The sequence below is a fragment of the Phycodurus eques genome, chromosome 7, assembly GCF_024500275.1.
Source record: "Phycodurus eques isolate BA_2022a chromosome 7, UOR_Pequ_1.1, whole genome shotgun sequence".
Taxonomy (NCBI): domain Eukaryota; kingdom Metazoa; phylum Chordata; class Actinopteri; order Syngnathiformes; family Syngnathidae; genus Phycodurus; species Phycodurus eques.
In genome coordinates this window covers 880,759-1,024,937 of record NC_084531.1, presented here as the reverse complement: position 1 = coordinate 1,024,937, position 144,179 = coordinate 880,759, and the positions used below count along the sequence as shown (strand labels likewise).

General features: G+C 43.3%; 4 protein-coding genes across 10 annotated transcripts in view; all 4 read right to left on the bottom strand.

Moving 5' to 3' along the window:
* Positions 1 to 15,665, bottom strand: part of ksr1b (kinase suppressor of ras 1b) — a 40,817-nt gene extending 25,152 nt beyond the window's left edge. For 2 of the 4 annotated variants that reach the window (XM_061682751.1, XM_061682755.1), the window contains exon 1: positions 3,286 to 3,376. In XM_061682751.1, coding sequence (XP_061538735.1) covers positions 3,286 to 3,288 — 3 coding nt within the window. In that variant the 5' untranslated portion in view covers positions 3,289 to 3,376. Of the gene's footprint in view, positions 1 to 3,285; positions 3,377 to 14,328; positions 14,445 to 14,630; positions 14,705 to 15,576 lie in introns of those variants that run through there. The other 2 variants (XM_061682754.1, XM_061682752.1) reach the window with 2 other exon arrangements.
* An 11,235-nt stretch (positions 15,666 to 26,900) lies between these two features.
* wsb1 (WD repeat and SOCS box containing 1) lies at positions 26,901 to 43,121 on the bottom strand. 2 transcript variants are annotated; one of them, XM_061682756.1, is made up of 9 exons: positions 42,734 to 43,120; positions 40,290 to 40,458; positions 39,229 to 39,512; positions 38,921 to 39,052; positions 38,490 to 38,590; positions 36,099 to 36,271; positions 34,622 to 34,735; positions 28,726 to 28,833; positions 26,901 to 28,610 (listed from the first exon to the last, which is right to left on the bottom strand). In XM_061682756.1, exons 1-9 carry the CDS (start codon positions 42,771 to 42,773, stop codon positions 28,448 to 28,450), a joined length of 1,284 nt encoding a protein of 427 aa, XP_061538740.1. In that variant the 5' UTR covers positions 42,774 to 43,120; the 3' UTR covers positions 26,901 to 28,447. The 2 variants fall into 2 exon arrangements, with proteins under 2 accessions (XP_061538740.1, XP_061538741.1); XM_061682757.1 differs by having other exon boundaries at positions 28,552 to 28,640; positions 42,734 to 43,121.
* A 6,051-nt stretch (positions 43,122 to 49,172) lies between these two features.
* On the bottom strand, positions 49,173 to 71,889 carry cuedc1b (CUE domain containing 1b). Of its 3 annotated transcripts, none has more exons than XM_061681004.1 (11): positions 71,691 to 71,889; positions 69,524 to 70,056; positions 69,203 to 69,330; positions 66,398 to 66,524; positions 63,370 to 63,628; positions 53,974 to 54,039; positions 53,734 to 53,811; positions 53,566 to 53,659; positions 50,997 to 51,055; positions 50,214 to 50,283; positions 49,173 to 50,077 (listed from the first exon to the last, which is right to left on the bottom strand). In XM_061681004.1, coding segments are annotated over exons 2-11 (1,182 nt in total). In that variant the 5' UTR covers positions 69,824 to 70,056; positions 71,691 to 71,889; the 3' UTR covers positions 49,173 to 50,076. The 3 variants fall into 3 exon arrangements, with proteins under 3 accessions (XP_061536988.1, XP_061536987.1, XP_061536989.1); XM_061681003.1 differs by lacking the exon at positions 71,691 to 71,889 and adding an exon at positions 71,574 to 71,684; XM_061681005.1 differs by lacking the exon at positions 71,691 to 71,889 and adding an exon at positions 71,574 to 71,684 and having other exon boundaries at positions 63,370 to 63,625.
* A 1,451-nt stretch (positions 71,890 to 73,340) lies between these two features.
* On the bottom strand, positions 73,341 to 126,637 carry akap1b (A kinase (PRKA) anchor protein 1b). The gene is made up of 11 exons (XM_061681912.1): positions 126,518 to 126,637; positions 109,980 to 111,481; positions 94,819 to 94,943; positions 90,875 to 91,001; positions 90,583 to 90,710; positions 83,189 to 83,366; positions 82,188 to 82,338; positions 80,819 to 80,886; positions 80,571 to 80,644; positions 80,428 to 80,493; positions 73,341 to 75,305 (listed from the first exon to the last, which is right to left on the bottom strand). Exons 2-11 carry the CDS (start codon positions 111,454 to 111,456, stop codon positions 75,243 to 75,245), a joined length of 2,457 nt encoding a protein of 818 aa, XP_061537896.1. The 5' UTR covers positions 111,457 to 111,481; positions 126,518 to 126,637; the 3' UTR covers positions 73,341 to 75,242.
* Between the last annotated feature and the right edge of the window lie 17,542 nt (positions 126,638 to 144,179).

Here is a 144,179-nt window from a genome sequence, read left to right as displayed (position 1 = left end):
AACACTTCAATGCAGCTGCCGAGAAGTTATGCAAAGGTAATCAAAGTCATTTCATTTGCCTGTTCAGTGTTACTGGTCGGTTGATTGAAAACACAATATTGTCCGTAAGTGTGGATGTGAGTGTGATGTGTGAGCGCTTGTTTGTTTATATGTGCCCTGTGATTGGCTGGCGACCAGATCAGGGTGTAACCCCGCCTCTCACCCAAAGTCAGCTGGGATAGGCTCCAGCACACTCGCAACCCTAGTGAGGATAACGGGCACAGAAAGATGGATGGGTTAGGGTGAGCTGTGCTACGCAAATCGAAAACTTATTGACTTGAACCCCTCCAAATTTGATTTGAAGATCCCTGTCCTTTACCATAGGCCACTTGCATAATAATATGGAACAGTGAAATATCAAGCCGGAAAAAACATATAGGACATATATGGTCATCACAAGAAAAGCGAGAGAGAAAAGATCGATAAAACGTTTGTCATCTTTAGAAGACTACAGTGTTGCTGTGTATTACTGGCCACCTTCCTGCAACTACAGTATTCATTTGCGTTGACCTGCAGAGTATTTTTTTTTTTTCTGAGATATTTGAAAACTTAACCATATACCATCGTGATCATGGTGTCATGATTTCTTCAGGACAACTTTATGATCATCCGAGCTCTTTAGAAAAAAGAAAATGGTCCAAACCTTTATCCCAAAGGTTTGGACCAAATTCCAAAAGCAAGGTCAGCAAGGTCCGTTAAATGTAATACTCAGTTTAAAGGGGATATATTGGCCTTTTAATGGCTTTTATCCAAGTATTTAGGTCTGTGCCGATGACAGAACACATAGAAAATACAACCAAGAGTGGAATTTCACAGTATAAAATGAAGGTCAGTCACATCAAGACCGAATACAAGACAGGCGGGATGGTGATGTTACAAGGAGTAGAATTGGAAACCCGGAAGGAGTTCAAATACTTGGGATCAATGGGAAATGTGGAAGAGACGTGAACAGGAGAGTACAAGCAGGACGGAGCTGGTGGAGGAACGTGTCAGGAGTGATCTGTGGCAAAAGAGCACCAGTAAAAGGAAAGGTTTCTAGGTCGGTAGTGAGACCAGCCTTGTTGTTTGGTTTGGAGACGGTATGACCAGAAAACAGGAGACAGAGCTGGAGGTAGCAGAGTTGAAGATTGCTGAGATTCTCTTTGGGAGTGATGAGGACGAACAGGAATGAGCACATCAGAGGGACAAAACTGAAGAGGCCTTCTTGAGATTTGGACATGTGCAGAGTTGGAAAACTGGATGTATCGGTAAATAGATGCCGGAAATGGAGCTGCCAGACGGCAGGCAAAGAGGAAGCCCAAAGAGGAGAATTATGCATGTGATGAGGGGAGACGTGCAGATGTAGTTAAAGCAGAAGATGCACAGGACAGGGAATTCGCTGTGGCAACCACTAAATAGGGTTTTGCAGAAAGGGAACGAGGAGGATACTATCCTGGATGTCAGTTTAAGGGATCACAGAGTTCTTGATTTACAATAACCCCTTCGCTATATCGTGGTTCACTTATTGCAGATTTACTGCGTTATGAATTATTTTTTGAATGTATCTGTGCCCTGCGATTGGCTGGCGACCAGTTCAGGTGGTACCTCACCTCTTACCCAAAGATAGATGGGATAGGCTCCAGCACGCCCGCAACCCTAGAGAGGATAAGCGGTACGGAAAATGGATGGATGGATCAGTTACTCACCTGCACCTCATTGGTACGGTTCGCATTACTGGCTAATTGATGTATTTAATGTAGCAGCAATGACTCACATGAGGACAAATGGCCTCTTTTACTTTGCAGTAAAAGAAACCTGACAGAGCAAGTTCAACTCACACATTTGGTAAATCTCCAAGTTGCTTAGTAATGCAGCGAACATGACCGCAGTGCCACTGTTTCACACACAAGCCACAATGAGGGTTTCCTTCCATCCATCCATTTTCCATACCGTTTATCGTCACTAGGGTGCTGGAGCCTATCCCAGCTGACTCTGGGCGAGAGGCGGGGTACACTATGAACTGGACGCCGGCCAATCACAGGGCACATACAAACACACAACCATTCACACCTACGGGCAATTTAGACTCTTCAATGAACCTCGCATGCATGTTTATGGAATGTGGGAGGAAACCGCCAGTATTTGAACCCCGGTCACCAGAACTGTGAGGAAAGCGGTAAAAAAATGTCCATGAACAAAGGAAAGAAAGAAAGGAAACCAAAAGATTAAAAAAGGACAATATATTTGCTTCTACAAGGCTAAGTAAGCATCATCAATGTTGATGTCCAGAGCAGATCTTCACGTGAACTTGTTCTACTGTTAATGAATGTTAAAATATGCCATTAGTATGAGTTGCCAATAAACTGTTCCATAAAAACTACCGCTACTGCTGAGGAGCTCGCCAAATATCATTCGTAGAACTTCAATTTGCTCTAAAGAGTTATGAGATATATTAGACAGGTCGAGTCTTGTAGTCATTGAATTATGATCAAACAGTATATTTGACTTCATCTGTCCTAGAAATCAATCGATGGTGAAAGGCTGACCGCCCGCCATCTCACTATTATTGATCTTAAAACATCCACATGGTATAGAAATGGGTCTGAGGAAATGACCAAAAAGATTCAGATTTTGTTGCATTTTTCGAGACAATGTTCTGCACACAATATAAAGCAGAAACAGACAATCGGACTTTGCACTTGACAGCGCAATAGCTGATGCATACCAACACCTGGGCAGTGCCTGGGCATGCCTCAGATACCTGTGTTTACAGAAAACAAAGCGACAGCACAACGGGAAGAAAAATGACAAAAGTACAGAATCCATCAGAAGAGGATGGAAAACCTTCAGAAGAAATCAGCCTCTTCTACCAAAAGTCCATCCTTTTATCATAAATCTAATTATCTCTGTGTCATGCTCGCACACACATTAAAATTCACTCCCAGGTAAACAGAACAGGGAAGCTGACAGATTTAATGGGAGGGGTAGAGTCCACAGTAACAGGCACATGGTTTTTCAATGTGTATGCCTCAACCCAACAAGTAAATACCATTCCATAGGAGTATTGTCTCTGCCAAACACCGGTACTCAAGACTCAAGCAGCTGAACAAACAGCAAAAGTGACCGCACACTGCTATTGCCTGATATAAGCGGAACTATTTCCAAAAAGAGAACAAGGACAGAAGAAAGGAAGGACATAAGTCATTTCTTGGCACCTTACATCACAAGTTACATTCGGTACAGATTCTTGTCGTCAAATTACATTACCATGTCAACACGATGTACAGCACGTCATAATCCAGGTGTTGTTCCAACGTAACGTGCAGCCGGCTGCACAGAAACACACTGTCGGAGTTCCAGGTGTTCCCTGCACTGTTATCACACTCCCTGTTTTTCTATCCCCTCCCTCCTACTAGTCTCCTCCTTTGTTCCTGACCTCCCTCCCTTGACAAGTCTGCCTGGGTAGCCATTCAGTTGCCTTGTCTTCCTTCCATGCCAACATCATACATCAGAGCCTGGTGAGGAATTGGGGGAAGCCCGAGACCCACAGGACACATTAGCAAAAAGCAGAGGCTTTGCAGTTTGTCGTGCATTCAATATTGGGCCCTGTCTCTTGTGGTTTCAGTCATTTTAGGCTGTGTGAGGACTGTTAGGTTACAATTACAATTAATCATTGAGTCCTTTCTCACTCCTCACTTTTTCTTTGGCACAATTTATTCTGCGTTTATGGACGCATTCCCAATCCAATGCTTTCAGGGCATGCTATTGACAAAGGACTATTCGCGGAAAGTAATAATACCGTAATTTCTCATGTATTATGTGCAATTCCCCCCATTCAATAGTGTGTATTACACATACTGTAAGTATAGTGAAAGTTAGAAAATTCCTTCACAATTAAATGAGGTATATAAGTACATATGTTTTAGAAAAGCTATCAATTAGTTTTAAATCTTGTGATTTCTAAGTTTACATTATACTTAGGTTCACATTTAAAATGCTTGAATTCATCAAGTCTGATATTGCGTGTAAGTATTGAGGCTGTCATGGACCCTAGTGTTTAGTTTTGACACTATGGGTTTACAGAGGTATTTTCCACCTCCCATGTGACCATTGGCACATCAACTGGCTTGCACAACAACCTGAAAGCTAAAGAGGTCATGTGCCTGGATAACACGTTCACTCCTGGTGCAAGATAATAAAACAAAAATAGTTAAGACGCAACAAAAGCAACAAAAAAATTATTACGAGGAAAATGATTTGAATCAGAAGGCTTTGGTTAAACACTGTTCATCACACTGTCATAATATGGATTTTATTCTTTTGTAATATAATCCCAATTCCAATGAAGTTGGGACGTTGTGTTAAACATAAATAAAAACAGAATACAATGATTTGCTCATCATGTTCCACCTATATTTAATTGAATACACTACAAAGACACAATATTTAATGTTCAAACTGATTAACTTGATTGTTTTTAGCAAATAATCATTAACTTGGAATTTTGTGGCTGCAACACGTTCCAAAAAAGCTGGGACGGGGTCATGTTTACCACTGTGTTACATCACCTTTTCTTTTAACAACATTCAATAAACGTTTGGGAACTGAGGACACTAATTGTTGAAGCTTTGTAGGTGGAAGCTTCAGCTGTTCAACAGTCCGGGGTCTCCGTTGTCGTATTTTACGCTTCATAATGCGCCACACATTTTCATTGGGAGACAGGTCTGGACTGCAGGCAGGCCAGTCTAGTACTCTTTTACTACAAAGCCACGCTGTTGTAACACGTGCAGAATGTAATTTGACATTGTCTTGCTGAAATAAGAGTGGCGTCCATGAAAAAGACGTTGCTTGGATGGCAGCCTATGTTTCTCCAAAAACCTGTATGTACCTTGCAGCATGAATGGTGCCTTCACAGATGTGTAAGTTACCCATGCCATTGGCACTAACACAGCCCCTTACCATCACAGATGCTGGCGTTTGAACTTTGCGTCCGTAACAGTCCGGATGGGTTGTTGTCCTCTTTGGCCCAGAGGACACGACGTCCACAATTTCCAAAAACAATTTGAAATGTGGACTCGTCAGACCACAGAACACTTTTCCACTTTGCATCAGTCCATCTTAGATGAGCTCGGGCCCAGAGAAGCTGGTGGAGTTTCTGGGTGTTGTTGCTCAAGACGCTCAAGACGGTAGAGATGATCGTGGACTTCAGGAGGCATCCTTCGCCACAGCTGCCCCTCACGTTATCCAGCTGCCTTGTGTCAACCGTCGAGACCTTCAAGTTCCTGGGAATTACAATCTCTCAGGACCTGAAGTGGGCGACCAACATCAACTCCGTCCTCAAAAAGGCCCAGCAGAGGATGTACTTCCTGCGGCTTCTGAGAAAGCACGGCCTGCCACCGGAGCTGCTGAGACAGTTCTACACAGCGGTCATCGAATCAGTCCTGTGTTCTTCCATCACAGTCTGTTTGGTGCTGCTACAAAAAAGGACAAACTCCGATTGCAACGGACAATCAAAACTGCTGAAAGGATTGTCGGTACCCCCCTACCCACCATTGAGGACTTGCACGCTGGCAGAACTAAGACAAGGGCGTGCAAAATCCTCTTGGACCGTCTGTACCCCGGTCACCAGCTCTTCCAGCTCCTTCCCTCAGGTCGGCGCTACCGATCAACGCAAACTAGAACTAGCAGACATTCCAACAGCTTCTTCCCTCTTGCGATCAACTTCTTAAACACCTAACCTATAATTCCATTACAACAAGCTGGCATTTTTTTTACTTGAGTTCATTGTCACATTTCTGTGGGGCCAATTATGTATTACTCGTGCACTCACTGTAGTTGTCTCGCCATGCTGCACTATTTGCATATACTGGCCACTCATGCCAGAGTAGCATCTGCTCCATTTGCACACTGATTGAGGAGTATCTGTAACATTTGCACAACCATCATTGTCCCAGATGATCGCACTACTCGTCACTTTAAACCGCATACACTCCTTGAAGTCTCGGCGCCCTTTGCACAATGGTCACTGCACCGGACTATTGTAATATTAGTCATTCGAACTGCTCTAAGTGCTAGAGGACTCTGCATCTTTTTGCACAACTGTTTTGTCAATGTCTTTATGTCTCCAAAGTGTTCTGTACATTGACTGTCTGTTGTACTAGAGCGGCTCCAACTACCGGAGACAAATTCCTTGTGTGTTTTGGACATACTTGGTAAATAAAGATGATTCTGATTCTGATTCTGATAAATGGCTTTTGCTTTGCATAGCAGAGTTTCAAGTTGCACTTACGGATGTAGCGCCGAACCGTAATTACTGACATTGGTTTTCTGACGTGTTCCTGAGCCCATGCAGTGATATCCTTTACACATTGATGTCGGTTTTTGATGCAGTGCCGCCTGAGGGATCGAAGGTCACGGGCATTCAATGTTGGTTTTCGGCCTTGCCGCTGACATGCAGTGATTTCTCTACATTATCTGAACGCTTTGATGATATTATGGACCGTAGATGATGAAATCCCTCAATTCCTTGCACTTGTACGTTGAGGAACATTGTCCTTAAACTGTTCGACTATTTTCTCACGCACTTGTTCACAAAGAGGTGAACCTCGCCCCATCTTTGCTTGTGAATGACTGAGCAATTCAGGGAAGCTCCTTTTATACCCTATCATGGCACCCACCTGTTCCCAATTAGCCTGTTCACCTGTGGGATGTTCCAAACAGGTGCTTGATGAGCGTTCCTCAACTTTCTCAGTCTTTTTTGCAGCCTGTCCCAGCTTTTTTGGAACGTGTTGCAGCCATAAAATTCTAAGTTAATGATTATTTGCTAAAAGCATTAAAGTTTATCAGTTTGAACATTAAATGTCTTGTCTTTGTACTGTATTCAATTCAATATAGGTCGAACATGATTTGCAAATCATTGTATTCTGTTTTTATTTATGTTCAACACAACCTCCCAACTTCATTGGAATTGGGAATTACATAAAATATTTTGTTACTATAGTCAGCCAGATGGCGGCACGGTAGACGACTGGTTAGAGCGTTTGCCTCACAGTTCTGAGGACCGGGGTTCAATCCCCGGCCCCGCCTGTGTGGAGTTTGCATGTTCTCCCCGTGCCTGCGTGGGTTTTCTCCAGGTACTCTGGTTTCCTCTCACATTACAAAAACATGCATGGTAGTTAAATGGAGACTCTAAAATGGCCGTAGGTGTGAATATGAGTGTGAATGGTTGTGTGTTTATATGTGCCCTGCGATTGGCTGGCAACCGGTTCAGAGTGTACCCCGCCTCTCGCCCAAAGATAGCTTGGATAACCTCCAGCACGCCCGCGACCCTTGTGAGGATAAACGGCACATTAAATGAATGAATGAATGTCCAAACACGTCCCTCTGCTGGTCACTTTTAATATTACAGTTTATTCACCGTACAGTACACCAACATCGCAGCAGACCCTGTAAACTGGAGCCAATAATCTACTTAATGCAGTACTTACCCACACTGTTCCACTATAACAGTTTATTTGTAGAAGGAAGGCTCGGCTAACATACGATTAGCTCTCAGCCCTGTCTCTATTTATCCCTGTCTCTCCATGTATTTGACTGAACTGTCAAAGTTATGCAAATATTGTGGGAACACACCTAATGCCAGCAAAGCCCTGAGGACAATACTCACCTCTCCTACGGTTTTACAAGACAGGAATGCACATGCAGACTGTGTTATCGAGAATGTGACAGAAGTCTATGTAGAGTATATTAATAATCTTTTTGATAGCTTTGTTATTGTCCATCCAAAATTTTATTCAATAGTTTTCATGAAGGTGCAGCAACAAATACTGCAAATTGCAATTAGGGTAGGCACATGTCCAGTTCTTATGCGCCAAAGGGCATTGGGAACAACAACATTGGGTGAAAAGACCAGCTTCTCGTCAACCTAGCAACCAATAACACAAGATCTATTGCATAGTTAGGGTACATTTCAGAATGGAACTAAATTGGTTGCATTTTCATTGTCGAATAGCACCAAAATAACTGATTTTGGATACCTGAATCCAGGCTGAAGTCCACAATGAGGTCCCCATCTGTCAGCTTTTGTACTCTCTCTCTCAATTGAATGGACATACTGATGTATACCTTACATGTGGAGGCGAATAAATGCAAACTTCATTGGAATTGGGGTTGTAAAAAAATACAAAATATTGGACACTTGTTAGCCTTGGTTCAAAATGGACTTAGTGTGCAGTTTCTGTGCATGTACGCAGTTGTAGCTTGGAGCCTTACACCAAGATCTCTGCAGAAGGACGCGCCATTAACTAGCCTAGCACCAAGGAGCTGCTCGGATATTCATGGCAGCACTGCAACCGAAGCCATCGTCGAAGTTGATCACACACATCGCGAAAGATGACGAGAGCCAGGTAGGCTTGGTCGCCCTCTGACGAGCTAGAAAGGCCGCAGCCTTGGATTTATGAAACCCACAGGCACAACTCCAACCTACCTTTGGCCACGGGACAGCAAAGGATCCTGGTCAAAGAAAGCCATTTTAAACTAAAAAGAAAAACTTTTCCGTAGCGAGACGCGGCAGCAAAAACGTGCCGGCATGCTCTCTTTCCTGTTCAATAGGTAGTTTTCAAATATTCAAATTGGATTTTACATTTGTTGGACTTCTATTTCCGAATAGTTCAAGGAGTATCAATTTCATTTTAATTTGGAAGTCATTCTTTACTATCAATACGAATAGCGAATGGGGATTTTGAGGACGAATCAGAGCCCTAATGTTTCCATTACTTGTGTGTACGAATGAACAGAAAAATGTTTACATCAGTTGTATATGTGAATGGACAAACAAATATTTACATTACTCCTGCCCAACAATTGTTTGCATTATATGTAAAGTATTGTGGCCTTAAAGGGAAATGAGGCCGGACAGGTGACCTCGCCCTCAATCAACTGTTTTCTTTTTCATACTTAACTTCAAATGTATTAAAAATCAACTTTCTTTTTGAAAGATACATATTAACACAAAACATTTTCCTTACTCATACCTCCGCGGCTCAAATAAAATGCCACCTTGGCTACGATATACAGTACAGTATTTTGGGTACTGTTCTGTTGGGGTACCTACCACAGTAATGATAATGTTCTCTCGTCAGACAAGTCATTGATAACAATTGATAAACAGCACAAAGTGACAGTGAATCATGTCACCTAACGTACTGTAATGTTCTACTCAGACCAAACTTTCTTGCAGAATTACTCACATTCTGAAACTGTGCCATCACTGCCACATAATGACAACTGCTGCTGGTCAGAATCAGAATCATCTTTATTTGCCAAGTATGTCCAAAAAACACACAAGGAATTTGTCGACGGTAATCGGAGCCGCTCTAGTACGACAACAGACAGTCACTTTTTTTTGTCAATTGTGGTCAGGCCTCTGCTGAGGTTCACAGACACAACCGACACACATTGAGTACCACATACTCTGATTTGTACAACACGATGACATTTACTTATGAGGGTGTATTGTTATTCTATAAATGTCACGAGCTCTGCCAGAAAGGGGACTAAATGCAATTGAGCTTTAGGGACCACATTCTCCCATTTGTATGGGCTGGTAAGTTTTTTTTTGGGGGGGGGGGGGTTTTAAACGCGCCTGGCTTGGCCACCTTCCAGTTATGTGCATTCTCACATCCAGACTTCTGACACACCCGCCAAGCGTGACCTGGAACTTTGTGTGCAACCCCCGTGCACAAAGATGCGTGATTCATAAAAGACTGAGGCTGGCTGGAAATCACGCAGCATGGACTTTTCCAAGTGGTGTAAAGGTCAGGCCTTCTCTGCTGGCTGAACCACGATAAGAAACACTGACCTACATTTACAACTTGTATGAAATTTTATCACAGACGTCCCTCGCTATATTGTGGTGCACTTATTGCGGGTTCAATGCATCGTGGACTTTCTTATTGTACAGGACAATACAGTAAACTCACTCAACTGCACATCTCTGGTAAAGTGAACATCATTCCATCCGTCCATTTTCATCCGCTTATCTGGGGTCAAGTCGCGGGTGCAGGAGCTTATGCAAGGACGCCCAGGCTTCCCTCTCCCCAGCGACTTCGTCCAGCTCTTCTGGGGGATCCTGAAGTGTTCCCAGGCCAGTCGAGAGACACAGTCTCTCCAGCATGTCCTGGGTCATCCCCGGGGGCCTCTTTGCGGTGGGACGTTCCCGGAACACCTCACCAGGGAGGCATCTGGGAAGCATCCTAACCAGATGCTCAAGCCACCTCATCTGGTTCCTATCAATGTGGAGGAGCAACAGCTTGAGTCTGAGCCCCTCCCAGATGGTCGAGCTTCTCACCTTATCTCTACGGGAGAGCCTGGACACCCTGCGGAGGAAACTCATTTTGGCCGCTGTATCTGCAATCTTGTTCTTTCGGTCCCATGACTCAAAGTTCATGACCATAGTGAGGGTAGGAACGTAGATCGACCGTTAAATCGAGAGCTTTGCCTTTCGGCTCAGCTCCTTCTTCACCACGACAGACCAATACAAAGTCTGCATCACTGCAAACACTGCACCAAGCTGCGTGTCAATATCCCGCTCCATTCTTCCCTCACTCGTGAACAAGACCCAAAGATACTTGAACTCCTCCATTTGGGGCAGGCTCCCTGACCCGGAGAGGGCACGCCACCCTTTTCCAACTGAGGACTATGGCCTTATATTCGGAGGTTCTGATTTTAATCCAGCCGCTTCACATTCGGCTGTGAACCGTTCTAGCGAGAGTTGGAGATCACGCCTTGTTGAAGTAAGCAGAGCCACGACATCTGCAAAAAGCAGCAACATGATACTGATGTCATCAAACCGGACCCCCTCAATACCCTGGCTATGCCCAGAAATTCTGTCCATAAAGGTAATGAACAGAATCAGTGACAAAGGGCAGCCTTGGCTGAATCCAACTCTCACTCGAAATGAATCTGACTTACTGCCGGCAATGCAGACCAAACTCTGACACCAGTAGTACAGGGACCGAACAGCCCGTATCAGGGAGTCCGGTACCCCATACTCCTGGAACACCCCACGATAGGACTCCCCAAGGGACACGGTGGAACGCCTTCTTCAAATCCACAAAACACATGTAGACTGGTTGGGCCATGGTGAGAACCACATTGCTCCTTCTAAATCTGAGATTGTTTTCTTCCTGACAGACCCTCCTCTCTAGAACTCATGAATAGACCTGACCAGGCAGGCTGAGGAGTGTGTACCCCTATAGTTGGAACACACCCTCCAGTCCCCCTTCTTAAAAAGGTGGACCACCACCCCAGTTTCCAATCCAGAGGCACTGTCCCCGATGTCGATCCGATGTTGCAGAAGCGTATCAACCAGGACAGCCCCACAACATCCAGAGCCTTTAGGAACTCAGGGCGGATCTCATCCACCCCTGGAGCCATGCCACCAAGGAGCTTTTTAACCACCTTGGTGACCTCCACCCCAGAGACAGACGAACCCACCTCAGAGTCCCCTGACTGCTTCCTCATGGGAAGGCCTGTAGGTAGAATTTAGGAGGTCATCGAAGTATTTGGACCACCGACTCACAACGTCCTGAGTTGAGGTCAGCAGCGCATCGTCCCCACTATACAAAGTGTGGACGGTGCACTACTTCCTCCTCCTGAGACGCCGGATGGTGAACCAGAATTTCCTCAAAGCCATCCGGAAGTTGTTCTCCATGGCCTCACCGAACTCCTTCCACACCCGAGATTTTGCCTCTGCGACCACCAAAGCTGCGTTCCGCTTGGCCAGCGGGTACCCATCAGCTGCCTCCGGAGTCCCACAGGCCAAAAAGGCCCCATAGGACTCCTTCGTCAGCTTGATGGCACCCCTTACCGCTAGTGTCTACCAATGAGTTTGGGGATTGCTGCCGCGACAGGCACCGACAACCTTACGCCCGTAGCTCCAGTCAGCAGCCTCAACAATTGAGGCACTGAACATGGTCAACTCGGACCCACAGTCCCCCACCTCCGCCGGAACATGAGCAAAGTTCTGTCGGAGGTGGGAGTTGAAAGTCCTTCTGACAGGGTACTCAGCCAGATGTTCCCAACAGACCCTCACAATACGTTTGGGTCTGCCAGTTCGGACCAGCATCTTCACCCACCACCATAGCCAACTCACCACCAGGTGGTGATTGGTTGACAGCTCCACCCCTCTCTTCACCTGAGTGTCCAAGATATGCGGCCGCAAGTCCGATGACACCACCACAAAGTCGATCATCGAACTGCAGCCTAGGGTGTCCTGGTGCAAAGTCCACATGTGGGCATTCTGATGTCTGAACTTGGTGTTCATTATGGACAATACATGAAGAGCACAGAAGTCCAATAACAGAATACTACTCGAGTTCTGGTCGAGGGGGCCATTCCTCCCAATCACGCCCTTCCAGGTCTCATTGTCATTGCCCACATGAGCGTTGAAGTCTCTCAGCAGAAAAAGGGAGTCCCCAGCGGGAGTGCTCTCCAGCACACTTCCAAGGACTACGACGATGGTGGGGACAAACTGCTGTTGGGTGCATAGGCACAAACAACAGACTGAACCCATCCCCCCACGCGAAGGCAGAGGGAGGCGAGCCTCTCGTGCACCGGGGTAAATCCCAACATACAGGCACTGAGTCGGGGGGCAATGAGTATGCTCACACCTGCTCAGCACTGAGTCCAACCCCTCTCAAGAGGACTGGTACCGGAGTCCAAGCTGTGTGTGGAGGTGAGCCCGACTATATCGAGTTGGAAATTATCTATCTCGCACACCAGCTCAGGTTCTTTCCTTGTCACAGAGGTGACATTCCAAGTCCCGAGAGCCAGCGACTGTAGCCGGGGATCAGACCGCCAAGGTTCCTGCCTTCGGCCGCCACCCAGCTCACTACGCACTCAACCCCCTCGGCCCCCTCCCACAGGTGGTGAGCTCATGGGAAATGGGACGTTGCCTCTTCTGGCTGTGCCCAGCCAGGCCCCATGGCTGAAGGCCCGGCCAGCATGTGCTCGCTTTCAAGCCCCACCTTCAGGCCTGACTTCAGAGGGGGGCCCCGGTGACCCGTGTCCAGGCAAGGGAAAACTACAGTGGGCACAGAAAGTATTCAGACCCCCTTACATTTTTCATTCTTTGTTCTATTGCAGCCATTTGCTAAAATCATTTAAGTTCATTTGTTTCCTCATTAATGTACACACAGCACCCCATATTGACAGAAAAAAACAGAATTGTTGAAATTTTTGCAGATTTATTAAAAAAGAAATAATTATAATAAATTTGGTGCTCTGGTCGCTCACCTAGGATCTGTTTGCCATGGGCGTAAAGCCGAGACAACTTAGCACCAAGGCTCATCTGCACACACAAATCCCTCCACCACGATAAGGTAACTAAGGTAACTACTCTTTCAATTCCATTATTAAACAAACGCGAAAAAAAAGAAATAAAAATACAGTCACGATAAGTACATTTGTAGCACAGCTGCTGGCCGTCTCAACTGACATCATCATCAAACGGCAGAGTTGCTCAAGCTATAGCCGGGAACTAGCCGGCCATACTACGTCCTCATACTGTCTGTTGGCTTCCACGTCACTCAACAGAACAGGCCCACCTTGAAAACACAAGGCACACCTGTACACAGTGTGTACACGATATGTGCACGGCGACCCCAAGTGGACATAAATAATACCCGAAACATATACCTGTATATACTGGATACTGATTGTTGGGTACTGTGTTTGCATGAAGCCTTGAAATACAGTATACAGTTGATTGATTGATTGTCTTTCAAATATGTAAGCAAGAATCCATCCATTTTCTTTACCGCTTCTCCTCACGAGGGTCGCGGGCGTGCTGGACCCTATCCCAACTATTGTCGGGCGGGAGGCGGGGTACACCCTGAACCGGTCGCAAGCCAATCGCAGGGCACATAGAAACAAACAACCATTCGCCCTCACATTCACACCTTCGGGCCATTTAGAGTCTTCAATATTCATATTTATCAACATTGCACTTCAAATAGTAAACTAATTTCTAAGTTTATTTTAAAGTATTGTGTGTCTGTGTGTGTGTGTGTTGTTATAATACCCATCTAACCACAAGAATTACAAATGGAAGTTTAGTTTTTTGACAGCGACAGAGGTCGAGGCACTGAAACAAATTTCATAAAAAAACCAAACCAAGAAATAACATGAAGCATTTTGAATGCTGGTACACATTTACTTAAATTTAAATGACTGTGATATGATGCAACTGACAAAAAGAATCAATACTGCATTACCCATGTCCTATGTAATGGAAAACTACATACGTACATCTGGTGGGTACGGAAAGTATTCAGTCCCCCTTCAATTTTCATTCTTTGTTATATCGGAGTACTTGGCCGCATTCATCTTTCCTTCGTTTGCAACCAGTCGTCCTGTCCCTGCAGCTGAAAAAAGACCAATACAGCTGAGAAAAACCTCCACAGCATGATGGTGGCACCACCATGCTTCACAGTTGGGACTGTATTGGACAGGTGATGAGCAGTGCCTGGTTTTCTCCACACAAGCCGCTTAGAATTAAGGCCAAAAAGTTCTATCTTGCTCTCATCAGACCAGAGAATCTTATTTCTCACCATCTTGGAGTCCTTCAGGTGTCCATGCAGGCTTTCATGTGTCTCGCACTGAGAAGAGGCTTCTGTCGGGCCAGTCTGCCATAAAGCCCCGACTGGTGGAGGGCTGCAGTGATGGTTGACTTTCTAGAACTTCCTCCCATCTCCCGACTGCATCTCTGGAGCTCAGCCACAGTGATCTTTGGGTTCTTCTTTACCTCTCTCACCAAGGCTCTTCTCCCCCGATTGCTCAGTTTGGCCGGACGGCCAGCTCTAGGAAGGGATCTGGTCATTTCAAACGTCTGCCACTTAAGGATTATGGAGGCCACTGTGCTCTTAGGAACCTTAAGTGCAGCAGAAATGTTTTTGTAACCTTGGCCAGATCTGTGCCTTGCCACAATTCTCTCTCTGAGCTCTTCAGGCAGTTCCTTTGACCTCATGATTCTCATTTGCTCTGTGAGCTGTAAGGTCTTCTATAGACAGGCGTGTGGCTTTCCTAATCAAGTCCAATCAGTATAATCAAACACAGCTGGACTCCAATGAAGGTGGAGAACCATCTCAATGATGATCAGAAGAAATGGACAGCACCTGACTTCAATATATGAGTGTCACAACCAAGGGTCTGAATACTTATGGCTATGTGATATTGCAGTTTTTCTTTTTGTTTTCCAAAAATCTGCAAAAAATTCAAAGATTCAGTTTTTTTTCTGTCAATATGGGGTGCCGTGTGTACATAAATGAGGAAACAAATGAACTTAAATGATTTTAGCAAATGGCTACACTATAACAAATCGTGAAAAATTTAAGGGGGTCTGAATACTTTCCGTACCCACTTTAGGTCCATTTATTTTCCTCATCATAAGGGATCGTTTGAGCTGCGCTTTGGTGCTCTGGGCCCTCACCTAGGATCTGTTTATTTTCCGTTCCCACTGTACATACATCGTTATTTCAAAATAAGTGCTTGTCCTACCTCTCGTGCTGGAGGTGATCTGCTGAGATTCGGTAAAGGTCCCAGTCGCTGTCATTCAGGCCGATGGACACTCAGAGTCTCTCCCGAGAAGTCCGCTTTTCCCAGCCACCTGCCGTTTCCTTGTCAGCACAGAGTCAGGAAAGAACCTGTAGCACAACTTCAAACTTGCCCTCCGTGTTTATGTTCGCTATTGTTTACAAGGCGCTGTCGAGACTGCTGAGCTGTGTGTGTGTGTGTGTGTGTGGTGTCTGGTTTTGGGTGTGTATAAATAGAGTACAGGGCAGGGACAGAGGCTTGCAGAGCAGCTGACTCAACACATTCTAGTTTGGTTGAGTGCTCATCACACAGCAATGCTGGCGAATATATCGGACATTATCCTCTTCCAAGCAGAACCCTACATCACATCACATCACATCACATCACGTCAGTTGCCAATTTAATCACTGGAAATGAACTCAGTGCAGCTTGATAAAGATCACCTCGACTTTCGTAGCCCATCAACACTGAGGCACTTTTATCGGGCAGAAACCTCTTCAATACGTACAACAACGGTGAATCGCTTATGAATTCATGTATTTATTCGTGTTAAGCTAGAACTTAATGAATACTCCATCCTACTGCTTTTTGTAAATGTATTTATTTATTTTTGTATTCTTCTGGTCTGCTTTTCATTTTGTGTGGGTGTAACGGTACAGGTACCTTTAGCCAAATATTTGTGTCTGGCTACTGCTATCACTGATCTAAGATGTTCCGGTACCAAGTATCTATGATGCCTGAACATGCAGGGTGACCTTTTGAGTGTATTTCATTTCATAGCATACAAGATGTACTTGTTGAACTGCCTCAGGAGACGGGCTGGCCGATTGGTTCCTGAGTGCCATTTTGGCGGACTTGTACTGTACCCAGAAAAGCACTATTTTGCGGGCATCCGCGCTCGCAGCCACCCAAGCCCGCGATCTGAGGCGGCGGAACCCGTACTTTCAGAAAATATTCAAATGTATTGATGCTTATTGAACAAATCCTACAGTATGCGCAATCTGAATTTTTTGGGGAGACAAAAACGATTCCAACAGTATTATGAATCCGTGGGGGTGCACTATTCAGTTATGCAGCCTTTGTAAATGTATACATAAAAATACAAGTTGTGGCAGTATATGAGAGAGGAAAAAAAAAAAAAAAGGTTCCACCAAAGCAACCTCTTTTGAACTCAAGCGTTTGACTGAAATTTTGTAATATTCAATGTCTCAAAACATTTCTACAGGAGGTATTTCTTTTCACAGAACTGCAGTGTGAAGGTGACACGGCATTAACTTGGCATCGCTTGGCCATTTTCCATACCGCTTCTCCTCACGCGGGTCGCGGGCGTGCCGGAGCCTATCCCAGCTGTCATCGGGCAGGAGGCGGGGTACACCCCGAACTGTTTGCCAGCCAATCGCAGGGCACATACAGACAAACAACTATTCGCACTCACATGCACACCTACGGGCAATTTAGAGGCTTCAATTTATCTACCATGCATGTTTAGGATTATGATCGTCCCAAACGTCTGCCACTTAAGGATTATGGAGGCCACTGTGCTCTTAGGAACCTTAAGTCCAGCAGAAATGGTTTTGTAACCTTGGCCAGATCTGTGCCTTGCCACAATTCTGTCTCTGAGCTCTTCAGGCAGTTCCTTTGACCTCACGATTCTCATTTGCTCCGGCATGCACTGTGAGCTGTAAGGTCTTCTATAGACAGGTGTGTGGCTTTCCGAATCAAGTCCAATCAGTATAATCAAACATCGCTGGACTCCAATGAAGGATGTGTGCACAGAGTTACAAAAGCTATAAATGTTGTTGTATCATGAGTGCTCCGCTTGACTGACTGGGAGCATTTCCTGCCGACACGCTGCTTATATAGAGGAAAAGCGGACGTGGCTGAGGACAGCACGCAGCCGTTAAAGGGGGAAGGGTGCGCGTGAAGGAGGACGCCAAAGGCACGCCCCCAGTAGGTATATAGCGCCGGTATGTGCATTGGCTTGGCTAAAGACCCCCGAAAATGGCACCTACGAAGAGACACGGTTACGAAGCACAGTTTAAACTGCAAGCTATCAGTTACGCGGAGGAACCTGGGAATCGAGCAGCCGCAAGAGAATTCAAGATCAAAGAATCCGTAGAGGAAGCAGGAAAACGAGCTTCGCCAAGTCAAGAAGACGAAGCTGAGTTTCCGCGGAAACAGGGCGAGGTGGCCCGAGTTGGTCGCAATGGATTAATGAGCAAAGAACAGCCGGGAGAAGCGTCTCTACAGTCACCATTCCAGTGAGGGCAATAACTCGGAGCTTGCCATCATTCCGGGAGGCTTGACGAAGGAACTCCAACCACTGGAGATCGTGAAAATGCAAGTACAAATTGTGAAAATACGGTATTTGTATTTATTTATGGATTTTAGTGAATGGCTGAATCAAATAATTGGCACACACAGGAATATTGTTGACTTTGGAAAAAGGCCTTTAATTGCATTTCAATCCAAAAATCCAAAAAGAATAACAGAAAATATACCCCAAAGTTAAAGTGCCATTTTAGGACAGTTTCAAATGGTCTATTTTTATTACTATTATCATGAATATTATTATTGAATGTGAGTGTATTTAAAAAAAAAAAAAAAAAGAATAGCATCCAGCAAAAGACAAAATGATGGCTGGGGTGATTTATGACTGGAAGTGACATCACAAGACGCCGGAAGTGACCGGAAAATGGAAATGATGTCATCGTCGACGATTTGGGACCTTCGCCGTTTGGCCTTGTTTTGACAGGCTTTGACCCTTGACCTTTCCGGGGGTTGTTTTGAATACGTGACATCATTAAGGCTCCCTCTACCAGTCACAAAACAATAAAACCAGTACAAAGCGTTATTAAACAATAAAACTGGTACTTTAAAGGGTTATAAAACAATAAAAGTATCATGAGCGATAAAATTGGTACTTCAAAGCCTTATAAAACAAAGTCTGGCACTTGAAAGGATCACGCGAGGTCAGACAGGGTTACGGGTGGGGCACGCGGTGTAATTATGGCAAAGGTCATACAAGGCCGCGCATGTTGTGACGTGTTTGGTCTGGAAACGCTGGGGTTGACAAAGGGACAGCGAGAGTCTACCAGCTTTAAGACAAAAGTATATGTGGTCATCTGCATGAAGATTAAGGAGTCAAACAAGTTTGCAATCAGACTAATTTACATAGCGATGCAGTTTAAAACGCTAAAAACGGCATTTACCAGCAAAAATGCCGATCGGAAACGGAGGGGACAACGCGAGAGCTTGCGTGATTTCCGAAGACGAAAAACATGGCGGAGCCCCTTGAACAGTCTTGGAAGAAAAAAAAAAAAAAAAACACACAAATATAAACTCATGAAAGAAACAACACTGGACATTCAATCAAGAAGCATGCGCGACAATCTCATTTCCTCCGGCATTCCAGAAAATACTCCGAAAGACCCAGAGGAGCAGATTAAAAAGTTTACGATGTCCGCGCTCAAGATACAGTCGACAATTCTACAATTATTAAATCCCCCAATAGATCGCTCAAATCTCCAAAATAGCAATCAGCCACAATGCTCGAATATACGAGAGCACGATATGGATGACTTTGGGCTCGTTGACATATGGAGGCTGAAAAACTGTACAAAAAGAGAATTCACATTTTTCTTGTCAGTTCACCGCTCTTTCTCAAGAATAGATTTCTCTCTTTCAAACAATTCGGCAGCTCAAAGAATGACTCCCAAAATACCGTATTTTCCGCACGATAAGCCGCACTTCAAAGCCTTTATTTTTCTCAAAAATCGACGGTGCGCCTTTTAACCCGGCGTGTGTTGTGTATGCACTGAGTTCCGAAATCTGTAAAAATTTTGCTGTGCGATTTTGGTATGCGCTCCGCTTGATTGACTGTCGGACCATTTCCCACCGACATTGGGACGTAATACGTTCAAGAAGGAGAAAAGGATCTATACAGGCTGGCCAGACAGAGGGATAGAGATGGGAAGGATGTGCAGCAGGTTAGGGTGATTAAGGACAGAGATGGAAATATGTTGACTGGTGCCAGCAGTGTGCTAGCTAGATGGAAAGAATACTTCGAGGAGTTGATGAATGAGGAAAATGAGAGAGAAGGGAGAGGAGAAGAGGCAAGTGTGGTGGACCAGGAAGTGGCAATGATTAGTCAGGGGGAAGTTAGAAAGGCATTCGAGAGGATGAAAAATGGAAAGGCAATTGGTCCTGATGACATTCCTGTGGAGGTATGGAAGCATCTAGGAGAGGTGGCTGTGGAATTTTTTACCAGCTTGTTCAATAGAATTCTAGCACGTGAGAAGATGCCTGAGGAATGGAGGAAAAGTGTACTGGTGCCCATTTTTAAGAACAAAGGTGATGTGCAGAGCTGTGGGAGCTATAGAGGAATAAAGTAATGAGCCACACAATGAAGTGATGGGAAAGAGTAGTGGAGGCGAAACTCAGGACAGAAGTGAGTATTGGCGAGCAACAGTATGGTTTCATGCCTAGAAAGAGTACCACAGATGCATTATTTGCCTTGAGGATGTTGATGGAAAAGTACAGAGAAGGTCAGAATGAGCTGCATTGTCTTTGTAGAACTAGAGCAAGCCTATGACAGAGTACCCAGAGACGAACTGTGGTACTGCATGCGGAAGTCTGGAGCGGCAGAGAAGTATGTTAGAATAATACAGGACATGTACGAGGGGAGCAGAACAGCGGTGAGGTGTGCTGTAGGTGTGACAGACGAATTTAAGGTGGACGTGGGAGTGCATCAGGGATCGGCCCTGAGCCCCTTCCTGTTTGCAGTGGTGATGGATAGGCTGACAGAGGAGGTTAGACTGGAATCCCCGTGGACCATGATGTTTGCAGATGACATTGTGATGTGCAGTGAAAGCAGGGAGCAGCTGGAGGAACAGTTAGAAAGATTGAGGCATGCACTGGAAAGAAGAGGAATGAAGATTAGCCGAAGTAAGACAGAATATATTTGCATGAATGAGAGGGGTGGTGGGGGAAGAGTGAGGCTACAGGGAGAAGAGATAGCAAGGGCGGAGGACTTGAAATACTTGGGGTCAAGAGTCCAGAGCAATGGTGAGTGTGGTCAGGAAGTGAAGAAACGGGTCAAAGCAGGTTGGAACGGGTGGAGGAAGGTGTCAGGTGTGTTATGTGACAGAAGAGTCTCTGCTCGGACGAAGGGCAAAGTTTATAAAACAGTGGTGAGGCCAGCCATGATGGACGGATTAGAGACGGTGGCACTGAAGAGACAACAGGAAGCAGAGTTGGAGGTGGCGGAAATGAAGATGTTGAGGTTCGCTCTCGGAGTGACCGGGTTGGCTAAAATTAGAAATGAGCTCATCAGTGGGACAGCCGAGGTTCGATGTTTTGGAGAAAAAGTTAGAAAGCGCAGACTTCGATGGTTTGGACACGTCCAGAGGAGAAATAGTGAGTATATTGGAAGAAGGATGATGAGGATGGAGCTGCCAGGCAAGAAAGAGAGCTCGAGGAAGACCAAAGAGAAGGTTGATGGATGTCGTGAGGGAAGACATGAGGGCAGTTGGTGTTGGAGAGGAGGATGCAGGAGATAGGCTTACTTGGAAAAGGATGACGCGCTGTGGCGACCCCTAACGGGACAAGCAGAAAGGAAAAGAAGAAGGAGGAGGAGGAGGAGGCCTATCCTAACGAAGCTCTGTGAGGCAGGGCGGGGCAAGACCACTTAATGATTTTAAAACAAATAAAAGAATTTGAAAACAAATCCTGAAGTGCGCTGGCAGCCAGTGCAACGAGGCCATGATGGCAGAAATGTCCTCAAATTTGATCTGTACCAGTTTAAAAGTGTGCGGCTGCATTCTGCACCATCTCCAGCGAGTAACCCACGTGGAGTCCGTTACAGTCAGACATTATTTACTCAGTGAACGGCATCATGCGTTGTCGCTGCCTATTTGTCGTTTCAGGGGGTGGGACGGGGTTACACAATTTTAAATGCAATAGTTAGTGTACTATTAAGGTCACATGGACAACAATTATGTATAAAACAACAGCAAAGAGGCGGCACGGTGGCCGAATGGTTCGAGCGTCTGCCTCACAGTTCCGAGGACCGGGTTTCAATCCCCGGACCCGCCTGTGTGGAGTTTGCATGTTCTCCCCGTGCCTGCGTGGGTTTTCTCCGGGCGCTCCGGTTTCCTCCCACATCCCGAAAGCATGCCTGAATCGGAGACTCTAAATTGCCCGTAGGTGTGAATGTGAGTGCAAATGGTTGTTCGTTTCTATGCGCCCTGCGATTGGCTGGAAACCAGTTCAGGGTGTACTCCGCCTCCTGCCCGATGATAGCTGGGATTGGCTCCAGCACGCCCGCGACCCTCGTGAGGAGAAGCGGCTCAGAAAAAGGATGGATGGACAACAGCAAAGAGCAGTGGTTCTCAAAGTGTGGTTTGGTGCGGGCTCCCTCTAGTGGTACCTGAAAGAATCCAAATTAAAGGTTCAAACTGCATGTTGTTACACCGGTTTCAACTTTTTTTTGTATTATTTAGTTTTTTAAAATACAGTTTAGTACTTTTGTTAAGTACAATTCAGTTGTATTTAATTTTTAAGTATAATAGTTATATATTTTTCAAACATGTATTTCGGTACAATTTGTATTTAACGTTACGTGCAATACGTTTGATTTGAATCAGTAAGTACTGTTTTTTTTTATTTTCTCTATTTAAGCACAGTGTCCATGTTCCAAGGGCCGACGACGCTACTGTAGTTTAATGTTGGTTGTTATGGTGGTACCAAGAGTCGGGAGGCGTATCTCGCAGATGACTTCGCTGGCATTCTGACCAAGGAAGACAAGTCAGCGAATGTGACAATCATCACGTGGGAGGTAGAACTACGCTTTCTTTAAGCCGAAATGTCAAAATTAAACTCCACTTTGCTCCAGAAATCAAAAACGGGTAAATATGACCGAATACCAATTCAGGAGAGTATATCTTTTTACAATCATTTCATTCAATGTTTTAATGGAACAAAAGCAATGGGTGCTGGATAGTAAAACTGCAGGGGACAAAAAGAGCCCTCTGAAAAAGTGGGGGAGGGCATGCCCCCCCCCCCCTGTCCCTGCTGTAAATTACGCCAATGGTGACAGTAGCCCAGCTGTGTCAGTGACGAAGGATTACAGAGATGGTTGGTTTGGTCAGACTGCCCAAGGAGCCAAGATGGTGTGGGGCTGCTTTCCAGCAAATGGTACTGGTAAACTTTATTGAAGGACGGATGAATGGGCAAATGTACAGAGACATTCTTGACTAAAATCTGCTGCCATATGTATGAGGATGATGAAATTGAACGACGGTGGACATTTCAGCAGGATCATGATCCGAAACATACTGCCAAGGAAACTCTCATTTGGTTTCAAAGGAAAAAAATTAAGCTGCGTGAATAGCCAAGCCAATCACCTGACCGGAATCCAATCGGAAATCTACAGAAAGAACTGAAACCCAAGGTCCATAAAAGAAGCCCACGGAACCTCCAAGATTTGAAGAATGATGTGTGTGGAGGAATGCGCCAAAATCACACCAGAGCAATGCATGCGACTAGTTTCTCCATAGAGGAGGTGTCTTGAAGCTATCATTGCAAACAAAGGCTTTTGTACAAACTATTTAAAAAAATACCAGTTGGCGCATTCAATACTTCTTCCATGTGTCATTTCACATTATTACACACAACTTAATTTCTGCGCTTATTTGTTCTACTTTCTTTGTATGTATGGGTTACTTGGGCTGTTCCCAACATCTAGTGGAATTTTCATGTCAGTAGCACCTTTGGAAATATATTGGGTGAGAAAAAGGGTGACGTGTTCAATACTTACTTCAGCCGCTGTATATTTGGGTGTCATCTGCATCAAAATGGAATGCCATTCCATGTTTCCTGACGAAGTAAATGTTTTTTTTCGCCTTCATAAGATAAAATCACCATTTCAAACATGCATTTTATGTTGACTCGGTGTCATGTTTGTCTGATATTGACATGTGTTTGATGATCTTCAACATTAAAGTGGGGAAACTATGCAAAAAAAAATATTTTAGAAGCGGGTAATTACTTTTTCATGTAAAAAGCATTAGACGGGGGTGAGGTGGGGGTGGGGGGGTTTTAACCCGAGTGCACACATTAATGACTGTTGGGGACCTTTGCCCTGCTAACCGCTCTAAGCCTTCCTGGCCTTGAGCGCTCATAACACAACAGTGACTCATTTCCTCGACTTGTTGAAATCTCTTGCCCGTGCGAGCATGTGATTATAGCAAGTGAAGAGTCACTCCACGTACGCCGCATGCAAGTCCATTGGCACAGTGCTCCCAACTTTGGCATCAGCACAAGTAAAACAGGCTCAACCATCATCAGACTCTCTCAAAAGCTGGCTGCTGGAAAGTTCGACTGTAAATAAATATTCCGAGACAACATGTGTACGCTTTCAGAGCGCAGAGTTGCCACGGGGAGTTTTAGTGGAGCGCACGAGAAGATATTTGGAAACAAAAAAATCAACACATCATCGAAATAGACTAATCTATCCATTTTTTTATATAGTGCTTGCTATGCATTGGCTGACTTGTTGTTTGTGCATATGCACCAAACAGCTGTTCAGAGTACCCACCGTTTTTGGAGGGGGTGCTGGAGAGCCCTCCCGCTGGGGGGGACTCCATCGTTCTGCTGGGGGACTTCAATGCTCACGAGGGCAATGACGGTGAGACCTGGAAGGGCGGGATTGGGAGGAACGCCCCCCCCCGCCCCCACCGACGATCAGAACCCGAACGGTGTTCTGTTATTGGACTTCTGTGCTCATCACGGATTGTCCATAACGGACACCATGTTCAAGCATAAGGGTGTCCACATGTGCACTTGGCACCAAGACACCCTAGGCCGGAGTTCGACGAAAGACTTTGCGGTCGTGTTATCGGACCTGCGGCCGCATGTCTTGGACCGCTCCGATGCTGGGGAAGATGCCGGTCCGACCTGGCAGGCCCAAACGTATTGTCAGACTCCGCTGGGAACGTCTGGCAAAATTCCCTGTCAGAAGGGGTTTCAACTTCCACCTCCGGCAGAACTTCAACCACGTTACGGGAGAGGCGGGGGACATTGAGTCCGAGTGGACCATGATTCGCGCCTCCATTGTTGAGGCGGCCGACCGGAGGTGTGGCCGTAAGGTGGTCGGTGCCTGTTGTGGTGGCAACTCCCAAACCCGTTGGTGGACATCAGCGGTAGGGACGCCGTCAAGCTGAAGAAGGAATTTTATCGAGCCTTTTGGGCCTGTGGGACTCCTGAAGCAGCTGATTGGTACCAGCTGGCGAAGCGGAATGTAGCTTTGGTGGTCGCTGAGGCAAAAACTAAAGCGTGGGAGGAGTTCGGTGAGGCCATGGAGTAAGACTTCCTGATGGCTTTGAGGAAATTCTGTGTCCACCATTCGGCGTGTCAGGAGAGGGAAGCAGTGCACCATCAACACTGTGCATAGTGCGGATGGGGCGCTGCTGACCTCGACTCGGGACGTTGTGAGTAGAATACTTCAAAGACCACCTCAATTCCATCAACACGCCTTCCACACATTGAACCTGGTACAGTCCGCACGGTCAGTTCCGATGCAGCTTAACCCCTGCGGAAAGCCTCCAGTCGAACAGACAAAAGCCAAGTCAGGCTCCACAAGGATTGTCAATATCTGTTCGTTAGGGTAACACACCGCCAACTCACTGCGACAGCCAATGTCAAAATAAAAGCCTAAAAAAGAAATACATGGATATCTATGCTTTGTAACCAGTCTACTTCTTGAAGAAACCAGACCACAGGTGTCAAACCCAAGGCCCGGTGGCCACATTGAAGAAACCAAGGGACAACCGGTTTCCCCATTAGTTTGTTGACTATGCCACTTTTTTTTGACTATGCCACTTTAAAGTCTTCATTTAGTTTTTCTTCAGCCATTCAGAGGTGGACTTGCTCGTGTGTTTTGGATCATTGTCCTGCTGTAGAACTCAAGTTCTTTTCAGCTTGAGGTCATGAACAGATGGCTGCACATTCTCCTTCAGGATTTTTTTTAGTTGACAGCAGATTTCACGCTTCCATTTATCACATCAAGTCTTCCAGGTCCTGAAGCAAAAAAGCATCACACTACCACCAACAACCATATTTTACTGTTGGTATGATGTTCTTTTTCTGAAACACAAGTGCTATTTCCACGCCAGATGTAATGGGACACATACCTTCCAAAAAAGTTCAACTTTTGTTTGAGTATTTTCCTAAAAGTCTTGGGGATCCTTCATCAAGAGGTCTTCTGGCAAAATTGAGACGAGCCTTAATGATATTTTTGGTCAGCAGTGGTCTTAGTCTTGGAACTCTGCCATGCAGGCCATTTTTGCCCAGTCTCTTTCTTATTGTGGATCCATGAACATTGAGCTTAACTGAGGCAAGTGAGGCCTGCAGTTCTTTGGATGTTGTTGTGTGGTCTTTTGTGACCTGTCGGATGAGTCGTCGTTGCGCTTTTGGCCTTTGGCTTGTTGGCCGGCTCCTCCTCGGAAGGTTCACCACTGTTCCGTTTTCGCCATTTGTGGATAATGGCTCTCACTGTGGTTCGCTGGAGTCCCAAAGCTTTCGGAACGGGTTTATAACCTTTTCCACACTGACAGATCTCGATTACTTTCTCTCTCACCTGTTCCTGATTTTCTTTAGATCTCAGCATGATGGCTAGCTTTTGAGGCTCTTTTGGCCTACTTCACTTTGTCGGGCAGGTCCTATTTAAGTGCTTTCTTGATTTAGAACAGTTGCAGCAGTGGCCTGGGTGTGGCTCAAAGAATTGAACTCAGGTATGATAAACCACAGTTATGTTTTAATAAGGGGGGGGGGGGGAGTAAATGTTTCACTCAGGGCCATGTAGGTTTGGATTTCCCCCCCCCTTAATAAAAACGGCATTTTGTGTTTACTTGTGTTGTCTTTGATATATAATGTGTTAGATGGGAAACATTTTAAGTGAGACATTCATTCATTAGACCCTAGTGAGGATTAGCGCTACAGAAAACGGATGGCTGGGTGGTTATATGTGCATAGCTGCATGCTTCTAATTTGATTGTATTGCACGTTTTTAAATGGGGAACGTGCAATGATTCACATACCATTCGTGGTACCGGTGCCACACTTTGAGAATCACTGTTCTATAATATAAAGTCACTCAACAAACCAATTGCAGGGCACGAAAGCGGTCTTCTCGAACACACTAGAGATTGCAACAATTCTTTCAAAGAATTGTTCAGTACTTGAGCTGTATTGTTGTTTCATTCTGTGAAACAAATATTAAGCCAATATATTGTCAAAATGCCTTTATTGAAACCAAAAACAAACAAACAAAAAACTACCTTAATGGCAGGAGCTTACATTCAGTTGATAACTTTCACTTCAACAATTCATACTGCAAGGAGCTTCAGATGTCTTTTTATTCCCAAATCTTACAAGTACTTACATGTTGGGTCATGCAACCTTCAGTTGCTGATAACTTATTGCTCAGAAGAATCTGGCAGCTGCTCTGCACCGATTTGCTTACATTGACACAAAGCGAGTGCTCACTTTCCCTTCTTCACACACACACACACACACACACACACACACACACACACACACACAGAACAAATTGAAAGTGACAAACGGAGAATCTTAAAAGCGTTACTGTGGCTTGTGCATATTTGTAAGACGGCAAACTTGCATCAAATGAGACTGGAATCACATTGATCCTTGGGTGTTCCAATTACATACTTCCGCAATTCTTGCTTGTTTCACACGGGGTACACAAGGCACTGAAGAGTGCCACACTGTCCCAAAGGTTTTCTTGGAGCTTATAAGCGAAGGGGGTATTGACTTGCTAATACTTTCACATTGAGGAGAAAAAAAAAAAAAAAAAATTCAAGATTAAAGTTTACAGATATTGTATGTACATTACATACCTCACGGGGTTGCGTATAGAGACTTTACACGGGATGGCAGCTAAGCGCAAGAGGTGCTTTGTTTTTATTAGAGGTCATTAATCACTGGTCTCAAAAGATTTGGGGGAAAAAAACAAAACAAAAAACATTGCAGGCTTACTTTTAGCGGAGCGAAGTCAGTCAGTTTGCATGGTGAATGTGCTACACTTGGTTGAGCACATCACAGTTGGGTGAGACTGGCGGTTAGACAAAAGGCGGGGGATGAAAAACTGCGTTAAGAAAAAAAAAAAAAACATCATAACTGGGGAAAACCACATCTATTTTGTTGTTTGTAAAGCCGTAGTAGTTAATGACTATAATAATCACAACCGCTGATGTTCTGTTGGACTGAGTGCTATTTCAGACATGAAAGAAAATGGTAAATAGCGGTTCAAAATATTCATGGTGTAAATCGATGAGATATGCTAAGCTCACTGTATGTGCCAACACAACCTCACCCATTTGCAAACAGAAGAGACAAACCACGCATCACGGCAAAGCTCCTTGTACTAAGTGCAACAGCCATTTCAAGTCAGAGGAAAAGATGAGTGTTTAAGGGAGCCTGAGCCAGAAGGAAGAAAAGCGGAATACTTCAAAACTGAGGATTGATGAAGGAGACGAGACAGAAGGAAAGAAAGTTGACCTTACAGTCATTGTTGGCCCCTTGGCCCCAGCACACAATCATATAATGAGCAATTACAAAAATAAATACATGCAAAATAACATCCTACTCTGTGACAATGTTCTGAGGATCTGAGATGACATTCAAATGACATTATAATCCTCAACTTTCACAAATCTTACATGGTTCTCTGAAAATAAATACAGAGAATATCGGATTCTTTGTCAGCCTTCCAGCTTGCTGCAACGGGGACCCGGCCGAAGCCCGAGGAGAATCAGATGACTTTGTAGGACAGGTAGTCACGGAGCGGCGTGGGAATGGCCAACAACTCCACCTGCTGCGTTGTCATCACCCGCCTGAGAGCCATCCTGCACAAGTGCTGCAGGCTGGCGGTGCTACGAGGACATTCCCAAAAGTGCACACCGCCGTCCCGTGTCCTAGAAACCCCACACGATCATTTGAAAATACTAAACAAACCCCCCAAAACATAAACATTACACGTCAAAGGCAGCCACTACTGCTCTGAAATGAAAATACACGTCAACATCTTACCCAGCAGCAAGGACACTTCCTTCAGGAGAGAAGGCACAGCAAAGGCCATTGGAGAGAGAGGTGATGGCCTGAGGAGCTCTTTCTTCAATACTCCAGAAACGGACCAGTCTAAGTCAAGAGAGGGAGGAAACCACTGTCAGGCGAGCTCGACCATATCTAATAGGATTTTACAATGCAAACATAAATATGACATCGCAACCCCGATACGCAAGAATAAACACTAGAAAGAATGTCCAGCCATCATACCGCCGAGGAAGAAAACGGCTTCGGTGTCCCAGAGACGAACGCGCTCTGGTCCCAAGTCTGCATACCAACCCAAGAACAAAAGCAAAAGACCTTGTGAACCCATCCCCCCCCTCCCCCAATTGGCCGTGTGCGTGTCTGTGGGAGTGCTTTTCAAATGCGGGCACTGGTTTTCTGATGGCGAGCCAGTAGCTGCACCGTTAGAGAAAGTTGAGAGGCACAAATGAAATTAGTTCCGAAGCCTAACCCCACCACGACAATGTGGGACCATTTTGGATTCAAGCCAGATGAACGTGGCCTCTCGCCAACACCAACGAGCTGGGATGTCGAATTCGCAACAAAGACGACAGCTTAAAACCTCAAAGTGACAAGTCTTCAATCAACCTACCATGCATGTTTTTGGGATGTGGGAGGAAACCGGAGTACCCGGAGAAAACCCACGCAGGCACATGGAGAACATGCAAACTCCACACAGGCGAGGCCGGTATTTGAACCCCGGAGCAGCATTTAATGAAAGGCTCCACACCTCGTGTCCCCATCCTGCCTCAAAGTCTGCATGGACCAGCTCGCTCCAGTCTTCACATAGATTTTCAATAGAGCTCTGGAACTGCGTGAAGTATCATTCCATTTCAAACGCTCTACCATCCTCCCAGTCCCCAAGAAACCTGCAATCCCGGGTCTGAATGACTATAGGCAACAGGCCATCTGTGGTCATGAAGTCCTTTGAAAGTCATTGCTAGAGCCCCTGCAGTTTGCCTCCGGAGCAAACAGGTCTCCAGATGACGCAGTCAATATGGGACTGCATTTCATCCTAGAACACCTCGAAGGCGTGGGGACCTACGAGAGGATCCTGTTCGTGGACTTCAGCTCTGCGTTAATCACCATCATCCACCGAACTCCTCTCCTCCAAGCTACTCCACCACAGCGTCTCGCCTGCCATCTGCCGGTAGATTCACAGCAGGTGAGGCTGGGGGAGGCCACCTCATCCACACGCAGCATCAGCACTGGGGCGCCCCAAGGTTGTGTCCTCTCTCCGCTGCACTTCTCTCTCTACACGAATGACTGCACCTCAACGCACCCGGCTGTCAAACTCCTGAAGTTTGCAGATGACACCACTGTCATCGGCCTCATCAAGGACGGTGACGAGTCTGCATATCGACAGGAAGCGGAGCGGCTGGAGCTGCGGTGCGGCCGACACAACCTGGAGTTGAACACGCTCAAGACTGTAGAGATGATCGCGGACTTCAGGAGGCATCCTTCGCCACAGCTGCCCCTCACGCTGTCCAGCTGCCTGGTGTCAACCGTCGAGACCTTCAAGTTCCTGGGAATGACAGTCTCTCAGGACCTGAAGTGGGAGATCAACATCAACTCCATCCTCAAAAAGGCCCAGCAGAGGACGTACTACTTCCTGCGGCATCAGCGGAAGCACGGCCTGCCACGGCAGTCACTGTATAAGTCCTGTGTTCATCAATCACAGTCTGGTTTGACGCTGCTACAAAAAAGGACAAACTCCGACTGCAACGGACCATCAAAACTGCTGAAAAGATTGTCGGTACCCCCCCTACGCACCCTTGAGGATTTGCACGCTGCCAGAAGTCAGACAAGAGCGTGCAAAATCCTCTTGGACCCTCCACATCCTGGTCACCACCTCTTCCAGCTCCTTCCCTCAGGTAGGTGCTATCGAACAATGCTAACTAAAACAAGCAGACATTCCAACAGCTTCGTCCCGCTTGCCATTACCGTCTTAAAACTGTTCACTTCCAATTCCATTGTAACATGCTGCCTATTTTTGTCTTCAGATTGTTGTCACATCTCTGTCAGGCCAATTATACATTATTCGTGCATTCACTGGATTAGTCTTGGCACCCTGCGCTATTTGCACATCTGTTGTTGACCAATATTGGCCACTCATATGCTTCAGAAGTATCTGCACCATTGCACAATGGTCATTGCACCGGACTATTGCAATATTAGTCATTCGAACTGCTCTAAGTGCTCGAGGACTCTGCATCTTTTTCCACAATTGTTCGTTCTCTGTCAATTGATTGTCTGTTGTCGTACTAGAGCAGCTCCAACTACCGGAGACAAATTCCTTGTGTGTTTTTGACATACTTGGCAGATAAAGACGATTCCGATTTTATCGTTTGTCATGACAGTTTTGGGGAAAACATATTGCCAAAAAAATTTAAGAAAAAAAATAAACATTGACAGAGAGAGAGCAATGGATAACAATATTGCACAAACAGTATAGAAAAAAAACAAACAGTAAAACTAATAAAAATCTGCCATATAGCGGGACAGTGGAGCAAGAACCGTGGTATTGCAGATTGCTGTATCTGTATTCCGTGATGATAAGTTGCAGGGACTCATTGTTCCAGGGCTGGGAGTCACTGTTTCCAGACAAGTGCATCCTCGGACTCTCATACAGCGCCACCAGATAGTATTCTTACCCCTTTACGCTTCCCACATTTTGCCATGTTACAGACTTATTTTAAAGCTGGTTTGAGTATTGTTTTCTTAAAAATCTACATAAAATACACAATGACAAAGTCAAAACATTTTCAGACATTGGTATAAACTTATAAAAAATGTAAACATTCAAAGATAATAATAGGTACGTTAAGCATTCACATCCTTTGGCATGACACAAACTTAAGCTCAGGTGCATCTGATTGCCACTGATCATCCTTGAGATGCTTCTACAACTTGAATGGAGTCCACCTGCGGTAAATTCAGTTGATTGAACATCATTTGGAATGGCACACATTTGGTCTCATAGTTGGCAGTGCATATCAGAGCAGAAACCAAGTAATGAAGTCTAAGGATTTGTCTGCAGACCTCAGAGACAGGATTGTGTCAAGGCACAAATCTTTGGAAGGATACAAAAGAATTTCAGCAGCATTGAAGGTCCCGAAAAGCAGTGTGGTCTCAATTATTTGGAAATGCAAGAAGTTTACAATCACCAGGACCCATCCTCGATCTGCCGTCCGACCAAGCTGAGTAACTGGGGAAGAATGGCCTCGGTCAGAGAGGTGAAAAAGAACACTATGGTCACTCAGGCGGAGCTCTAATGTGCCCTTGCAGAGATAGGAGAACCATCCAGAAGGTCAAAAATTGCTAACGCACTGCACCAATCAGGCCTTTATGGTAAGAGTGGCCAGACGGAAGCCACTTCTCACTAAAAGGCACATGGCAGCCCGCTTGGAGTTTGCCAAAAGGCACCTTACGGATTCTCAGACCTGCAGAAACAAAATTCTCTGGTCTGAGGAAACCAAAATGGAACTTTTTGGCCTGAATAGCCAGTGTCATATCTGGAGAAGAACAGGCACTGCTCATCAGCTGGCTAACACTATCCCTACTGTGAAGCGTGGTGGTGGCAGCATCATGCTGTGGGGGCTGCTTTTCTGCTGCAGGAACTGGGTGACTTGTCTGCAGAGAGGGTAAGATGACAAGCTGCCAAATATAGAGAAATTCTTCAAGAGAACCTGCTCCAGAGTGCGCTGGAATTCAGACTAGGGCATCGATTCATCTTCCAACACGACAATGACCCAAAGCACAGAGCCAAGAAAACAAAGGAGTGGCTTCAGGAGCAGCCTGTGACCGTCCTCGAGTGGCCCAGCCAGTGCCCGGACTTGAATCCAATCGAACATCTCTGGAAAGACCTGAAAATGGCTGTCCACTATCCTTGAGAGCATCTGCATAGAAGTATGGGAGAAAATGCCCCAAAACAGGTGTGACAAGCTCACAGAGACATCCCCAAGAAGACTTGAGGCTGTGATTGATGCCAAAGGTGCTTCAGCAAAATACTCATGTACCTATTATGTTTAAATGTTTACATTTTCAATACATTTGCACAACTGTCTGAAAATATGTTTTAACTTTGTCATTATGGGATATTTTACGTAGCTTTTTTTTTTTTTTTTTTTTAAACTATACTGAAATCAGCTTTAGAATAAGTCTGTAACAGCAAAATGTGGAAAAAGTGAAGGGGTGTGAATTCTTTCTGGTGGCACTGCAGTTTCAAGTGTAAAATACACTACACAACATAGATCTAGTGTATCTAAACATCTGGTTTTAACTGTAATTGTGAACAAAGACCTCTTTCTTTCTGATATCACATGATAATTTGCAAATATGTCAAACTGCCGCAGTGTAGCGCCAACTCCTGACAAAGAGGACTTACTAGATTTGTTTTGCCTTAAGTATCGGTGGCTGGTTTCTGCAGCCTTCACGAGTGCCCGATACCTTAAAATTAGGCCACTATCAGCACGACACTGAGACCTGGTATCAGTACTTGCCCATTCCTTGAAATAATTCTGAAACTGTGCACTTGTCTTTAATGGTCTTCCACAATTTGGTGTTTCTGAGCTCACCGGCGCTTTCCCTTCTTAAGAGAGCGTCCGGGGTGCAATGACTAGTTTGCACAGCGGCGCAAGAATATGCCGTCATGTGGCACAAGGCATGCTCAATTACCACTGTAACTATTGTTCTACATTTATTCCCTAGGAGTGTTTTTTCCAAACGCATCATTACTTGGCTTTACTACTGAAAAGCCATTACTTTACTAGTAATAAAGCCATCATTAAATATGGCTTTGCTACTTCAGTAGTGCAGGTTAATGATGGACTACTGTGCGTTCTTGACTTCGGATGTCACACCCAGAGGAACGGAACTTGTCATAAACCGGAGGACCCTCTTAACAATTTTTCAATTGCAAATATTTTATAAAGCGCTCTAACCAAACAGCAGTCAATATCTAATATCAAATCCAGGCTTTAAATAGCAAGGGATCGACGGCACCTTGCACCTTGTTGGTCGACTGTCCTGAATTCTGTTCACAATATTTGTAGCTTATTCTACATTCTAGATCACTTGCCATAGTCACGGTGAATTACTCTCACAACCTGAGCCATACCACCATTACTGCATTTTCCCATGCATCATTTTTCCCTCCACAACAACAGTTCATTGGGTGGTCAGCCAGCAGTAAGCTTGATAAATAGCTACAGTACATGGTGACAGCCATGTGACTCATCTGAACAAAAGCCACGTACTCTAGCTGCTCTGTGCACTCAAGTCTCTAGATTTTAATCGACAAACGGCAAACAGTGGCGCTTTTCTGCTACGCATTGCTGATGACATGAACACGGGAAGCCCATTAGAACAGGAAAGAGTGCAAACAAAAGCTTTGTTGATAAGACGGCCAACTCTGAAGCCCGCAAACCTCTGTCCGCTACTCTTGACATGCTGCGCCATACTTAAAACCCCAGCATTGTTTTTGTATGCAGATGCTGAAAATGCCGAATCTGAATATTTCTTCGGAGACGAGCCGAAATCCTTGAACAGACACTAGCCCAAAAAAATAATGTCAAGATTTTGGGTTCTGAACGGCAATATGGGACTCAAAATTGTACCTATAATAATTGTATTAAACCGATGTAGGAAAACAACACTTCGAAAACAGTTGCCAAGAAAGAAAAGCTGCCGATAAAACATTAACAGAGTCATGGAACATTTATGCACCACTAACTGCAGAGGAGGCCGAACGCAGAAATCAGAGACTCCAAAGGTCACTTGTCGTCACCACGGCTGTTTTTGCTTTTGCGAACGGTGACTTAAAGAGACAGTGAGGACAAGGCAAGGAATGGCTTACCTGTCATCAGTAATGCTGGCAATGTGGCGGCCGTCGGGGCAGAAACTCACAGAGCGCACCCAGCGGTCATTTGACCCTCCAGCAAAAATCGGAGATGGAGGTGGAAAGAGATGGCTGCAAAAAGATGAATTTACATTGATGAATAGAATTTAGGATGGAAAAGGAAGGCTCGTGAAAGTTTAAAACCAAATGTGTCAACGGGGAAGTGTATTACACGTTTGTTTTGCCAATATTTACATTTTTGGTGGTTTCTAGTTATTTGAAAATATTCATGAATAGATCAAGGTCTGTATCCATAAAGATAATGATCCGAACGAAGCCTTTATGTGTCATAAAAATGGAAAAGGGAAAATACTTTTTTTACATTAAAAGTATGCTGTGAGAGCAATTTGTTTGAGATGCACGACATTATCATAAGGAAATTAAAAGCCCACCAATTAAGTATCATGTAGTATCAGTCAGGAAGTAGATGAGCCTCACTCAAACAATTAAGTGCTTTTTTTTATAAATTTGTCAGCACTAAACTTAATGATGCTAAAGATAACTCTTCTATTTCTGATTATAAGCTGCGAGTGAATATACTAGCCAAATTATTCTGAATATGGTAAAGAAAGATAAAAGGGTCAACATGAGTCGCACTGGCACAACACAAGGCCCGATGGACGCGCACCAAAAAAAGCCAACGGCCAAACTGTGTGGAAAATGCCCGCTTTGAGTAGCAGGGATTTATACCTACATAGGATAGAAAAATTCCACACACCCATGCTCAAATGCTTGGTCTCTTGAGAGTGGCAAGTATTGCCACTCTTAAAAATATTATTTTTGAGAGTGGGCAAGTATTGCCCCATCAATATGTGCCACACTGTTCAACCCCAAACCAAAAAGTGAGTGCTGTAATCATAGTTTCGATTTTTTTCCCCCCCCTCTCCAAGCCAATACAATAACTTCCTGCTTCTCAAGACTGATACAATAGCCGATAACTTTTTATGTATTTATTTGGATTTAACTGTTGTTTGTGCACACCTGGAGGAAATCAATACTCAAAGATGTGCCCCAACTCAATAGGACATCACTATTAATCAAAACTCTTTTTAGAATTGCACATTTATATTTCTTTTGGAATCTTCTTGAACACCCCTAAATAAAAGCTAAAGGTGCTGCTATTTACACAACCAGGTTTTTGTACATTTTTTTTTTTTTTTTTGTCCTTCAAACATTTTTGTGAGTTTTTCCACTTGAGTTGTACTGGTCATAGGTCACATTTTAAAAAGGGGTAAAAATGATTTATCTTGGTCTCCTCGTTTTACATCCCAAAAAACCTGACATTTCATCAGGGGTGCGTAGAATTTTTAGATCCACTACACATTTAGTTCACTCAATTATAGCATCGTAACATTTGAGTAATTTGTAGTCCATGCTTCCACACGGTTAATAGTGAAACGTAAATAACTGACCAATTGGGAATCGTAGGTCTTACCCCAGCTCGAGAAGGATGGTGGCCTTGTGGTGATCCCAGACAATGACCCGCGTGTCATAGGAGGCAGTGGCCAACAGCGCCCCATCTGGTGAAAACTCACAAGACACCACATCATTGTGGTGTCCCTCCAACTTCCAGATTAATGTGTATTTATCCATGTTCCATAAGAACACCTGCAAAGTGACGAAAGGTCTGTTAAACATCAAATGGAATGATAAGAATGGTTTAGCTGTACTATCATAGTTCTAGCATTACTGTCTGCACATCGTGTTTAACAATTAAATTAAGAGGAATTAAGTGATGCTCTGTGTCAATAGACAATAACTTAAAACCAAAGCAAACAAAAGTGCACATGCTACACAAAAAGCAAGGCTACATGTCAAAATGCAACAAGCCTATCAAACATTAAAAGTCAGACTTTTGCTGACTACAACATGACTAACATATCAAACTACAAGATCCTTTAACTATATACAATGCTGAAATCATCATATTGAAAAAAAAAATGTATATCACTACATCATTACTAATATTATTTGAACAAAAAAAGAGAAAATAAAACAAGTAGTAACTTAAGGTAACATAATGTTACTCCACTGGTTTCCCCCTTTCAGAGTTTTAGTTCTCTCTGTTTACAATAGGCTCACACCTCCGGCAGAAGCCTACGAAGAGAGACAGATACTGCAAGAGAAAAGAATATTTTATGGCCAAGGGGTTGACACCTCTGGCAAAGTATACATAGGCACCCACACACCCATACACATGTGCACACACACACACACACACACACACACACACACACACAGACACAGACACAAAATGCTAAATTTACTGAACGCTATGACCTGCATTTATCAGTATTAGCGGGCTTCAGGGAAATACCAAATAACACAATTTGGACTTTACAACTTCATCCCTCAGCTTGCTTGAAAGATGTGGCTTGTGAGCTGCTAGAACCTTCAATGCTTGGAACATGCAGTTAAGGTTTTTTTTTTTTTTTTCCCCGCCCCAGTAATATGACTTTCGTGTTCAAGGAATTAACTAACTCAATTGAAGTTACACATGAGGATTGCTCCCTTGAACGGATTTTTATGAGAGATGAATCTCAGCAGGAGAAAAAAGTGTCAATCACAAAACTACAGATGTCAAAATTGTTTTAAAAAAAAAAACTGTATTTTTATGGAGGGAGTGGGATTTGCTTTTCTGGTTTTCTAGGCAACGGTTCCAATTTTTACAGACTAACTACGTGTCTCTTTTGAATAATGAGTAACAATTGAATGCGTCTTTTTGTGTTCATCAATAACAATCTCACAGTCTGCCATGTCCTTCCTTGGCAGCAGCTAACAACTACAAAACATCTAACCAAATGACAGAGAATCTTGTATGTGTAGCTAGATGGCAAACCTACTATTCTTGAGGTAAGGGTGGGGTGTACAGGTGAATTTGGAAAATAAGGCGGTGGTGTTAAGGAGAGGGTAGGGGAACACAGGGAATCATTAATGACCAGTTCAATTCTAGTTTTTAGATGACATTATTGAAATAAATAGAGGAACTGCAACAGCAGAGGTAGACAGACACGGAGCAGCACCTACGTACAGATTGACCTTGCGGGTCAGGTGCCAAGCTGCCCCTGGCAGGCCTTTGGGCAATGTGCATCCGCGGTTTACACCGGCTGCTCAAAATGTCAGCGCGGCGCTCCCTTCAAAACCAATCACACACTGAGCTCTGCCACCACCTGTGACAGGGAGAGCAAGACACACACACTGTAGGGACACACACAGCCTGTCAAAAGGTACTACCAACTACACGTCTACTACGGTTCGATCAGTTTCATCGAGAATTGAAATGATCCGTTTCTTGTGGCCACTAGCAGTCTGCAAACTCTTTGACATGTTTGAAACATGGAAAGTTATACAATTGCAAAGTGATTTTATCCGTATGGTCCGTCAGTCAGGAATTGCTCCAAAACTGGTTTTTCTTTTCTGGTTTTACTTTCAAAATCACATACAACTTTATTAACACTCATGTAAAAAGTTTTTCTTTGCAGTTTTCATCACTTTAATTAACACTGAATTAGATGTAGGTAGATGTGTGTTCAAACAGTTAGTTGTGAGTTTTGCAAATTCTGTACACCAAAAGCATTAAGCCCAACCCCCCCGTCCCCACCCCACCCCCCCGTCGACAAAGCCAAACAAGATCTAGATGCAAGTCACTTTTCACTTATGACACAGAGCAAAGTCGCTTTTAGTGTGAATATAGGTGAGCAGTGCTGGGACGGGTGGAATCTCCTAACATTTCTAGGTTCATTGAGCGTGGCTAGTCACAAGCAGTAGCACAACGATAAGCTAGCAAATCAATCCAAAGTGAACAAGGAGGAACATGTTTACGTACTGCTTTGCCTGTGCCGACAGAGCACAGGATGGACGAGTCGGGGGAAAAGGCGCTGCAGTAGACCCAATTCTGGTGACCGCGCAAAACTTTCACCATGTTACCTAAGTAGACAAGTCACATTATCAATATATGCAGTTTTAGTTTTTAATCCATAATCCAGTTGTAGAAAGTGCATATAAAACAGACAGGGGGGGGCGGGGGGGGGGGGGTGAACCTATCAATGTGATTTTAATTAAAAGTATTAAAACTTAGGCAGTCCCTACAATTGATGTGTCAGGTTACATAGTACTATAGCGAATCCCCGCTCAAATTGAGGAGTGGCTGGGGGCACAGTCTATCACAGGACTAACCCAGAAAACAAGTTGGATCTTTAGCCTTTGTAAATAAACTGCAAAGAAAGTAGCGTATCGAAGTATCAGCTACGCACACACCATCATCTTTGAGGTCCCACACACGAAGGGTCTTATCTCTGGATGCAGAGACCAGCATGAGGCTGCCATCGGGAGCAAAGGTCAAATCTCGCACGACATCAGAATGATCCATGAGATTCAACAACAGTTTCCCTGCAAAACGGCATCGAACCAAAGGATTAAGTACAGCCGCTCGGAAGATAGATGCGAATGCACAATCGCAACCAAAGGAGAAAGACAAACAATAATTTGCCAAGGCTTTCGCTATGACAAATTACAGGCAAAGGGGATTTTTGCAGTGCAAAATGTTTACGCTTCAGCATCCTCACCGGTGTAAACATCCCAGATTTTGATGCGACCATTGTTGAGGCCAGTCGCCAGTAGCAACTGGTCCTGGCCGAATTTAAACCGGTGCCATTCGATGTTAACGCAGCGGCTGTGCTTCTCAGGCACAGAGGAGCCAAAAGCCAAACCCCAGACGATGTCGCCACAGTCAATGGTGTGCTCTCTGGGATCACCAGCTGTCTGTATGTACTGGCCTCCATCAATGTTCTGATGGGAAAAGCGTCGGGGACTTGAAGCATTAGTGCCCTCTCCATCCTGGCCCACTGAACTGAAAAAAGAAAGAATATGACATATTCAATGAGACAAAAAGGCACAAACTACAGTTAATGTCTTCATTTGTTATACTTTCTGACATCACAAAGTGTAAAAATACTGTGCTTTCAGCTCTCTCTTCATTTAAATATTTATATATATATATATATCTGTTATCATTTAAACCTTGTCGTGTACAGATCATGAAGTAGCATTTTGCTTTGTCAGCATTTTCCGCAACATTCAAAATGACAAATGCGTAGGAAGTGCTGATGGCAGCGTCATGCTTTGGCTTCGCTCATCTTCAGCAGGAACTGGGGCTTTTGGTCAGAGTGGCTTACTAACAGATCGAAGTCACACAAGTCAGTGAAATGAATCGATAAATTCCAGAAACATATTTAGCAGATTTATCACACATCACTATCATGCGCACTGGATCTGGGAGGGTAAATAAAGCAATGCCATAAGCAATCAATCAAAACCTTTATTTAAAAAAAAAAAAAAAAAACGAAAACCCCATTGAGACCGAGGTCTCCTTTTCAAGGGTGATCCGGCCAAGAAGGGGGAGCCCAATTTCACGTCAGAACAATAAACAATCAAATGAAAACTGTCGATCGACGACCATCCAGCCAGAATGGAGAGCAGGAAACACTGACCAAATGTACATTCATAAATTAAAACAATATGATATAAAGTCTTAAAAGTCATGAGATCTTAACATTCTTTCTATTGAAAAACAAAAAAGTGACCAACAAGAATGCAAATGTGTCATCAAACAAGTGAAGATACTTACAAATTGGTCAGACATTTTGTCCAGGGAATAAGCCTGACAATGCGATGCCCCTGAGACCAAGCAAAGTAAGAACCATTGGGCGCAAAGGCTACGGTCCAAGCTTCACGCCCAGACTTCTGGTCAAAGGGAGCAACAGGCACCAGGAGTTCACCAAGGAACTTTGCCTTACCTGTATAGATTTATATTAAAAACAAAAAAAAAACAAAAAAAAACAAAAAAAACAAAAAAAGAAAAAGTTTGGATTATTGTACAGTTGCTTTCTCAGCTCAAACCTCAGGACTTCCTACCATCGAGAAGACACCTCCTCCTGTACAGCAAACGCCAACATGACTTGAGCATTCCACATTCCATGCATTGCATGATTAAAAAAAAAATAAAATGTCAAATGAAAGAGAGAAAAATAAAACCAGAACAAACACGAAACAAGAAAAAAAAAAATACTCTGTATAAATGTATGTTGTTGTATAGCCATTAATAAAGGGTAGTGTGGGTGCGTGGGTTACTAGAGTTCGCCGAAAAACCTACTGTAACTGGTTCTGCAAAGAAAACGAGATTTATGTTATCTGGACCCATCCTCTGACACGCTCTTCCGTGCCCCACCCTTTAGTATTTACAGTGAATTATAGAAGCAGATTCGTACGCTGCTCATCTCTCGAGTAAACATTGATATGCTTTGTTAAAAAAAATCTTGCAAATTGCTACACGGCTTTGGCCCGCTCAGGAAAACAAAAGTTAGCGCGTCAACTTGTCCGTACTGCACTCGCGCCGGACACATATCCGATTTATATCCACATATGAAAGAGGCCTGGGTCGGATATGAAAGAAAGAAATACAAATCTGGATTGCAACTGTTCACACTGACGTGAAAAAAATACAACAAATCGGCTACATCATTGACCTGCTGTGTGAACATAGCCTCGGTCTGTGACTTCTCTCTCCCCAGTATTGTCCCACCCGCAGCACAGCACCACCTTGATTAGTTACCCGTGCACCGCCACTGCGCGGGAAGCAGCCAATCAGCACGCAGTAAAAGCCGTGCAATGCATGGCCAATGCTCTCGGTCTCACACACACACACACACACACACACACACGGGACAGCGGAGAGAAAGTTTTAGCGAACGGAGACGGTCCGGGGAGCAAATATATGTTTCAAAAGGTACGTTAAGGCAGCAGACGCGACAGATAATTGGAATAAATCCTCATCCTCTACAGCGCACATCAACTTGTAACCTTACGATGAGCCCATTAAGGTTATATACAAAAACACACTGGATAGGGAACTAGTCCGTGATAAAAGTAGTAAGTGTTTACGTGTGTGTGTGTGTGGGGGGGGGGGGGGGCGACAGCAAAGCATTCATGTGTAAGACCGCAGGAAAATAATCCATCCGTCCATTCTCCTCACTAGGGTCGCGGGCGCGCTGGATCCTATCCCAGCTGTCATCGGGCAGGGGGCGGGGTTCACCCTGAACTGGTTGCCAGCCAATCGCAGGGCACACATAAACAAACAACCATTCACACCTACGGGCAATTCAGAGTCTCCAATTAACCTACCATGCATGTTTTTTTTGGGGGGGGGGGTGTGTGAGGAAACCGGAGTGCCTGGAGAAAGGTCACGCAGGCACGGGGAGAACATGCAAACGGGATTGAACCCCGGTCCTCAGAACTGTGAGGCAGACGCTCTAACCGGTTGGCCACCGTGCCCTGCCGCCTTAAACAAAAATATTATTGTTATTATTATTATGCAAAACTTGATTGAAATTTTGGAAAACCATTGACTATGGAAAACTTTAAGGGGCTATTTATTTGTGAAAGTTTTTCATTTAATTTTGGAAGACATGTCGCTCTGTCTGGGAGTGTCCTGCACGTTTTGTTCGAATTTTAAAACAAAGAATTTTCCGATTTTTAAGGTTTGAAAAAAAAAAATTATATATATATAACATTATTTTGCAACTCTGAAAAGCTGTTTAATAAATGCGGTTAAAGGCATTCAAATGAAACGTCAAATGTCGGCTATTTTATTTCTTCACATTTTGACGCCGACAGTTTCCGGTTTACCTCAAAAACGGATATCGGCTTCAATGATCGGTTTCCCGGCCTCCTTGACGACGAATCATCGGTAGCGACCGAGGGCAACTCAAAAGAATCCAACGTCAGGTCCCGCTCCTGCCACGAACCCGGACGCGACGCGCTTTCCGCACCGCGAGCTCAAAGCCCTTCTGCGACGGCTCCCATAAAAAACAATTCCACCGCAGCGAGTATGCTCCGTTGCGAACGGCTACCATTTTGGACAGCAACCGAGTCGTCGGGAACTCGGGGAGGCCTTCGAGACAACTACCGCAGGCTACAGAGACCATAGTACGAGAAAGAAACAAAACAAAACAAAAACAAAAAAAAGGTGTGGGGGGGGGGGGGGGGGGGGGTCACGTCGCCAGTTGTACTCACCTATATCATTTTCGTTTATAGAGTCTGGGAAGCTTGCCATCTAAATGAGGGCAGAGACCGAGAAGAAAAACCAGTTTTGCACTGACGCCAAAACACGACGGATGCGGATGGAGATGGCTCTTTGCGCTTCGGCTTCGGCTCGCCGAAGATAGATCCCTCCGCCTCAAAACCGCATTAGAGGGAAACAAAATAAAAAACCGCGGTCGTCGTAAAACCTCTTAATTCCACTGTGTACGTATAAACTTTTCCAATCTGACGCTGCTTTACACGGCCGCTCCAACTGTTTCTGTTCAAATCATCGAAAGCGCTGCCGTTCAAATCACAGTGCGAATTTGAATGGCTTCTACGCGGAGACTGCATTGTATCGAGCTATGTTCACGGGAGGGGGGCGGGGCGCTTGAAAGTGGGCGGGGTTTAACTGACGTCAGCACAGGTTCCATAGCAATACTATTAACACCCATCTCTGGTGTTTTTGGACTGTAGAAGCTTAAAAATGTTTTGATTGAGAACGCATATCTTTTTTTTTTTTTTTAGCTATAAAAATAGTTAATTGTTTCATTGAGTGAAGGAGTTGAAAGTGAAAATCCTGATCTGTTGTTTCGGCATTATCGTCTTGTAAAGGTCAAATGTCATACTTGAGAATTCCGCACCTGCGTCGGTGCAAACAAGTTGGGAAACGCCACAACATATGTGGTCTTCATAGTCCATATTTCACGAACATAGTTCACTTTATGTATAGTGCAAGTGTTTTCACCATCAACTAGGGTGTCAAAACTGTATATACAGAAAAGTCGAAGGAGGCGTGCAAGGGCCACTTTGAGATTCTTTGACTTTAGTTGAAGCTAAAACCAAAGCATCAAGCAATTGTTATTTTTGAAAAGCTTCGATGTCACAGCTTTCTGTTAAAGCTGGTAAAGGAAATTTTGAGGCGGTCCACAGCCCTGTATCCCACGAGAATAGATCTGCCCCTGTTCCTGAGCAGATCTCCATATTGAATATTCTGGAGGTGGGCCTCGAAGGAGAGATCCTGCTGGCCGGGCCTGCACCCATGGGGCCCAGCCCGAAAGGGTAACGTGGGTCCCCTTCCCATGAGCTCACCACCGGTGGGAGGGGCCATAGGGTTCAGGTGCAATGTGAGCTGGGCGGTGGCCGAAGCCAGGGACCTTGGCGATCCGATGCCCTGCGACAGAAGCAGGCTCGAGGGACGTGGAACGTCACCTCTCATGTAGGGAAGGAGTCCGAGCTGGTGTGCGAGGTCGAGAAGTTCCGACTAGATAGTGGGCTCGCCTCGACACACAGCTTGGACTCTGGTACCAGCCCTCTCGAGAGGGGTTGGACTCTCTTCCACTCTGGAGTTGCCCACGGTGAGAGGCGCAGAGCAGGTGTTGGTATACTTATTGCCCCCCGGCTCGGCGTCTGTACATTGGGCTCCACCCAGGTGGACGAGAGGGGAGCTTCGCTCCGTCTTCGGGTGGGGGGACGGGCCCTGACTGTTGTTTGTGCATATGCACCAAACAGCAGTACCCACTCTTTTTGGAGTCCTTGGAGGGGGGTGCTGGAGAGGGCTCCCACTGGGGACTACATCGTTCTGTTGGGGGACTTCTATGCTCACGTGGGCAATGAAAGTGAGACCTGGAAGGGCGTGATTGCGAGGAACGGCTCCCGCCCCGATCAGAACCCGAGCGGTGTTCTGTTATTGGACTTCTGTGCTCATCACGGATTGTCCATAACGAACACCACATTCAAGCAGAAGGGTGTCCACACGTGCACTTGGCACCAGGACACCCTAGGCCGCTGTTCAATGATCGACTTTGTGGTTGCGTCATCGGACTTGCGGCCGGATGTCTTGGACACTCGGGTGAAGAGAAGGGCGGAGCTGTCAACTGATCACCACCTGGTGGTGTGTTGGCTCCGATGGTGGGGGAAGATGCCGGTCCGACCTGGCAGACCCAAACGTACTGTGAGGGTCTGCTAGGAACGTCTGGCAGAATCCCCTCTCAGGGTAATTCCTTACCCTTATTTCACGACTATCGCCACAACTCCTGGAGCGTGTTCGTTGTTTTTCCAATGAAAGGTAACCAAAGAATGAACTCACGCTTGTTGCAATTTGATCCGCATTTATGATCCAAAGCTCAGTAGGATTACAAAGTCACAAAATTCCAGCTGATGGTGATCAGTGCGACCCGAGACTGGGTGACGCAGGTACTTTTGCTGTTGTTGCTACCATCAGGTGTCTCAGGAGGGGGAAGCAGTGCACGATCGACAGTGGGGATAAGCTACTTTTAAGATCTGACCACAGTATAGTGGGGATGGGGCGATGCTGACCTCGATTCAGGAGGAGCAGTGTGCTTTTCGTCCAGTGGACCAGCTCTCCACCCTCAACAGGGTCCTCGAGGGTGCATGGGAGTTCGCTCAACCAGTCTACATGTGTTTTATGGACTTGGAGAAGGGAGTCCTGTGTGGCGTGCTTCGGGAGTATGGAGTACCGAACCCACTGATACGGGCTGTTCGGTCCTTGTACGACCGGTGTCAGAGTTTGGTTCGCAAGTCGGATTCATTTCCAGTGAGGGTTGGACTCCACCAAGGCTGCCCTTTGTCACCGATTCTGTTCATAACTTTTATGGACAGAATCTCTAGGCGCAGCCGAGGCGTAGAAGGGGTCCGGTTTGGTGGCCTCAGTATTGCATCTCTGCTTTTTGCAGACAATGTGGTTCTGTTGGCTTCATCAAGCCGTGACCTCCAACTCTCACTGGAGCGGTTCGCAGCCAAATGTGAAGCGGTTGGGATGAAAATCAACACCTCTAAATCTGAGACCATGGTCCTCAGTCGGAAAAGGGTGGAGTGCCATCACCAGGTCGTGGATTAGATCCTGCACCAAGAGGAGGAGTTCAAGTATCTTGGGGTGTTGTTCACGAGTGAGGTAAGAATGGAACGGGAGATCGACAGGCAGATCGGTGCAGCATCTGCAGTGATGCGGACTTAGTATCGGTCCGTTGTGGTGAAGAAGGAGCTCAGCCAAAAGGCGAAACTTTCAATTTACCAGTCCATTTATGTTCCTACCCTCACCTATGGTCACGAGATGTGGGTCGTGAGCGAAAGAACAAGGTCCCGGATACAAGCAGACGAAATGGGTTTCCTCCGCAGGGTGTCCGGGATCTCCCTCAGAATGAGGGCGAGAAGCTCGGTCATCCGGGAGGGGCTCATAGTTGAGCCGCTACTCCTCTGCATTGAGAGGAGCCAGATAAGGTGGCTCGGGCATCTGATTAGGATGCCTCCTGGACGCCTCCCTGGCGAGGTGTTCCAGGCACGTCGCACCAGGAGGAGACCCCGGAGACGACCCAGGACACGCTGGAAAGACTATGTCTCCTCCAACGCCTTGGTATCCCCCCGGAAGAGCTGGTTGAAGTGGCTGGGGAGAGGGCAGTCTGGGCTTCCCTATTAAAATATATACGTATATATGTATATGTTTTTGTCCTTTTCAGTCCTTCCTTCTAGGTCTTGACAAAAAGAAAATAACTGCAAATGTTCCTTTCTACAATCTTAGGGTTTATTTCAATATTCAATTTGTATTTATCTTTGTCTCTCTAATCCATGTATCATGGCTGGCCTTATAAACTTTATCCTGGCAGAGACTCTTCTGTCACAAAGCACACCTGACACCTTCCTCCACCCGTTCCAACCGGCTTAGACCCGTTTCTTCACTTCCTGGCCACACTCCCCGTTGCTCTGGACGGTTGACCCCAAGTATTTAAAGTTCTCCACCCTCGCTATCTCGTCTCCCTGGAGCCTCAGTCTTCCTTCTCCCCCTCTCTCATACATGCAAATATACAGGATTCTGTCTTACTTTGGCTAATCTTCATTCATCTTCTTTCCCATGCATGCGTCCACCTTTCTAACCGTTCCTCCACCTGCTCCCTGCTTTCACTACAGATCACAATGTCATCTGCCAACATCATAGTCTATGGGGATTCCAGTCTAACTTCATCCAGCACCACTGCAAACAGGAAGGGGCTCAGGGCTGATCCCTGATGCAGTCCCGCCTCCACCTTAAACTCCTCTCACACAACAACACAATGACAAAGTGGCTGTTTTAAACAACTAAGATCCCAACACAATTCTGAAGCAAAATAATGCGTGGACCTCCGACATGACAGCCGCAGCTGGGTCCAGAGGTGTGGGATGTCACGCGAGAACTGTCCATATAGCCAGTTTAAATTTGAGTTTAGGGCCTTGTGAATATTGCGAGCTGAAATCAAGCCAGTTTGAAATCATACAGCTATAACAGGTTCAGCTCTTCGGAGAAGGCTGTCCACAAGGTTTAGGAGCGTGTTTAGAGGATATTCTTGACCATTGTTCCAGAAGCGCATTTGTGAGGTCACATACTGATGTTGGACGAGAAGGCCTGGCTCTCAGTCTGCATTCTAATTCATCCCAAATGTGTTCTATTGAGCTAAGGTCAGAAATCTGTGCAGGCCACTTAAGTTTATCCACTCCAAACTCTCTCATCCATGTCTTTATGGACCTTGCTGTGTGCACTGGTGCGTAGCCACAATAAGAAATGCAAAAACTGTTCTGGCTCATTAGTTCCAGTGAAAACTGAAGGATTCAGCATTCCAAGAGGTTTTGGACAATTCCTTGCTCCCAACTTTGTGGAAATAGTTTGGGGATGACTGTGCACCAATGCACAAAGCAAGGTCCATAAAGAGATGGATGAGAGTTTGGTGTGGATAAACCTAACTGGCTTGCACAGAGTCTTGACCTCAACCTGATAGAACACCTTTGGGATTAATTAAGAGTGCAGACTGAGAGCCTGGCCTTCTCGTCCAACATCACAGTAAGACCTCACAAATGCGCTTCTGGAAGAATGGTCAAAAATTCCCTACACACAATCCTGAACCTTGTGGAAAGTCTTTTCAGAAGAGTTAAAGCTGTTATAGCTGTAAAAGGTGGACTGATGTCATTAAACATCGGACCCTTGATTCACGAATGAAAGGCACGCTTTACTTTCATTGGAAAAGAGGACCTTGGGCCACTGGCCGACAGTCCAGTTCTCCTTGGCCCAGTTAAGACGCTTCCTACGTTGGCTCAGGCTCAGAAGTGGCTTGACCTGAGGAACCCGACAGTTGTAGCCCATCTCACGGCTGCGTCTGAATGTGGTGGGTTTTGAAGCTGTGACTCCCGCCTCATACCACTCCTTTCTGGATCTCTGCTAGATTCTTGAATCTTCTCTGTGTGATAATCCACTGAAGCCCACGGTCATCTCGTTTGTTGGTGCATCTTCTCCTGCCACATTTTGTCCTTCCACGAGACTTTCCATTGATATGCTTGGACACAGCACTCTGTGAACAGCCAGCCTCCTTAGCTCTGAACTTTTGTGGCTTACCCATCCTATGGAGGGTATCAATAATGTAAATTATGTATATAAAAAATAATAATAATAATAATAAAAAATGGATGGATAGATGTAAATACCATAAAATAAAAGCTGGAATTCTTTTGATCTGAAACCCAAATGTCTTCAGTATAAAACAAAAACAAATGGACCTTGCCGTTCCAATACGTTTGGAGAGGACATCAGGAACAGAAAATGAACAAACAAAATAATGTGATCATAATAAAATGCAATAGGGCTAACAACGACAGCAACTTAAAAGTTGACTATTTTTTTTTTTTTTTAAATGCTCCTGCTACCAGAGACACACACCTGTTCAAATGCCAGGTTATTTTTTTTTACACCAAAAAATTAGACCAAGATAAAATCATTTATAAACTTTTTCCACCATTAATGTGACATATACTCTTAACATTCCATCCATTCATTTCTTATACCGCTGAGCCTGTTCAGGGTTTAAAATCCGCCCCCACCCCCCAATTGAGTTTTACAGAATGGTGGAAAAGGTTTTGGGAAGATATACAATCGTCACAAACACCTGGTAGTTGAAAGGGTGTGTCTTGACTTTATATCCACTGTATGTCATTAATTATCTTCAGTTTGATAAACATTTCTCATTTCCGCTAACCAATACTTGGTCATTGTCAACATTTTAACTGTCCTGCCACCCCACGAATCCCATTCAATTTTGTTCATACATCAAACGTCAGTACTTAAACCCTTGCTTGGTTCACATTTACACACAAAAAGGAGCTTACAGGTTTTGTTTTCAAGAAACTTACATTCAAACAAACAAACGTTTTGTGTCATAATAATCCTGTCACCGTAAAGCTGCATCAGTGATTATTTTGCAGATGAATTATCCCGAGCTACATTCAAATCCCTTTCTCAACACGTTTATCCATCATCCTGTCATTTCAATGTCATTTTTTTATTTTGTCCTCCCACTTGAGAGGAAGGTAATGCGCATTTTGTTTGGAGCAATGAATTTAAGATGAATATTTTGCTTAATTCGGTAGGAAAAAAAAAACAACAACAAATGGTCGCTACTTGTTTATTTTTGTTCCCTTGTGCACGTCTCTGTGTTGTGCTCAGTAAACTGACTAAAAAGGGCAACCAGAACACATATGCAGCTCTCTATTAACTGAGATCACAATGTCATAGTCAAAACAGACTGTTGTCAGGAGTATGCAGGTGTAACCATGTCACAAGCTATACAAGTCAATATGGTGCACAGTCTGTCATTTTTTCATTATAAATTCAAATAACAGGGAAATCATAAGCACCATACTTATTCTTGGTCCTCTTGGTATACAGGTCTTAAAACACGCAAAAAGTGCTTGTTAAAGATCAACTGATGAATTTGTTGCCATATGACTTTTGAACAGTTTCAGCTTTAATGGACAATATTTGGATGCAGGAAAAATATTTTTCGGCAAACCCCCCCCCAGAGATGCTGAGAAAAAAAATAAAATAAATCAAAATATAGGAAAAGCATATGGTCTCGTGTATACAAGGGGCACTTTCCATATTCTGGATTTTAAATGCCCAACCCGAGGATGCTTAGTGACAAACATAGAATACTGTATATAAAGTAACAAAGGCAAGAATAGTTAGTCAACCCCAAAGGAGAGGTTTTGAGGATGGGGTTAAAAAAACAAGGGCAAAGACCAATAGAATTCCTTGTACAATTAAAATGGTATAGCAACTACTATTATAATACAGAAATAATGTATTTATTGACAGTCCGGCCAAATAGGTTTAAAGTCCAGGTCTTTCCCTTGGAAAGACACGGGGGACGGGGGTGTCCTCAAAAAACTGTTTTGCGTTTTGCATTGGCTGGTATCAGGGTGAGGCTGGGTGGAGTGGGAGAGGAAGGGCTTTCAAGGCCACGACCACTGGGGTCATGACATGTCACCCTGGTAACGATGATATGGTGGAGCAAGTGGGATCTGAAATACAACATTTCATTCGATCGCTGGATGTCTTGCTCCCAACACAAATACAAAATCAGAATCACGATAATGATAATATTGTGATTATGCGAGAATCAATATACTGGAAGAAAATTAGTGGGGAAGAGCTTACCATGAATCAGGTTCGCTGCGTTGCTCATTTTCTTCCTGAGTGACTGCTCTTCTTGATTGACTTACTTCCTCTATGCACAGATAAACGCATATCAGAATGTGCACCTCCCATAAATAAAATGTCATGAGCACTTAGTACAAATTTACAACTGCTGCTAATCATTTGAAGAAGAGAACTCCCCTTTTCATTGAGCAACTTCCCAACACACATGATGTTCACTGCAACCTTGTAGTACATGTGCGCGTTGGTATTTCCATTTTCTGTGCCAAAAGTTGCATGGTTTGACCATTATATGCTGCTCTGGGAAATGTTGAACAGTGTCTCAATTGCATAAGACAAGACCGAAGAAGATAAGACACATATAAGGCTCTTCCCCCCCCGCACCCCCACTCCCTAAGACACTCAATGATCTAGGCTCTCACAAATAACACGACACAGCCACTTTTGGCCTTCAGGTGCCTCCATGAATATTGTTAGAACTGAATGGAAACGATATTATACAAACGAGAGTGATTCCACCGATATAACTGTAATTGACTGGCTGAGGCCTCTATCCACTGTTCTAACAACTATCATTTTGCTTTCCAGAAGGGTGAAACCATTCTTTGTTGAGGTGTGGCTCTATGTGCTTGGTGTCCTAAGCAAGCCTTTGAGCATGAACAGCAAAAGGTAAAACATCATCTCATACAACCCCAACTGTCCAGTTGCAATCAATTCAATGCCCTGACAATACAATGACCTGGATAAAGAAGAAAATCCATAAGCATAACATCCGTTTCTCACCACAGGAGTTTCCTTCCACATCATCAAGGAGATTGGCTGTGGAATGAGCAGTACCCAATCTGGTAAGGGCCTTAATTAAGAAAACCATGCAGGATAAAGACTGTTTATACTTCAGCAGTAGTTTCTACAACGTACATGGCAATATGTGACGTACTGACCGACAGTGAATTACCATGGATGTCAAAGTCTCGAGATACCTAAACGCAAACATTTCCTTAACCATTCAGTGCGAGCCCTCCACATTAACATGGATATTTGAATTCAACGGCCGTCAATGGCAGTGAATGAGTGAGAGTGCTACCCACGTCTTTGAACCACGTTATTGGTTGGTTCAAAGACATACTCACAATCATCACTGAATCAACCTAAAACATAGCAATAAAACTAATGAAAATCAACAAATGACACCAGGAATTGCTTTTTTTTTTTTTTGTAAGAAAATGAATTATTTACAGGAGGAAAAAAAAATGAAACTGGCTTTGACAAATATTATGGAAATCATTAAAGATGAACCAAAGAGGCCTAAAAAATGTCTTGGAAATTTGAATTATATAGTATTGTTAACAAGCCGGAAAATGAATGAATCAATAAAAAAAACAAAACTATTTATTTATTTATTTATTTTTATCGACACTTCAAATGTATTTATTAAGAAACAAAACATGTAAATGACTTCGGTTCATCTTTAACATTTTGTTGCACAAACCTTTTGAGGTCATCCAACGTTATTTTTTTCAGGAGGCTTGTGAGCTATTTTTAGCTGTGTGTTTAGGGTCTTTATCCTGTTGGAGGCCACCTAACCTGCGCCAGTGACAAAGCGTTCTGACACCAGGGAGCACATTTTGCTGCAGAATGTCTTGATAGTCATTCCGGTTTCCTCCCACTTCCCCCCAAAAAAACATGCATTAATTGGAGACTCGAAATTGCCCGTAGGCATGACTGTTAGTGCGAATGGTGGTTTGTTTCTATGTGCGCTGCGATTGGCTGGCAACACGTTCAGGGGTGTACCCCGCCTCCTGCCCGATGACAGCTGGGACAGGCTCCAGCACGCCCGCGACCCTAGTGAGGAGAAGCGCCCCAGTGCGCCAGTGCGTGAAGTGAGTCTCCTCACTGTTTCATAGTCGTTTCAGCCCGGTATTTACAGTATTAGTCGTTTCCTTGTATGCTTCATTTTTTTTTTTTTTTTTTAGCTTTTTAACAAATTAAAGTCACAGTTTCAAGTTATTTCAGTGAAAATGTTTTTTTCTTTTTTAAAGGGGAGTTAAAACCCAACATTGCTAACAAGAATACATTTCAAAGTGCCAGCACTAGTCTAAACACGGTACTCTGATGAATACTGCAGTCGTGATTAAGAATTAAACAGAATCATTGATCAAGATAAGGGGTGCGTTACATTAGGCAAAATCATTATCAGCTGCAGACCTGAAGTGACCAGTAGACAGTCGCCTGATTCCACAGCACTCAATTGTGTCGGCAGCGAACGATTGATTTTGCAGGTGCTATACTATTGATCTGACCCCATGTCGGCTGTTATTTTTACGCCTTATTATCGAATTTAAAGTGTTGAAAATAGCCAGAGAACAAATCTAATAACGCTCTTGACTGTTCCACTGTCTTGGAAGTGGCGTAGACCCGTCTGAGCCGCGGGAATTACGTCGCCTCCCGATTGCCTTCGGGTTATCATCATTTTTATATACACACTCACGAGTTAAAGTTGGCTGATACATTTGAGTAAGCCTGTTTTGTTAAAAATGGATCGCGGTAATGCTTCGACAGGAACTGGAACGCTTACAGTACAAAGGTACTGTAAGCGTGTCCAGATTAATTTCCGCCTATTAAAGTGTGTTTTATTTATGGCATCAACCATGGCTCTATGACCTTTGAAAAGGAGTTCGAAGGTGGAAACTGGCAAAAAAAAATAGTATACCCTTATAATCAATAACGGCGTAATAATAGCAATTTTTTTGGGCATAGCAAACTGGCGATTGAGCATGACTTTAGGGTGGTGTCGTGTTGATGTTGGTGCGCAGCGGTATATGATAGCCTGGCAGCGACAAGATGTACCTTGTCGTTGCTGAATATTTACTAACTTTGTATGGTTTTCTTAGTAAACAAAGCTTCACAAAAAAGCCAGAACTGGCGAATACACAATACTTTCACGTGAATTCGCACTTGTGCGAGAGTGAAAAGACCTCAAAATGGCAGTCCCCATCAGCGAGGGGATGTTTTAAACTTCATTTTTATAAATATAAATAAATACTTTGTAAATTTAAGTCAACAGCAGCTGCTACAGGTGTACACAACCCCAATTCCAATGAAGTTGGGACGTTGTGACAAATAAAAACAGAATACAGAATCTTCCAACAGAACACAATGATTAGCAAATCATTGTGTTCTGTTTTTATTCATGTTTAACACAACGTCCCAACTTGATTGGAATTGGGGTTGTGCATTTAAAATAAGAAGTTTTGACATCTTGGGTTTAGTTCTTCTTTGATGGAATCACACCAACAATTTTGTCCCTGTGTGTATATAAGCATATTTGCATAAATGATCAAACTCAGGATACAAATGATGGTTTAGAAGTGTTCTCCTTTTTGACTTTCTCCTCTTCGTCTTTTCGGAGAACGTTTTGGCAATTTCAAACAGCTTCTTCCTTGTGGCTGTGAAGAGATGATAATCACTTGGTCGAAATGTTGAATCGATAAGGAAAACGTATTTAAAGTCGGAGACTTACATTTGCCCATATGTTTGAGTTTGTCTCTGAACAGCGCATCTTCTGACACAGCCTCCGATGAAGGCGCAGAAAATGATTCTAAGGCACAAGAACAACAGTAACACTGACTTACTGTATTCACACCATATGTACTGTAGATCGATAGAATAATGTGAGGGCAATTAACAAAATCAATCAACAAATCACAGTCAACACATTACACTCGCATTCTAGTAACTCCACAGTATGAGTGATAGCTACCTGTGCAATTCTCCGAGCTCGATGAATGACTGCACTTGGATTTCTTTGATTCATACTTCAAGCGATCTAAAAACAAGGAGCAGATGTTCGGATCATTGATCTTATTAACTAAACAAGTTTCGGCACAAAAATATCAAATTGGAATATTCTGGGGAGAGTAGGGTTCAATCCTGAGTGACCGTGCCGAAGAGTCCTAGATACAGAACACCCAGTTGCTCCTGATGCTGCGTCATCAGTCGGTGAATGAGGAGACAGTGATAAACCGTTTTGAGTACCCTGAAGGTAGAAAATCCCGTTACAACTGAAAACCCTTTTATGACAGCATTACAATTGTACATGCTCTAATTACACCAGTGTAAACAAAGGAAACATTATGAAGATTTACATGTTAATATTGAGAAAATTGTTCAAAAATAGAGAATTTTGTTATAAAAAGACTACCAAATGTTAATATGTTCACAACTATCATTGGTTATTGACAGTTATGTATCTTCAAGGTGGCATGCAGCTCTGAAAGTCAAAAGACTTCCTTGAAATCCACGTCGTGTGAAGCTGTCGTGTTTTGTTAATACTTTAATAATACTTTTGGTTACTTATACTTACCTTGGAAGTTAATGACATTTAAACTCAATGCAAGGTTACATTTTTGCTCATTTATTCATTGAATATACAAGTTCAAGTTACTTATTGAGTTTCTACTATTGCTTTGTGATAAACAAATTCAAGAAAATAAAACACTTTTGCAAACACTATAATGTATGTAAAATTCAAAGCAGTATTACAGACAGCTTTCGACAATCATTTTCAGGTTTGGATTAAAGTCAGTTGTGGCACCTTAAAGTAACTCTTTCACATCTTTGACGAAAGAGATACATTTTGATTTGCTTGACTGATTGCTTTTTAACATAAACACACAACAGTCATCCGTAATAAAGTACACTGAAAACAAAGTCAATAAATATCTTTACTCTGCAGTTTATAGGTTCAAAGGGAATAGGAAGAAGTACAAAATGTTATCTGGTCCTACCCCTTGTCTACAACTCTTGACTCCTTATGTTGATACTCAATATTATTAATAAACTTTCCAAAAAATTCAAATATCATGGAAATGTTATTTATTTCCATAATTCCATTCAAAACATTTTAATTTCATAAATTATAGATTCAGGGCCCACAATTTAAACAATTTCAAATATTTGTTAATTTTTTACATAATTTGGGCTTCAATCTCATATAACCCACAAAACCAGGAATTAAAAAAAAAAAAACTAGAATACTGTGAAGAAATCAGCCCAAATTTTGCAGGCCATAAATGTTTTAAAGTGAGTGTCACACGAATCAGCTATTAAACTCAAAGCACCTGCACCGGTTTCCTCAGGTGTCATTTAATTTCTTCGGTTTGGTTCAATTGTCCGAGTTGGGTTCAATATGGGGAAGACTGCAGACTTGACAACTGTCCAGAAGACCATCATTGATACCCTCCATAGGATGGGGAAGCCACACAAGTTCAGAGCTAAGGAGGCTGGCTGCTCAGAGTGCTGTGTCCAAGCATATCAATGGAAAGTCTCGTGGAAGGACAAAATGTGGCAGGAGAAGATGCGCCGGCAAAAGTGATGGCCGTGGGCTTCAGTGGATTATCAGTCAGAGAAGATTCAGGAATCTAGCAGAGATCCAGAAAGAAGTGGTATGAGGCGGGAGTCACAGCTTCAAAAACCACCACATTCAGACGCAGCCGTGAGATGGGCTACAACTGTCGGGTACTTCAGGTCAAGCCACTTCTGAGCCTGAGCCAACGTAGGAAGCGTCTTAACTGGGCCAAGGAGAACTGGACTGTTGGCCAGTGGCCCAAGGTCCTCTTTTCCAGTGAAAGTAAAGTGTGCCTTTCATTCGGGAATCAGTTTTGGCAGGGCACGTGGGGCGGTGGCATTGGGTCCCTGCGCCGGTTGTCGTGGCAACTCGGTGGGGACCGCCCCGTGTCCTGTCCGCTGGCCTGCTCTCGGTGGACTCCTGGGCCCGATCCCGCCTCTCGATTGAGTGAGTGGGGTTCTCAGCCACCGCGGTGCAGGCACACCAATTACAGGACACGTCTGTCAGTCATTGTGCATGCGTAACGGTGTCAATTCACTTACATGTGTCTGCAGGCACACAACCGTGGCACTTTTTCGCGGGGTGTCGGGCCACTCAATTATTGCGACAAATAACTCATGAATATGCCAATTGCTTGGGTATCCCCTCTCTCACACTCCCGTCCTATAGACTTTTATAATTTACATAAGACACTCCCATCGCACTTCAGTTGTACAGCCGGGTTCACGACCCTTGTCCTGCATGCTTCTTCTCCTGTCCTTCCCTCACAGGGTGTATGTAGCACTACTGCCCCATACAACACTCATATCTAATGTTTCATTGTTCGAGACAATGATTTACTTTTCTTATCTTGTTTACAATTAGTGCTTTGTCTTTTATCATCTTCTTTTCTCACTCCCCTCTAAAAACTTTGTTCTCTTCGACTGATTGACTGATTCTCAATAAATAACCATTATAACGCTAAGAAACCACAGCGGCAGCTTAAAAACTCAACTGTGACCCAGTAAAACTGTTCCGGCAAAAAAGGATACAGATCCTCCATTCTGCTTGACCTAACAGCCGAACAGGACAAACAAAAAAAAAAGACAAAACCTCCCAATGATAACATTTTCTCTGAAATAAAAGATTGCAGTGGTCTACAATATAATGCAAAAAGGGGTTTCAAAACATTTTACAGGTTGTAAAAAACTGAAAATAGTAATTTGTTGACAGCATTATGCGGTCTTGTCAACTGAAGCTTATTTCAATCAAACCCATCTAACAGGCAAAGTTACATTATACCCTGAACCCCCTTTGATAGCAACTTCACAATTATTGCATCTACTGAACTTGTGAGATTTTGCAAAGTTTCCTCAAATTTCTTAGCAGGATGTCAAGAGGAGCCTGCTTGTCACTTGAGGATGCACCAAAAGTTCTCAATAGGGTTTAGGTCAGGGTAGGATTGTGGCCATACCATGGGGTTCTCTTCTTTAATGCCCATAGTAGCTAATAATGAAGAGGTATTCCTTGCAGCATGTATTGTCATGCATAAAGATGTTTTTTTTTGTTTCGGAAAGCAGTTCTTCTTGTACCATGGAAGAATGTGGTCAGTCAGAAATTCCACATTCAGTATTTTTCAGGTCATCTTCACATCCTCAAGCACCCTTGAGAGTAGTGATTCCCAACCGGTATGCCGTTGCACAGTGTGTCGTGAGCGTTTTTCAAGTGTGCTGTGGGAAATTATAAAATTTTACTTATTTGCTCCAAAAAAGGAGTTTGCATGTTCTCCCCGTGCCTGGGTGGGTTTTCTCCGGGCACTCCAGTTTCCTCCCGCATTCCAAAAACATGCGTGGTAGGTTGATTGAAGACTCTAAATTGCCCGTAGGTGTGAACATGAGTGCAAATGGTTGTTTGCTTATATATGCCCTGTGATTGGCTGGCGACCGGTTCAGGGTGTAGCTTGCCTCTCGCCCGAAGACCGCTGCGATAGTCTCCGGCAGCCCGTGACCCTACTGAGGATAAGTGGCAAAGAAAATGGATGCTCAAAAAAATGTTTTATTTACAATTAATAAGGCATCTTTGTTCATCTATTTATGCCAGTGAGGCATAGTGACAGACAAAAAAATCAGTGCTCTTCTTTGAGATGGCAGGAAGTACATACAGTAATTAATGTATCCACCTTTTGTGAATTTTTTTTTTGTTGGAGTGCCTTAAGATTTTTCAATTGTAAAATATGTGCCTTGGCTCCATAAAGGTTGGGAATCACTGCTTTAGAGACTGAACAGCTCTCCCCCAGTGATTCCTGCCCAAAACATGACTCCGCCACTTCCTTACTTACATCACAGCTTTGTTGGGACATGGTTGCCATCCACCAACTATCCAGTACTCCGTTCATCTGGACCATCAAAGGGTTTCATGGCACACATCAGTTGGGCTGCAACTAACCATTTGCTAAAATCATTTAAGTTCATTTTTTCCTCGATGTCCACACAGCACCCCATATTGGCAGAAGAAAAGAAAAAAACAGAAGTTGAAATTTCTGCATATTTATTTTAAAAAAATATATATATATATCACAGAAGTATTCCGACGAATGAATGCGGCCAAGTACAGGGATTTCCTGGCAGACTTCGATGGTTTGGACACGTCCAGAGGAGAAATAGTGAGTATATTGGTAGAAGGATGAGGATGGAGCTGCCAGGCAAGAGAGCGAGAGGAAGACCAAAGAGAAGGTTGATGGATGTCGTGAGGGAAGACATGATGGCACTTGGTGTTAGAGAGGAGAATGCAGGATATAGGGCTTACATGGAAATGGATGACACGCTGTGGCGATCCCTAAAGGGACACGCCGAAAGGAAAAGAAGATGATTCCCAAAAAGACTCATGGCTGAATTAGCTCAAAAGGGTGCTTCTACAATCCCAATTCCAATGAAGTTGGGACGTTGTGTTAAACAAATAAAAACAGAATACAATGATTTGCAAATCATGTTCAACCTATAGTTAATTGAATACACTACAAAGACAAGATATTTAATGTTCAAACTGATAAACTTTGTTTTTAGCAAATAATCATTAACTTAGAATTTTATGGCTGCAACATGTTCCAAAAAAGCTGGGACGGGTGGCAAAAAAGACTGAGAAAGTTGAGGAATGCTCATTAAACACCTGTTTGGAACATCCCACAGGTGAACAGACCCATTGGGAACAGGTGGGTGCCATGATTGGGTATAAAAGAAGCTTCCCTGAACTGCTCAGTCTTTCACAAGCAAAGATGAGGCGAGGCTTACCTCTTTCTGAACAAGTGCGTGAGAAAATAGTCGAACAGTTTAAGGACAATGTTCCTCAACGTAGAATTGCAGGAATTTCATCTTCTACGGTACATATCATCGAAAGGTTCAGTGAATCTGGAGAAATCATTGCATGTAAGCAGCAAGACCGAAAACCAACATTGCATGCCCGTGACCTTCGATCCCTCAGGCGGGACTGCATCAAAAACCGACATCAATGTGTAAACGATATCACCACATGGGCTCAGGAACACTTCAGAAAACCAATGTCAGGAAATACAGTTCGGCACTACATCCGTGAGTGCAACTTGAAACTCTACTATGCAAAGCAAAAGCCATTTATGAGCAACACCCAGAAATGCCGCCGGCTTCTCTGGGCCCGTGCTCATCTAAGATGGACTGACGCAAAGTGGAAAAGTGTTCTGTGGTCCGACGAGTCCACATTTTAAAAATGTTTTTGGGAAATTTTGGACGTCGTGTTCTCCGGGCCAAAGAGGAAAAAAAACATCCAGACTGTTATGGACGCAAAGTTCAAAAGCCAGCATTTGTGATGGTATGGGACTGTGTTAGTGCCAATGGCATGGGTAAGTTACACACCTGTGAAGGCACCATTAATGCTGAAAGGTACATACAGGTTTTGGAGAAACATATGCTGCCATCCAAGCAACGTCTTTTTCATGGAGCGCCCCTGCTTATTTCAGCAAGACAATGCCAAAGCACATTCTGCACGTTACAACAGCGTGGCTTCGTAGTAAGAGTGCGGGCACGAGACTGGCCTGCCTGCAGTCCAGACCTGTCTCCCATTGAAAATGTGTGGCGCATTACGAAGCGTAAAATACGACAATGGAGACCCCGGATTGTTGAACAGCTGAAGCTGTAAATCAAGCAAGAATGGAAAATAATTCCACCTACAAAGCTTCAACAATTAGTGTCCTCAGTTCCCAAACGTTTATTGAATGTTGTTAAAAGAAAAGGTGATGTAACACCATGGTAAACATGACCCTGTCCCAGCTTTTTTGGAAATAGTTGCAGCCGTAAAACGTTAATGATTATTTGCTAAAAACATAGTTTATCAGTTTGAACATGAAATATCTTGTCTTAGTAGTGTATTCAAATAAATATAGGTTGAACGTGATTTGCAAATCATTGTATCCTGTTTTTATTCATGTTGAACACAACGTCCCAACTTGGGGAAATTGGGGTTGTACTAAATATTGAGCAAAGGGTCTGAATACTCACGGCTGTGTGACATTTCAGTTTCTTAGTAAATCTGCAAAAATTTCAATAATTATTTTTTTTTTCTGTCAAGATGGGATGCTATGTGTTCATTGAGTAAAAAAAATAACTTGAATGATTTTAGCAAATGGCTGCAATATAACAAAGAGTGAAAAATTTAAGGGGGTCTGAATACTTTCCGTACCCACTATAAATAGTGCAGAGTGGTGAGACTACTATAGTGAGTGCACAAATGTACAACTGGCCTGACAGAGATGTGACAGCAATCTCAAGACAAAAGTGGCAGGATGTTTCAAAGTTTAAATTTACCGTTTAAAAAGTTACTGGCAAGAGGGAAGAAGCTGTTGGAATGTCTGCTAGTTTTAGTTTGCATTGTTTGATAGCACCTACCTGAGGGAATGAGCTGGAAGAGGTAGTGAACAGGATGTGGATGTTCCAAGAGAATTTTTCATGCTCGTCTTAGTTCTGGCAACATGCAAATCCTCAAGGGTAGGTAGAAGCGTACCAACAATTATTTCAGCAGTCCTGATTGTTCGTTGTAGTTTGTCCTTTTTTGTGGCAGCACCAAACCAGACTGTGATGGATGAACACAGTACTGATTTGATGACTGCTGTATAGAACTGCCTCAACAGCTCCTGTGGCAGGCCGTGCTTCCTCAGACACCGTAGAGAGTATATCCTTTGCTGGGACTTTTTGAGAATGGAGTTGATGTTGGTCTCCCACTTCAGGTCCTGAGAGACTAATTCCCAGGAACTTTTAAGTCTTGACGGTTGCCAGAATGAGGGGCAGCTGTGGCAAAGGATGCTTCCTTAAGTCCACGATCATCTCTACAGTCTTGAGCGTGTTCAGCTCCAGGTTGTGTCAGCCGCAGCACAGTTTCAGCCGCTCCACTTCCTGCCGATACGCAGACTCGTCACAGTCTTTGATGAGGCCGATTACTGTGGTGTTGTCTGCATACTACAGGAGTTTGACAGTTGATGTGTAGTCAGAGAGGAACAGCGGAGAGTTGGTTAGCGATTGTAATCTACGCCAGACTGATTTAGAGTCGTTAGTCAACTTTTTCTAGCTTTACTGCACAATTTCTCTTTTCAATGTTAATTCAATGTTAATTTCTTCAGTCAGCTGGTTCCTAGCGCAATTATACAGGGCTCTATCCCCACTTCGATAAGGTGTCCTCTTTAGCCTAGCAAAATTGCTTAAGTTTAGCAGTGAACCACGGCTTGTTATTGAACATGCGAAATGACTTTGTTGGTACACAAACCTCTTCACAGAAACTGATATAGGATGTGACAGTGTCCGTATATTCATTCAGGCTGCCAGTTGAAGTTTTAAAGACACTCCTGTCTGTGCAGTCTAAACAGATTTGAAGTTCCAGCTTTGCTTCATTGGTCCACTTCTTCACTGTTTTCACTAGAGGCTTCGCACATTTAAGTTTTTGCCTGTATATTGGTATTAAGTGAATTAAGCAGTGGTCAGACGAGCCCAGAGCTGCGCGAGGGATAGCACGGTATGCTTCATTTCGCGTGGTATAGCAGTGGTCTCGAATGTTGTTTTCCCTGGTAGGACAGTCGATGTGCTGCTTGTATTTAGGGAGCTCGTGGTTGAGTTTAGCTTTGTTAAAAGTCCCCAAGAATAATGAGGAGTGAATCTGGGTACTTTTTTTCCAAGTTCCGTTTACTTGTTCAGCAAGCGATAGCAGTGCGGCATTCCTGTTGCTTGCGGAGGAACGTAGACACCCGCGAGTATGAAAGAGGTGAACACGTGTGGCGAGTAGAATGACTTGAAGTTCAAAAACAGCGACTCCAAGTCCAGGCTGCAATGTGTGCGGAGCTCTGTGACGTCGGCACACCAGTTTTCGTTGATATAGAAGCATAACTCAGTGACGCAGTCTGCCCAGTATAGTTGGAAGCCCGGAAGCATTAAGGCGTTCACAAAACCATGTCTCTGTGAAGCACAGGGCAGCGGAAAGTCCTTAGTAGTCTTTGTGAGAAGATGAAGCTCGTCCATTTTGTTGAGGAGGGAGCGTAGATTTGCGAGGTGAGTCGACGGGAGCGGCATTCGGAAAACTCTCTTACGGCGCTTGACCCGGACTCTGGCTCGTTTCCCTCGATGGCGTCGCCTTCGCCTTCATGCGCCGTACACTGCGGCCGTCGTTCCGGTAAGTACCTCAGAGGAAAAAACTGAGCGGATTTGTGAAAGTTGGTGAAAACGTCCGCGATAGAGTCCCTCATGTTTAGAAAATCTTCCATCGTATAGATGAGTCGTGTATCCAAAGACGAACGAAAAACACAAAAACATTGATAGTACTCGAGAGCACGTAACCGAGGCGACACACAGTTCGGCCACATCTTCTCTCAGTCTGCCGTCAAGGAGGACTACAAAAGTCTGAGAATATTACTGAAATTCTGAGGATTTGGACAATTTGAATAATCTAAATAGTTTTTGATTATTTTTATACTTAATTAGTTGTCGATTCATTGTTGCACCTCTACTCATCAGTGAATAATCTCATGGTCCAAGGAATACCTTTGCATCATTGGCTGCTAACTGAATAGGCATAAAAAGGAGAGAAACTCATGGTGTGGCCGCCATTCTCATCTGACCACAACCCTGTTAAGAACCTTTGGAGCATCCGCAAGCAAAAGATCTACAGTATGATGGTGAAAGGCAGTTCAAATCCAAACACAAGCTCAGGGACAATATTCTGGCATCCTGCAAAAGACATTCTAACCACAAACTCTCGATAAGTTCAATGGATGCCAGAATTGTGAAACTGCAATTAAATAAAGAGTCCAATGTTATAATGTACCTTGATCTGTTAAGATATTTTTGATTGAAACAGCTTTTGACTTAAGTAAATATGACCTCCTAATGCTGCAGATTCAACAAATTACTATTTTCAGTTCTTTACAACCTATAAAATGTTTTGAAACTGTGCATAACATTTTGGAACAGTACATTGCTTTTTTTATTCTGAAAAGAAATAATGAAACCCTCATTGAAAGGTTTGTTCAAAAAAATTCTAATTAAACTGAAAAGGAAGTTGACTTGAAATTCATGCTGACAGTCATTTGCATCTATTATTCAGAAACATTTTTAAAAATGTAATTTGCATAATCATTTGGAGCACAGTGTATGGATGGCTGTCTCTCAAGATTTTTTTCAGATAACAATAAATATACTAAAATATACTGCCATACCAACTGTACACACACACCATTGTCCCTGAAGAAGAATACAATAAAATGGTTGCTGAAATGTGAGTGGTGTACTCACTTTTTTGAAATACTCAATCTAAAAAGCCTACCTCTCTCTAAGGCAACAAGAAACTCCCGATTTCGCTGGAGCTCTCTCATGAACTCCTCATTCTGTAGAAAAAGGGCAATGCGCTCATCTTCCAGATACTGCTTCAGTTTCTTGTCTTGCTCTGTAGCTCCTGCCATCAGATCTGGACCACCAGTTGTCCCGACAGCTCTCGACTGAGAACTTGACTGGGCTGTCCAGTGACTCAAGGAGACTGAAGATGAGGATGATCCAGGCTTGGAGAACTCGACCAGAGTACTCTGCTGGGGAAAAGACAGGACGTAGGTTATAAAGAAAGTTCAAATATTTCCATGAGAAATCATCTCATTGACTTACTTCCTTCGACTGGTTGGGGATGAAGAGCCAGATTTGTTTTTGTTGAGACACACAAAAGCAACACTTATTATTTATAGCACGTTACGACTGATACAGTAACTTTATTCTCAAACGTATGGGCTGAAATACTGTATGTGCCAGCAGGAACCGATTTTGAATTTTAATTTCTACACTTTATAAATGCATTAAAAACTGAATTTGAAAAACAATTTGAATTTGTATTGTTTGATTTGAAACACCATTTAAAAACGGAATCAGAGTCAGCACATACAAAAAACAGTTAATTCTGAACTACTGCCACACTGAATCAAATGGAACAGGATTACATTACATTGTAATTGAATCATTAAGTACAGTCTTTTTCAATTTCTTGTATTTAAGCAGTTTTAATGTTCAAAATGTGCATTATGTTACAGTGGCTTATATTACTGATAAACACTTAGGCCTATTATCTTACTATATTTTAATGTTGATCATTATTGTGATACTTTGAGAGCTACTGTAATTTTGTGTATAATGCACACTTCCCTCCCAAAATTATTCAATGGTCAATACAGCACATTATACAGAGGTATGGGGGGGGTTTACATTGTATAAATGTATACTGGTACCTAGGGGTTGTGAAAAATGTGTACTTTCATTCCAATATGATATTGACAGTAACTTCATGTGGGTACAGGCCCAAATCTCTGAGGTATACAGTATATATCTTCTATGTAAATTAGAATCAGAATAATCTTTATTTGCCAAGTATGTCAGAAACACAAGGAATTTGTCTCCGGTAGTTGGAGCCGGCCTAGTACGACAACAGACAGTCAATTGACAGAATACGTTTGAGACAAAGACATTTAAAAAATAAAACAAAACACAAAAAAACAGCTACTGAGCAACAAAAGGTTGCCAGTAATGGGGTAATGCCAGTGCAATTTGTATTTTATTTTTTTTGACAATGGTGCAAAAAGATCCAGAGTCCTCTAGCAATGAGAGCAGTTTGAAATGACTAATCCGGTGCAATGACCATTGTGCAAAGGGCGGCGAGACTTCAAGAAATGTATGCAGTTTAAAGTGACTCGTAGTGCGATAATCTGGGACAATGTCGATTGTGCAAATGTTGCAGAGGCTACTCAGGCACGAGTGGCCAGTACTGGTCAACAACAGATATGCAAATACTGCAGCGTGGCGAGACTACTACAGAAAGTGTCCTTTTCAAATCTGCAGTAGAAGGTGTTCAAGTCGTCGGCTAGTCTTTTATTGTTCTCAGCTTGGGGGGTTGGACACTTGTAATTGGTTAGCGATTGTAATGCATGCCAGACTGATTTAGAGTCGTTAGTGGTAAACTGTTTTTCTAACTTTACTGCATAGTTTCTCTTTGCGATATTAATTTCTTTAGTCAGCTGGTTTCTAGCGCGATTATACAGGGCCCTATACCCACTTTGACATGCATCCTATTTAACCTGGCGAAGTTGCTTAAGTTTGGCAGTGAACCACGGTTTGTTGCTCGTGGTTCCCAAACTTTTTATACCAAGTACCATCTTTAAAAAAAAAAAAAAAGTACCACCAAGTACCACCATGAAGATCAACATTAAAATGCAGTAACATAACAGGCCCAAGTGTTCATCAATATTATTATTATAAGAAACTACAACTTTACAGTTTCAACATTAACGCTGTGCTTAAATACAGGAAATTGAAAAAGACGACTTGAATAATGATTCAATCAAAATAGCACAAATTTAAATGTCAACTGAAATGTTTAAAAACAATTCGCAATATTCAGTGCAAATGTATTCTACTGTACTTGAAAGTTACATATAACTGAACTGTACTTAAAAATGTAATGAACTTGAAAAGTAAAAAAAAAACAAAAAAAAGTTTAAACAGGCTGTATGAATGGCAACAACCTTGTGTATATGTAAACTTGGATTTAATGTCATTTTTTGCAGTTGCATGTTCAATTTGTTTTTAATTCAGCGATTCTTACGGATACCACGAGAGAAAGCCCATGTAACACGTGTGGCACTTTTACCACAGTTCGAGAATCACTGCTCAACATTGTTTTACACTCCCTATGTTTACATGCATAAAAGAAAAACAAGCGTATAGTATTTAATCAATCAACCAGACTTTAAAAATGCATGGCAACACCTTAATCCGACTGTGTTCGACCTTTTGAAAGTAGGATTAACACACTTTTCTACTGGAAACAACATTTCGCTTGTATTCATACACTATGAATTAAACTCTAGAGCCCACTTCAGGGCACAAAGATGGCAAACACTAAGTTTGTAGCAAGCAACAAAAACAGCGGCTTGTTGCTACTTTCCACTCCTCATTTAACCTTTACCTTTAAACCAGCTGAAAAAAAAAAAGCATCACCACCACTTAGTAGCAGAGATAGACAGCTTGGACAAAGATTTAACAATGCTTGTACACTGGGACTGTAACCAAACTGTCAATAACTCCATTAATTTGTGCGCGTAAACGTAGTCACTGTCAAGAATTATTTTTTTAACAATATGTTTGCTACTGTGGGTGTAGTCTGCAAAGAGGGAGAGCCTGTTTTTGTGGTGCAGCGCTTAGTATTGGATCTCAAGAGATAAACTGTGCAAGTGGTCATAATGTCACAGTAAACTGAGAGACTGCACATGGTCTATAAGGAAATTTCTTTCAAATGTGCCAGTAGTTCTTTGACTTACCTTTATACTTTCTAATTGCTGAGGCAGGATCCTCAGGAAATCATCTGGGAGATTTCCAAGCAATGGGGGGTTCCAATTCCGGAAGTTTTTGACCTGCTTGTGACCTGAAGGGGGCTGGGTTTCAAATCTATAAAGGGAGAAGATGAAGTAGCAGGAAAAGAGATTCTATGAAGAATATTTGGCATATTGGGATAAAAAGCATGTGGTTTTCTATTATAGGTCATTTAAAAATACTGTGATAATTTGACTTACAAATTTAATGTGCTCCATGACCTCACACCTCAAATGAACTTTCCCAATTGAAATGAATGGAAATACCATTAATCTGTTCCAGTCCCTCCAAATGATTTGCAAAGAAAAATGGCACTGTTTACATACAGTTTGTTGCCACCCATTCAGTCCACACTAGTAGCCACCTGCAGCTTTCACCCTATAATCTAAAAAACATGAGGAAAAACGTGTTTCTTGAATGGTCTTTTTTTTAAATGAGGAATTAAAACAAAACCATGCAACAAAATGACAAGAACGATGGTGAAACATTTTGCGTTTATTGGTTTTGGATAAAATGGGAATTAATTTGGAAAAGAATACGCCGGAAAGCCAACGCCTGCTTTCATTTCCAGTTTAGCTCGACGTATGTTTAACGTTACAATCAAACTAAATTTGTCTTGTAGCGGGGCACCAAGTCTCCTTTTGTGTAAACTTTAGGAAAAGCGACGAAAACCCTCTATCAATCTCTGTTACTTAGAAGGCTGCTACATTTATGAGAGTCCTACTACTTCTACTTACAGCGGTTTTCCGGTTATACGCAAACGCAGGCAAAACACAACAGGAAGCGGAATTTTATACAAAATTTGATTAAATCTAAAACGGAAACAATACAGAGGGATTTTACCCCCAAAAAAGAAAATAATAATGCTAATAGAAAGAAAACTAGGCATACGTAAAAGAAAATAGGACATCGTGGGTGGCTGGACTTGAAATGAGCGTGAATAGATAACAGCGTGTTGAGCTCGTACAAAGTCGGAACTTGTGTGATGCTGGTATTTTACCCCAAAATTATTAGGCACTAATTTTGTACATCTCAGACAATGATTGTCATGCTCTACTCATGACCGTAGATCAGTTGGCCTTGATGATGGTCCGTCTCCGAGCATCTCAGGAGGGAAAAGACGCAGCTTCAGATGAGGAAAAAGGACGGGACAAAAAAAGAAAACAAAACGTGGAAAAGGGAAAGAAAATAAGTTGTTCTTCGCGCGTTCTGTGGGACAATGCGACCGTTTCCCTTCCTGCCGTTTTCATGGACCCACTGGTAAATCCGAGAGCTCACGCTTGGCTGGAAGCCTAACTTGTACTTTTATAGCAGCAGCTTCTCTGATTGCCCGGGAGTGAACAAGTAGAGGCCAGGAAGCAGAGTCGAAATCCCAAGTTTTGCATTGGCCCGCAATGCACGGTTCGAACAAAGGAAAGGGGGGTGGGGGGGTTGGCTGAAGCTGCCCCGTAGCAGAGGATGTTCGCCAGGAGGAACAGAGAGCCAAGAACGGAGAGAAAAAAGGTGGTGCCCAAGGGCTAAATAACCAGGGGGTGTGTCTAAGGGACAGGGAAAGTGGAGTAGACCACGCCCATCAACTTGAATTTAGTCTAAAGTTTGGCCCATAAAAGAAAGAAAAAAAAAAAAAAAGGTTTCAAAATCACAATCTAAAATACTCCCAACTTTGTACTTTTAACTCGTAGATCAAGAATATAGAATGATTTTCTAAACTTTCGTCTTGGCAAATCAAGTAATTGTTCAATACAACATCATTTCATACTGTTTGGCTTCAAATCATGAGGACAGTTCTCAAAGTCTCATATCCGAACCTGTAAACTGACATTAATGACACAGACATTTAATTGAAGACATTTTTTTGGCTCATCCAGGTATTTATCTGTTTTAGACAGTGACACAACACCATAACTGAACTGTAGTCATCTGGAGACACTGCTAGATATAACTGTGTCATCTGCATAGCTATGATAGTCAAAATTAAAGTTCTGAAGAATTTGACCCAAGGGTAGCATATACAGGCTGAACATGAGGGGCCCAAGAACTGACCCTTGAGGGACCCCATAGGTCAATGCCAGTCGATGAGATTGAACACTTCCAATGGTTATAAAATAACTCCTTTCCTCCAGGTAGGACCTGAACCATTTAATGACTGTTCCATTTCGTCCTACCCACGTTTCCAACCTGCTCAGCAGTATATTGTGATCTACCGTATCAAAAGCCCCACTGAGATCCAACAAGACCAGAATTAACACCTTTCCCAAGTCAGTATTCAATCTTATATCATATACCTTTGATAAGAGCAATTTTTTTTTTAACTGTGATGAGTTCAGAAACCTGATTGAAATTTGTCAAAATGTCCATTTAAGTTCAAGAAATTGCTGACTAACTTTCTCAACAATCTTTGCTATAAAAGGGAGGTTTGAGATGGGTCTTTTATTATTTTTTATTATTATTATTATTTAGCATTCAGATTTGAACCCGGGTCCTCAGAACTGTGAGGCAGATGTGCTACCCAGTTGCCCACCTAAACTTTGCATATTCCCATTTTTGTTTCTTTGACCTTCATGCTCTGACAGAAAAAAAATAAAAATAAAACCAGTGTTTGTGCTGTAATCATTGACCTGTGCATGTACAGAAATGCCAAGACTGCAGCAGAAGAATGCATACCCACTGAGACCAAGTGGCCAGTCACCAGATGAGGCTGCAAAAGTGTCAATGATGAATATCAACTTTTGAGCACAGAACTCCCGCCCTACCTTGGTGGGGGTGTTGGTGGGGCTTCTGGATATTTTCTGTCAAAGATGTGCATATCATACGTTGGTGGTGAGTAGATTGGTGGTGGTTCCTCATCTGAACTGTCTGGTTCAAGTGTCCTCTCCAGAATCTGTGTGTGTGTGTGTGTGTGTGATGGGGGGGTAAATACACATGACTATGACTTGAATGGTTGAATTCAAAGTAAAACTTTGCCTATTTAGTTTTCTACATCCAGTTGAGAATTATTTTTTTATGTCAATCCACCTCACAGGAATGATACAAGATTTGTAATGCATTGATGACCTTGGACACTTTCCACTCACCTCTGGTGGGATGCTGTCATCAGAGTCTGAGCTTTCATCTGAAGTATGTCCATCAATGCTCATCTGTAGAAGCTGGTCAATGGTGGCATCTACAGCTCCGTTATTGGAACGTAGCACACACTCAATTACCTCATAGTCCATTGTGGGGAACATGATCTTGAAGTCTTCCATTGCCTGATTGAACTCCAGGCGGCGGACCTGGCGGTTGGGTCTGCTGTTGTTGAGCTCGCTCTGTCCATCACTCCCACCGCTGCTTCTAGATCCTCCATTACTATTACTTCGCCGGAAAAGGCTGGTCATCCTCAAGTTCTCGCCAACCTACTGCGAGGATGACCCTTATGTGTGTGATCGTTCCGCTTTCCTCAGGTTCTCTCTTTTTTCATCAGTTTCTCAATCTATGATGAGCATAGTAATCCGTTCTGGGTCATTAGACATCCTCTAGTGCTTACAGTTGTATTCAGTTGCATTTGGCATGGCACACTGAATTATGGGATTCGAGGAGTACATGCACGGCTTGTTCTAGGTTTTAGGACCTATGATAAAAAAAGGACAGTATGTTAGCAAAAACTGGTGTGAGAAGTTCTAACATACTTTCATACGATCTGATGTTCTACATGGGCGACAAGGTGAAGTTGTGTTTAACACGACAGTCGAGAGCTCTCGGGTTTGAATCGTAGCTCAGGCCCCCAGCTTCCTGTCCGTAGGCGTGAACGGTTGTTGATCCGCATCCTGTTATTTCCTGGCAACCAGTCCAGGCTGTACCCCACCTCTTGCCCAACGTTAGCTGGGATAAGCTCCAATTCAACAACAACCGCAATGAGAACGAGCTCTGTCGAAAACGGACGGGCAAATATGCTCCGCTCTATTACAGGTACAGAAGTACACGTGATCAATGAGCGATCAACCATTTCCCCCCCAGAACCAGACTATTCTGCATTTGGCAATATTAGTGACCTTGTTAGTGTCATGGAGACATCAACTTCAACAACTCAAGCACATCAAACATGAGCAACCTGCTTTGTTAACAGTATATTTTGAATTAGTGACAGTAACATATTTGCCGTTCTGTGGGCATTAGTTGGTGTCGTCTGCTTGTGGCGACCCGAATAACTAACCCAACTAAATAATCAGCATCTGGTGTTGAGTTCCCCTATTTATATCCTTGGCGGGTGCGTCTGCTGAGCGAGTGGCGAATGACCGTTTTGCATAACAACCCGTTGTTTACCTAACCTCTTGGCAAACGGCTCTGAGGCCACTTAAACCTTGGCTGGAAGAAAGTCTTTGGGGGGGGGGGGGGAAGATGTCACGGTTGTAAATTCACAACAGGCGATGGTGCAAAACTACTATTTAGAGAGGGCCGGTATAATTTGACAATAGATGGCTTTCATGTCCAAAATTTTGACATTATCGTCCTCAAAAGAATGCAACTATTTTTTTTGGGGGGGGGGGGGGGGAGATGCAGATAAAGGGCTGCAGTCATGTGTTGTGTTGTCTCATGCCATAAGTTTGTGTAGGGGTTGCTCGGTCATCACACTCATGTTGTTTTATTGGGTTAGCTTTGTTGCCATACTAATGTAGCGCCTCAAAAAGTAACACGACGACAGTTGCCTCATGACTAATCGATTAACGCTCAAACCGTGACACGACTTGAGCGCACTGTTTAAGAAGTTAGCAAGGTCGAGTAAAGTGACTTCTGAAGACAAGGACGACAAACGCTCGTGTACACTGGGGACTGACACACAAACCCCACAACATAAGTCATATCAGGGCAAAACCGGGACTGTTCAAAAGGTTATTAAGTACTTTGTTAACCAAATCTGAGCCAATGTATCATTGTAAACGTCTCAAGCAACACCATAGCTACGCTCTCTCCCGTCATTTTCTCCGAGTAGCAACTCCCTGCTAACTGGCTAACGGTAACGGCTCCGATATTCTCAAAGCTGACCCCTCGCATATCGCTAGGAATGCCAGTCGTGTCGACGTCGAGGTTTTGAACTTCAAGCTCCAATAACATTCTCCGACGTTTCAAAGTCAAGCCGAGCTCGCTTACGCGTACACCTCCAGACAATTCCCGTCCGCCAGGCCTCGGCCACTCACTCCCCGCATCGCCCAGTTGAAATGTTCAAATACGTCTTCCAGGTTTGGACAAGCAGTCAAGGCTACTCACAAGTTGCTTGCGTCAAAAGAGAGTATCCGGTGTAGGGAAGGCGACGGTGCAGCGGCTCATTGTACTGGAATGGGAAACCGCTTTTCTGCCGTCCGCGCTTAGCATTGCGATGGCTTAGCTAGCAACCGGATGGGCCACTTTACCCGGGTGCACATAGCACAACGTGGGTTTTTGTAGCTACCTATACGTTTGAGCGCCTCATTTAGCGTTTTCTCAGCACACAAAATTGACTTTAGACTAAAGCAGTGGTTCTTGAATTAAAAAACAAACCAAAAAAACGTGGCTCTCTTACGATCACCAAAATGATCGACGTCGAAATAAAGTCCAAAACGAGGCAGTTTTATTGCTGCAAGGTATTTATTGCGAGCCACAGTAACTATATGCAGTTTGAGCATTAACACTGCACTTAAAAGAAAACTGATTGAATTAAATGCACTGCACACAAATGTAAAATAAACTGTTACACCCCCCCCCCCCCCCCAACACATACACAATGTTTTAAAACAGGTCTGAAGGATGAAATGCAACTTAAAAGTTAACTACAACTCAACTGTATTGCAATGCACTGTACTGTATTTGAAAAAAAAAAAAAAAAAAGTTGAAGCCACTAACATGTACAGTTGGAACATTTAATGTGATGATTCTTTTGCATACCACTGGCGGCACTCGTACCACAGTTTGACTACCACTTGACTAAAGAGCACGCTTGAGGAAAAGGATCATGTGACTGATTGCTAGATTAGGAAGACAAATGTTATTAACCAAAACATTTGAAAACTCGCGAGGTTACTTGGAATTAGTAAACAGGAGTACCAGCATTTTATCTGGAACACAAACTCGTGCGTTCTTTTATTCCAAACTAAGACATCCCTTAAGTGTTGCAAAACGTATCCGCACGTACAACCCCAATTCCAATGAAATTGGGACGTTGTGTTACACATAAATAAAAACAGAATACAACGATTTGTAGACGTCGTGTCCTCTGGGCCAAAGAGGTTGTTATGTTGGAGAAACTTATGCTGCCATCCAAGCAATGTCTTTTTCATGGACACCACTTCTTATTTCAGCAAGACAACGCCAAAGCACATTCTGCACGTGTTACAACAGCGTGGCTTTGTCGTAAAAGAGCGCGGGTACGAGACTGGCCTGCCTGCAGTCCAGACCGGTCTCCCATTGAAAATGTGTGGCGCATTACGAAGCGTAAAATACGACAGCGGAGACCCCGGACTGTTGAACAGGTGAAGCTGTACATCGAGCAAGAATGGGACAGAATTCCACCGACAAAGCTTCAACAATGAGTGTCCTCAGTTACCAAACGTTTATTGAATGTTCTTCAAAGAAAAGGTGATGTAACACAGTGGTAAACATGACCCTGTCCCAGCTTTTTTGGAACGTGTTGCAGCCACAAAATCCCAAGTTAATGATTATTTGCTAAAAACAAAGTTTATCAGTGTGAACATTAAATATCTTGTAGTGTATTCAATTAAATATAGGTCCAACAAGATTTGCAAATTGTTGTAGTTTTTGTTTAACACAACGTCCCAACTTCATTGGAATTGGGGTTGTACTTATCTTGCTTTGAGGATTGACAAATAAGACATTTAGAATTCCTCCACAAATAATGAGCACTTTGAAAAGAGGGCATATGAACACTTTAAACAGTCTTTTATTATTTTGTTGCCCCACCCCAATAGATCTGTACAATCAAAATAAAGATGAGCCTTGTAAAAATGTTCTTCTGTACATGTTAAATCTTCTAGGCACAGTATTTTCAAATAACCCAATGACGACTTGTCTAGCTATGCAAAATCAAACAAAAAACAGTCCCACAATTAAAAAAAACAAAAAACCAACAATAGGGGCGAGTGAAAGGTTGAGGCAAGATGAACTAGAACACACCAAATAATAGCAATAAATACCCATCATTCCCTTTAAATTCAACTCTTTGTCAGTGTTACAGAAAATACAGTCATATCTTATTTACATAGAACCAAAGTAACTATTTAGGTGTCGTGGAAGTTCATTCATTTTCATTAAAGGAGATCTACAGTATTTACTATATAATTGGGGGTACAGATAAGAGACGACAGGCTCCTGGGAAAATTTTTTATTTTATTTTTTTAAAGCCAATTTACACTCAAACCCGCCAGAAGCTGCCTTCAGGAACACAGATTCCAAGCACCCACCTGGGTTTTGCAGATTTATGACCCATTATGTTCCTCAACCAAAAAGGTATTTCTTTTGTTTTACAAAAGCTTTAAAAAAATAAAAATCATCAAATGTTGAAGTCTGTGTTTTAAGTAGCCCACTCATTTATAATGTACACGGAGCCCCCGGTTTAAACATAACAGGTTCTGATCTGAATTTTCAATCCCCCCCTCCTCCCAAAAAGGACGCTGGACTCGTTTGCTTTTTATTTGTGTCATCACTTGGTTGCGCTTTCTGATTGAAAAACAAAAGCAATATGCATGCAGAAAATGGAAACCTCATTTGTATCCAATTAACCCTGTCAACCACAGAGGATACATCTGTAAATCTTGCATTCAGTTGGTACAGGTCTCAAGACAGTTACGAACTGTAGTGCAGCTGGTATATGATGAGGTCCTGGATTTTAAACTAAGCAAGTTTAGTTATTGTCGAGTAAAAAGCCACACAGTACAAGACTCACGTAGTGGTCTCCAATCTCCTATTATATTGAATAATGAACCATACAATGTCAGTATGTAGTGTACGTCTCGGAGCATCTTTTCCCTTAGGGTTTATATATTTATTTTGTCATCTTGAGGACTTAAATGTTCTTACAATTTTTGGAATACTCTGACACCTCAAACAAAAAAAAAAAGCACACACTTCTCAAAAGAACTCAATTTAGAAACATGAACTCATCGACTTTCTATTTTTATGAATACAATACTTGCGCTTTCGTGGTACTGTGAGAGAAAAGTGGGGAAGCATAATTTGAGTCAAAAAGCATCTTTGATAGTCTGCTGAGAGGCTGGATCTCAAATTCATAGAGAACAGCATTTTGAGAACAGCTATAGCACAGCCGGGTGACCATTTCCACGCTTTGACTGCTTAATATCGACTCAGCCTTGCAGCATTGAAACATTACTTTCCCAACAGAGTTTGACCAGAGAAAAAAAACATTTATGCAAACAATGGAAATTTACTGAGCTATGGTTGTCATTGAATTGGTAATTAACAAGTGCCTACGTATTCTGACATTGGCCTCATCACACAACATGATGCTTGAAAGATGATGCCCAAAACCCAGCGCAAAAGTAAGGTTGGGGAAGAAAAATATATTGGTTGAACCTTTATTTAAATTACAATATAAACCCTTTTGGTTCATTTACATGTAGCGCTTCCTTTCATTTGGGATCTTTATTTCACAACAAAACCAAGAAAAAGTCTTATTTTGAAGCAGTGCTGTTCTCAAAGACTATGCCTGAAAATTATTTTTAATGTCTTTTTTCAAGGAAAAGAGGAACAAAAAGACAACAACAACAACAAAAAAAACCACCCAGTGATGTGTCTTTAAACAGTGATCGTTCAAAATCCATCCACCCATACACCCAAGCCCCTCTCTGCCAGCGTGCGGTTTATTGAAATGACCTGAAAGAGGAGACAAAATAATTGGTTAGACTAATTTCTAAAACAATTCTAGACAAGCAAACATATACTATCGTGAATAACAAATCACAAACTTGAATTTAGTCGGACTAGCTGCTCGTTTAAAGGGGAACCAAGCGCGTGCAAGTATACATTGTACGTGCCAGCACTAGTTAGAACAAGTTACTCTTATTAATATTCCATTTGTGAATTAAGAATTAAACAAAATAATTTGTCAACTTAAAGCCACAGTAAACCCTGGAGGTCAAAACTTCTTGTTATATTGTTAATGTGCATATCTTCTCTACCTGATGCCGTTTACTTAAATTTACAAATGGAGGAAGTGACATGAGAGTCAACGGAGCTACTAGCTCACGCGTTCCTTTACATTTGAGCAAGACTAAGTTCGGTAAAAATGGATAGGTAGGAACTGCAACTGTGTCAGGCTGTGAGCATCAAAGCTAAGTGTGCAGATTCATTTTCACCTATTAAACTGCCTGGGAAAAGTCGTCCGGGCCGACCGGGCATTCAAGCAGCTAGCTGCTAACGCAAGAGAGCTAGCACCATAGTCTACCATTTCATCAACGACGGCAAAATAAATTTGGCGTATTAAATTAGCGATTTAACCTGATTTCTGGATGGTGTTTTGATGATGTTGGCGGCAACAGTACATGATGGTAATTAGATTTTACACCGATCTGATCGGCTTGATCGGTATTGGCCGCTAATTAGCATTTTATGCTGATCGGCTTTCAGGTCATAATTTGTCATTGATGTTTTAGCTTTTGTCTAAAATGAGAATACTTCATACTAGAGAATACTTTAAGATACTCAGTATAGAGTACACAAGTACATACAATAAATGAACAAATCATGTAAATTGACACATTGCTCCAGCTTGCGATCGGATCGGTTATTGTTTTTTTTTTTTTTAAACTTGCCGATCGGCGGTCGAGCCCAAAAATCCTGATCGTGTAAAGCCTAAAGGTAATATAACCTTGTGGTGGCCCGCGGTAGTGAATGTTTGTGCCGGAAGCCTCCGACGAGCAGCAAAAGCCAACTTCAAAATAAATGCCTAACAAGGCATTGATGTCCAATATATTATTGGTGGGACTTTTATTTTGAAGTTGGTGCTTAGTATGAACAGTCGTCATGGCGGCTGGCTAGACTTCGACTTTTTGACTGGAGTCAGAGGTTGACTAGATGATGGTTTTAACCCAAACATGCTTGAATATTGTCCAACAATCATGTAATCAACCCATAGTTCTGCTAGTTATCACAGCATACACAGGTAGCCCGATATCCTGAGTTCTGGCTTTGGTCACGTGACATTCGCGAGGACACTTGAGACAATTTCCGTCGACAGCAGAGGGTGATACTGTCCAACATGGCTGCCCCCTGGAAAAGGTGAAAATTGATGAATTTAATTCTTACTCCACTTTTTATCAGAATACCGTGTTCAGACGAGTGGGTGCACATACAGGGTCCGACGTTAAGCCTTTTTGAGTGGTGGCCCAAAAGCCAAGATGTGCTGGCCTTGTCAGAACTGTCAGAACTTGTACTGGCCCCGTACATTCATGATAATACATTAAGTTTTAGTGATTTCATATTGGCGGAACAGTGACCGACTGGTTAGCACATATGCCTCACAGTTCTGAGGATCGGGGTTCAAATCCCAGCCCCACCTGTGTGGAGTCTGTATGTTCTCCCCGTGCCTGAGTGGGTTTTCTCTGGGCACTCCGGTTTCCTCCCACATCCCAAAAACATGCGTGGTAGGTTGATCGGAGACTCTAAAGTTGCCCTTGGGTGTGAATGTGTGCGCGAATGGTTGTTTGTTTATATGTGCCCTGCGATTGGCTGGCGACCGGTTCAGGGTGTACCCCGCCTCCCGCCCGCGAATAGCTGGGATAGGCTTCCAGCACGCCCGCGACCCGTGAGGATGAAGCGGTACAGAAAATGGATGGATGGATGATTTCATATTCAGCCTTTTTATACTGTTTCATTTGAGCCAGCATGAACGTCAATAAAATCAAATGTCAATGTGCAAATTCTGATATTACTGTGTGTTTGCATGCGTGTGTATGCACAGCTAAAACTACAAAAAAAAAAAACATCTGCAATTTACCGCAAGGTGTTTTCTAAAGTTATTATTGAGCTGAAATAGCCACGTTTGGGCAGACAGTGCCAGACAAATGTTACAAAACATGAAAGCTGTTGTATTTGTTTGTCTAAATCTAAACACGACGGGTAGCGTGCCGTTGCCTTCATAGTCATGACGACCTTTCCAACATTGCCGCCACGTAGGCATGACAGTCAGCCAGGCTGGCTTATCTAGTTTTAAAACCTATGCCCGGGAAGCCCAATAGACGACAACGTGTGAGGTCATGTGACTTTTTGTTTTGTTTTGTCGATTGATTGGTGAACTAGACCTTAAACGTCACTAGCGCTTCGATTGGATTGAGCAAACAGCGCCCAATGCGGAAGTCAGTCTGGTGCACGAAATAGTTAATAAATAAGCAATAATTGATAAATAATGATAAATAAAAGTAGAGCGCGATATTTAGATCATAGTAATGGAGTAAAAGTACCGTTACTTCTTAACAGCAGAAGATGCAGTGTTTTTTTCTGGTCTCGTCAACCTATGACGACAGCGACAGCGATCCCGCCCCCGCCCAGGCCCCCCTCCGGAAAAACTCATTGGATCTGTACGACTCGCGTAAATAGCCTATTTTGAGTTCAAAATGGCAAATTTCGCTAAAAGGAGACTGATTTGGATGTATGCCAAAAGCATCCCCTTTTATCCAGTCAGGTAGTGCTTTGTTGCAGTTTTTCCTTACGCCATAATGTCTTTGCTGTCTCCAAAGTGTTCTCTGTCAAATCGACTGTCTGTTGTCGTACTAGAGCGGCTTTTTGCCTTTTCTTCCCCTTTAAGGGGGCCATTATGTCACCCTCTGCCACAGGCCAGAAGTGACATAACAACCCTCGCACTTTTGCTTGTTAATACATTTGAGTATGCACGGTTTGTTAAAAATTAATCAGTCGGAACTGCAACTGTGTCAGGCATTCAAGCATTAAAGATTCAATTTCACCTATTACTTCAGATTCAATTTCACCTACTATACCTGTACAGCACTTCTGGTCAGTCGTTACACAGAAACTCTTCTCAGTTTTGTACTTTAGGATTCCAATTTCTCCTAATCTTTGTCTACTGGGTTGATTTCAAAGGTATACATCTTCCAAATAAACATGCTCAACCAATACTTGTAACTCTAGCAATCGCTAAAAAAAAACACCTTGAAATGGAAAGATTATAGTTGCTGTGGGGTGGGGCTGCTCCCCTTTTCTCTGTGGTCTTCCAGCCGGTCGGGCCGGGCCCACACGAGTCTAGCCTCTTACTTTGTTTACACACGCAGCACATTTTTATTACTCACACTGGACATACTTAGCACATTGGGCACATTCACATCTCGCTCAGGGTCCCCTGGGGGGCTGGCACGAAGCATGATGAGGCGGACGCCGGGCCGGGTCCTGCCACATCTGTGCTGGTCTCTGGTCTGGTCATTGCCCTCTCTCTGCCCTGCTGGTCCTCCAGTTTTAATGCATCATACAACCTTCATTGGGGGGAGGGCAGTGTTGCGTTGGAGAGGATGTTCGAGCACTCCGGCCTGCCATGCCTTTCCCCCGCAGATTTGTTTAATTGCACCACATAGTCGCACATCCTTTGTGGAGCGGCTGTAGGTCATCATTGCCCCGTGACCGCCTCGCCTCACCCCCACCAGTTTCCCCAATTTTAATTCACGACACCCTAACACACACGATCACGGTACACGAATAATAGTTGCCAGTCGGGGATCTGGTAACCATAGAAACAGTGTGGGTGGTGGGTATTCACATTTGTCTTGGCTTGACTCCTGGGGCCTGCGCAGGTGTTTAGACACTATAAAAGCATCCCACCGCACCACTCATCAGTAGCACTGCCTTGCTCATTTCCCACATCCTGTCCTGCCCTGTTCTGTCCTCTCTCATCTTGTCCTATTGGTTAGTTGTTGCAGGTCCTCACAGGGTGTCCCAACCCCCTCGTCCACAAATAAGAACATGATTTGACTTTTGTAACGTTACTTGTGGTCAAATACCTAGTCTGTCTAACTATTGTTCTACTGTGGTTCACACCCTTATTTCACTTGTTCGTTTTGTCCTGTCCTGTCCTGTCAGTCCCCTAAAATCCTTTTATGTCCAGCTGCATTTTCAGTAAACATCAGAATAATTAAAAAATAAGCAGAGGGAGTATTTCAAACTCCCCTGTTGCACAGAAAAACTCTTCCAGCACAAAGGGCATACAGATAAACCATTCTGCATGGCCATGCAGCTGAACAGGCCAGCCCCAGTTGAAAAGTCGAAGTCTAGCCAGCCAACTTAACTGTTGCAGGTCAGCTGAGTCCCACATCCGCAAATAGCTGGCTAGATAAGAAGATCTGGCCAATGTTTAGCTTGTCTCAGCTGAATATTTACCAACTCTGTCTGGCTTTCTTAGTAAATAAAACAGGCAGGATGATACACGTCACACACTCGCAAATTCGCAGTGTCGCGAGACTGATAAGACCTAAAAATGGCTGCCCGCATAAGCAAAGCAGATGCAATGTTTTAAACATTTCTTCAGAATAAATACTTCATAGATTTAAGTAAACAGCATCAGATAAGGAAGATATGCATCTTTAAAATAAAGTTTTGAAATTGTCGGTGAAAATTGTCGGTTTAGTTCCCTTTTGAGTAATGTTATTCCGATGTATAGGTCAACATTATTTATGGGGAGCCTTTTGGTCTAAATGTCGTTCACTGGCGTATTATTGCGTTTCAGTATTATTGGGAGGTGAACAAACTTATGCCACTTTTGTTTCCATGGCACAGCCAAATTTAATATGTAATACACAATTCAAAAGCAACATATTTTTAGGTCCCTTTCGTTAACGTCAACCTTTATTCAGATACCCCAGCTTTCAAATTTAAATTTGTATCACGAGAGATCCCTTTAAAGGTAGTTTTGAAATGTCGATAAAGCAAACGTGTCTGGGAATATACAGTTAAATAGAATTAGGAGAGGAGAAGGAGGAGGATTGTGGTGTCTTACCTCTTCTCCCACCATGTTCCAAAGATGAACCAGTGGGAGGCCTGTATTATTATCATAGTTTGAAACCTTTAAAATACAAAGATTTATTGCCAGTTAGTGACAGCCAACTAACAGTCAGGGCGAGTTTACTGAAAATGGCTTACTTGTGCAAGCAATGCAACTCCTCTTGTCATCTCGTCTAATGCTGACGTGGCCTCGGATGAAAAACGATCCTCTCCTAATACATTCATACAGTACATGGACATTAAGAACTCAAACTAATGCCATCAGTTCTAAATGCAGAATAAACAATTCAAAGAGAACCATACAAAAGTAACTTCTACTATTCCAAATCAGGTATTAAATGTATTCATAGTGAGGTGTTATGGATTAAGTTCTATGTCAACAGTACCTGGGAGGGGAGCGATGTTGTCAAGTAATACTTCAGCCCCTTGAAACGGTAGTGTTACAAAATCAGACCTAAAGAAAAGGGCAAAGATATTGACCGTTCTAACACACACCGTAATCACCATTATAACAACCAGCAAAATTCATATTTTACTATAATCCAGCAGCCCCTAGTTTAGACTGCACATTCAAATGTAAAGCGCTTTATTAATCCAACAAAAATGTTTTAGTTATTTTTCCATCAATCTTTAAGAACATATTACAGCAACATTGGCACAGTTATTCTGTAAAGGGGCTCTAAGAAGATATTCATGTTTTGTTTCTAAATATATTAAATGTGTTTTAAGTGCTGAAAACATGCAAAAACAATTTCGTGCTGAATTGTTGAGCGACAGCTTAGGCATCTTTTTCACCATTTGAATTTTTGTGATTTTGATGGCGGGGCTAAAACACAGCCTCATGACATCACGAGGCTGGGGCGTATACTTTGTAGCACGAGTTCCCTCCCCCACTATATAAGTACAAAAAGACGTCATTTCGTTTGACTGCTCAGTTGTGAGTTAGCCGTGTTTAGCATCCATAAGGCCCATTTACCACTCCAGCTTTCAGTTAGCAAATTAACAATGGCTACACCCCGAAAATGCATCTGCGCTGGATGCCCCAATTTACAGAACAGCTCGGCGATGCGTTTTTTAATGTCCCAAAAAAACGAGGAAATAAAAATAAAAACAAGCAATGGATTGACTTTTTGAAGACACGCAAATGGCGAGCTGAACAGCAACACAACCAACTGACTCCGCGGTGCGCATTTTACAACGGATAGATTTGTAAACTTTCAGAGACAACATGGCTTCGTGGGTAACGTGATACCAGTGAATGGGACAGTGCCGACTGACGACCTACCTGGGCTTCCTCCTACTGTCCCACTATCGTCAGATGCCGTGTTCGGCTGTGACGTGTCACCAACAACGAGGGTAAGTTGACTTGTGTGCTTGTGAGCCTCCTAACGTGATTTTCCATTGTATAAGCTATCACCCCTTCTGTATGTTTGATTCCTTTTGGCGCATCCATTCGAAAAGCCCACAGTGTCTGAGAGCTGAGAGTTGGCCCTTATTATTCAAGTTTTGAAACCTGATTTTATATACTTAGACATTTTATTATTCATTCAAATTTGGCAGGCTTGTTAAGACCACTCTTTTGGACCTGCTTAGTGCCTTAAAGTTTCACTTCGAGGTCAGAAGCACTTTGAGCAGCTGTAAAAATGACAGATGTTCTTGCGACAGTTGCTGGTGCTGAATTTATCGAAGGAGCTGCACCTAAATAAAATTCTTTATAGACACAGGCCCTTATACAGAACTTCCATATAGCAATACCTTATTTGCCGCAGTGAGTCGATCTTGACTCTGTCATAGCCGCCATAATCAACATATCTTATTGCCACTTCATTCGATTCTTTGTAGAAGGTGATGACCTGAGCTCTCCACCAGGCTCCTTCCAATGCTGGAGCAGCACATATCACACCAACTAGATGATGAAGACAGAGAGACCATGTGTTAATTTGTCCAAAAGCGCAGTGAGGGAGAAGTGCAACAGCTTGCAAGATAATGCAACAACCTGCAAGACAATGGTATGTTTTTGAAGTTTTGGAACCACCACAACACAAACAGAGGAAAGTGTCTATTTATATCATGATATCAGTCCTGATCAGTGGGGGACAATTAATATTCCAAAGGGGCCATGCAAGAAACTGGAACAGGTGTCTAAGGCCATGCCAAGATGCTAACGTCAACTGTTATTAATTTTATGTACTTACTTAAAGCATTAAACTGTATTGTTTCAATAAGGCGCTCCTTGGTATGTTAGAATAATGAAATATGAGCCAAAATTACATTAACATTACTATTTCATCAAAATTCACGCACACAGACAAAAAAAGTCAACATTGTGAGTCGTTTCTATATTTCTAAGCGTGCTGACATTATGAGCATCAACAGCTAAATCATATTAGCCATTCCGAGTTGGGACTACCAAATAATTATCAGCCCAAATCAAACTCGTCCCTCCACCGTGCAAGAAATAAGAATGGTGCTAACAAGGGGACCACTGCTCACAATGTTGCTAATAAAAAAAAAATGAAAATAAAAAATAAAAATCACAAGAGGGGTTGAAAAAGTTGCTAACACCGAAGACATGTCGTTGCTGTTGCTTTTTTGGACCGCTCACAAATGTGCACATAAATATACAAGCACTGTTTTTCAAAACAAAAGGACCACATATTTTATGTTTTATTCTGACTTTATGAAGAATTTGAGGACCGGTCAGCGACTGCAGATGAGCTGACCTAGACTCCATTTTTATTTACAAGTATAGTTACCTTCAGCTGGGGAAGGAAGGGTGGGGGCGCCTGGCTGGGAGTAGCACAAGAACATCTGCTGGTCAAGGCTTCTTAGGGCATGGTAAGTAGGATGGGTGTGCTGCTGCACAAAAACGTGCCCGGCTGATACAATATTGACCACAATCACTTCAACCGTCACACCGCTGGGCAGAAGAAGCTAGGCGACAAATGACAACAAAGTGTTAAAAGCAAAATAGAAAATGAGCACTCAGACAGGAGCAGATCTCCGACAAGGAAAAACAATCTTGGTGGCTGTAATGTTTGTAGTCGTTCATGGATGTAACTCTCCATGTTTTAAAAAAAAAAAAAAAAAAGACAAAAAAACGATTGTTATCTGGATCTGCGAAACATTACATTAATGACGACATTAAATGTCTCTTCTAAGCATGAAGTGTCTGGATCAATTACAATTAATGTAAACAACACCAAAGAGCCAAATTGAAGAAAGTTCAAAACTACATGATATAAACAGGGGTGCACATACCAATTTTGGTGTGGCTCTCAAAGGAGCACCATAGGTTGTTGCTTGGTGCTCATTTTGATCCACGACCTCACTAGATGAACTTACAGCAGCTGAAATAAGTATTTAACACGTCACCATTTTTCTCACGAAATATACTTCCAAAGGTGCTATTAACCTGAAACATTTCACCAGATGTTGGGAACAACCCAAGTAATCCATACATACAAATAAAATAGAACAAATGAGCTCAGAAATTAAATTCTTTGTCAATAATGTGAAATGACACAGGGAAAAAGTATTGAACACATGAAGGGAGGTGCAAAAAGGCATGGAAAGCCAAGACGCCTAAAATGTATCAATCAAACAACAGTCCAGCCCCTTGTCAGTGCAAATGAATATCAGCTGGTTCAGTCCTACAACCCCAATTCCAATGAAGTTGGGACATTGTGTTAAACAAATAAAAACAGAATACAATGATTTGCAAATCATGTTCGACCTATATTTAATTGAATACACTACAAAGACAAGATATTTCATGTTCAAACTGATAAACTTGATTGTTTTTAGCAAATAATCATTAACTTCGAATTTTATGGCTGCAACACGTTCCAAAAAAGCTGGGACAGGTGGCAAAAAAAGACTGAGAAAGTTGAGGAATGCTCATCAAACACCTGTTTGGAACATCCCACAGGTGAACATGCTCATTGGGAACAGGTGGGTGCCATGATTGGGTAGAAAAGGAGCTTCCCTGGATTACTAAGTCATTCACAAGCAAAGGGGGGCAAGGTTCAGAAAATAGTCGAACAGTCTAAAGACAATGTTCCTCTATGTACAATTGCAAGGAATTTAGGGATTTCATCATCTACGGTCCATATCAAAAGGTTCAGACAATCTGGAAAAATCACTGCATGTAACTGACAAGGCCGAACACCAACATTGAATGCCCGTGACCTTCGAACCCTCAGGCGGCACTGCATCAAAAACCGACATCAATGTGTAAAGGATATCACCACGTGGGCTCTGGAACACTTCAGAAAACCAATGTCAGTATGTACAGTTTGGCGCTACATCCGTAAGTGCAACTTGAAACTCTACTATGCAAAGCAAAAGCCACTTAACAACACCCAGAAACGCCGCCGGCTTCTCTGGGCCCGAGCTCATCTAAGATGGACACATGCAAAGCGGAAAAGTGTTCTGTGGTCCGACGCGGCCACATTTCAAATTGTTTTGGGAAATTGTGGACGTCGTGTCCTCCGGGCCAAAGAGGAAACGCACCATCCGGACTGAATTCCACCTACAAAGCTTCAACAATTAGTGTTGTCAGTTCCCAAGCGTTTATTGAATGTTGTTAAAAGAAAAGGTGATTTAACACAGTGGTAAACATGACCTTGTCTCACCTTTTTTGGAACGTGTTGCAGGGATAAAATTCTAAGTTAATGATTTGCTAAGAACAATAAAGTTGATCAGTTTGAACATTAAATATCTTGTCTTTGTCGTGTATTCAATTAAATAGAGGTCGAACATGATTTGCAAATCATTGTATCCTGTTTATTTTTGTTTAACACAACGTCCCAACTTTATTGGAATTGGGGTTGTAATTGATGGCCAACAAAAAGGTCTTATTACCAAGGTGTGAGTCATGAGACATCTCATGATGGGCAAGAGCAAAGAGCTGTCTCAAGACCATCACAAAGTAATTGTTGCAAAACATAACGATGGCATTGGTTACAGGAGCATATCTAACCTTCTGAATGTTCCACTGACCACGGTTGGGGCCATAATAAATAAGTGGAAAGCCAATCATACCACCATAAGTTTGCCTCAATCAGGTGCGCCTAGCAAAATTTGTGACAGAGAAGTGCAAAGAATAATCAGAAGAGTTGTCCAAGCGCAAAGGACTACCTGGGGTGAGCTTAAAAAAGACCTGGAATTAGCACGTACTGTTGTCACAAGGAAAACAGTGAGTAATGTACTCTGCCGCCATGGCCTGTATGCACACTCACCACGCCAGACCCCATTGCTGGGGGAAGAAAGCATGTCAAAGCTTGTTTAAAGTTTGCTGAACAACATTTGGACAAGCCAGTTAAATACTGGGAGAATATAGTCTGGTCTGACGAGAGCAAAATTGAACTGTTTGGATGCCAGTATGCACACCACGTTTGGGAGGAGAAACGGCACTGCACATCACCCTAAAAACACCATACCAACAGTGAAGTTCGGAGGTGGGAACATGATGGTGTGGGGCTGCTTTCCAGCAAATGGTACTGGTAAACTTCACATTATTGAAGGGAGGATGGATGGGGAAATGTACAGAGACATTCTTGACAAAAATCTGCTGCCATGAACAAGGATGATGAAAATGAAACGAGGGTGGACATTTCTGCAGGATAATGATCCAAAACATACTGCCAAGGGAAATCTCATTTGGTTTCAAAGAAAAAAAATAAAGCCGCTAGAACGGCCCAGCCAATCACCTGACTTGAATCCAATCGAAAAGCTACAGAAAGAACTGAAACTCAAGGTCCACATAAAGAAGCCCAGGGAACAGTCAAGATTTGAAGACTGCTTGTGTGGAGGAATGGGCCAAAATCACACCAGAGCAATGCATGTGACTAGTTGCTCCATATAGGAGGAGTCTTGAAGCTGTCATTGCAAACAAAGGCTTTTGCACAAATTATTAAATAACTTCCAGTTGGTGTGTTCAATACTTTTTCCCTGTGTCATTTAACATTATTACATGACTTAATTTCTGAGCTTATTTGTTCTACTTTCTTTGTATGTATCATCAATAGCACCTTTGTAAATATATTTATGAGAAAAATCATACAGCGGCTAAAATACTCATTTTAGCCGCTGTATGTCCGTTTGTAGACATGTTTGTTACTTATTTTCTGCACAAATAAAGCACTAAAACGCGGTTTTTTTTTAATGACGTGACAACTGGTTTTTTTCCCACTTTTAGGTCTTATTTTATGTGGTTTACATTTTATTAGGCAATGTTCACACTGCAGGTCAATTCAGATTTTTTGCCCAATGTGACATGTACAGTCCCCTGAAAAAGTATTGCCGCCCTTTCTAAAACTGTTGTATTTTTGTATAGTTTCCCCACTTTAATGTTTAAGATCACACAAGTTTAATTAGACAAATATCACCCAAGTGAACTTAAAATAAATTTTAAATGTTGATTTCATTTATTTAGGGGGGGGGGGAAAAAAAAAAACTTTACCTGGCCCTCTGTGAGAAAGTAAATGCCCCCCTTGTTAAATCAAGAAATCATTTTGGCTAATCAATATTTTTGGTTAATTTACACTGACCTGTTCAATCAAGTAATCCCCTAAACAGAATCTGCCCCCACAAAATCAAGTTGTACAAATGATCTAAAAAAGCTGCAACAAAATGACGACCCAAGAAATTCCAGAACAGTTGAGAAATAAAGGAATTATCCGCCTGGAAAGGGTTACAAAATCCAGTTCTAAAGCTTTAGGATTGCAGCAAACCATAGGGAGAGCCATTAATCCTCACATGGAGAAAACATGAAACAGTGGTGAACCTTCCCAGGAGTGGCCGGCCAACAAAGATTACCCCAAGAGAACAGCAATGACTCATCCAGGAAGCCACAAAGGAACTCAGGACAACTTGATGCACACTTCTGAAAAGGAAGTGTTTCAAATAATACGTGGATGTCAATGCATTCTGATTTTTTAAAAAAAGGTTAAAAATAATTTGCGTGTGTGTAGATATAGTTTGCAATGATGTGTACTTTGTATCGGTCCGTTGTGGTGAAGAAGTAGCTAAGCCGAAAGGCGAAGCTCTCAATTTACCGGTCGATCTACGTTCGTACCCTCACCTATGGTCACGAGCTGTGGGTCAAAGTGGCCGAAATGAGTTACCGCAGCAGGGCTCTCCCTTAGAGATAGGTTGAGAAGCTTGGTCATCCGGAAGGGGCTCAGAGTAGAGCTACTACTCCTCCGCATTGAGAGGAGCCAGATCAGGTGGCTGGGGCATCTGATGAGGATGCCTCCTGGACGTCTCCCGGACGCCTCCCTGGTGAGGTTTTCCGGGCACGTCCGACCGGGAGGAGACCCCGGGGACGACCCAGGACACGCTGAAGAGACTATGTCTCAAGGCTGGCCTGGAAACACCTCGGGATCCCCCACGGGAAAGCTGGTTTAAGTGGCTTGGGAGAAGGAAGTCTGGGCTTGCCTGCTAAAGCTACTGCCCCTGCGACCAGACCTCGGATAAGCGGAAGAAAATGGATGGATGATTTGAAATCTGTGGTAGTGAAAGTGAATTATGCATATTTCAGGGGACTTTTGTTCCAGCCTGTATATGCTACCCTTGGGTCAAATTCTTCAGAACTTTAATCTTGACTATCATAGCTATGCAGATGACACACAGTTATATCTAGCAGTCTCCAGATGACTATAGTTCAACTATTATTGGTTGGCTTTTATTTTGAAGGTGCCTTTCGCCGCTCGTTAGCGACTTATTACCGTAATGGCTAGTATGAACAAAATTAAGGGCAGCTGGCTTGACTTATTCTTTACAAGTGGAGCCTGGCTTGACCGCAGTAAAAAAAGGGCACTTCTATCGTCAACTGTAGTCTGCAAAACGTGTATAGATGTTCCGAAAAAAAACAGGTGTATCTGTATAAAAATAACCTGAAGATGAAGGCCATTATCGAGTGCGATGCGTGCATCACGTTAAGGAGAGCCATTCCTGTAACGTAAACACCACCGCTGAGCACTCTGCGATCAAGGTGGCAGTTGAAGAGCTTGTGTTTTTGTGTGCGCTCCATGACTGGGCCAGGAAGATAAAATAGTTGTTTGCCGATAACATACGAGATAGTGTTCACGGGGTTTGCTTTCATTAGCATTAGCAGCTACTAGCTGGCATCGTTGCGTTAGCGATCACGTGAATAGTTTTGACAGTGGGCCGGCCGTCGCTGTCTGAGCTAACTGTTCCGGACAGTTGGCTTTCCACTGTGTGGCATTCTCAAGAATCACTCTTGTATTTTGTTTTTCTTTTTTGTCGCTTTATATACAGATCGCCGCATTGTATTTGTTCCACATTATGTCACATTTCTCCTTCTGGTGGTGTTACGTACGCGAACGTTTCGTTCAGAAGAACAAATCTTTTTAGTGAACGAACTGAACTGAATCAGTTTATGAAATGATTCGTTCTTTTGAGCTTGGCCGCCGCCGGCCGCTATTAGACGAGCGAGTCGGCTGGGAGTGGAAAGGGAACTGCTGAAGCGTTGTCACACACAAATGACCAATGAGCAGCCAGCATGCAGACGGGACTTCATTAAACATACTGCCCTTTGATTTGCGATTCGCCGGAGTTACTCACTCACTTCGGGCAATGGCCAGCAGCCAGTGTCAGGCAGTGCCATGCAGGTGGGGGAGGGACTTAATTGAAATGAATGTACTGAAGAACTGAAGAGTGATTCGTTTGGGGTAGGGACTTAAGTGAATTTAATGTACTGGTGTACTGAAGAACTGAAGAGCGATTCGTTCGGGGGAGACACGGAATTTAACTCAATGTACTGGGGCACTAAATAACTGAAGGGCGATTCGTTCGTTGATTTTCGCTCGCGATCCGTTATTAGACACGAGTGATTCGTTCGTTGAACTTTGTTTGTGATCTCCTCAGGAGCGATGTACTAGTACGATGAGTGATTCGTTTGCGCAAGGAACGACGTAGATGAGTGATTTTAACCCCAAGTCCTGACGTCCTCCCAGGGATAGCTTTCACTAGCAACCGTTTCTACAAGCCAACACCTAATGTTGAGTCAGTCAAGCACATGAAAACAAGCGCATATATTTAAAATAAATGTAAATTAATAATAAAATGCATATACATAAACATACATATTCTCTCTGTGTGTCTAATGCAATCGCTTTTCATTTCCTAATAATATGACAATAAACTTATAAAGCACTTCTCAAGACACTCAACGACAGTTTCCAATAATCAGATGACAATAACAGTAAGGTGAGTGAGCATGAAGCCCGGGTGGCGGGTGCTGGTGGTGTCAGAGAGACTGTCCACCGCGGTGGAATGCAGAAATGTCTCCCCGCCTTTCCTAGTTTACAATACGTGACAACAACAACGCATAGTCCTTTGGTGAACATGTTGCGTGAATGTGAACCTCAAGGATGGATCATTCACTGAATGAGGAAGCACTTTAATGATTTTGTGAAAAAGAACTGAACGAGTCGGTGAACAAATCTTTTTAAAGAACTGATTCTAATGATTCAGTACACTCAAAAGAAATGCCGTGCCCAACAGTATCTCCATGTCTTCTTGATTTCTTCTAGACTGGGCATGTTTAAGTGTCATTTTGTCATTTTTAATGGTGAGGGTAATTGACATTTTTTAAAAACTGCGGTATATCTTCAAAACAGTAATTGTCCCATGCCTGAACACAAGTACACGGACAATATAAAATCATTCAGTCGTATATTCTTTATCCTCTGCGAAGAACGACTATTACTACTGCTGAGGAGTTGTGCAGTCTCCTCTGTCTCCAGGTATATCCATATGTCATATGTCAGCCTTATGCCCCATGTAGCCAAGGCACACACACCAAAATGAGCAGCACAATGTGCATTGAATTGAAAGAGAAAGTGTGACTGTTAATTGTTGATTCTATTGTTGACATTACAGTGTGTCTTTTTGTATATTATGGAGTGCATTTTTGGGGGGAGGGAAGCTTGAATGGATTAATGGCATTTCTATTCATTTAAATGGGGAAAGATGATTTGAGAGTGTTTTGAGTTACGAGCGTGGTCTAGAAACAAATTAAACACGTATAAAGGCACCACAGCATTTACAGAATCGTCTCGCCAAGACGCTCATGTCCACAGAGACTATGCAATGTAGGAACCCAAAGATTCCCCCTTACCCATGACGTCATGGGGAGTGATGGCAATGTGAGGGGGGGTGGCGGAGGTGCATAAAGGTTGGTCAAATCCATATCTTTAAACTTCTTTCCAATCAGAGACAGGGCTTTGTCAACTTGTTGTTGCATACCTGTGCAGATATCAAACGTGGTTAAACTTTCAACAGTCGACACCAACAGCAAAAAAACGATAAAAAGCAAGTGCTATTTATTGTTAGCCAGATTCCTCTGGCACGTCAATTCCATTGTCAAAACAAGATTCTACGGAAAAGGAGGAGACGGTCCGACAACTCACCTTCTATGTGACAAATTTGGAACTCCTGTGTGTAGGGCAGGGTTGAGATATATATCTTTGCACCAGAGGTCTGCTTCAGAAAACTCACGTATCTTCCTTGCTTTCCAATTAATCGCCCAACAAGAAGCTGAAACCGAAAGACAACCAAAGAATGCACATCATCCACATTTTCAACTACTGGAGACAAATTCCTTGTGTTTTTTTGTTATTTTTTTAATTGCTTATTTTTTGGACATACTTGGCAAATAAAGATGATTCTGATTCAATTATCGCAAGTGACAACATTAGAAAACATGCATGTTAAGTCGTCTGCCAACTGCCAGTAAATAAAAACAACATGAAGGAGTACATACACAATAGAATGGTTAAAAGATTGAGTTTTAATTTGGGATTTATCGCAATGTGGAACAGACCTCTAAAGTAAGAGTCCGATAGCTGCTAAACTGCATTTTACTGATGAATGTTGTTTGAAAATGTTTACACGGGTGAAATGAACATTTGCAAAACAGAAATATCCCTCTTATAAACACTACCAGTTCAATTGTTATCGCAAGTGACAACATTAGAAAACTGCATGTGTTAGCGCGTTCATTAGTTTATGAAAATACAATTCCAGATTGTTTGCCCAATGACCGTAAACATAAAATTATATATTCAAGGGAACCCTGATTGTAACAACAAATACAGTGGAACCTCGAGAGAACGGACTAATAGGGCTGTCCGATATAGCAGATTACGGTACATTGAAGCACTGTTTTTGGTCGCTGGAGTCTGGAACACGCTATTTCTATGTCAAGCCGTTCGCCTTTGGCAACGGATTTGGAACGAGGAAGCACACAAATTCCTCGCAGCTCATGAAAGCGACTTGCCTACGATGAGTACTGTACCTGAACAATGTATACATTACCAAGCACACTGGCATGGTAAGTTTTGATAAAATGTGAAACTTGAAAACATTTCAGCTTTTTTCAAATACTTATTTACAATAACTTTGTAATCTACTGGGTGTTTTAGGGCATGAAAAAAAATCTACTAAACAATTTCGTACTGTACAGTAATATGGGTGCATTTGACCACAAAAGTGCTTCAAATGTAACGGAAAATCGGCTATATCGGATGACCCGCCTGACCCCATGGTGTCAGCGAGACTCTTTTATCAGAATCATCTTTATTTGCAAATTATGTCCAAAAAAAACACATAAGGAATTTGTCTCCTGCAATTGGAGCCGCTCTAGTACGACAACAGACAGTCAATTGACTGAGAGAACACTTTGGAGACATAAAGACATTGACAAAAAACAGTCACTGAGCAATAAAGGGTTGCTAGTTATCTGGTAATGCCGGTAAAAAAATTTTTTTTTGACAATTGTGCAAAAGATGCAGTTATCCTTGCCCAAGTCCTGTCTTTAGAACCCGCTTCTTCCTTGACTATTAAACTATCTTTTTATGGTTTACTAAATATGATAAAGTACTAAGTGTACAGTGTTCCCTTGCATCCACCCAGAGCTGTGCATGTTCGATTTGCGATGTACAGCAGCTGTACAATGAATGAATGGCAAGCTGATTGATGTACACTCACCACGGACCTCCTACTTGGTTAAAAGTGACATTGGAATAGGAGGAGGGCTAATTTCGACTAATTTCACTCAGGCGATCTCATCTTTTTTCTTTATAACAGGAGACAAAAAAGGAGTCTCAATACTAGTTCATAAAAGACTACTTTTTATAATAAATAGTACAGTAGCGGATCCAGAAGGCCGATACATAATTATACAGGTTACAATATTTAACATCTAGACACAATTGTCAATGTATACGCTCCTAATAAAGGTGTGGCAGCCTTTTTTCACACGCTCTTATCACACTTGCTTGTCACCCAATTATCACGGGAGGCGACTTTAACCTTACGCTAAATCCCCCTATGGATCGCTCAAAATCTAAAAAATAATCAGCTGCAATGCTACAATATATTACAACAGTGTAGGGACGACTTTGGACTTGTTGACATAGGGAGGCTTAAAAAAAAATAAAAAAAAAAAGCGAATATACATTTTTCTTGTTGATTCACCGCTCTTTCTCAAGAGTAGATTTGTTTTTTCTCTCAAACAATTACCTCCAAAATACATGCAATCATCATCAGTGACCACACACCAATTTCTTTCAACCTAAAAATTTAGTCAAATCTGGGACCCCCACCAACATGGCGCTTTAACACGTCCCTATTGAAGGACCTGGACTTTGATTCTTTTGTCAGGAAAGAGTGGAACGATTTTTTTCTCCCCAATCCCCATCTCTGCTGCGGGAAACTGTCTGTAATGAGGTCAATCATATCATTCTCTTTGTACAACAACAACAACAAAAAACAAGAACTAAAATTAGAAAATGAAATTGAGGAAAAAATTAAACATCACTTTGAAGAAATCCGCCCAAATTTTACAGGCCATAAATGTTTTAAACTGAGTGTTACAGACTAATCATCTACTAAACTCAAAGCACCTGCACAAGTTTCCCCAGGTGTCAGCAAATTGCTTCAGTTTGATTCAATTGTCTCAGTTGGTTTCAATATGGGGAAGACTGCAGACTTGACAATTGGCCAGAAGACCATCATTGATACCCTTCATAGGATGGGTAAGCCACAAATGTTCATAGCTAAGAAGGCTGGCTGTTCACAGAGTCCTGTGTCCAAGCATATCAATGGAATAAGATTCTCTTGTCTGATGAGACCAAGATAGAACCTTTTGGCCTTAATTCTAAGCGGTATGTGTGGAGTAAACCAGGCACTGCTCATCACCTGGCCAATACAGTCCCAACAGTGAAGCATGGTGGTGGCAGCATCATGCTGTGGGGGTGTTTTTCAGCTGCAGGGACAGGACGACTGGTTGCAATCGAAGCAAATATGAATGCGGCCAAGTACAGGGATATCCTGGACGAAAACCTTGTCCAGCGTGCTCAGGACCTCAGACTGGGCCGAAGGCTCACCTTCCAACAACACAATGACCCTAAGGTTTTCAGCTAAAATAATGGCGTGGCTTCAGAACCACTCCGTGACTGTTCTTGAATGACCCAGCTAGAGCCCTGACTTAAACCCAGTTGAGCATCTCTGGAGAGACCTGAAAATGCCTGTCCACCAACGTTCACCATTCAACTTGACAGAACTGGATTGGCTCTGCAAGGAGGAATGGCAGAGCATCCCCAAATCCAGGTGTGAAAAACATCATCATGCATCATTCCCAAAAAGACTCATGGCTGTATTAGCTCAATAGGCTGCTTCTACTAAATACCGAGCAAAGGGTCTGAATACTTATGGCTGTGTGATCAGTTTTTCTTTTTGAAATCTGCCAAAATTTCAACAATTCCGTCAACAAGTCAATATGGGGTGCTGTATGTACTTTAATGAGGGGAAAAAATGAACAAATTATTTTAGCAAATGGCTGCAATACAACAAACATTTAAGGGGTTCTGAATACTTTCCGTACCCACTGTTTTTCTATTGGGCCTGGAGGTGTTTATAATTAATAATTGCATTAATTTTATGATGCCTGGGTGAGACTTGGACTTTCTGCGTTAGTTCAACTCTTTCCATTTCTATTATCTAAAGGGGCACTCATCATGAATAATTAGCGGGAGAGGCGATCACGTTGATGACATAACGGGCGGCCGTGCATAACCAATTATGCCAGGCCTAGGGCTAGGGTGTTGGGGTCACGGGTGTGTATCGAGTCCGAATTTGACGACTCATGCTCGTCAAACAAGTTGAATTTGAGGTGTCAGTGGTCCGAAGCGCAGCACAGAATGCCTGCTCTGAGTGTGCCCTCATTTTTATTATATTTTATTTATATTTGTGGCTAGTTGGCAAGCTCTTGAACTGAATTTGCACCAAAAAAAAAAATAAAATTGTTAAATGTGCCTTAAAGTAATGTACATGGGGACTTGTAATGCCTCACCTTTGGCACTTCAATCTCCCAGATGACAAGCTCCGAGCTTGAGGAGGACGCATGGTTGCTATGACTTTCTCTAGTGCCCATAGTGCAGCCACTGTCCACTGAGTCCATACTGTTCACATCAGAGCCTAGACACAGACAGGTACAGTCATCACTGTTTTCAGCAGCATACACTTACCTTAAACCAGTTAACAAAATCACAAAAATCCAAGAACATAATCTGATTATAATAATCAGCTCTGTGTTCACATGCACTTCACACTTGAAATAATAAAAAAGAAAACATGGATTTACAGTTTCTTCCGTAGTATGAACATTTGTGGTAGAACTAACTAGTTATTTTCAAAACATTTTTTTTTTTTTTTTACTTTTATCCTTAAAGAATGTTAAAAAAACATCAACATGCCGATAAGGGCGATGGCGTTGCTACAAACCAATATGAGCATGATTAAGAATTTCAATTTGGCAAGGTGAATTTGAAACGCTGACTGAAGGTAAAAACATTTGCTGTTGCGCACCAAGGTCACTACACCACTTGTCCTACCCTGTTACATTTTGACTTTCGCGTGAGCTACCCTCGCTTTCTGCATTTACATCGTCATTTAAATGAAAACAAAATAATAATCATTTTCATGCATATACTTTGTTAGTCGTGATTTTTAAAAAAAATCCTCAAAATAGCAGGTTGGTCAAGACCTGAGTGGAAAAGGTACCAGAAATTGGGGCAGATCAGTACTGTACTTATGCCCAATTTCCACTCCCTAACCTGTTCCCCGTAAATTGTCTATCCTGGCTCAAACATTTGTTGTACTTGTAAAAACTTAGTAAGTAGCTTGTTAACCTTCCTTAAGTGGAAGCCAATAGAGATAGTGGTGCTCAAAGTAGATATGAGTTTTGTGAAGAAATGTGTGTTTATCCAACTTCTCATAATTAGATCACTGCCATATTCTTTGTGTAAACAGAACAGGTGCATTAAGTAAAACACTAGGGTATACACTTCAGCACAGCTTTCTGGGGGGGGGGGGGCTAAATAGGAAGCCCTTAAACTATGTAGTGCATCATTGACTCAATCATTTTGTATGTGCTGATGAGGCATGTCGTCATGAAAACCACGTTGTTGTATGAGCTTTGGTTGGGTCAGCACACGTATTACCATCTCCATGGCAATGACACACAGACAGCCTGTTAGTCCACTGTTGTGTGTGGAGGTCTTACCTTCTTCCCGAGTCTATATTAAGGATGTCCCGATGACATTTTTTTGCTTCCGAGTTTAAGTATCTTCCGATACAGAGTCCCGATCTGATACATAATCCATGCATTCATTCTATGCATACACGTATATACATGCAGTGCCACCAGAAAGTATTCACACCCTTTCCCGCTTTACACTTTTTGCTAAGACATTCCAATTCTGATTTCAGTATAGTTTAAAAAAAAAAAAAAAATCTACATAAACAGAAAACAAGCAATGAAGTCAAAGGAATTGTCTGTAGACCTCTGAGTCACGATTGTGTCAAGGCACAAATCAGGGGAAGAATACAAAATAATTTCAGAAGCGCTGAAGGTCCCGAAAAGCATTGTGGTCTTGATTATTCAGAAATTGAAGAGGTTTGGAACCACCAGGACCCTTCCTAGATCTGGCCGTCCGACCAAGCTGAGTAACCGGGGAAGAAGGGCCTTGGTCAGAGAGGTGAACAAGAACCCTATGGTCACTAAGGCGGAGCTCCACTGTTCCCTTGCGGAGATAGGAGAATCATCCAGAAGGTCCACCATTGCCAAGACTCCACCAATCAGGCCTTTATGGTAGAGTGGCCAGACAGAATCCACTTCTCAGTAAAAGGCACATGGCAGCCTGCTTGGAGTTTGCCAAAAGGCACACTAAGGATTTTCAGACATGCAGAAACAAGGAGCCTAAGTAGGCTGGCTGTTCAGAGTCCTGTGTCCAAGCATATCAATGGAATAAGATTCTCTTGACTGATGAGACCAAGATAGAAGGTTTTGGCCTTCATTCTAAGCGGTATGTGTGGAGAAAACCAGGCACTGCTCATCACCTGGCCAATACAGTCCCAACAGTGAAGCACGGTGGCAGCATCATGCTGTGGGGGTATTTTTCAGCTGCAGGGACAAGACGACTGGTTGCAATCGAAGGAAAGATGAATGCGGCCGAGTACAAGAATATCCTGGATGAAAACCTTCTGCAGAGTGCTAAGGACCTCAGACTGGGCCGAAGGTTCACCTTCCAAGACAATGACCCGAAGCACACAGCTAAAATAACAAAGGTGCGGCTTGAGAACAACTTGTTGCATCATTCCTAAAAAGACTCATGGCTGTATTAACTCAAAAGGGTGCTTCTACAAAATACTGAGCAAAGGCTCTGAATACTGAGTGCTGTGTGATATTTCAGTTTTTCTTTTTTAATAAATCTGCAAAAATTTCAACAATTCCATTTTTTTCTGTCAATATGTGGTGCTGTGTTTACATTAACGAGGGGGAAAAAAATGTTTAGGAAATGGCTGCAATATAACAGAAAAATTTAAGGGGGTCTGAATACTTTCCGTACGCAGTGTGTATATGTTGAGGAGGGAGAGAGAGCAAATGTGTTGGTATGGAGTTTGTGTAGAAATGTTATTTGAAGGTAAATCCCCCCTGTGATCTCATGCTAATTCTAGCTAGCCCATCAATGAGGGTTTCCCTTGACTGTCAGCATTAAGGTGGCGATTTCTAAAATGATCATGTCGTGTATTTCAATATACAATGGATTTAATTCTTTTAGTTGTGCGTTTAGTTTTATAGTAACCTACACAGGGTGTCACTAGGCCATTTGAAGCACACTTCAGGGAGGGCAGAGACTGTTTGTGTGTGTGCCACGCAAGCACACACAAAGACACAGTCTGCACGTCTCTTTCAGTCATTGGTATTATACGGGTACTAAAAATACCCCGATACATTTTTCTTACTCGAACGCTATTACTATTACTTTTTTTACATTTAATGTGGATAATCCTTGATGTCTTTTTATCTGGTTTGCATGATGATTTTGGTTGGAAACGTCAAAAATGTCTTTTTTCAAACTATACTAGTTGGTTTTTGAAGCTCCCGCCTCCTTCCCCCCGCCTCCTTCCACTCTTTCTGGATCTCTGCTAGATTCTTGGATCTTCTCCGTTTGATAATCTGCTGATGCCCACAATCTTTTCCTAGTACATTTTCTCCTGCCACATTTTGGCCTACCGCTGGACTTTCCATTGATATGCTTGGACACAGCACTGTGAACAGCCAGCCTCCGTAGCTACGATCCTTTGTGGCTTACCCATCCAATGGAGGGTATCAATGATGGTCTTCTGGCCAGTTGTCAAGTCTGCATTCTTCCCCATATTGAACCCAACTGAGAGAATTGAACCAAACTGAAGCAATTTGCTGACACCTGGGGAAACCTGTGCAGGTGCTTTGAGTTTAGTAGATGATTAGTGTGTGACACTCCGTTTAAAACATTTATGGCCTGCATAATTTGGGCCGATTTCTTCACAGTATTCACATTTTTTGAATTCCTGATTTCATGGGTTTTGAGCTAGAAGCCCAAATTATGTAAACATAAACAAATAATTGTTTAAATTGTGGACCCTGAATCAATAATCTATGAAAGTCTAACTTTTTGAATGGAATTACATAAAACCTTTCCATGATATTCAAACTTTTTGGAAAGGGTCTATATATATAGTACCAATTGACTTTAAAATTGTTATAAGTACATATGTTGAAGATGACTGTTGTGTGTGACCTTTGCATAACACTGCACCCTTATTAACAAAGAAAACAAAAAAAGAAATACAAATTTACAAAGCATAGCTATTAACATTGTTTTGATCTCTGTAACAGAAAAGATTTAAAGTGCAAAAATGTGCAATTAAAAACTAAATCCTTATTTAGAATACAGCATAAAAACAATTTGGACCGAGTAATTGAGCATTTCATTCGGAAAAATAAAATTAGTTAATCCATATAATACATAAATTGATCAGCAACATTAACTCGGGAGCGCAATACATAACACATTAACCTACAAAACAAAAGAATACAACTGTCGATTTTTTTTATTTTTAATCAAAATAAGGAAGTTAGGATTAATGGCTACAATGAGCACGTTTTGCAATGCACAGCTTTTCGAAGCGGGGTTTGAAGCATGATACTGCAACTGTCAACTCCTGTTCAGTGTTTAGCTAGGACCTCTACTTGCTCTTTAGTGCAGCACCAGCAGAGAAGCCAGTCTCACGAAGATAAGATTTTACAAAAAGAAGAAGAATACCCATATGCCACTACCAGTTGGAGTTTACTGGAAAACTAAACTATAAGACAAAGAGAATAACACGTGTATTTGAAACAACCACAGCCTCCTTCAAGTATATGAATGAAAACACAACAGGCCCACGGGCCAACAATTAACATCACACAAAAGTAAAACGCAACAACACCAGTTTAAAACAATTTCAAGCTGTAAATAAGAGCTCGCCGGAGATATTTCCACAAAATCGGTCGAATTTATGTTATATGAAGGTGTCACTCTGTTAATGTAGCTAGAAACTAAACGTGCATAGCCAGTAACTCGCACTATGTTCGTATTGGATGGAGAGGTGATGGTCGCTCCTTGACGCAAATGACATCTCATTCACACAGATGAATATTGAAAATAATTGGAAGCAAATCACGAAAAAGCCTCATCTTGAGGACACACGGCAACATGCTGTCGAGTAGTGGTGTTACGGTCTGTGTCGAGGCTTCAAAGTGTGTGTCTAGTAATCAGCAAAAGATCCAGGTGAAGTGTGGTACGGAGCGTGGTTTGATGATGTAAACGATGACGGTCGAACCTTCCTGAAGCACCCTACCACATGACTGATTCAGGAAGTGGTTTGCTGGTTTGGTGTGTGAACCGCGTGTCATTTGAAATATAAAGGCACAGTGAAACACAATGGAGTCGACCCGCACAGTACTTTGACTTGATCACTCCCATTAAGGTTGATGCCCAGTGCTCCCAAAGTATAAACCATTTTGTGCGTGCGTGTGTTTGCCACAGGTGAAGTGTCTCTTGTGCTCAAGTGAGCTGGGGTACAGTGGGAATACCTCAGTCATGCTGAGGCACCACAGAGCCCTGCATCAGGACACCGCGTCATCGGTTCAAGCTCTAGTAAGCTATTTTGGGTGCAATGGAAGTATACATTATACTTTGTCACTGCCTGAGAAAATTCAGACATTTGTATATGTACTTCACCTCTGAGATTAGAAAGTTATTTGAATTGTCTTTTGTTGAGCCGTATGCTTTGAAGTAATTCTTTTGTTTTTCAGGTGAGAAGTCTGATATAACGGAGGCATTGATTGCTATGGTAGTGGTAGCTTGTCTGCCATTCTCTATTGTAGATGGGAGTGGGTTCAAAAAATGTGTGAAATCACTGAACCCATCTTATGTATCCCTTACTCGCCAGGTGTGAATTTAAATCGAGTACAAGTGGTTCTATTATTGCTTGTGAATTGTACAACCCCAATTCCAATGAAGTTGGGACGTTGTGTTCAAGAAATAAAAACAGAAAACAATGATTTCCAAATCATGTTCGACCTATATTTAATTGAATCCACTACAAAGAAATTAATGTTCAAACTGATAAACTTGTTTTTAGCAAATAATCACGAACTTGGAATTTTATGGCTGCAGCACATTCCAAAAAAGCTGGGACAGGGTCATGTTTACCACTGTGTTACATTACATTTTCTTTCAACAACATTCAATAAACGTTTGGGAACCGAGGACACTAATTGTTGAACCTTTGTCGGTGCAATTCTTTCCCATTCTTGCTTGATGTACAGCTTCAGCTGTTCAACTGTCCGGGGTCTCCGTTGTCGTATTTTACGCTTCATAATGCGGCACACATTTTCAATGGGAGACGCGTCTGGACTGCAGGCAGGCAAGTCTAGTACCCACACTCTTTTACTACGAAGCCACGCTGTTGTAAACACATACAGAATGTAGTTTGGCATTGTCTTGCTCAAATAAGAAGGGGCGCCCATTAAAAAGACGTTGCTTGGATGGCAGCAGATGTTTCTCCAAAACCCGTATGTACCTTTCAGCATTAATGGTGCCTTCACAGATGTGAAAGTTACCCATGCCATTGGCACTAACACAGCCCCTTACCATCACAGATGCTGGCGTTTGAACTTTGAGTCCATAACAGTCCGGATGGTTCTTTTCCTCTTTGGGCGGGAGGACACGACGTCCACAATTTCCAAAAACAATTTGAAATGTGGACTCGTCAGACCACAGAACACTTTTCCACTTTGCGTCAGTCCATCTTAGATGAGCTCGTGCCCAGAAGCCGGCGGCGTCTCTGGGTGTTGTTGATAAATGGCTTTTGCTTTGCATAGTAGAGTTTCAAGTTGCACTTACGGATGTAGCGCCGAACTGTATTTACTGACATTGGTTTTCCGAAATGTTCCTGAGCCCATGCAGTGATATCCTTTACACAGTGCCGCCTGAGGGATCGAAGGTCACGGGCATTCAATGTTGGTTTTCGGCCTTGCCGCTTACATGCAGTGATTTCTCCAGATTCTCTGAACCATTTGATGATATTATGGACCGTAGATGATATAATCCCTAAATTCCTTGCAATTGTACATTGAGGAACATTGTCCTTAAACTGTTGGACTATTTTCTCACGCACTTGTACAGAAAGAGGTGAACCTCGCCCCATCTTTGCTTGTGAATGACTGAGCAATTCTGGGAACCTCCTTTTCTACCCAATCATGGCACCCACCTGTTCCCAATGAGCCTGTTCACCTGTGGGATGTTCCAAACAGGTGTTTGATGAGCATTCCTCAACTTTCTCAGTCTTTTTTGCCACCTGTCCCAGCTTTTTTGGAACGTGTTGCAGCCATAACATTCTAAGTTAATGATTATTTGCTAAAAGCATTAAAGCTTATCAGTTTGAACATGAAATATCTTGTCTTTGTAGTGTATTCAATGAAATATAGGTTCAACATGATTTTCAAATCATTGTATTCGGTTTTTATTCATGTTTAACACAACGTCCCAACTTCATTGGAATTGGGGTTGTATTTCTTGCTTTGATTTTCATCTTGTATTCAGGCCTTGAAAGCGATGGTGGAAAAAAATAAGAATAAAAATATGATGATTCGAAGGAGAAGGCTAAAGGTCAGTGAGCCTTACTTCAGACGTGGACCTCCATCAACACTGATGCATTCCTTGCAGTCACTGGCCATTTTGTTGATGAAAATACCATGTTACAGTCTGTTGTGTTAGGTGTTATGCACTTTCCACAATCACACACTGCCTTAAATTTGGCCAGTGTAAAAAAAAATAAAAAAAAGACAATGTACAGTGGGGCATCAGTAACAAGGTCATCTGCCTAGTCACGGATGGAGCTGCCAGTATGGGTGCATGCGCTAAAGAAATGGGAGTTCGCCATGTCATCTGTGTGGCACATTCATTCACTCTGATTGTCAAAAAAGCACTTAATTCTAATGAAGAACTATCAGAAATAAGGGACAAAAGCAGGAAGATCATTGGATATTTCAAGAGCAGCACTACTGCAAAGGTAAAATGTTTTTTTTTCTCCATCTTTGTCTCTCTCTCACATACACACACACACACACACACACACACACACACACACACACACACATGTATATGTATGGCTAAATAAGAATAATCTGCTGTACTTGGAGAGACTATCGCAGGTTCAACTGCAAATGGGTCGGCCTGTTCTCAAAACTGATCCAGGAGGTGGAGACATGTTGGAAAAGTACATTTCATATGCTCCAGAGACCTTTTCACGAAAGGGAACCGGTTGGTGCAGCCCTGGCTGGCTTGAATACTGACATTGCTCCGCTTTCTTCCCAGCATCTCAACATAATTTCAGATTATTTCAAGGTTCTGGCACCGTTCAATGATGTGACAATTGAGTTATCAGAGGAAAGCAAAGAAAATTTAGAAATAAATTATTTTCCAAATTTATTCAACACTGGCTGTCATGTACCTTTTCCCTCAAGCTTCATCTGTGCCTTGTGAGAGTATTTTTTCCAAAGCAGGAGAAATCCTCAAAAAAAGCAGAACTGCCTTAGTCCTGGCTCTGTAAAGAAACTACCTTTTTTTTTTTTTTTTTAATAAAAACCAATGAAAAATATTGGGCTTTAATTGCAAGCACTACTACAAGTAACAAAACTGAATTCCTATTTCGAATACTGTATTTCACTGTGGTCCTATCACTTGTTTTGTAGGTGGCAACTAGCTTGTAGTACATTTTATTGACCTCTTGATGGCGCCATAGAGTAAATGATGCCTAATGACGTGTCGGCACACGTGCCGGCACAGTTGACTGAAAGTATCGCTGCTTCATGGGGCTTCATCTCACCATCACTCGTGTAGAGTCTGCTAGTTCAGAAGCAACGGGTGAGTCCTAATTTATTTTCTCCTTTGCCATTATGACTGCATCAGCGAACAATAAACTACTGCGTTTAACCCAGAGTCGTGGCCCAAAATGCCTCAGTTTAATGACTAACACAGCACAGTAAATTCATGCATTACTGTATATCTTCAGTTATTTACCATGTTTTGGGTTTTTTTTTTCCCTGTTCATTTTGTAATTTTATTATAACTACATTTTAGGGATGTTTTGAGCATCAAAAAGACCAAGCATTTCGCTCACATGCTTTTCAACAATGAATAGGGTATAGGGTCTGTTTAACCCTCGTGCATCATAATCACAATACATACGTAGGAGTCATTTTGAGACAAAACATTGGTTCAGGCTTTTAAATGTTATGGGTCAGAAATTATTTTTTACTTTCAACCCTTCAAAATGTTCAATGGCATCAGACCTATCCGTAGAGATATATATATATATATATATATTTTGTTTTTTTTTATGGCTTCTATCGGCAATAAAAGTAGCATTATGTTCTGGCCATATAATATTCAGTGGAAATTTTTATATGAGGAAATTAGAGTCTTGAATAAGTCAATATGTCATAAGGCGTGATCATTTTTGGAACAGTGGCAGTATAATAAAAAAAATAATAATTTAAATTTAAAAAAAAAAAAAAAGAAAAAAAAAGAAAGTCAAATATTTTTTTTACTTTCAACCCCTCAAAATGTTCAGTGGCATCAGACCCTTCCACAGATATATAGTTTCTTTTTTGTTATGCCTTCTATGGACAATAAAAGCACTATTGTGTTCTGACCATAATTCTAAATATGCCATATCCCCCAACAATATTCGAAGTGGAACAGTTGATGAGGTAATTTGAGCCTCGAACAAGTCAATAAGGCACAACATTGATTTTGATGAAATAAGAATTTATGAAAACAAACAAAGTAAACAACAAACGAAACGCAGGAACATGAATCACTAACAATTTTTTTTTTTTTTAAACTTTGTTTCATCTAATTCAAACAATTACCACAAACGGGCGTAATGTGTTTTTTGCAGATAAAGTTACAACATTTGGAACATGTATTTGAAGCCTTCTGTGGTTTTGGGCATAGGCTGCATTGCTTTCGCTCGGCTGAGGGTCCTGGCCTTGGGCTGGTCCTCCTCATGGCGGGGTTGCTGGACCATACAGTAGGCAGAAGGTCCTCTGGAGCGATGGCTTCTTTTAGCCATTGCAGGCGAAATCAGAGCCCTTGCCTACTTCTCCGAGGAATAGTCGTCGCTTGTCCAGCTTTTGCTGGTTCCGAGCAGGGTCCACGGCGGTGAACAACACAAACGCGTTGTAGCATGAAATGTCAATCGTGGAAGAAAAGGCACATCCGGTTTCCTTCCCCCTTACGGTAGCCTCATGCTTTGATTTATACATACCCGCCAGGATCAGCAGCCACAGGTAGGCCCGCAGCTCTTCCTCATCCAGACTGACCCAGGTTGGTCATTTCCTCTATGTGCTTCAAAATTTCCTTGTTGAAGAAAAGGTGCAACGCAGTCTCAGGGCTGCTGATCCTGGCGATTGCATACCGCGTTGGGCCGGGGGTCGGAATGGGAGGGGGCCAAAAGCGTGAGCGACTCATTTGATTTGCCCATTCTTCGAGCGCCATGTGGTGACCCTCCTGCTCCTCTCCGTCCTCCTCCTCGTTCTCTTCTGAGCTGCAATGCTGCAAGGTAAAGTCCTCATCGGAGATGTCCTCTGAGGTTTCTGAAGAGTATTCAAGGGGAAACGTTTCCTCCTCAGTCTTCTTGCAGTAGAGCTTGACGTGCATCTTCTACTGAGAACGTTCGCTCCATGGCTGCGGGTGTGAAAGTGAGCTCACCAAATTGACCTTTTGTTGGCTCTGAAGGCCCCCAACAAATATGAGTGGAGAAATTCAAAACAGACCAATGGAAGTAGAAATTAAAACATTTTTGAATGTGGGGCAGAGCCTCCTTTGATCTGCGCGTGCACACGCACGTATGAATGCACACTGCATAACGTGAGTTCATGAAAGCTCATCGCTCGACCAGTGGAAGTCCAGGAATTTGAATAACAACAGTTGCATTTGCAGAAGAGCTTAGACCAGCAAAGTTGAATTTCGCAGAAACACAGACACAGAATATATTAATATCTGGCGCATGAAGATTTTGTAAGCAAGCATTTTGGGGAAATAAAACTTGCTACATAAAAACCGCACGTTTTGTCAGCATGGTCCCGTTGAACGCACACACACAAACATACAAAACCGCACGCACAAAGAGACACCCGCACACAGACACGTAAAACGCGCGCGGACACACACACACGCACCTCGTATAACAATCCCAACTCTCAAACATATTTTTGTGGCATAAAATGTGTGAAATCATAGCCGTGTGAAGTAATCTGCTGAAAGCCTGTGCAAGAAAAATAATGAGCTGGTCTCTGGCGCCATCTTGTGGTTAAGGGGTGTAAATTCCTCAAGTTTGAGCTTGAGAGTGAGACACACACGGAACACACATTTAACAACATATGGAGGCCTATACTTTAGAGTGTATTTTTATGGCTCTGGAGCAGCTGAGGCTTAAAACCCGGGAAATGCCGCATTGCCGTTCAACAGAGTTGATATGGGTACAATTCATCAGTGTAATTGCCTAACCTACGTCAGACTGTTAGCGATTTCAAACCCTGTTGTTTACAATAGGGCTTGGTGTTCAAAGGCCTTTGCATTCAAAAGGACAAAGTGCATAGATGTCAACCTTAAGCCATGTCACAGACTCATTTTGGCCAACAATATGCATAAAACAGCGTGGGGAAAAAAATGTATTCTGGTGGGATGGAACCTTACAAAACCTGAGAAAATTCCTACCTGATTTCTACATTAAAAATAATTGTCATTGTTTCTTGATTCTGTAATATTCTAGTTTCTAGAGAGAGTGAATTTGGAGTTTTTGTTTACTGTAAAATAATCAAAATTATACATCCATAAAAGAAATCATGAAATGTTTTGCTGAGAGTCTGCTGTCCGTCTCTGAGTTTCACTTTTTCAACTGAACTATCCTAATTCATTGAGATGAACCTGTATTATTAATATATCATTCTAAATATATTGTTATAAATACATAATATAATAGCATAATATAAATGTACACAATACATTAATAAAAATAATAAACCTATTAGAAATGTATGAGTATTATGTTAATCTATTTATAAATAGTTATTGACTTTATATTATTTCACAAAATCAAATTGTGCTTCTAAACCGTGGGTCAGAAATTGAGATACGCATCGAATATTAACTTTGGTGAATAGTTACCAGTTGTGCGAGGTGCATGGTTACTCTGAATCAAACGTACTCTGCCCCATTCCTAGGATAGAAACTAACCAACTTACAACTGCTGTGGAGCCAAACATTTTTGCACACAATACTTCCAAGTCCGACTCAATCAAATTCATGCCCCGGTGGACGAGAGGGTAGCCTCCCTCCGCCTTCGGGTGGCAGGACGGGTCCTGACTGTTGTTTGTGCCTATGCACCAAACAGCGGTTCAGAGTACCCACCCTTTTTGGAGTCCTTGGAAGGGGTGCTGGAGAGCGCTCCCGCTGGGGACTCCGTCGTCCTGCTGGGGGACTTCAATGCTCATGTGGGCAATGACAGTGAGACCTGGGCGTGATTGGGAGTAACGCCCCCCCCCCGCCGAGCAGAACCCGAGCGGTGTTCTGATATTGGACTTCTGTGCTCATCACGGATTGTCCATAACGAACACCATGTTCAAGCATAAGGTCCACACGTGCACTTGGCAACAGGACACCCGAGGTCGCAGTTCGATGATTGACTTTGTGGTCGTGTCATCGGACTTGCGGCCGCATGTCTTGGACACTCGGGTGAAGAGAGGGGCGGAGCTGTCAACTGATCACCACCTGGTGGTGAGTTGGCTCCGATGGTGTGGGAAGATACCGGTCTGATGTGGCAGGCCCAAACGTATTGTGAGGGTCTGCTGGGAATTGTCTGGCAGAATCCCCTGGCAGAAGTTTCAACTCCCACCTCCGACAGAACTTTGCTCACGTTCCGGGTGGAGGCGGGTGACATCGAGTCCGAGTGGACCGTGTTCCGCGCCTCCATTGCTGAGGCGGCCGACCGGAGCTGTGGGCGTAAGGTGGTCGGTGCCTGTCATGGCGGCAATCCCCCCTGATACGGGCTGTTCGGTCCCTGTACGACCGGAGTCAGAGTTTGGTCCGCATATCCGGCAGTAAGTTAAGACTCGTTCCCGGTGAGGGTTGGGCTCCGCCAAGACTGCACTTTGTCACAGATTTTTAATTACAGAATTTCGAGGCGTAGAGGGGGTCCGGTTTGGTGGCCTCAGTATTGCATCTCTGCTTTTTGCAGATGATGTGGTTCTGTTGGCTTCATTAAGCCGTGATCTTGAACTCTCACTGGAGCAATTCGCAGTTCTCTCCCAAATCTGAGACCATGGTCCTCAGTCGGGGATGCGATCCTGGCCCAAGTGGAGGAGTTCAAGTATCTTGGGGTCTTGTTCACGAGTGAGGGAAGAATGCAACGGGAGATCTTTGTATCGGTCCGTTGTGGTAAAGAAGGAGCAAAGCCGAAAGGCGAAGCTCTCAATTTACCGGTCGATCTTCGTTCCTACCCTCACCTATGGTCACGAGCTGTGGGTCGTGAGCGAAAGAACAAGACCCCGGATACAAGCGGCCGAAATGGGTTTCCCCCGCAGGGTGTCCGGGCTCTCCCTTAGAGATAGGGTGAGAAGCTCGGTCATCCGGGAGGATCTCAGAGCAGAGCCGCTGCTCCTCCATATCGAGAGGAGTCAGATGAGGTGGCTGGGGCATCTGATTAGGATGCCTCCCGGACGCCTCCCTGGTGAGGCATGTCCCACCGGGAGGAGACTCCGGGGACGACCCAGGACACGCTGGAGAGACTGCGTCCTTCGGCTGCCCTGGCAACGCCTCAGGATACCCCCGGAAGAGCTGGATGAAGTGGCTGGGGGGAGGGAAGTCTGGGCGTCCCTGCTAAAGCTACTGCCCCCCGCGACCCGACTTAGGATAAGCGGTAGAAAATGGATGGATGGATGGATGTAATGCCCCACTTTTGGATCTTTTTCTGAATAGAAAAAGACAAGTTTCCCTGGGTCGCTTTATTGTGCCCAAATCAACCAATGAATTACAAAAACCGGCACAAGAAAAAACACCTTAATCAGAATTTCCCTATGCTATAGAAGAAGACTACTTCTTTGAGCTGTAGTCCTCCTCCCCTTTCCCTTCCTTAGTTAAAGAGCAATAAATCGCTGTTTATTTAGTATTTTATTTACTTATTTCTATATTGGACTATATTTTTAACCAGGCACTCATGAATAAAAAGTTAATTTTGGTGCTGGAAGGGATTATTTGCATTTCCATTCATTTTAAATGGGAAATATTACCTCAGTTAAACGTTTTAGATTACAACTGGGGTCACGGAACGAATTAAGATTGACATCTGAGGGTTCACTGTAATTGCTAAAAATCAATATTTGTATACTGTTCACATAGTGATTAAAATAGAATTCTGCAAAAAGTTTACAGTTCAATAATAGAGATATTGACATCTCTCTTTTCTAAGGAAAATAATGGCATGTATACTCCAAGGTTAGCTAGGTATGGTGACTTGCAGCTCATTCTCGATAGCTACATACCGTCGGTACTGTATTTAGCCAAAGATGTATCTTTATATCAATATATCATATATCAATATGGCTACAGTATATGTAGCCATATAGTGACATAAAAAGTTTACACAGCCTTGTTCGAATGCCAGGTTCTTGATATATATATATATATATATATATATAAAAAAAACATACTGTCATTTCAGAAATTTTTTTCACTATTAAATATGACCTATAACCTGTAAAAAAAAAAAAACTGTAAAAAAAAAAAAAAAAAAAAAAAAAATCTTTAACGGGAAGTACAAATATAGAGAATGTGGTTGCACATGTGCACACATTCTCTTAAAACAGGGGATGTGGCTGTGTTTAAAATGAACTAATATTCAAAATAGCTCATGAGAGTTTAAAAGCTGATATGTAGCCATTTTTAATAGTTTTCTTTATAATACACAAAATCATTTCATCATACAATTAAGCGTAAGTATTCTTCAGGTAATATACCTTTAGTGGTACAAGGCATTAAAATAAGAAATTGAAAAAACAAGGGTAGGCTAATAATTTTCTGACTGTATGTCATATACTGTATATAGACATACAATTTTATACACGCAGATATGTTATGTAACATGATAATGCAGGCATCGATCTAATAATTTTTTAGCAGATTAGTTAAAAATGGGCTAATTTCTTTATTACATTTCTCAAGATTACTCTATTTTGAATATATATAAGTAATTGAAGTTGTTTTGTCAGTTTTCATTCCACTGCTTTTACTGATGTTTTAGATTTTTGCCGTGGTATTGTTTCAGTATCAAGGTATTTTATGCAGCTATCGAAGTCACCACAGGTTATAAACCAATTTAAAATGGTGGGAAAAACTTTGAAATTATTTATCCTGGTCTAATTTTTTTGTATCACAAAAAACAGGTATTTGAACACGGGTGTTCACGTTATCTTACATGGACATAAAACACTGCATCCAGAAGCTTCACGGAATGGATGGCGTTTGACTCCAAAGGTCCCACTAATCGCATTTTCATCAAGAGTCACACAAAACTCACCTCCAGACTGGTCTGTTTCCACTTCACATCCCTGAGGTCCATTCCTTAGGTCCATTCCATCGAGCACCTTTACACCACACACAGCATCCACTGAGTTTTCTTCCGCCAAAGAAAAAATAATTTCGTCTGTGGGTGTCTCAATCAGCGATTGGGGTTGTTTTGCTTCTTTTTCTGACAAGTCTGTTATCTGGAAGACATCCATTTTGCTGTCTAACAGACTATTTTGATGGTTCTCGTTGCTGACGCCATCCTCAGAGTGGCAGGTGCTGCAAGCAGAGTCCTCAGCCTGCGTTGCTGGTTCATCACCTTTCAGTTTGTTTAGTAGAGGTGCACTGTCTGCTACTTGCTGAGACAGTTTTGGCATTGGCTCTTTTTGTGTGTTGTTTATCTGATGTACTAATTCATTAACCTCTGGAGACTCCCATACCGATGCGGTAAAAGACCTATTGGGCATCACTTGCTCTTTGTTCTGGGTTACATCACAGCCTGTTTGATAGTGGTTTGACAATCGAGGGTTGTGACACTGCTGCCTTCTGTCAGAAACCGGGCAGCTGGTGCCACCAAGGACCCGCTGGGTGGCTGACGAGATGACCTCAGTTATGAGTCCAGCTGCCAGAACTTCCAGATCTTGCTCTTCTCCATAATTGCTGTGAACCTGGATTTCCTGTGGCATCAATGATGTAATCTGGTCTTTGGAAGTGAGGACCAGAGTGTTAGGTGTACTGGTTAGAATGTGTTGATTAAAATCCTGCAGTGAAGCTACATCTCGAGACTCAAACTGTGACGAGACCACTCTCTGCAATTTCCCGGGGATGACTGTACAACGATCATCCTGTATCATTGTAGTGCTGTGGTTCTTTGCAACTTCCCCCTCTGGCTCAGGGCGCTCTGCATCAGAAAGGCACACTGATGTGGGGGATGAGTGGGTAACTTTGGTGGATTGGCAGGGCAAGACAATCTCTTTGACAGTGACTTCCAAGGCAGACATTGGTTCTGCCTTTAGATCGATGTCTGCTGGGCTTTTTTTCAGATCCCTACGTTCTTTGAGTGACACATTAAGACTCTCATCCCGCTTTAATGATGGCAAAGTTGAGACGGTGGCTTTATCTACTTCCACTTTTATTCCACAAGTCTCAACGGCTGCCCTTTTAAGAGTCTGTCCCATTAAGGATGCTGTCTCTGTATCATCAACATGATTTTTGGAGACATTTTCCTGCTCCTCATCTTTTCTAGTGGCCTTTGGATGTCTGCAGATGAGGTGGTGTTCTGTGTTATTTGTAGTGGATACAGCATCTTTCTCAACCACACCATTGCTACCCACTGATAAAGACGATCTCAGGGTTGCATTATTTGGACCTCCATCTGGGTCGCCATAGCTGATGAGACGCTCTTTCTTACGGGAGGTGTACCACCACCAACCGATCAGTGCAAGAACTCCAGGCAGTGTGTAGGGCACAATCGAGCGAAACAGCGGCATCTCCTCAGGACACTAGCAGCTACACCTGAGGCAAAAAAAAAAAAAGAAAAGAAAAACACAGACATTTAGCTCATTTGTAAAGAGAGATATAATTTACAACTAGAGCAAATGTTAGATGAAAGCCTCACCTAAACAACATTTATAATACATATCCCTGTTTGGTTGACAAGACGAAATAATATAATGGATTGGGAGTGTGAAAGAGCAACCTCCATAAAGATAGTAGAAATAGTAATGCATACAATTGCTGATATGCAAAAGCAATGCAACTACTATCCACGAGACTATTGCTGATATTACTCCCATTACAATGAATAGTGACAAATGCCTTTGTGTTTGCTGTAGCTCAGGAAAGAAGAGTTGCACGACAGGGAAGGGAGGAGACAACGTAACGTGAACAAATGTCCTATGAAAGTCAACAGGAGAGCAAATCTTGGCATATGAAGAGAAATCTCCAGTAGCCCCTTGGTTTAGGAAAGTACCGCTACACTTTGCTGCCAAAAATGAAGCAACACCACTTCCAGAACCAATACACTGCCGCTGCAGGCACCAGCTACAGCGCTCGCCAATGTCTCCCTCTAGCAGACGGCATATTTCTCACAACAGTATTCGCCCGCTATTTGGGGGGGGGGGTCGGGTGGCGTCAGAAGCATCTATTTTGCAAAGTATGTCCAAAAAAAAAAAAAAAAAACCCCAAGGAATTTGTTGGAGCTGCTCTTGTACGACAGTCAATTGACAGAATACTTTTGAGACAAACACATTGAGAAAAACAGTCGCTGAGCAATAAAAGGTTGCTTGTAATCTGGGAATGGCGGTACAATTATTATTTTTTTTGTTTGTTTTGTTTTTACACTTGTGTAGTCCTCTAGCAATTAGAGCAGTTTGAATGACTAATATAGCAATAGTCCGGTGCAACGACCATTGTGCGAAGGGCGCCGAGACTTCAAGGAATGTATGCAGTTAAAAGTGACTAGTAGTGCAATAATCTGGGAAAATGTTAATTGTGCAAATGTTGCAGATACTCCTTAGTCAGTGTGCAAGAGGTGCAGTATTGGACTACAACAGATATGCAAATAGTGCAGCGTGGAGAGACTACTACAGTGAGTGCACGAGTAAAGTATAATTGGCCTGACAGAAATGTGATAACAAACTCAAGACATAAAATTGGCAGCATGTTGCAATGTTAGCTGTTTAAGAAGTTGATGGCAAGAGGGAAGAAGCTGCTGGAATGTCTGCAGGTTTTAGTTTGCATGGACCAAACCCTGCCGCAAATAGCAAAAATTCACACGTAATTGACATCCAGTGGCTTGGCTTAACTGACTGGTGTCTTAGTCCGAACACTGGGGGCACCATGTAAAATGAGTACGTAGATAATAGACAGATAAAGAAAATAGACTTGTGTTGATACACAAGTACAAGGCTCGAATTAAGCAGGCTCGCGTTGCAGTTTGCGGGTTAATATTCGCATTTTGGACCTAAAAAAACTATTGAAAAGCAGAACTGCGAATCGCAGTTATACCACGGAGACTGTTATGGTGAGCCGGAGAGTGGGACAGCTGTGCCATTAGCCACGAGTGGTCTCGTCGAACGTCGCCGCAACGGCGTTGTCTCTGTGCAATACTCCACATCACTGCCCCATGTGCAGCGCAAATGGGAAAGTTAATTGTTTATTATGTTTGCTAGCCCACACGCTAACAAGTTCGGCCATGGGCTAACGTGTTAGCAGCTAAATAGCTCGCTCCACCGCGGCGATGTTTGAAACGTCAACACCTTGCTGCCAGTGGTTTTTGTGTGTAGTCCCCAATTAACACACTCCACAGCCCTGCCCTATGTGCCGCGTGCGTAGCACACAACAGACACACTTAACTCATTTAATGCCACGGACGTATTAATACGTTTGCATAAACCCATCAGTTTAGTGCCACGGACATATTAATACATTTTCAGTGTTTTTTTAAATATTGTAATCGAGGGTTTGGCAAAGCTCCACAACAAGTATTTAAGGGTTGGGAAGGATTTTAGTATGTTAAATCAATACCAGAGAGCAGCAGTAGCTTTGATCAGATTTTTGTCAGCACGTCAGAGGAGGACTAATATCCCTGTGACTATATTACTATGACTACATCTGACGGTGGAGCGTTGCAGGGTCGTGGCTGAGAGAGAGTGAGACATGGTGAGCCAATTAGAGCGAAAACCAATGAATACATACAGAAGGTTTACTCTAAAACAGAGTTTTGCCAACGTCAAAAAGGATTATGTACTATCATCATTATTTTCCCCAAAAAGAAAGAGATGACGATATGACAATGAACGGCGTGTAACGCTGTTCGCGTCGAGCATTCGAAGGCCCGCGGTGAGATCGCGACCATATCCCGATCCAATCCCCGAAACGTGGACTGCCATCGGACGTCCGGACTCAGACTACAATGAGCCCGACCCGGGCTATCATCTGAGAGTAGCAGGGCTTCCTCCATAAACCCGCAGAAAGTCACAGATGAGATAAGAACCTGGAAACTTCAAAGCTAACGTCCATAAACTGAGCAATTACTCCGTTTTACCATTTTTATCATGCAACGTGCACTAAAAAGCACAATAGTTTGTCCTACAATACTACACGTTTACTAGTCATGCATCCTGTAGACAAAAACATGGAGCATCGACAGCTAGATGAATTTGATATGTATTTTTTTAATGTCGTTATTTTATTTATAGACAGTAGTGCACCAAATTATAATTTTCTGACAATGTGCCATGAAATGTAGAACTTATTTTACCTTTCCTCGTCGTACTGTAGCAACAAAATAAATATTTTGTGGTAAATGTACATATTTCTATAAATTGCAGTTGGTGCAACCAGCAGCAGATGCACTCACACACCTGTTGGCAAAAAAGGTGAAAAAAAGTCTTTGTCCACTTCACATAGCAGCAATGTTTCATTTTTATACTAATTGTTTATTTTTTTTTTAATCATTTACAGGAGGTGCACCAAGCAGCGGTGAGGCTGTTCATGGCTGGTCATCTGCTGACTAGGAACCCCCAAAAGTCCCACATGCACGCACCCAAACATGCACAGACGCATGCTTACACATACGCACAGACACACACACACACAGCTGTACATACTTGAAAGTGCATGCATCATCAATTTGAAAATGCATGTGTTAGACTTGTAAATAAACTTACTTTGCAATAAAAAAAAAAAAAAAAACTTTTGTGTTTTGTAATGTTATATAGTAGGAAAAAAATATTTAGATATTTGATTATTATATTATTATTATGTGCTATCATAAAAGTAAAAAAAATTAGCATCAAGGTGAAAGTTCTGCTTGAAATGAATCATATCACAAAAAGCTCTTTTTCTCAGTTTTTTTTCTTGGACACAGGTATTTTCAAGAAACTTCCCTATGTTCAACTGCTGCTTACAAAGGAACGGTATAAGGTAGAAATTTACTTTTTTTCTGATGAAAGAAGAGGTTTAAATCTTTGTTTTGCTGGGTTCCATGTTTGTATAGCTATAGAACACAATTTTCTGTCGGCCTTCAAAATCTTGTTAAAATTATCAAAATTGGCTGGCACCCAGCTCTCACAATTTCTGAAAAAACGGCTGGCATTAAATGAGTTAAAGGAAAGTTAACTGTTTATTATATTCTCTAGCCCACGAGCAAACGGGCTAGTGAGGTTAGAAGCTAAATAGCTGGCTCCATCACAGCGACGCGGTTTAAAACATCAGATGTGGCAGAGTAGTTTTAATTAGGCATACACGTTACTTTTACTCAAGTATTTATGTTCAGAAAAATGGGTATTTTTATTCCGTAACAATCAACATGCTGCGCGATACTTTCATTTATCAACAAGTGATGTTTGACTCAAGTTCACCAATCAAACGGCACAAGAAAGTCGCATGTCCGCACAGTCTTATATCGGGTTTCGCGGGCCAATCAAAGTGAGTCGTGACAGCTCCGTGCGACTCGTGTTTACATTACAGACGACAAAAAACAGCTTTAAATGCAGCGTAGTTTCGACACTGCCCAAACATGGATATTTCAGCCCATTTCTAACTTGAGAAAAAAAAATAGCAGTAAGTTACGAATGTTTTTTTCTGTTGTTTTGGCTGTGCATATGGCAACATTTTATGGTCACAAGTATCTGTAAAAAATGCATCTTCTGGGGTGCCTTCTGTTCTCTTGTGAACATGCATCTTCTGGAGAAGGTTCTGCTCTCGCTCTCTCTCTCACATACACACACACACACACACACCTGTTTTGAACACAGCCACATGCCAGTTATAAGAGTACATCCTTGTGCAGCCAGATTTTTTAAAATTTTATTTACACTTTATATAACCAGGTAAAAGACCAGTTAAAACAGAACATCTCTTTTGAAATGGTGACTTGGCCAAGAAGGCAGCAAGTAAAACGTCTGGTCCAAGTCAATCACATTCAAGTTTATTTCAGTTGTATATTTTCACCTCCCCTTTCAAAAAGATGCAAACAGTTGAGTTGTACAAATTCTACACGACAATGGTGGAAAAAGTTTTAATATTATTTATCTTGGTCAAAATTCTTTTACAACATAAAAACCGGGCATTTGCACAGAGATGTGTATACTTTTTATATCCACTGCAGCCTTGTTCCTGTTTTTGTAATCTGCCTGGTGAGCCTAGAGTACTGTGGTGTTTAATTAACAGGCAGAAAAAATATAGTATAAGACAATGTCTTGGACCTGGATTTGCCCAATTTTACTAAGATTTTATATCATAAAGATTTTATTATGTTTCAGATAGCGCCGGTATGTGTATTGTGCAAAACAACATCGGTTTGGCTAAGGACCCCCGAAAATGGCACCTACGAAGAGACACGCTTACGAAGCGCAGTTTAAACTGCAAGCTATCAGTTACGCGTAGGAACATGGGAATCGAGCAGCCGCGAGAGAATTCAGGATCAACGGATCCGTGGTTCGCACGTAGAGGAAGCAGGAAAACGAGCTTCGCCAAGTCAAGAAGACGAAGCTGAGTTTCCGCGGAAACAGGGCGAGGTGGCCCGAATTGGAAGACCAACTCGGGCCATGGATTAATGAGCAAAGAACAGCCGGGAGAAGCGTCTCCACAGTCACCATTCCAGTGAGGAGCTTGCCATCATTCCGGGAGGGTTGACGAAGAAACTCCAACCGCTGGAGATCGGTGTAAACAGGGCGTTCAAAGTGAGCGACGTAGGAACAATGGATGACATATGGCGAACACATTTTTACTAAGACTAGGAGGCAGCACCGGGGCGAGTTACGCCACAATTTGTGAATGGATTGTGGATGCTTCGGCTAACGTGTCTGCTTGCACTGTTGTTCGAGGTTTCGTAAAAGGCAGCATTATTGCTGAGGAACCGCACGGCAACGAGACCGACTCCGACAATGACGAGAGGGAACCTGGCGTGTTTGATGGAGATCTTGCCCGGCTGTTCATTTCGGATACAGAACATGAGGACTTTGATGGATTTGTGGATGAGGATTGATAAAAAAAATAATGTGAGTACATTGTTAAATACTTCAATAAAGTACAACCAAACTCAGTTTAGCTCCCGCTGCCTTTTTAAAAACATTGTTTTAGCGTGCATGGATGCTACCCTATGTTTTAAGATAGCATATGTTTTACCATGCCTGCGCCCAATAATACGGTGCGCCTTATGTATGTGTTAAATGCAGAAATAGACCCTGTAACTGAGACTGCGCCTTTTAACGCGGTGCACATTATGGTCGTGAAAATACGGTAAGCCTATCTCCTGCATCCTCCTCTCTAACACCAACTGCCCTCATGTCTTCCCTCACGACATCCATCAACCTTCTCTTTGGTCTTCCTCTACCTCTCTTGGCTGGCAGCTCCATCCTCATCATCCTTTGACCAATATATTCACTCTCTCCCTCTGGACGTGTCCAAACCATCGAAGTCTGCTCTCTCTAACTTTGTCTTCAAAACATCTAACCTTGACTGTCCCTCTGAGGTCATTTCTAATTTTATCCAACCTGGTCACTCCAAGAGAGAACCTCAACATCTTCATTTCCGCCACCTCCAGCTCTGCTTCCTGTTGTCTCTTCAGTGCCACTGTCTCTAATCCAGACATGCACAAAGTCCGGCCCGTATTCATATTTCCACTGGCCCGAAGCCTCTGTCATAAAACCAATAATATGTGGCCCGGCAGTACAAAATACACGCGCAATTTTATATTTCACCACAGGATGGCAGTAAACTTGTGGCTGAACTCTCGCGGGGCCGTTTTGCGCATGATCTGTTTTTTGCCCATTTCTAAAATGGCAACTGGAAGTAAGAAAAGGAAAGTTGATAGCGAGGGCCGACGTTTCCAAGACAAATGGAAGTCTGAATATTTCTTCACTGAGTTTAGAAACAACTGCGTCTGCCTAATTTGCCAAGAGACTGTGGCTGTGTTCAAGGAGTTCAATATAAAGAGGCACGACCAGACGGAACACGCTAATTACGACAAGCTAACTGGGAACGAACGCAGTGAAAAATTGAAGCAACTGGAAGCTGGTTTAACGGCACAGCAACACTTTTTCACAAGAGCCAGTGAGTCGAATGAAAATACAACAAAGGCAAGCTATGAGGTGGCAACGCTGATTGCCAAGCACTGCAAACCTTTTACTGAGGCTGAATTTATTAAAGACTGTGTGATGAAAATGGTGGAGAACATTTGTCCTGAGAAAAAGCAACAGTTCGCCAATGTTTTCCTGGCTCGTAGCACTGTGTCACGAAGGATCGAAGAAGTTTCTTCTGATATTAAGAGACAGTTGGACGCAAAAGGAGTGGAGTTTGATTTTTTTTTCGTGAGCCTGTGACGAAAGCACGGATGCATCAGACAGCGCTCAGTTACTGATTTTTTTTTAGAGGAGTGGACAGTGAAATGAACATGCGTGAAGAGCTACTTGACCTCCAGAGCCTTAAGGACCAAACAAGAGGGAAAGATTTATTTGCTTCTGTTTGTTCCGCCGTACATGACATAAAATTAAAGTGGAATAAAATCACGGGGATTATTACGGATGGCGCACCTGCCATGGTTGGCGAGCACAGTGGATTATCAACCCTAGTGTGTAACAAAGTAAGCGAAGAAGGAGGTACAGCTACAAAACTCCATTGTATTATTCACCAAAAGGTTCTATGTGCCAAACCGTTTCCGTGGATCTCAGTGACGTTCCAGCCCACCTGCAGCTGGAGCTCATTGAGCTGCAGTGTGACACGGAGTGTCGCAGCCGGTACCGACGACTCCCTCTTGTCAACTTTTACCAGCAGCTGGATAAAGACAGGCTCCAAGAGATTCGTACATTTGCTAAGAAAATGTTGAGCTTGTTTGGCTCGACATACTTGAGTGAGAAGACATTCTCAGTCATGACCATGAATAAGAACCGCGTGAGGACAAGACTAAGTGACTCCCACCTGCGTGACATCTTGCGCATTAAAACCACCGCTTTTGAGCCAGACCTGCCCCATTTACTGCAGTCGAGATCTCAGTATCACCCTTGACATTAATGCAAACATGTTGTTTTTTGATTCTGATGAATAAAGTTTGAGTTTGAGTCAAATTTCATAAAAGTACTTTATTTTGCATTTCATTAATTTTTATTTTAACCTTCATTTATCCAGGTCAAGCAGTTATAAGATCTACCTAGCAGCAGACAGCATAGTAAAACAGTAAAATAAAAATACAAAAAAGCATTCCCCTCGTCGGTAGCATGTAAAATTAATGCTGGCCCGCATGACAATTTTTTTACGGCAATGTGGCCCCTGAGTCAAAAGGTTTGGGCACCCCTGCTCTAATCCATACATCATGGCTGGCCTCACCACTGTTTTATAGACTTTGCCCTTCATCCTAGCAGAGACTCTTCTGTCACATAACACACCTGACACCTTCCTCCACCCGTTCCAACCTGCTTTGACCCGTTTCTTCACTTCCTGACCACACTCACCATTGCTCTGGACTGTCGACCCCAAGTGTTTAAAGTCCTCCACCCTTGCTATCTCTTCTCCCTGTAGCCTCACTCTTCCCCCACCACCCCTCTCATTCATGTACATATATTCTGTTTTACTTTGGCTAATCTTCATTCCTCTGCTTTCCACTGCATACCTCCATCTTCCTAACTGTTCCTCCACCTGCTCCCTGCTTTCACTGCAGATCACAATGTCATCTGCAAACATCATGGTCCATGGGGATTCCAGTCTAACCTCATCTGTCAGCCTATCCATCACCACTGCAAACAGCAAGGGGCTCAAGGTTGATCCCTGATGTAGTCCCACCTCCACCTTAAATTCCTCTGTCACACCTGCAGCACACCTCACCGCTGTTCTGCTGCCCTCGTACATGTGCTGTATTATTCTAACAGACTTCCGCATGCAGTACCACAGTTCATCTCTGGGTACTCTCGCATAGGCCGTCTCTCGATCCACAAAGACACAAAGTAGCTCCTCCTGACCTTCTCTGTACTTTTCCATCAACATCCTCAAGGCAAATAATGCATATGTGGTACTCTTTCATGAAACCATACTGTTGCTCGCAAATACTGAGTCTGGCCTCCACTACTCTTTCCCACAACTTCATTGTGTGGCTCATCAAATTTATTCCTCTATAATTACCACAGCTCTGCACATCACCCTTGTTCTTAAAAATGGGCACTAGCACACTTTTCATCCATTCTTCAGGCATCTTCTCACCCGCTAGAATTCTATTGAACAAGCTGGTCAAAAACTCCGCAGCCACCTCTCCTCGATGCTTCCATACTTCCACAGGAATGTCATCAGGACCAACTGCCTTTCCATTTTTCATCCTCATTAATGCTTTTCGAACTTCCCCCTTACTATTCATTGCCACTTCCTGGTCCAACACACTTGCCTCTTTTACTCTTCCTTTTCTCTCATTTTCCTCATTCATCAACTCCTCAAATTATTATTTCCATCTATCTAGCATACCACTGGCACCAGCCAACATATTTCCATCTCTATCCTTAATCACCCTAACGTGCTGCACATACTTCCTAGCTCTATCGCCCTGCCTGGCCAACCTGTATAGATCTCTTTCTCCTTCTTTTATTTCCAACATGGCATCATATGCCTTGTTTGGCCTTTGCCACCTCTACTTTTGCCCAATGTCGCATCTCAATGTATTCCTTTCACCTCTCCTCAGTCTTCTCAGTGTCCCACTTCTTCTTAGCTAACCTTTTTCCTTGTATGATTTCCTGTACTGTGAGGTTCCACCACCAAGTCTCCATCTGTCCTTTCCTGCCAGAAGATAAATTTTTCACTATTACCAACTTCAAAGGCAAATTCCAAATGCATCCTCCAGGAAAATATTAAGTACAATATTTTTCTGTTTTTATTGTCCATTTCTGAATTTCAATTTAGTTCATTCTGTGTTGTGAAATAATTCCTAACATCGCTCCGTCTTGTGATACATTTAACATTAACACCCGGAAACTAATTAGATAATTGTTCCTGCGTTTCCTAATTAAATACAAGCTGTACTAGCAGATCAACTCATCGCCAATCTTACGTGTGCTTCGTGGTTCCGCTGGGAGCACAACCAGGGCCACGACCCGCAGCACCTCAATGCGAAAAAATATAAGACCAGTACAACAAATACGACACTGGCTCATCTGATGTGAAAACATTTTGCTTAAACGTAACTAACAATAGAGGATGTCCACTCCAGAAGTAGTTAGAGTAGCCAAACATTGTACTCAAGTGTGTGTGTGTGTGTGCAGTCAAAACTACAACAAAATGTATTCCAATTTACTGCACGGTGTTTTCTCTAGTTAAAAGTGAGCTGAAATATCCACGTTTGGGCAGACAGTGCCAGACAAATACTACAATACATGAAAGCTGTTGTTTTTGTTCGTCTAAATGTAAACAAGAGTAGCTTGCCGTTGCCTTAATGGTAACATGGCCCCCACGTTGGGAAGGTAGGCACGACAATCAGCTGGGTTGGCTTATCTAGTGTTAATACCTATGCCTGGGAAGCCCAATGGAAGACGTTGTGTGAGGTCATGTGACTGTGTCGTTTGATTGGTGAACTAGACTTAAACGTCACTAGCGCTTAAATTGGATTGACGTAAACAGCGGCCAATGCGGAAGTCAAAGTCGTAGTCCCGCGCACGAAGTAGTTGATTGATAAGCAAAAATTGATCAATAACAGTAGCGAGCGACATTTATACAATTGTCACGGAGTAAAAGTACTGTTACTTCTTAACAGCAGCAAGTGTTTTTCCTGGTCTTGTCAACTCCTGTGACTTATCCAAACAAAGCAGGTACAGAGCACAAAGGCGGAACCTCAGGCCAATGCGCGCATATGAGTCCGCCGCGGAGTAATATTCAGAAATTACATCTGTGTGGATGGTGGATGTGTGGACTGGATCTAGCTACCAGCGTTCAAGGAGTACGAAACAGCTTATGACATCAGCGACAACGAACCCCCCCCCGATCTACAAGATTCACGTAAATGGCCTATTTTGACTGGCGACTGATATGCATGTAGGCTTTTAATTCCGTGCTTTTAATTCCGTGATATCGTGAATATTGTGACATCCCTCCATACGACAATTTATTTCATACGCTTGGTCGATCTGGAATTTATGTTATGCTAGCTTGCCTGTGAGATGCCGTTTTTGAGATGCCACAGGCAATCAGTAAACTTCAATCCCTGAAAATATTTTTCTCTTTTTCCCCAACATTTTTTTCATCGAAAACATTAAGGCCCTACATAGCGAGCAAAACGGCTGAAACCAACTGATCTTCCGCACAGTCTGTGAGGGGTTAGGCAACTAGCTTTCATGAGTGGCTAACTATCGGCCACTGGCTTTGCTGTGATTCAAAATTATAAATCGATGGGGAACGGTGTCACAACATCGCAGTAATTCCTGATGGTCCAATTCAGTCAGTCGCAGAAGGAAAAAAAAAAAAAAAAACATTTTTTTGCAATCTCCAGTCTTTTTATTTTTTTTCTTCATTCAAACACATTTACATTTACCAAATACGTTACACACTGCTCTATTTAAAAACTAAGAGCTGTCCATTTAGTCATTTATTTATTGATCCTTATACAGGTAAGGTATTTGCAATGCCAACCTGGCTGCAGACAGCAGAGTAAAACAAAGCGAAATAGAACCAAATACAAACTGTACAATGTGATGTCGTGACAAGTTAAATATTACATTACATCATAGCACATGGTGAATAAAATGTCCATAAAAGGCATCCGAGCGGGTGTTCTCTAAAGCTGGAGAAGTTGCATGAACATGAAGAAAAATTTAATCACCCGATTGCCAAGACATTTGAAAAACCTGTCTTTTTGAACAAAAAATAAATAAATAAATAAATGTAGAAGCCTGCACATGCCTATAGATGGGATATATCGTTCGCAAATTTCTAGTGGAACTGTGCAAGGCTTCCGGCTCATGTCCCTATTGCATTTTCTAGCTGATAAATCACATCTATAGTCATCTGCAACGTTGCGTTGCGATGACATACCTAATCTATTTAGGTATGTCATCGCAATAAAATAGAATAAATATATTCTAATTTATTGAAATGTATATAATAAAACTCCCTTCATCAAAGACTGTCTGCACCGAGTTTGGCATTGCAAATGAGAATCAGTTCCAATTGCCTCACCTGGATAAAGGGCTAGGGTTTAAAGGTATCGAAAAGATTTGAAATTTAGATAAGACATTGAAAGCTTGAAATACCAGCATTTTTTTTTAGATCCAGTAGGTGTGAGTAATGAGCAACATCAGCCTCATTTGCTTAGGTTACCCTGAACTCGTGATGTTACGGTTTGTGCCGTGTCTTCGAGGCGTGTGTCGAGTAATGAAGGGGGCGTGTCCGCAAAGCGCGTATCGAGGCTTGCTTGAGCCAGAAGTGATGACGTCTGAAGCCTCGCTGCCTGGCTGCACCACGTGACCAATTCGGGAAGCGCTTCAGAGTTTGCCACGAGATTTGACAGCAACATAAACCCCTTATGCCGGCTCCATTGAAAATGTGTGTTGTTTTTTTTTTTATAGAGTTCCAGTCAGCTCGGAGTTTGTATAAAGATTGTGTAGTTTGTATAGGCTACTAGAGTTTAGAGCGCGTTTACAGCACAGAGTTTGGACATCACTTGGGCAGTAGAGATAGCGAGCGATTACAGCTTCACTCCTCGGAATCCTTGGAAAGGGGCTGCTGCCCGATAACCCGGCACCCTGGTCTAATAGCACAGCCGTTGGTGCACTCGACTCTCAACCTGGGGTATGGTGGTCGCCTGAGTTCGAACCACAAGCAGCACCACGCCGCATTGGTCACCGTTATTGAGGCTTAACAATTACATTTGTTTATTAAAACCTGCATTCTCCTCCATTTCTTTTTTTATTTATTCAAAGGGAAGGTATTTTTGTCTTCCAAGAATGAAAGGTACAATAAAACCTCACTGAGAGAGGAGAAATTCCTACACCCCAGTTTCCACAATTTTGCTCTTGAAAGAATCACTTAAAACAAAAAACAAAAATTATGATAAAACTGTTATTTCTACATAAGCACTTTCAAAATCCTCTGCCCTCTTAAGCCAATGCCATTTTCCCAAAGTGACAGAAAAACATTATACAACCGGCCATACCAGTGATGAACATTTTAAGCACAGAATATGTTCAAAATTTTTTTGCACTTTGTTGGAAAATTACTTGGTCAAACATTGTTTTGTAATACACAGTCATTCATTAGACCAAAAAAGACACAGAAACCCAACGCAGCACAGACGGTAAGTGGTAAAGACACAGCTGCCTGTGATTATGCACCTGGCCAGCAGGTGGTTTCGTGTGCAATGAAGCATCAAGAAATGAACCATTACTCGAACCAATGGCTGAAGCGTTACGATGCTTCATCAAGCTTCATCTCGCCATCACTACCATGAACTAATAAGTACGATGGAAACGCAAACCACATGGGCCACAGGAACCTTTTTCTACCAGGAACTCAAAGTGGGCTGGTTGCTGGAAAAGACACTTATGAAAATGAATACAGGTAGTCTGTAAACAACATTGAGATGTCCATTTGAAATGTGGATCAAATGTTAATCTCAAGTGTTTGTGATTTTTAGATCTATTTTTAAGTCGCCTACAGATGAAACTATGAAATCAATTATACATGCTTTGTACAAACACATTTTAGGTGAATTAAAAAAAAAAAAAAAAAAAAAAAAAAGGTCCACTTCTTCAAAGTGAAACAGAGAAGTCCATCCACAATGTTAGTCAGTCCTGTAATTAGGCATCACTGTCAGGTGTAGTCATATGCATAACTAGTCAACATATTCAAAAATAAAATCAGGCACCAGCAGTGGGATACATGGAAAACCTATGACATGGAAGTATATAGTCTATGTGCTTTGGAAATGGTGGGCCACACTACATTAACCTTGGACAAGGTTATAGGCAAAGTTGGCTGGCTGTTGTACAAGCTCCAAGCGATTCCCCTTCACATGTCAAATCGCTTCTTGATTAAGTCTTGTGCTGACCTATTGCCACTTAGGACTTAACCTGACAATCCAACAAGTACCACCACAGGTGTGTGTGTGTGTATATATATATATATATATATATATATATATATATAAAACAACAACACTTAACACAACACACTTCAGACTTGTCCAGAGGCATTATTGTCAAATGTGTTATAGTATTTAAGTTCTGCCATTTATAGCCAAAAGCCAACCAGTGCGAATCCCGTATGATACTTAGAACAACACCGTTTGTGCTTAATACACAAAAGAAAGTTTCACCATCCTCTAACGTCACTGCAGCTACTGCCATAGCGTTCAACTCCATGCAAAACCAATGAGACGTTTTATTTGACAAATAGTCTAGTTCTGGTTGCTCAGTGTTGTGTTGCGTGGACGAATGACCCCTTTTAACTGCATTTAATACGTCTTTTAAAAAGGGAGTTAGCTATCGGACGCGTTAGCATCGACGACCACAGCGTGAAACGGAAGCAACAACTCGGACGCCTTTCCCCTTGAAAGGATTCAGGAAAGGGCATGCATGAATTAAACCCCCCGACAATTTCTACTCCTGATATGTCAATACTTCAAATATATGCTCCGACAAAGCTAACTTGTAAAACAACCGATTTAAAAAAAAAAAAAAAAAAAAAAACATTATTATTATTTTAACGAAGCCGTACGGCGACTCAAGAGATTACGAAGTAAAAACCTGACATCAAAATATTGGGCGCACGCGTAATGTCCACAACTTTATATTAACATTTTTGTTGGCGCTGTTGTGGATTAAGTTACGTGTGTTGACCGAATGCTAACCGACACCGCCGTACTTGACACGCATGACGTTCACAAGCAATCGCTTGAATTTAGGAAAGAGAACAAACAACCGAAGAAGTCGAATTCACGCTAACGTAGCCTCAATGTCAGTGCGCCGGGTACATCGATCATTTAAAAAATTAAAAAAATAAAAATGGAAAAAAAAAAGTGCTTTATTTTTGAGAGAGTTGGATTTCCTCGCCCATTAAAAGGACATTATTCACGAAACACTAGAAAATGCTGACCTATGTAAGTGTAAGGACATTGAATCAGAGCGCGTCTATACCGAATGGGCCTCAGACCTTGACGTTAGCTCGCTAACTGGCCTGGCGAAAATGAAAGCGCTTTGTAATTGATCCTTGCTACTACTTATATTATTATATAAACGCCTGTTATTGTTGGGCGAACTGAACAGACAGAGGGTGAATTTGGCCAAGTTATGTTTCGCACAAGCGGGACGGTGGCTAACTTTGACTACGCGAGTTGTGAAATGGGTTGGGAGGATGGAGCTCGTCGCTCAATGACACGGACTGACTAGTCAGCGGCTTCGAAGGAAATGTCGGAATGCATAACGGCAACACGAAGTTTGTAATTACATAAAGGGGGAAGTCGTGGGTTCCGTAGCAGTTAGGAGATGTGACCCAGCCGTGCGGAGTGAGCATGCAGTTTAACTACAAGCTAACCTGCTTAGTGGAACAAATGTCGAAATGCGAGTTATCGATTTGACTTACAGAATTTTAAGGTCCTTGAATTGTCGCCACGATGATGACAAGGCGGCAGTAAAGGTCGTTTTTGTAAAAAGGGTCCAAGTACAAAGTCAATCTCAACCCCCACGTGTTGTCCAAGCAGTACCAATAGGGAGGAAAAAAAAAAAAAAAAACACACACACAAACTGAACAGCTGCCCAAATCTCGCGATGCGCACGTCTGACGAGTCACTTGTGGTGCGTTGGAGTCTCGCGGTAACGGAGGTTGCGGCAATGGACACATTGTTAACAACCGTACAGCGGACTCGAACTTGCACTTTTACAAACCGGGACACCGGACATTTCCAAGATATTGATTGATTAGCTTGTATCAGCGTCAGACTTTTAAGTCGTTCTTTTCTTAGGGATAGTAATCCAATCTAGATTGTGCATAATCATTTTTTATTAATATTATGATTATTATTGTATGATTAAAAGTTCATGTTTTGGTAGTTGGGCGACTGGTTAGTACATCTGCCTCACAGTTCTGAGGACCCAGGTTCAAATCTGGCCTGGTCTGTGTGGCGTTTGCATGTCCTCCCCGTGCCTGCGTGGGTGTACTCCGGCTAATCCGGTTTCCTCCCACATCCCCAAAACATGCAAACTTCAACTTTGTGCTGCATTTGGTGTTGAGGCCACGGGGGAAAAAAACCCTAAAAAACACGAATTTTGTACTGTACTAAAAAATTTTTAAAAAAAACAAGCGCTTCAATGTAACGGACAATCGGCTATATCGGCCGACCCCCGTACCTATTAGTCCGTTCAATCATGGTTCCACTGTATAAATATTCCTACGATCCAATTGGATTGATTTATATAGTCTTGAAAGGTAATGAATCAATTCTATCGATACAAGGAAATAACACGGCAGACTTTATAAGGATGAGCATGTGGGTGTACGTCAAAAACAGGAGAGTATATCTACAGTATATATTATTCTAAACCACTGTACAATTATGCACAGTTTGGATAGTAACTCCACTTAAGTATAGGAAAAGTTTGAAATAATGGTTCAATGAAAATGCATTGCACAAAAGTTCAATAAACATTGTACCTGAAGAGGCTCTCAAAAAAATAAATGCAAGTGTATTGCGCTTAAAAGTTAAATACTGCTGTACTTCAAAAATGTTCTGAACAAGAGACTGTAACATGATGCACAGTTTTATCGTTCAATTCATCTGGCTCCTCTCAATACGGAGGAGCACGGCTCTACTATGAGATCCTCCCGGATGACCCAACTTCTCATCCTATCTCTAAGGGAGAGGCCGGACACCCTGCGGAGGAAACTCATTTCGGCCGCTTGTATCCGGGATCTTGTTCTTTCGGTCACGGCCCACAGCTCGTGACCATAGGTGAGGGTAGGAACGTAGATCGACCGGTAAATAGAGAGCTTCGCCTTTCGGCTTAGACTCCTTCTTCACCACAACGGTGAATAAAAAGTCCGCATCACTGCAGACGCTGCACCGATCCGCCTGTCTATCTCGCGTTCCATTCTTCCCTCACTCGTGAACAACACCCCAAGATATCTCATCCCCAACCTGGAGAGGGCACTCCACCATGGTTTCAGATTTAGAGGTGCCGATTCTCATCCCAGGCGCTTCACACTCGGCGGCGAACCGCTCCAGTGAGAGTTGGAGATCACGGCCTGATGAAAGCCCACAGAACCACATCTTCTGCAAAAAGCAAAGATGCAATACTGAGGCCACCAAACCGGACCACCTCTACGCCTCGGCTGCGCCTAGAAATTCTGTCCATAAAAGTTATGAACAGAATCGGTGACAAAGGGCAGCCAAGGCGGAGTCCAACCCTCACTGGTAACAAGTCCAACTTACTGCCGGCAATGCATACCAAACTCTGACACCGGTCGTACAGGGACCGAACAGCCCATATCAGGGGGTTCAGTACCCCATACTCCCGAAGCACCCCCCGCAGGACTCCACGAGGGACACGGTCGAACGCCTTCTCCAAGTCCACAAAACACATGTAGAATGGTTGGGCGAACTCCCATGCTCCTCAAGGACCCTGCCAAGGGTGAAGAGCTGGTCCACTCTCCCACGGCCAGGACGAAAACCACACTGCTCCACCTAAATCTGAGATTTGTCTTCCCGACGGACCCTTCTCTACAGCACCCCTGAAGAGACCTTACCAGGGAGGCTGAGGCATGTGATCACCCTTTAGTTGGAACACACCCTCCGGTGCCCCTTTCTTAAAAAGGAGGACCACCACCCCAGTCTGCTAATCCAGAGGCACTGTCCCCAATGTCCACGCGATGTTGCAGAAGCATGTCAACCAGGACAGCCCCACAACATCCAGAGCCTTTAGGAACTCCGGGTGAATCTCATCCACCCCCAGGGCCCTTGCCACCGAGGAGCTTTTTAACCACCTCGGTGACCTCAACCCCAGTGATAGGAGAGCCCGCCTCAGAGACCCCAGACTCTGCTTCCTCATGGGATAGCGTGTGGGTGGAATTGAGGAGGTCTTCGAAGTATTCTCCCCACCGACTCACAATGTCCCGAGTCGAGGTTAGCAGCGCCCCATCCCCACTATATACAGTGTTGATGGTGCACTGCTTCCCCCTCCTGAGACGCCGGATGTTGGACCAGAATTTCCTCGAAGCTGTCCAGAAGTCGTTCTCCATGGCCTCACCAAACTCCTCCCACGCCTGAGTTTTTGCCTCAGCTGCATTCCGCTTGGCCAGCCGGATTCCCCAGCGGGAGCGCTCTCCAGCACCCCCTCCAAAAAGGGTGGGTATGCTGAACTGCTGTTTGATGTATCGGCACAAATAACCAGTCAGGACCTGTCCCCCCACCCGAAGGCGGAGGGAGGCTACCCTCTCGTCCACCGGGTTGAACCCCAATGTACAGGCGCAATTTAAGTATACCCACATCTGCTCGGCGCCTCTCACCATGGGCAACTCTAGAGTGGAAAAGAGTCCAACCCCTCTCAAGAGGACTGGTACCAGAGCCCAAGCTGTGTGTGGAGGCGAGTCCGACTATATCTAGTCGGAACTTCTCGACCTCACACACCAGCTCGGGCTCCTTCCCTGCCAGAGAGGTGACATTCCACGTACCTCGGGCCAGTTTCTGTAGCAAGGGGATCGGATCGCCATGGTCCCCGCCTTCGGCCATCGTCCCCGCGCTCACACTGCACCCGACCCCTACGGCTGCTCCCACAGGTGGAGAGCTCATGGGAAGGGGGACCCACGTTACCCTTTCGGGCTGTGCCTGGCCGGGCCCCATGGGTGCAGGCCCGTCCACCAGGCGCCTTCGAGCCCCACCTCCAGGCCTGGCTGCAGAGGGGGGCCCCGGTGATCCGCGTCCGGGCAAGGGAAACTTAGATCCATTTAATGTATTCTTCATAGGGGTTTTGGGAGCCGTGCTTTGTCTGGTCCCTCACCTAGGACTTGTTTGCCATGGGTGACCCTACCAGGGGCGTGAAGCCGCAGACAGTTTAACTCCTCGGATCATTGGGACACACAAAATCCTCCACCACGATAAGGTGACGGCTCAAGGAAAGGGTTAACTGACATTTCAACAAATATTCATGAGATGTAACAACACAGAGGCAAAGGAATGGTGATCGTAGCTAATAGATCCTCTTCTGCAATAACATCCCTTGTTGGTAAATTTTCATGCAAATATACATGGTGCTACTTGGTGCTTAAATCAAAATCAGGTTTAAGCTCCTTGAACAAAAAAGACTTACTTCTAGGAAGCAAAAGTTAATAGGAACAAAAATAGAACATAACTACGGAAGCTTGAAAAAAAACATGCCTTACATACCTTTTGATACCTCCATCCATCCATCCATCCATTTGCAATACCGCTTATCCCGTTCAGGGTCACGGAGCGCTGAAGCCTATCCCAGCCGACTTCGGGCGAAAGGCGGACTACACCCTGTACTGGTTGCCAGTCAGTCGCAGGGCAAATATGGACAATACAAATTTTAAAATGACTCACGTTGTATCATAACCTGCATGTCTGATGTTTGTAACAAACCAATCCATGTCAAAATCAGTAGAGCATTCAATGAGTTAGGATTCAATTATTGGAGCCCAAAAATGTGCATTTCTAGACAAGTGCACGGAAGAAATGACAATGAGATGTCCTGGAGTTCAAGTTTGAAAATGGTGGCTCGGTCTGCATGCGGCTCATTCAGACCAGGCTCCCTCTAGTGGTTATATACAGTATATGATATGGTTATACCTCTGTGGTCGTAACTGTCGGGTGACGCCCCGAGCACCCTCCTCATTGACAGGTGGCAGAAGGCAGTGGAACCAAGGGCCAGCACCATGCCCATTGCGCTGGCAAAAAATTGCCTGTCTAAATATAGAAATATAAATACAGTGTTGCCTCGCCACTTCGCGCTTCTCGTTTTGCGGCTTTTTCCAAAATATTCATTTAAAAAAAAAAAAAAAGTACAGCCATATCGGCAGCCATATTGCGGAAAGACGCGTCGTTTCATGTTGATGCGCGCGAGAGAAGGTTTCCCTTCATGCCAAACAAAGAGATGAGTTGACTCAGAGGCTTTGCGGATTGCTGATTGCAGGGAAAACACAGTGAGTTTGGACACTAATATTATCAGGACAAAGTCAATGTTAATGACTGTATAAGGTTTGAAAATTCTTGGGAGGGGGCAAATCCTACTTCGCGGTTTTTCACCTTTCGCGGGGGGACCTGGTCCCCATTAACCGCGAAAAACGAAGGAACACAGTACTTGTTTTAATCGGATTCAGACTAGAAAAAAGTGAAATTAGCTGCCAGTTCAGTAAGAGAATTACACTTTGTAAGGTTTCTTGAAATAAGAAAAATATGCTGGCTCTCCAGAGGAGAAACTTTTTGGAAAATGGGTGGTGAGATCTTCATTCCAAACATGATATTAAGGGTGGCGTCTCACCTCCACAATACAATTTCGGTGTAACATACAGTTAAAATACAATCAACAAGTGAAACACCAACCTCTGGTGGACAAAACTATATGTTTTACATTTCAATTCACATGCCTACTTTGCCTTCCTTCTAATTAGCTCCGAAATGTACAGGAATGGAATCACAATAAATATGTGACTGAAATATGGACAGTCACTAGGTGCAAATTACAATAGAAGTAAACTCTTTCTGTGGTACCTTGAAAAGTGTTTACGGCCTATACCATTAGAAATAGGGTTTGGGTCTGTCAGAACTGCATCCTTCTCAATCGTTGAGACATTTGGCCCATACTGTATATGTCATACTGTATATACAGTGGGTACGGAAAGTATTCAGAGTCCCTTAAATGTTTCGCTCTTTGCTACATTGCAGCCATTTGCTCCAATCATTGAAGTTCAATTTTTTTCCTCATTAATGTACACACAGCACCCCATATTGACAGAGATTTTTGCAGATTTATTCAAAAAGAAAAACTGAAATATCACACAGCCATAAGTATTCGGACCCTTTGCTCAGTATTTAGCAGAAGCACCCTTTTGAGCTAATACAGCCATGAATCTTTTTGGGAATGATGCAACAAGTTTTTCACATCTGGATTTGGGGAGCCTCTGTCATTCCTCCTTGCAGATCCTCTCCAGTTCTGTCAGGTTGGATGGTAAACGGTGGTGGACAGCCATTTTCAGGTCTCTCCAGAGATGTTCAATTGGTTTTAAGTCAGGGCTCTGGCTGGGCCATTCAACAACAGTCACAGAGTTATTCTGAAGCCACTCCTTCGTTATTTTAGCTCTGTGCTTAGGGTCATTGTCTTGTTGGAAGGTGAACCTTCGGCCCAGTGTGAGGTCCTGAGCACTCTGGAGAAGGTTTTCGTCCAGGATATACCCGTACTACATTCATCTTTCCTTCGATTGCAACCAGTCGTCCTGTCCCTGCAGCTGAAAAACATCCGCACAGCATAATGCTGCCACCACCATGCTTCACTTTTGGGACTCTATTGGACCGGTGGTAAGCAGTGTCTGGTTTTCTCCACACATACCGCTTAGAATTAAGGCCAAAAAATTCTATCTTGGCCTCACCATCTTGGAGTCCTTTCGTTGTTTTTTAGCAAACTCCATGTGGGATTTCATGTGCACTCAGGAGAGGCTTCTGTCGGGCCACTCTGCCATAAAGGCCTGACTGGTGGAGGGCTTCAGTGATGGTTGACTTTCGAGAACTTTCTCCCATCTCCCGACTGCATCTCTGGAGCTCAGCCACAGTGATCTTTGAGTTCTTCTTTACCACTCTCACCAAGGCTCTTCTCCCCCAGGTGCTCAGTTTGCCCGGACGGCCAGCTCTAGGAAGGGTTCTGGTCGTCCCAAACGTCTTCCATTTAAAGATTACGGAGGCCACTGTGCTCTTATGAACCTTAAGTGGAGCAGAATTGTTTTTGTAACCTTGGCCCGATCTGGAGCAGTTCGCAGCCGAGTGTGAAGCGGCTGGGATGAGAATCAGCACCTCCAAATCTGAGACCATGGTCCTCAGTCGGAAAAGGGTGGCGTGCCCTCTCCAGGTCGGGGATGAGATCTTCCCCCAAGTGGAGGAGTTCAAGTATCTTGGGGTCTTGTTCACGAGTGAGGGAAAAATCGAACGGGAGATTGACAGGCGGATCGGTGCAGCGTCTGCAGTGATGCAGACTTTGTATCGATGCGTTGTGGTAAAGAAGGAGCTAAGCCGAAAGGCGAAGCTCTCGATTTACCGGTCGATCTACGTTCTACGGGGGGGTTGTGAGCTCGTCAACCACAGCAAACAGAGTGCGAGTATTGTTGAAGTTCTTACTGATGATTTCAGAAAAGTGTTGCTGTCGAGCCCTGACTAACTCTTGGTTAAAATTACAAAGACTTTGTCTGTAGAGGTCATAGTCCATTTGGAGTTTAGTTTTTCTCCACATACGTTCTGTTTTCCTACACTTTGATTTAGAGGTTTTTACCATCATTGTGCTCCTTCATGGTGTTCGAGGTCGCCTCTAGATTGTAGATTAATAGGAGCGACAGCATTCATGACATTTGAAATTTTACAGATGTAATTATCCAAAAGTTCATCATCAGCATTCACAGTTTGTGGCACAGCAATGGTCTCCATAAACTTAGTGCCGGTGCTCTCATTTATTTACCGGTTCTTAATAGACATAGAGATTGTCTTTGGAAGAATCGGTAATTCAAATAGTCACTGTTGGTGAAGTGGTACACTTACCTGACTTTGGTGCGGGCAGTGTGGGTTCAGTTCCCACTCAGTGACTTTGTGAAAGTGAGTGCGAATGGTTGTCTGTGTCTATAAGTACCCTGTGAAGTCAGCTGTGATAGGTTCCCCGCAACCATAACCAGGATAGTTGGTGTTCAATCAGCATCATCTTTATTTGCCAAGTATGTCCAAAAAACATTTTTTTTAAATTGTCTCCGGTAGTTGGAGCCGCTCTAGTACGACAACAGACATCAATTGACAGTGAACACTTTGGAGACATAAAGACATTGACAAAAAACAGTCACTGAGCAATAAAGGGTTGCTAGTTATCTGGTAATGCTGGTACATTTATTTATTTATTTGACAATTGTGCAAATTAAGTCCTCTCGCACTTATAGCAGATCGAAAGACAAATATTGCAATAGTCCAGTGCAATGACCATTGTGCAAAGGGTGCCGAGACTGCAAGGAGGGTATGCGGTTTAAAGTGACAAGTAGCGCGATAATCTGGGACAATGTCGATTGTGCAAATGTTGCAGATACTCCTCAGTCAGTGTGCAAATGGAGCAGATGCTACTCTGGCATGAGTGGCCAGTATTGGTCAACAACAGATATGCAAATAGTGCAGCGTGGCGGGACTACTGCAGTGAGTGCATGAGTAATATATAATTGGCCCCACAGAAATGTGACAACGAACTCAAGTCCCAAAAATTGCCAGCATGTTGTAATGGAATTGTAGGTTAGGTGTTTAAGAAGTTGATCGCAAGAGGGAAGAAGCTGTTGGAATGTCTGCTAGTTCTAGTTTGCATTGATCGGTAGCGCCTACCTGAGGGAAGGAGCCGGAAGAGCTGGTGACCGGGATGCGGAGGGTCCGAGAGGATTTTGCACGCTATTGTCTTAGTTCTGGCAGCGTGCAAGTCCTCAAGGGTGGTTAGGGGGGTTACCGACAATCCTTTCAGCAGTTTTGATTGTCCGTTGCAGTCGGAGTTTGTCCTTCTTTGTAGCAGCACCAAACCAGACTGTGATGGAAGAACACAGGACTGATTGGATGACCGCTGTGTAGAACATCCTCAGCAGCTCCTGTGGCAGCCCGTGCTTTCTCAGAAGCCGCAGGAAGTACATCCTCTGCTGGGCCTTTTTGAGGACAGAGTTGATATTGGTCGCCCACTTCAGTACAAATAACTGACAGCAGTTCTTAAAAATCCTCCATAAATGTTCTATTGTATCTTGGAGGCCTATAAATTATTGAAACAATAACCTTTGGGTCACTCGAACTAAAAAACAGATATTCAAAAGAGCTAAAATCACCCAGTATAATTTCTTTACACTGAAATAATGACTTAAAAATAACAGCAATCCACCTTTTTTCCCTATTCGACACTTTTTTGCTGGTGTTGCCTCATTTAAAATGGTATTACAGCTACTTTATGTTCACCACGTTTCATTTAGTAACAAAAGGTCCAAATCCTAGGTTGTAATCATCTCATTCATCAACATTGATTTATTACCCAGTGACCTGATTTTGAAAAGAGTTAGTCTCGCAGAGATAACTGGAGACAATGGTTTGATAGATTCACATTTTATCCTCACTAAGTTTGTAGTTCTACTTTTTTTGTGCCATATTTCTTTGACCCACTTTCTGTCCCTTGTAATTCTTCTTCTTTTCCTTTCGGCTTGTCCCGTTAGGGGTCGCCACAGCGCGTCATCCTTTTCCATGTAAGCCTATCTCCTGCATCCTCCTCTCCAACACCAACTGCCCTCATGTCTTCCCTCACGACATCCATCAACCTTCTCTTTGGTCTTCCTCTCGCTCTCTTTCTTGCCTGGCAGCTCCGTCCTCATCATCCTTCTACCAATATACTCACTATTTCTCCTCCGGACGTGTCCAAACCATCGAAGTCTGCTCTCTCTAACTTTGTCTCCAAAACATCGAACCTCGGCTGTCCCTCGGATGAGCTCATTTCTAATTATATCCAACCTGGTCACTCCGAGAGCGAACCTCAACGTCTTCATTTGTCTTGTATTATTCTAACATACTTCTCTGCCACTCCAGACTTCCGCATACAGTACCACAGTTCCTCTCTGGGTATTCTGTCATATGCTTTCTCTTGATCTACAAAGACACAATGTAGCTCCTTCTGACCTTCTCTGTACTTTTCCTTCAACATCCTCAAGGCAAATAATGCATCTGTAGTACTCTTTCTAGGCATGAAACCATACTGTTTCTCGCAGATACTCACTTCTGTCCTGAGTCTAGCCTCGGTCATTATGTTTTTGGTTTGCAGCGGATCAGCGCGTTCGGTTTCACCAGTGTCTTGGTCGGGCATCTGATTTGGTGGACATGTTGCAACCCTTGGCATGGCAAAGATGCTTTCACGGAGGTTGGACCTGCTTGACCGATCCGGTCTCAGTGTGTGGACCATCCTCCTGTTTCTGCATGGTGCATCGTGGGCGGAGTCTTGCGTGACCCCCCCCTTTCGCAACATGAGGCCACGAATGGCGGTGAAGTGCGCTTCATGGAGGCGCAATAACTTAAGTCCACGATAATGAGAATGCAAAGGTGCAAAGTTAAGGAGAAATCGAAGTCAAGCTTGCGCAGAGCGCAGGAAGGAAGAAGAGAAGGATTGCCGCTCACGCCGAGCCACAGAAAGATCAAAAGAAAGGCAGGCAACTTTGCCATCACGAACCATGTGGAACAGAAGAGGAAGGTTGGGAACCAGCACAGAAGGAGGCTCACATCACCAGTGGATGCTGCAGGTGAACCAGAAGAACCAGAAGGCATGGCCTGAGGGAGAAGTGGGTGGGTAGGGTGGGAAAAACAGCATGGAAGTGCACATTTTAAGTTCCAGAGAAGAAGTGCACGTGGAGTCTGAGGTCTCTAAGGAGAGACAAAACCCACATGTCCTGTCCTGTCCTGTCGAAGCCATGCAAGTCACAGAAGAAGCAAGATGACTGAGCGGCCATCGACGGAGCATGCCAGCTCTGTAGAGAAGTCACTATGAAGCTCAGCGTGATGGATGAAAATGCAGTGCATTGTTTAGGGACAGAGTCCACAAATTGCTTTTCGAAGGGCGTAATTTTTGGATTTATTAGGGGGTCGAGTGGGCTCACAAGGTCGAGAGCAAGTCCGTTGTCACAGGAGCGACCTCTGGCGGGCCTGCTTGGTATCGCAAGGTGCTTTTGTAAGGTCGTCAACCGGTTGCGGTTGTATTCGATGGGTTGGAGTGCGGCCCAGGTGCAAGTCCGTTAGGCTGCAGTCTCGTGAGTCTTTATCGAATGACACGGCGTGTTTGGCTAGCACTTCGCGCAAACGCTGTCGTTTGTCATCGGAACTTAGGGCATCAGCATCCGCTAGGATCTGCTGCACGTGAGTTTCGAAGTCGGGATAAGGGAGTCGGCGACTATCACACGGTGTTTCCGGTGCAGGCGAGTTAGTTCGCGATGGGTTTGAGGGAGTGGGTGAAGTCGCAGGAGACGCACTTTCGGGTGCAACTGGGATTGTCCTGAGCGCATGGATCACCAGGTGTTGGTCTTTAGCCAGGTCCACTCTGATGATCTCAACACCCTCAATAGGTCCCACTGGAACGAGGGCAATGGGTCGCAAAGGAACAGTGATTTGTATTCCACCAGAGCTAGGCAATGGGAAGAGGTCTAGTGGAAGGTGACCAATCACGAGGACCGTGAGATTGAAGTCGTGGAAGTCGGGCGCAGATCAAGAGGCCAAGCCTAGTGGATCTGGGGATGTGAATGTCGTTCCATGTGTGGTTGTGAATCAGGAGCACGGTTGTTTGGGAAGCGACTCGGCGGTGTCGTCAATGGGGGTGTCGGAGTGCTGCCTGACAGGTCGCCGTCCTCAGAGTGGTCCCACCCGAGTAGGTGGTGGTATTGGCGTTGTTGGTGGAATTGCCGTTGTTGGTTACGAGGACCATTGTTGTACGCAGGCCGAGATTGGTTCAACGACTTCTTTTGATTGTCGGGTTTAACATGGCCAGAACGTGGTGTGTCAGTCACACGCGTTGTTGTACGTAGCTCCCTCTAATTCCATCAGCGGTGGTGCGTTTGGAAAGACGACGCCTGAGTCTTGTACTTTAGATGGAGGGTGTTTTTGTCTTTTTTCGTTTGGAATAGAGGCACAATATAGGCGATGTACTTGTGTGTTCAACCCTTGAATTGCGTTCGCAAATTACGGTGTGAGGGCTGATCACGTACTTTCAAGGTGTTTGAGAATGAGCATAGAAGCCGTGATCGCTGAGCACAAAAGTGTTGACGGCGTCCAGCGATGCGCACGAAATTTATTTGATTGAATTAAATTGCTAGGTGAGAGTTGGCAATTCAATTGGTGATTTAAAATAGTCGCGAAGGGCACTTGGCGGAGTGGACGAATCACTCAATTTGAAACAAATTTAACCAATTAATGTATTTAGTTTGGGTCAATAAATTGTAGTTAGTTATAATTTAGTGAAGCAACTTGATTTGACGGTGTGTGATGGCGATCACTTCAAGTCAATTCAATTGGTGAAGCGATTTAGGCGTTCAGCTGATTCACAAGTTTTATTTAACTTTGGGTAAATGTCAAATGTACTTATGGTTAGACTTGTGAATTAATTGATTGCTTGTATGGCTAGTACTGCTGTGGCTTTTAGGCCAAGTGAAGGGGCATCAAACACAAGAAGCGATTTAAAGAAAGACAAATTAAAATAAAAAAATATTTTTGTCCAAAAAAAATCCCCCCCCCCAAAAATTAAAAAACAAATCCAAGAAAATAAAATAAAAATAAAAATCCCCAAAAAATGTTTTAAAAAAAAAAAAATTAAATCAAATGAAGTTTTCCTTCAATCAAAAATCAAAACCAAGAGTGATTAAAACAGACAAGCGATTAATTAATAAACTCCACTTTGTAAAAAAAAATCCGTTAATTAACTGTGGTTCCTATAAACGGTTGTCAGTTAAATTCGTCAGAAGGTGTTGTGCACGTTTACTGGCGGAAGGTGGCGGTGTTGCTCTATAGCGGTGCCGTCGCTTTCCGGTCAGTCTCACATTGAAAATCCCCAAACTGGTTAAAAATACCAGGCATAAAGCTTTAAAGAACGATCGCGGCGTCGGCGTTTCGAACACGAGGGAAAACGGTGGCTTTTAACTTAAAAACGCTCTTACTAGCTATTGTGAATTAAGGCAAGCTCTCGGGGTTGTTCGGTTGCCGAGGCAACAGGTGACGCCAGGCTGCGCCCACCGGAAAGTTATCAGCACACGAAAAGCACACGGCGGTGCTAATTAGGAAAGCCCACGTTTATTGTTTCGAAAGCAACGACCCAAGATGAACGCGGTGCCTTAGCACGCGATCGGTAATGGCTAACTAGCGGCTTGAGCATGTCAGCGCAAGTTTCCAGTCAGGCAACCGGAAGTTGTGTGATGGAATGAACGTCCACGCGGGGCACCCGAGGACAACCCGGAGCTTATGCTACGGATCACGCCACGAAGGAAGAAACCGAGGCGGCAACGTCACGATGACGTCACGTCTCTCCAAGAAGGAAGACGAGCTTCGGAGTTTTGAGTCTTATAAATGACCAAATGGCGTTCAGTGAGAGGCTTGGGATTTTAACACAAAATACCGATTCGACGTTAGACATTCAAGTTTTTTTTTTTTCAGTCTTCATATGTTTTTGTGACATGTTTGAATGGAGTCCCTGGTGGTGTAGTGGTACATTCGCATCACTCAGTGACGTTGTGAATGTGAGAAAAGGAGCTTCACTGAATTGCTCAGTCATTCGCAAACAAAGATGGAGCGCACTTGTTCACCTCTTTGTGAATAAGTGCGGGAGAAAATAGTTCAACAGTTTAAGGACAATGTTCCTCAACGTACAATTGCAAGGAATTGAGGGATTGCATCACCTACGGTCCATAATGTCATCAAAAGGTTCAAAGAATCACTGCATGTAAGCGGCAATGCCGAAAACAAACATTGAATGCCCGTGACCTTCGACCCCTCAGGCATCAAAAACCGACATCAATGTGTAAAGGATATCACCACATGGGCTCAGGAACACTGAGGAAAACCAATGTCAGTAAATACACTTCGGCGCTACATCCGTAAGTGCAACTTGAAACTCTACTATGCAAAGCAAAAGCCATTTATCAACAACACCCAGAAACAGCGCCGACTTCTCTGGGCCCAAGCTCATCTAAGATGGGCTGATGCAAAGTGGAAAAGTGTTCTGTGGTCCGACGAGTCCGCATTTCCAATTGTTTTTGGAAATTGTGGATGTCGTGTCCTCCAGGCAAAAGAGGGAAAGAACCATCCGGACTGTTATGGACGCAAAGTTCAAAAGCCAGCATCTGTGATGGTATGGGGCTGTGTTAGTCCCAATGGCATGGGTCACTGACACATCTGTGAAGGCACCATTAATGCTGAAAGGTACATACAGGTTTTGGAGAACCATATGCTGCCATCCAAGCAATGTCTTTTTCATGGATGCCCCTGCTTATTACAGCAAGACAATGCCAAACCACATTCTGCACGTGTTACAACAGCGTGGCTTCGTCGTAAAAGAGTGCGGGTACTCGACTGGCCTCTCTGAAGGGAAACCATACCAACAATGTGGCCCACGACAAAAATGAGTTTTAGAGACTGCAGACTTCTTTCCGATTCTTGGACTCACCTTAAGGCCAGTGTGTTGCGAGTGCAGGTTTCGGAACGGAACATGCCACCAAGTCAACGAAATAGGAGGGTGCCAAGCCATGTAATATTTTTATTTTAAAGTAGCAAAACTTTAAAATCGCATCTCAAGTGGACAGGGAGACAATCCAAGTTGGCCAGTGTAGGAGTAATATGATCGAACTTTCTCGTTCTTCTCAAAAGTCTTGCTGGAGCATTTTGTACTAATTGCAGGCTTTTAATACTCAGACATGGGAAGACCAGAAAGCAACATGTTACACTAGTCAAGGTGAGACGTGACAAATGCATGGATTTTGATCCCCGCATCACTAGCGGATTAGATGGTCCGATGATCTTAATTGTTCATTGTTTAATCTAAATGAGACATGCCTTAAGATAATAGCAATCACGTGGGTTAGTTAGTTTTAATGGCGCGTATAGTTGGGTATTGTCGGCATAACAGTGAAAGCTAATCTTATATTTGTGAAATGATATCGGCAAGCGGCAGCATATAAATACTGAACAAAAGAGGGTCAAGCACCGATCCCTGTGGGACTCCAGAAGTAACATAATACTCAGGGGTCACCTTACCATGGATTACACATCCATACATTTTCTGTACCGCTTATCCTCACGAGGGTCATTGGTGTGCTGGAGCCTATCCCAGTTGATTCTGGGCGAGAGGCGGGGTACATCCAGAACTGGTTGCCAGGGCACATATAAACAGACAACCATGTTGATGAGTTGTCGCTGTCCATAGGTAGTAAAAGATCATTTGTCACTTTTGCAAGGGTCGTTTCAGTAGAGTGGTGATCCCTGAATCCTGAAAAAGGTCCAAACAGATTGCTAGAGGCCGCATGATGATTAACCTGTTCTGCCACAACCTTTTCAAGAATTTTACCCCAAAAACGGGAGATTTGACACTGGCCTAAATATAACATGAACATGAACAAAGGCACATTAATCTTTCAACTTTTTTTTTAAAAATGGAGTAGTCACCTACTTGAGTATTTATGTGAGTATTTATGTGAAGAATAATTGATACGTTGATTCTGTAACAATAATCGATTATCTATTACAATCTATTATTATTATTATCTATATGCCCTCTTTTCATTCATTTATTCATTTTCCGTATCTCTTATTCTCACTCGGGTCGCAGGCGTACTGGAGCCTATCCCAGCTATCTTCGGGCGAGAGGCGGGGCACGCCCTGAACTGGTTGCCAGCCAATCGCAGGGAGCTTGAACTCCTCATATATTTTCCGTCCTTTTCTGCATTTAAAAGTCAATGCCAGAATAATTTATGATAAATTCCAATCTTGTGGAGTAAGGCTAAAACGTCAAGGACAATGCTTGCAGTTAATTACTAAATAGCTTCTGATTATCGCTAATTGCATGTGCGCTCAATGAATTCCAAGGAGTCGTTTTCTTTTTGGGGAGAATGGATCCACCCAAACGAGTATTTAAGGCAGCATAATTTTCCAATCTCGACACAGGACATCTACAGCAACATCCTGTACTGTAAGCAATACAAAAATATTTTCTTTACATGTATTATAATTTGCACAATTAACCCTTTCTTGAAAATTAATTGTATACTCGCAGTTGTGAATCCTTGAATGCTAAAAAAGTTTAGTTTTTTCCCAAGGAAAATCCCTCCCCTTGCTGTGAAAAATGACATCGCCAATGATGATCAAATGGGTATGCGTAAACCTTTTCCCAATGTAAACATGGAGTGTGACATTTCATATAACATAATACTACATGCTCCCCCTACAGTTAGCTATCGTAGTTGCGCTCCTGCATGCTGGTAAGATCTTTTTTAAGAACTCTAACCTTCACCTGCACAATGTTTCTGCTATTTGAAACATCTTTTCATTTATCTGTCAGACACACACAAGTGGGTATCCACAGACACGCACGCACGCACGCACACACACTCGCCAGAGCTTAAAAAAAAAAAATAGAAACATTGACAAAAGAACGAAAAGATATTTTTTGTATTTATTTTTTTGGAGGAAATCACGTGCAAGCCAGCGGCAATCGTAAGCAGGCTACTCATTTTGTTTATTTTGCATTTCAGGTATGAGGCCAAACTTAAAAGGCATGGTTGGGCTCACATAAGAGTATACAGAATATCAATATATAAATATCTAATTGAGATATCCCCTCCTTGAGCCGTCACCTTGTCGTGGTGGAGGGGTTTGTGTGTCCCAGTGATCCTAGGAGCTAAGTTGTCTGGGGCTTTATGCCCCTGGCAGGGTCACCCATGACAAACAGGTCCTAGGTGAGGGACCACACAAAGCACGGCTCAAAGACCCCTAATGATGACGACAAACAATGGACTTCGTTTTCCCTTGCCCGGACGCGGGTCACCGGGGCCCCCCACTGGAGCCAGGCCTGGTGGTGGGGCTCGAAGGCGAGCGCCTGGTGGCCGGGCCTGCACCCATGGGGCCCGGCCGGGCACAGCCCGAAAGGGTAACGTGGGTCCCCCTTCCCATGGGCTCACCACCTGTGGGAGGGGCCATAGGGGTCGGGTGCAGTGTGAGCTGGGCGGTGGCCGAAGGCGGGGACCCGGGCGATCCGATCCCCGGCTACAGAAGCTGGCTCTAGGGACGTGGAATGTCACCTCTCTGGCAGGGAAGGAGCCCGAGCTGGTGTGTGAGGTCGAGAAGTTCCAGCTAGATATAGTCGGACTCGCCTCCACACACAGCTTGGGCTCTGGTACCAGTCCTCTCGAGAGGGGTTGGACTCTCTTCCACTCTGGAGTTGCCCACGGTGAGAGGCGCCAAGCAGGTGTGGGTATACTTATTGCCCCCCGGCTCGGCACCTGTACGTTGGGGTTCACCCCGGTGGAGGAGAGGGTAGCCTCCCTCCGCCTTCGGGTGGGGGGACGGGTCCTGACTGTTGTTTGTGCCTATGCACCAAACAGCAGTTCAGAGTACCCACCCTTTTTGGAGTCCTCGGAGGGGGTGCTGGAGAGCGCTCCCGCTGGGGACTCCATTGTTCTGTTGGGGGACTTCAATGCTCACGTGGGCAATGACAGTGAGACCTGGAAGGGCGTGATTGGGAGGAACGGCCCCCCCGATCAGAACCCGAGCGGTGTTCTGTTATTGGACTTCTGTGCTCGTCATGGATTGTCCATAACGAACACCATGTTCAAGCATAAGGGTGTCCACACGTGCACTTGGCACCAGGACACCCTAGGTCGCAGTTCGATGATCGACTTTGTGGTCGTGTCATCGGACTTGCGGCCACATGTCTTGGACACTCGGGTGAAGAGAGGGGCGGAGCTGTCAACTGATCACCACCTGGTGGTGAGTTGGCTCCGATGGTGGGGGAAGATGCCTGTCCGACGTGGCAGGCCCAAACGTATTGTGAGGGTCTGCTGGGAACGTCTGGCAGAATCCCCTGTCAGAAGGAGTTTCAACTCCCACCTCCGACCGAGTGGACCATGTTCCACGCCTCCATTGCTGAGGCGGCCGACCGGAGCTGTGGCCGTAAGGTGGTCGGTGCCTGTCGTGGTGGCAATCCCCGAACCCGTTGGTGGACACCAACGGTGAGGGATGCCGTCAAGCTGAAGAAGGAGTCCTACTGGGCCTTTTTGGCCTGTGGGACTCCTGAGGCAGCTGTGGGTACCGGCTGGCCAAGCGGAATGCAGCTCTGGTGGTCGCTGAAGCAAAAACTCGGGTATGGGAGGAGTTCGGTGAGGCCATGGAGAAAGACTTCCGGACGGCTTCGAGGAAATTCTGGTCCACCATCCGACGTCTCAGGAGAGGAAAGCAGTGCACCACCAACACTGTGTATAGTGGGGATGGGGCGCTGCTGACCTCGACTCGGGACGTTGTGAGTCG

What these genes read in the sequence shown, in the direction of transcription:
- wsb1 (XM_061682756.1), bottom strand. Translation starts at nt 42,773, where the DNA reads ATGGCAAGCTTCCCAGACTCTATAAACGAAAATGATATAG. An exon ending in TATAAACGAAAATGATATAG is followed by an intron (nt 40,459 to 42,733) that starts GTGAGTACAACT and finishes AAATCTATACAG; the next exon opens with GTAAGGCAAAGTTCCTTGGT. An exon ending in GCCAGCATTACTGATGACAG is followed by an intron (nt 28,834 to 34,621) that starts GTAAGCCATTCC and finishes CTCTTGACTTAG; the next exon opens with ACTGGTCCGTTTCTGGAGTA.
- cuedc1b (XM_061681004.1), bottom strand. Translation starts at nt 69,823, where the DNA reads ATGACCAGCCTTTTCCGGCGAAGTAATAGTAATGGAGGATCTAGAAGC. An exon ending in TCTTGTTGCCTTAGAGAGAG is followed by an intron (nt 54,040 to 63,369) that starts GTAGGCTTTTTA and finishes CCTTGTTTTTAG; the next exon opens with ATCGCTTGAAGTATGAATCA. An exon ending in TGTGGAAGGAAACTCCTGTG is followed by an intron (nt 50,284 to 50,996) that starts GTGAGAAACGGA and finishes ATCTGTGCATAG; the next exon opens with AGGAAGTAAGTCAATCAAGA.
- akap1b (XM_061681912.1), bottom strand. Translation starts at nt 111,456, where the DNA reads ATGCCGCTGTTTCGCTCGATTGTGCCCTACACACTGCCTGGAGTTCTT. An exon ending in CCTTCCTTCCCCAGCTGAAG is followed by an intron (nt 82,339 to 83,188) that starts GTAACTATACTT and finishes TTCATCATCTAG; the next exon opens with TTGGTGTGATATGTGCTGCT. An exon ending in GGAACATGGTGGGAGAAGAG is followed by an intron (nt 75,306 to 80,427) that starts GTAAGACACCAC and finishes CTCCTCTTTCAG; the next exon opens with GTCATTTCAATAAACCGCAC.